This window comes from Artibeus jamaicensis, unplaced genomic scaffold (assembly GCF_021234435.1).
Source record: "Artibeus jamaicensis isolate MK-2021 breed Jamaican fruit bat unplaced genomic scaffold, CSHL_Jam_final contig_700, whole genome shotgun sequence".
NCBI classification, from domain to species: Eukaryota; Metazoa; Chordata; class Mammalia; order Chiroptera; family Phyllostomidae; genus Artibeus; species Artibeus jamaicensis.
In genome coordinates, this window is record NW_026521930.1 from 125,013 (window position 1) to 269,191 (window position 144,179).

The 144,179-nt window shown below is 41.7% G+C and overlaps 1 protein-coding gene and 1 pseudogene across 1 annotated transcript; one reads left to right on the forward strand and one right to left on the reverse strand.

The window, feature by feature from the left end:
* Nucleotides 1–23,854: 23,854 nt before the first annotated feature.
* OTOA (otoancorin) lies at nt 23,855–93,049 on the forward strand. The gene is made up of 28 exons (XM_037144193.2): nt 23,855–23,945; nt 24,293–24,321; nt 24,416–24,446; nt 24,564–24,591; nt 26,315–26,402; nt 41,383–41,514; nt 44,579–44,814; nt 47,576–47,679; nt 50,273–50,373; nt 57,483–57,622; nt 59,464–59,587; nt 60,919–61,134; nt 63,633–63,800; nt 64,572–64,712; nt 65,728–65,786; nt 65,952–66,069; nt 68,371–68,444; nt 71,012–71,147; nt 72,272–72,462; nt 74,056–74,149; nt 74,720–74,849; nt 78,181–78,368; nt 80,560–80,715; nt 83,231–83,373; nt 83,590–83,726; nt 84,202–84,299; nt 87,804–87,996; nt 92,644–93,049. The coding sequence occupies exons 1-28, from the start codon at nt 23,855–23,857 to the stop codon at nt 92,712–92,714; spliced, it is 3,417 nt and encodes a 1,138-aa protein (XP_037000088.2). The 3' UTR covers nt 92,715–93,049.
* A 4,354-nt stretch (nt 93,050–97,403) lies between these two features.
* Nucleotides 97,404–97,696, reverse strand: LOC119048550 (protein S100-A10-like; annotated as a pseudogene).
* Nucleotides 97,697–144,179: the final 46,483 nt, after the last annotated feature.

Genomic DNA, 144,179 nt, shown 5'->3' on the forward strand with positions numbered 1-144,179 from the left:
AGAGACAATACCTTAGTCATTTATTCCTTATGCAGAGTAGTTAAAAGCCACAGTGTATTTTCTATGCTTCTGTAAGTCATATCAGTTTTTTCATAGTTGGCCTTTAACAGAAAAGAAGCTGGGTTGGGAAATAAAACTTCATTGTTTCAAGTCATCTTTCTGAGTAAGGCTTTGTTTTTACTTTGTTCTGAGTATAGTATTTAAATAGAATATAGTATTTAAATGAAGCAAGGTGTTTGACCAGTTGCTTCCCACCACTTGGTGACTGATGAAGTTCATATCTTTTTTTCTCTAACAGTTACAGCACAGTGAACATAGGCTTCCAGAGGCTAAGGTGACCTACCACATTTGTGCAGGTACCTACATACCCCTAAATAAATTTATATTCAGTGCCCCCATGTCACAGCTGGAAGACGGTACGGTGAGTCAAGGCTATCTGGTCTGAGTTGTACTGCCTAGGAGTCCACTGAACACAAAATTGGGTTCATTATTGACTCAAAAGAGGATGCTCACAAACTTATAATTCATTTATCAAAGGTATAAAATCATGAATTATTAGAAGTTTACACTGTATCCACAATAACAAATATTTGTGATCTAAGTGACAACAGGCACCCTTAAAGGATCCTTAAGGCAATAGTACTGCAGTATAATTCAACAGCCTGCCTTTTTGCAGTTAGTGGATTATGAGAAAATAGCTGGGCAGTAGTGAACAGTACAATAAAAATTTCACACCTACTATAGCTAGATAGGCATATTTTCTTGCTTGCTTGGTTAATAGTAATATATTTGCATTTTCTTTGTCATCTATGTAGGAATTCTAACTTCTTTTTTAGTTGTTGCTTGCTTTTTAAAACTCAATATTGGTACACTTATTTTTTATCCTCACTTGACTTTTTTTTTTTCATTGCTTTCAGAGAGAGAGAGGGAGGGAGAGAGACAGACAGAGAGAAACATTGATTAGTTGCCATCTTGTATGCACCCCCACTGGAGCTCAAACCTGTAACCTGGGTATGTAACGTAGCCAGAAACTGAACCTGTGATCTTTTGGTCTGTGGGATGACACCCAACTAACTGAGCCACACCAGCCAGGGCTAAAGCTTATTTTAAAGTAAACTTTTATTTTGGAATAGTGTTAGATTTAGAGAGATCTTACAAAGGTAGTACAGATAGTTCCTGTATACCCTTTACCTAGTTTCCCTAATTTTAACATCTTATGTAGGTCATGGTATATATGTCAAAACTAAGAAGTTAACATTGGCACATTAGTATTAAATACACTAGAGGCTATTGGCCCGTTTTTTTCATTAAGGAACTCTTCTGTTGTAGGAGGCAATTCAGGACACCACATCGTGTTTAGTTGCTTACTTTTAAAATTATTAGTTTACTGGCACAGTACTATTATTTGTTTACTTTCTGTTATTTTAATAAAATACACATAAGATTACCATCTTAACAATTTTCAGGTGTATAGTTCAGTGACATTTAGTGCATTCACAGTGTGCAGCCATCACCACCATCCATCTATAGAACTCTTCCACCTGGAAAAACTGAAACCCCACTAAATTCCTTTTTTCCTCAGCCTAAGGTACCATCATTCTAGTTTCTATAATCCGATGACTGGGTTCTTTATGTAATTGAAATCATACAATAATTGTCCTTGTGCATCTGACTTATTTCACATAGCATGATGTTCCCATTTCTCAATTACAGTTGACATACAATATTATATTACTTTCAGGTGTACATCCCAGTGATTAGACATTATATAACTTTCTAAGTGATCATCCTGAGAAATCTCTTATTCATTTGACCCCATACATAGTTATTAGAATATTATTGACTATATTCCACATGTTGTACTTTATATCCATGTGATTATTCTGTAATAACAAATTTGTACTTCTTAATCATTTCACCTTTTTATCAATCCCCCAAATCCCCTCTCATCTGGCAACCATCAAAATTTTTCTTGGTATCCTATCAGTCTGTTTCTGTTCTTGGTTTATTTTGGTTTTTTAGATTCATTTGTTGAGTAGATATGTATTGCCATTTTACTGTTCATGTTTTTTATATTTTTTCCTGTTAAAGAAGACCCTTTAATATTTCACATAATACTAGTTTGATGGTGATGAACTCCTTCAACCTTTTCTTGTCTGGGAAGATCTTTATTTGTCTTTCGATTCTAAATAATAGCTTTGCTAGATAGAGTAATCTTGGTTGTAGGCCAACCAAGCTTTTCATCACTTTGACTATTTCTTGCCAATCCCTTCTAGCCTGCAAAGTTTCTGTTGAGCTCCCTTGTAGGTAACTAACTTCTTTTCTCTTGCTGCTTTTAAGATTCTATCTTTGTCTTTAACCTTTTGCATTTTAATATGTGTCTTGGTGTGGGCCTCTTTGGGTTCATTTTGTTTAGGACTCTATACTTCCTGGACTTGTGTGTCTATTTACTGGGTTAGGAAAGTTTTCTGTCACCATTTTTTCAAATAGGTTTTCAATTTCTTGCTCTCTCTATTCTCCTTCCTGCATGCCTATGATGTTAATATTGGTACACTTGAAGTTCTCCAAGAGGCTTTTTACACTATATCTTTTTGAAATCGTTTCTTTTTTTTTGCTCTTCTGATTGGGTGTTTTATGCTTCCTTATATTCCAAATTGTTGATATGATTCTGGCTTTATCTACAGTTAATTTTCCTGTGAACTATTCTTCATTTCAGTTAGTGTGTCCTTCATTTCTGACCATTCTTTTTTGTTGTTTCCATGTCCTTTTTTATGCTGTTGAAGTTCTCAATTAAGTTCATTGAGCATCCTTATAACCAGTGTTTGAACTCTGCATCTAGTAGATTGCTTGTCCTCATTTTGTTTAGTTCTTTTTCTGGAGTTTTTTCTGTTCTTTCATTTGGGACATGCTTCTTTGTCTCCTCATTTTAGCAGCCTCCTTGTGTTTGTTTCTATGTATTATGTAGAGCTATTATGTATCCTGGGCTTGATATAGTGGGCTTATGTAATAGGTATCCTATAGGGTCCAGTGGAACAGCATACCCCATCACCTAAGCTGCCTCTCAAGGTGCACCCCTTCCTCACTAATTCCCCACCCTGTGTGGACTGGGTACACCCTCCTTTTGTAAAGTACTTTTGTACGTTATTGTTGGCACATCAAAGGGAGGGATTTACCTCCAGGCAAATTGACTGGAAGGACTGGCTGTGACCACTCACTGCCATGGAGGGTCAATTGTACAGGGGCCTATTCCACAGAGCAGGAGTTTCTTCAGCAGGGCTCTGGTGTCTGCTGAATTGCCCCTTGGGTGTGCCACTGTGGAGGTGGTTGGGTAGTTCTTTGATCTGGGGCCTCCCAGGAGGTGCAAGCTGAAGTCAGCTGCTGTCTGTTCTACCCAGAGCCACCTGGCATGAGCTACAAAGCAACCTGCAGATGGCTGCTACTTGTATTGGGCTTGGAGTGGCTCAAGAGAAGCCAAGCTGTGAACCACCACCAGTTGCTGCTGGTGCCAGGTCTGGGGCCACTTAGTGAGAGGTAAGTACCACGGGACACTGAAGCTGGAGGCTGCTTGTTTGAGAGATTTTAGGAAAGTTTGAAGCATGAGCCAAGACAGGCCTTTCTTACACAAAAGCCACTGGGAACAGCTTGGGTAAGCCCTTAAGTTTGGTGGGGCATGGTCTCAGGAAATCACCAGGGTGGAACAAATAGTAATAACCAGGTTGATGGAGTCTCAGATATGGTGCCACCTGCTGGCTCTCTTGGGGGAGGGCTCATCAAAGGAACAATGGCTTCTGCCAACAGTTGTCTGGGAGAAAGCTGCTTCTCAACTCTCATCCTGATGCCAGAAAATTCAGTTCCTCACTATACGTCCCTGGTGCATTTCAAGCTGCTGCCCCAACACTGGAGCTCAGAAGGAGTGAGTTAGAGATATCTGTGTGTGGACCCTTCAAGAACTGCCTGGGACTCATTGTACTTAGCCACAATCTCCTCTGGTTTTCATAGCCAGAAGTTACAGGAACTTCTCAGCACTGGGCTGGGGTGCCTGATATGAGGGTGGGTCCTCCTTGCTCCTCAGGGGGTTTCTCTGAAGCCAGAACATCCTTGATTTTTATCTGCCTCATGTAGGTGTGGGACCAGTCTGTTTAGCATTTCTGCTCCTCCTATCAGTCTTGATGTGACTTCTCCTTTAAATCCCTTGTTGTAGAACTTCTATGCAGCTAGATTTCAGGCAGTTCTGAATGAGGATTGTTGTGTAGTTTAGTTGTAACTTTGATATGGTTGTAGGAGGTGTTAACCTACACTGCCATCTTGACTCAAAGTTTTTCCTTGTTAGGGCTAAAAAATATTCTATTTTATGTATAGACCACATTTTGCTTATCCATCAATAGACACCTGGGTTGCTTCCACCTTTTAGTTATTGTGAATAATGCTGCTATGAACATGGCTATACAAATATTTGAGTCATTGCTTTCACTCCTTTTGGGTATTTACCCAGAAGTGGAATTGCTGGATTAGATGATAACTCTATGCTTAATGTTTTGAGGAATCTCTGCACTATTTTTCACAGTGGTTGTACCATTTTACATCCCCACCAGCAGTGTATGGGGTCCAATTTCTCCACATTATCACCAACACTTGCTATTTTCTGTTTTTCTTTATGGTAGCCATTCTAATGGATGTGAGGTAGTGTCTGATTGTGCTTTTGATTTTCACTTCCCTAATACTTGTTTTTATAGTACACCTTGTATGGCATGGGTTTCATTTACTAGTAATTTAGCTTGCTTTCTATGTTGAAAATCACTGAATTGGAGTGTGTTCACTAATACTAAAGTACTTTTGTTAAGCCATGAAATATTATACTTTTGGGGAATTAGAAGAATATCCTTGCATAACTAGAACTTAAGATTTCCCTCTGGATTTCAGAGTCAGTCTGCTGTATTCATGTGGATTAGATAGTGTATTTTTCATTAAAAGTCCACTTTAAAAATACTTTCAATGCTTGTAAAATGAAAAGTCAACATTCCGCCCCCCCCAAAAAAATGACCATATAAAATTGGAATTTCTTGAGAGCTTGTTTGGAGGTTCTAGCAGGGGAGCGCAGCTACTTGTATGCCTTTGACTGAAGACTAATCCTCTCTTCTAGCATGGAATGTTGTCCACTTTGACTGAGTGTGCAGCTTCAGAAGAGATGCACAGGGATTGGTGAGGGAGGAAGGGGCACACTCGCCTAGCCAGTCAAACAACCAAATCAACCTTGGCAATCAGTGGGGTGACAGTTGTCTCAGCCAGATCAATGGAACAGAACAGAGAGCCTAGGACTAAACCTATGCCTCTATTAACATTTTATATTTGACAGGTGGCAAGAGCATACATATAATGGAGCAAAGACAATCTCTTTGATAAATGGTGTTGGGAAAACTGGACTGGAACATGCAAAAAAGTGAAACTAGACCACTAATTTACACCATACACAAAAATAAACTCAAAATAGGTAAAGACTTAAGTGTAAATTGCAAAACCATAAAAATACTAGAAGTAGGATAATTATGTAGGTAGATCTCAGATGTCCAACATAGAAATACTTTTGATGATATATGTACTATGCCACTGGAAACAAAAGAAAATGAACAGATGATACTACATCAAATTAAAAAGCTTTTATACAGCTAAAGAAACCATCAGCAAGATGAATAAGGAACCCACTGCATGGCAGAACATTTTTGTCAATGATACATCTGACAAGGCTTTAATCTCCAAAATATACAAAGAGCTAATACGACTCAATGCCAGGAAGACAACCTAATTAAGAAATGGGCAAAAGACCTGAATAGACACTTCTCCAAAAGGGAAATGCAGAGGGCCTATAGACATGTGTAAAAATGCTCAGCATCATTAATCATCAGAGAAATGCAAATTAAAACCTCAATGAGATATCACAACTGTTAGAAATGCTGCCATCTATAAATCAAAAGACAACATATTGGCAAGGATGTAGGAATGCAGATTGGTGCAGCCACAGTGGAAAAAAAAAAAACATTTTGGAGTATCCTTAAAAAGATTAAAGATGGAAATTCCTTTTGACCCAGCAACTCCAACTTGGGAATACACCCTAAAAATCCCAAAATGCCAATACAAAAAAATACATTCAACCCTATGTTTATAGCAGGGCTATTTATAATAGCCAAGATTTGGAAACTAAGTGCCCATCAATGGATGAGTGGATAAGAAAGCTGTGGTACATTTACACAATGGAATATTGTGCAGCAGTGAAAAAGAAGAACCTTTTACTTTTTGCAACAGCATGGATGGACCTGGAGAAAATTATGCTAAGTGAACTAAGCAATTCAGTGAAAGAAAAATACAATATGATCTCACTTATATGTAGAATCTGGTGACCATAATAAACTAATGAATGAGATAGTAACAGAAGCTTGGATACATAAAACAGATTGACAGACTAAACAGATTGACAAACAGATTGCTGAAAATGAGGGGGAAGGGACAGGGTGAAAGATGGTGAAGGGATTAACCAAAGAACATTTATGCAAAACCCAAGGACAACAATGCGGGAATTGTTTTGGGGTGGGGAGAAGGTGTTCTGGGTGAGGCAGAGGAAGGGGAGGAAAATGGGAACAACTATAACAGCTTAAATGATAAAAAATAAATGGAAAAATTGGAATGTCTTATACAGCTTCATTTCTTAAGTTCTGGAAAGTAAAAAGAGATAGAATGCCCAAATTCATTTTCTTATATTGTTTTCAAGAGTCGATACAGAATTATTGGTTTTAAATGCTTTCAAACCCTCAGCACTTTTCAAATGGTAGAGCTGATGAGCATACATCACAGTTCTTTTCATACTCAGCAAAACAAAATAGGTTTCCTGCCCTGGATTCTGCCACTTGTTTTTATTATTATTTATAAGATGGCTATTACTGATCATAAAGCCCCACTGAGTTTTGCCTTATAAGCACATGTTTGTTATAGAAAAATTAGAAAATACAAATAAACTTTACCTGTGCCATAACCCTGACAGTACCACTATCAAAATTTTGTTATATATCTTTCTACTCTTTTTCTATGTATAAATGTACCCACACATACAAATGTACAAACTTTGAACATTAAAAAAATTTTAAATGCAAAGATACACTGTATTTTTATCTTTCCAAGGGGAATCACGTGAAATTCATAGACACCTATTTTCTAAATAAAAATTGACAAAGGATGAAAAACATTTTCTATCATTTAGGCTCAGGGTTGTCCAACCTTTTGGCATCTGTGGGCCACACTGGAAGAAGAAGAGGTGCCTTGGGCCACACATTGAGCACATTGTGACATATAATCACAAAACAAAAAATTCATAATGTTTTCAGTAAAGTCCTCCCCCCCTATTTCATTATGGTAGCCACAACATAATTTTCTAAATTGTGATTAATCACTTTGTACTCCCATTGAGAAATATTTTCAAATGAAAGAGTCAAAACCACGTTACCCTCAGGTTTTATATAGAGATCCATTAGGAGATGGAAGTTGGCAGAGCCCTCTAGACCCCTTAACTTGGGAAAGAGGGTATGGGTGTGTTTACTTTCCAGAATGACCCTTGGAACTGCAGGCAAAGACAGTGAAGCCATATCACAGAAAAGGATTCTCTGCTGTGACCCACCTCCACCCACTAGACTCTCTCGATCCAGACTTCTCCAAGCTGTGTGTCATCCCCCTGAAGTAGAATTCCAGCTAGCACTCCTGGATTGATATTCAACATTGCCTAAGAAAGACTTTTTCTACCAACTTAAAGGGACAAATCGATAAATTACAGCTAGAGCTACATCAGCAGCTGCAGGACATTCAACATTTAACTAAGCAGGAGATTTCTCAGACCCTCCATGATAATTTTGGCTGGCTGAATCTCCCCAAAATTGGTTTGATGGACTTAGTCTGATAATGTGGGTCTTTGGAGCCACTGGTTGTTTACTGATCCTAATAATACTTTATATACTTCGATGCATTTGCAAATTATTTTCCCAGGGTCGTATAAGAGACCAGCAAGTAGCAAGCTTTGTGGGATCTATAGCAGTCCTAACTAAAAACAAGGGGGTAGATGTAGGGAACCACTTCACAAGACGTGGAAATGTGGCCCAGCACCCACGTGGAAAACCAGTGGGGGGGCGAGTTGGCATACAGGGCCACACCCATGAAGAAGTTCTCCCGTGGGGGAGATTTCCCGTGGGGAATCAGGCTGCATTATACCTAGGCTGCTTTGTGACTTACTCGTGCTAAAACTCTCTCACCCTGAGTTTAGGCACAAGTTCTTGCTATATATCTTTAACTTCCTGAAATCTGTGGTAATTCTCCCAAGGACTGAAGTGTAACCAGACCTGTTATTCTTATCATTTCCTTGCACTTGCAATATTTTTCAATGGACTGAATTTACAAGTTTGGGTAATGGCAGCCCTTTGGTGCCTCCATGTCTTAATCCTTATTTTTGCTTTATGATATATATATATTTTTTTTTTCTTAAGATTGCATTCAGGAACAGCAAATAGTAGGTTTCACAGGCCTAACAGCTACAAATGATTTAAAAAACGAAAAAGGGGGAGATGTTGGGAATCACTCTGCCTGCTTTCAGGAGCTGTAACCCCCCTTCCCCCATAAGCTGAGTGAACAACCTTCGGACCATAAGCCACTAATGAGACAAAGCTTATCTCCCTGGCAGGAGCACCACTACTGCTCCTTTTACTTCATCCATAACTGGCCCCCAATGCTTGATCAGTTAGCCAATGCCTTACCGCCTGACAATGGTTAATGAACTTTACCTGTATTCCTGTGCAAATTGGAACCCAATAAAAACCTGTCAAGGCAAGGGTTGGCACACTCTCCCCTTGAGAGAGTAGCCATGCTACCCCTTTTACTCCACAGGACTCCGTAGTCAGTGTGAATTTGTCTTGTAATTCATCCATAACGCTGAGGACACTGTGGGCCGGTGTCTGAGTCAGTGTGGCCAGCATTCATAGCCATCCTGAGCCATGTGTGGCCCACAGGCCTAGGATTGGACACCACTGATGGCTTGAAAATAAGCTTCTTGCTAAAAGAATTAAACCAAGAGCCTGAGGATAAAGGGTGTTTTTGAGGATATTGATGATCAAGTATTATAACTTTATAAATAATACAAATAACCACGTGTGAAGCACTGACCTATACACTAAAAAGATTTCAGGATCCCTGGTCAGAGCATATACCTTGGTTGCCAGGTCAATCCTAGTAAGGGCACATTTGGGAGGCAACTGATTGATGTTTCTTTTCACATTTCTGTTTCTCTCTCTCCCCTCCTCCCTTTTCCTTGTCTTTAAAATCAATAAAAAAACATATCCTTAGGTGAGGATTAAAAAAAAAAAACAGATGAGAGACAGAACAGTACAATTGGCCATTTCTGAAGATAATGTCTAATTTTGCATATGAAATGTTTCAGTAAACTCAGTCATTACTTAAAACATTTTCAGGCATTGAGATATTTCATTAAATGTGAAGGGCTGCAAGGAAACCACTGGAGTTCACAGTTATATTTCATTTAGAAAAGATGGAAAACAGTTATGCCTAATCCCACCATGCAAATATTTCAATGTTTTTTTCTTTTAGTTTTTAATAAAAATGCATTCACATGTACTACTTAATATTTAGCTTTTTGGATATAAAATCATTTCCTTGTAGTACTATTGCTTTGTCTTTGTTAATGCCCATTTTAATAGGTGTATAACCCATAGAGTTGCTGTATTATAGTCTATATAGCCATTTCCTTAGGGTGGACTCCTAATTTGGGTCTCTTTCTACCACCACCATTTTGGGGGGCATTTATATACTATGTAATGCTGCTGTAGTAAATATTTTGGTGCACAAACCATTTCTACTTCTGAGGAGTATTTTTTGTCTTTGAGATAAATTTGGTCACATTTACTGACCAAGGGGTCTGAGCATATTTCTAGTTCTTATTATTAAAAAATCTTTTTAATATAAAAATTCCCAAGCACATTAAAAAAAAAAGGAGAAAGGTCATAAGATCCCTCCATACATCTTCAGCAATTATCAACACGAGGCCAATCTTGTTTCATCCACACACCTGACATTTGTTGGTGCCCATTATTTCCATCCATCCATCATATTCCAAGTTTGTAAATGTATGTCTTTAAAGGAAGGACTCTTTAAACAGAGAGCCACATTACAACTGTCACACCTAAAAAGCCTAACCATTAAATATCTCGGGACCACATTGTTCCAACTGTCTTATAAATTTTCAATAAACCTTTGTTTGAAGGTAGATCCAAGCAGAGCCGCTACAGTGCCATGAGTGGCTATATCTTTAGAGCTGATCCTCCTTTCCCGCAGAGGCGACTGGAGAGCGGAGAGCGTAATTATCTGCGTCGGGTCCACTTCGGGTTTAGGCAGGGGGGCCCAGGTGGGGCCTGTAATCCGCGCCACCCGCACTGCCCCGAGACACGATGGGTTCCTGGGTTTCCACCTGCCACTTTAAGAGGAGATTTTGTCGCGCAGCTCTGCACCATCCCGCTCTACCTCATCCCCTCCCGCCAAGCTCCACCTCGTCCCACCCTACCCCGCTCCACCCGCTCCACCAGGTTCCACCCCAGGCCCCTCTGGTGGGACACAGAGCTGCTGAGCGGGTACAGCAGGTGAGGCGTGCGCAGCCGGCCAAGAGGCAGCTGTGCCTCTTGGGGCGTGGGCCAGGGGCCGGGTACGGGAGGGCGCAGCTCAGGGCTCAGGAAGAGGACTGGGGGTCGGCCCAGGGCCGCCCAGGGAAGGGGCACCAGAGCATGCATGGGGCGGCGAGTAACGGGGGGATGGGCAAATGGCAGGTACGGGCCTTAAGGGGTCCTGGGAAAGGGCGACCGTGGGAGATGTGTGTATGTGTGTGTTTGTGTGACGCAAGTTACGGTAAAGGGATGCAAACCCACTAATAGTAATAAGAACAGCAATGATGACTTTGTAATAGTAATATCAGCAGCAAAAATAATATGATACTAATGGCTACTAGTAGTGCTGGTCTTAGTTCTGACATATTTCATAGTTTACCTCAGAGCTCTGTGAGCAAGAAATGGGAAAATGCAGGTGAAGCAAATATTTTGGACTTTAAAAGTTTTACGCAGTCTTTGTGGGGGAGTAGTATTGCCATCCATGCTGTATATAGGCAGAAATGAAGGCCCAGAGAGGTTAAGGAATTTGCCCAATACCACACAGCTGGTAAGGGGTGGCTCATGTTAAAGCCAGAGCTCCTATCCCTGAGGAGGTACCAGCCACTGGAGCTTTAGGTTTAGGATTGATGAGCACAGAGGCTGAAGAGCAAAGCTAGTAAATGCTTGGAATCATTTAGCTTTGGGCTTGCTATCTGACCCTGCCACTTTGTAGCTGTATGAGCTTGGGCAGTTCATCTGGCCTCTTAGAACCTATGTTCTCATCTGTGAAATATATAATGGTAATATTTGCCTCAAAGATTCTGAAAGGATGAAGTGCCAATGTGTGAAGAGGGGCATATACAGAGTTGTCTCTCCTTCAGTGGTTTCTGGGGTTATAGACACCAGAGAGTTAGGCAGCAATGCTCAGGGACCCCCTCCCTGCCATTTGCTAGCTGTGTGACCTCTGCATACCCATTGATCTCCTCTATGATACTACCCCTCAGGGCTGGTAGAAAGAGTAGATGCAAGGGACAGCCTGGCACATGGAAGATACTCCATAAGCCCATTTCTGTCTTCTTTTGTTATGGAACCCCTAGCCTTCCGATTTGTTCTCCGGAGACTAAAAGAGGAACAGGAATAGCTAACCTGAATCTCACCTTCAGGGGCAGGGCTGAGACAACAGCTCAGGCCTCCATGCCTCTGGTTCAGAAAGTGTCATTTGCCTGGACTTCTATACCCATTGTGAGGCTGGCCACTTCAACACCAAGGTTTGAAATGAAATTCAATCCAGTTCAGTCAGCCTAGTGTCCCACAAGCCACAAATTAGCACATTTTGCATTATAGTAGTGAAAATGTACCTTTTGGTGGGGGCCAGTGGGGTGGAAAATCTCCAAGTTGGCATCTGCAGGCCCAATTCTATGTGTCCATGGTACAGACATTAAAGGTAGCTACTTTGCAGGCAGTAAAACTCCATGTTATTGTGAACTGTTGGTTTGCATCTGGGATGGATGCCCCAGCACTGGAGAAACCTCCCAATGTTTTTGCAAGTTTCACAGGTGAAACGTTTCTCCATCCATAGGGTGAGCAACCTGCCCTGGTTTCCCTGTGACAGTCCCAGGAAACTGGACAGTTGGTCTCCCTGCTCATCCAGATGCTTGTAGTTTCTCAGGAAACTGTTTATTTTATGTTTGTGGTTACTGCTGCTGCCTTCATTTTAAGTTCCACCAAGGCTGTCCTTGCTTGCCTGTTTTCTGTCCACCTGTCTGCTTGTGGGGAGTCTTTGGTGGCAAATGGGTGGGACCCATGGAGAAAGCTATTGACCCCCTAATTGCCATTGCTCTGCTCAGGTCTTTCAGTCCTTTTGGCCAATCTCCTAAAAGAGAGTGACCCAAAGGACTTTTAATTAAAACTAATGGGCTGGGGTTTCATTGGAATGAAGACAGAAAGTGGTGGGCAGGCATCTGTTTCAGTAATTGTAAACTTTTCCTTGGAATTAATAGGGAGACTAGCCATAAACACAAGAACTTCATTGTTTGGGAAACTGGAGAATTGTGAATGAAGCCAATGCCCCAAGGCAGCTGACCAAAAGGAAAGGAGAAAATAGGACCAAAGGGTCCCCAGAGCCAAAAAGACCTGAACCCAGTAACAGTTACTAAGAGATTGAAAATACCATCCTGGGGGAGGGATTGGTGGGGCGGAATGCATCTGTCCCAATCCAGTTTGGAACACACAGTGTTTGGTGTCTGGAGGTTTCAAAAGTTTCCAAAACTTTTGGAAATAGTATTGTCCTAGGCAGTAAAATGAGCATAACTTTTTCTAAAGCTGAATGTGGAAGCCACCCCTTGGGGGATAAAGAATCTATTTGCCTAACAAGCTAGACAAGAATGCTGGGGCACCTCTGAAATAATCTGGAAAGATGTGGTTGTGCATTATGGGGTTCCTTTCCAGTTCCTATTATAAGGGGCTTCTGCACTGGGGTGTGGGCTGCTTGAGAGTCATGTGTAAGGATAGTGTAAGTCCCAGACTTCATCTGACCTGACCCAAGAGCTCTGGAGTGGTCCTCTCTCTTCACACTTGACCCCAAGGACATCATATCCACACTTGTTTTCCTCCCAGCCCTCTGGCCACTCCTCTCAGCCCCCATTCCCAGTTCCTCTTCACTTATCTACCCTGTTTATTCAAAGCACAACAGTCTTCTTTGTTTTGCCTTTTCTTTCAAAAATTCATTAGTGTAGAAAATTTCAAGCACATATAAGGGTAGATACAAGAATATAGTGTACCTCATGTACCCATCACACAGCTTCCATTGTCAACCCATAGCCAACATTTCTCATAATGTAACAGGGCACAAAATGGGGTCCTCAGAAATAGGAGAAATTCCCCACAGCCCATAGTTGGGTGATAGGGGAAGGGGATAATGTGGCATATAAGATACTTTGCATAATTATAGCAAGTTTGATAGCTAGTTGATAGCTGTGCTGCTGCCCTGGGCAAAATGTGGACTCTAAGATCATTCAGTGACTCCTGACATATGGGTGGGATTGGGTGGGGGGTGATGAGGAGTTTATACAGCCCTTATATGGGGGAACTCTTACCCTGAGTAAAGATGGCAGCTGAGAGAAGGTAAAAGATACGGGGGAATAAGCAAAAGTAGCACATTTTAGGAGGGGCAGAATATGAGGTTAGGGAGGAAGCTCTGGGACAGCATTTAAATATGGGTGGGCTGAGAGAGAAGGGAATCCAGCTATGCTGCCTGTAGTGAGAGAGGAGGTGTGTCTTGATCCTCTGAGAATTCTGTCATGAGGTCTGAGAAAGGAAGCAGCAAGCAGCTATGCAATTTGTAGTGAAGCAGTACCCCATGAGGGCTGGTTTGTAAGGTAGAAGCCATGACATCTGGAGTCAGGATTCTGCCTAGTGGCCTGGGGTGGCCAGCTATGCAGGATGAGGAAAGGATGTAAGGAAAGAGCTGGTGGAGCTGTGTGGGAAACAAGCTGAACTGGCACAGACTTGTGAGAAATGCCTGGAATGCTGAATTGTGACCAGAGAATGCTGATTTCTGCTTCTCTGAGGGACGTATGGAGAGGCCACTCTCTTGGCATGTGTGCCTCCCTGGACTCCACCATGATCCAGTGTAACATGGCACATGTTTCCATGAACCACTCATGGAGGCTGAGGACAGTACATTCCAGATCCTGAAAGAAAGAGCTGCTGTGAGAGGATGGCAACTCTGAAACCCATGAGTGTACTTTCCAGAGAGGATAGAGACCTGTTGGTGCCACAGGCTTAGGAACAGATAAGGATATAGTGAACTTTTGGGCATGCTATTAGCTTATAGCCTGGTGAGGAGCAAGGGAAGTTCTGGGTTTCAGGGGAGAGCAAGGCTGAGCAGGAGTGAACTTAGTCCCTCCCCCCACTCCACGGTTGGAATCCTGTAAATAAAAACCTATTTCTTTCAACACTAATTGTTGGGTCATGCTGTGGACGGGCTCTGGTTCACTCAGTTACAGTAATACCTGTGTCTCACCTATTTTCTCCCTCCCATATTATAAAATATCTTGAAACTCTCTCAAACATCATGTTTTTTTGTAAATATGTGAGTATGTAGCCCTAAAAGGGAGTTGACAAAGTTTTCAGTAAACTAAGTATAAGTATTTTCCACTTTGTGGACAACACAGTCTCTGTCCCATGTTCTTAGATCTGCTGGTACAGTGTGAAAGCAGCCATGGACAAAGTGAATGAGTTTGGCTGTATTCCAATAAAACTTTATTTATTGACATTAAAATGTAAATTTCATAAATGAAATGTTCATGTCTCAGGAATTTTTTTTCTTAAACTATTTAAAAATGTAAAAAACATTTTTAGCTTATGATGTTATGGGAGAAACTCAGTTCTTGCCACTACAGTAAAGAATTACAGATCAGCAAGTATGCAAGCAGGGTTTATTGGTGATACATTCTCATGGAAGAGAATGGGCCTTGCCAAGGTGGGGGAGAAAGGAAAGAGTCAGGGTGGCAAGAGCATCAGGCCCTTTGTTCTGAGGACTTACATAGTTGGCAAGATGGGGGTGAAGAAGTTGCATATTGACTGACAGGTAAAAGTGGTACCAGCTTTCACTCAGGGTAGGGGGAGAATGTAACTACCCAAACCTAAGTATGTGTGGGGTCTGTTAGTCTGAATCCTTATCTTGCTCCAGACTACGTTTGGCCATCGTGTTGTAAAACAGATAAGCGACAGGAAGCAGGTAATTAAAGTTAAGGCAGTTACCCAAAATTATTTATGGGCTCTTTTTGTAAGCATTAGGGACTCCCTTGTAAAGGAGATAGTGGCCAGAGGTAGACAGTTAACCAAAGTTGTTTGATGGGCTTCTTTTTGGGGCACTGTGGATCCCCTCTTCTTCTTCCTTTTAGGCCTTGGGATGAATACACAGTTTCAAGGCTTTCTTTGCGGGATAGTGGAAACGATGCATTGAATTTCAAGGGCTTCCCTCCTCCCATGCTAACATAGTGTTTCTTATGATGTTGGAACACCTGGCAAAATTATCAGACCAGGCTCAGGACTGCCAAGTTAGTGGGTGAGACTTGTCTCCCTCCTCCTCCCTGCTTTGGTTTACTATCTATCCTACCTAACAATGAGCCAAAAAACCTAGATAGCTGATTAAATTTGTTCCCTGGGTTATAGTTTGCTGACCCCCACTTTTTTTTTTCTTTTAAAAAATTTTTTTTAGATTTTTAAAATATATTTTATTAATTATGCCATTACAGTTGTTCTATTTACCCCTTCATTCCCCTCCACCCTGCACACCCCCTCCCCCACCACTCCCCCCCTTTAGTTTATAACCACATGTCTCGAGTTCTATAGATTCTATATTTTTCATACTAATCTTGCCCTCCCCCTATCTATTTTGTACCTACCATCTATGCTACTTATTTTCTGTACCTTCTCCCCCTTCTCCTTCTCCCACTCCCCTGTTGCTAACCCTCCATGTGATCTTCATTTCTATGGTTCTGCTCCTGATCTAGCTGTCCTCTTAGTTTGCTTTGTTTTAGGTGTGGTTCTTAATAAGTGTGAGTTTGCTGTCCTTTCACTGTTCATCTTTTTTATCTTCTTTTCCTTAGGTAAGTCCCTTTAACATTTCATATAATAAGGGCTTGGTGATGATGAACTTCTTGAATTTGATCTTATCTGAGAAGCCCTTTATCTGCCCTTCCATTCTAAATGAAAGCTTTGCTGGATAGATCAATCTTGGATGTAGGTCTTTGGATTTTATGACTTGGAATACTCCTTTCCAGCCCCTTCTTGCCTGTAAGTTCTCTTTTGAGCAATCCACTGACAGTCTAATGGGAACTCCTTGGTAGGTGACTGTCCCCTTATCTCTTGCTGCTTCTAGGATTCTCTCCTTCATTTTAATCTTGGCTAATGTAATGATGATGTGCCTTGGTGCGTTCCTCCTTGGGTCCAACTTCTTTGGGACTCTCTGAGCTTCCTGGAAGTCTATTTCCTTTGTCAGATTGAGGAAGTTCTCCTTTATTATTTGTTCAAATAAGTTTTTCACTCATGGCTGTTCCTCTTCCCCTTCTGGTACCCGTATAATTCGGATGTTGGAACATTTAAAGATGTCCTGAAGGTTCCTAAGCCTCTCCTCATTTTTTTTCATCCTTTTCTGTTTGGTCATTTTTTTTTCCTCCTTCTGGTCCACTCCTTTGATTTGAGTCCCAGTTTCCTTTCCATTACTATTGGTTTCCTGTGTATTTCCATTCATTTCAATTAGTTTAGCTTCCATATGTTCCTCTAATTTGTGAGTAAAATCAACCAGTTCTGTGAGCATCCTGATCACCAGTGTTTTGAATTGTGCATCTGAAAGTTTGGCTATTTCTTCCTTGCTTAGATTTATCAGTTCTGGGGCTCTGAGTTGTTCTTGAGCCATGTTTTGCTCTGTTTGTGCCTGTTACGTATGAGGAGCGGAGCCTTAGTTGTTTGCCAGGGTGGGGCCACCCAGGTTGCTGGTTTGTGATGCTGTATGTGGGGGTGGGGTCAGAGAGAGACAATGGCGGTTCCCTCTGCTGCTTCCTGCCACTGGGGCCTGTGCAGTCCATCTCACTGCTAGCTCCTTCACTGGTTTATCTGTGCACGAATGTGTAACCATGATCAGCCCTCAGTGGGTCCACTGCCTTGTGCCCTCAGTGGGTCTGCCCACTTCTCCACACCTGGGATCTGCCCACAGCTGCTCGCATACCTGGGTCATTTGTCTGGGTCAGTCTGGTGGATCTTTCCTGTCTGACCCCACTCTGCTGCTGGCTCTGCCCCTGTTACCGGTTTGGCTGAAGGGTTCATTGTTGTCAGACTTTCGTGTAGTTCAATTTTCTGAGGTTTGGCTGCATTTTTGTTGCTAAAACTTTGTTGTTTTTAAACTTGGTTGTATGAGAAGGTGCAGTGCTTCCACCTATGCCTCCATCTTGGCGGAAGTTGCTGACTCCTTTTGATGGAGACCATGAGAGGACATCGTCCTGGATTGACCCTTGAGTATAATCAGAGTCTCCCTAAACCCTTTCTCTGTCCTTATTATGTGCATTCTGCCCACTGGTCCCACAGAGGGAGCCATTTTCAAGGACACAACCTTTGAGAGGGCCATGTGCTGTTGAGACCATCTGGACTGAATAAGGACTGAATAAGGACTGAATAAAAGCCCATTAAGGCTTTTATATATAAGTTTTCAAGATTCTGGGGGGTTGGGTGGAGATTTACTTGTCTTTGCACTGTCCAAGACAAGCCTGCCCATGTGGAGTGGACTGCCTTTTTCTTCTTTACACTCTGCATATGAGACCAGTTTGACCAACACTCCTCCTTTTGAAGAGAAAGACTGCTTTGAAAATATAATCACAATTCTGTTACCACACTTAAAAATATTAACAATAATTCTTTAAACTAATTAAATGTCCAGTTAGGGCTCAAATTTCTCCAGTTGTCTTATAATTTTTGTTTTTGTGGTTTGCTTGAATCAGGATCCAAATAAAGTCTCTAAGTGATTGATATATTGAAGGTTTTTTTTTTTTTGAAGTTCATAGTTTCTTCCCCTTTCTGTTTCTGTCTCTGTTTTTGCAATATATTTGCTGAAGAAAATAGGTTCTTTGTTCTGGGGAATTACCCAGTGTTTGTTTTGCTGTACCTGGTTTACCTAACATGTTTTAACAAAGAAATGCCTTGGTCTCTGTCCTTTAAACTCACCTTATTTCTTTTTATGCATAATTTCTTGGTACTCTCATCCACTGTTATGGGTTTAGATATATGCTGAATGCTCTGTATGAATATCTGTTTCCACCCTGGAGCTCTTCTGTAATTACAGACTCAGAGACTAGAATGCTCACTTGCTGTCTCTTCTCAGATGTTCACTATGCATCTCAAGCTTAGCATGTCCACTCCCAGGGTATTGGCTCTGCCTTTGAAATACCTCCACATAATCCAACCATTTCTCACCAACCTCACTGACATCTATGACTAAGTCATTATTACCATCTCTTACTGGTTTTCTGTGCTTCAACCATTTTCCCCCTCCTGGGTATTCTCAAGACAGAATCGGTGTTACTGATTTAGTTTTAAAAAGTCAGATCATGGCTCTCACTCTTGTGCTAATATCCCTTCAGTGGCTCCCATCTCCCTCCAAGTAAAAGTCAAGGTGCTTAAAAATTACCTAATCTTATCTTTTTCTAGAACATTCTTTCTGCAGACATTCCATGATTTCAATTTTGAAAATATCAGTCTGACTTTAAAAATATATAATAAACCGATATATAGAGCTTTAGTGTGCCAAGCATTACTTTAGGTGATTTACTATTAACTCTTCCTCAGATAACAAGATGATGTTATCATTATTTACTCCATCTTACAGATGAGGGAGCAGAAACCCAGAAAGATGAAGTAAGTTGTGCAACATCACACAGCTAGTAAGTGGTAGAGATGGGATTCAAACCAGGCAGTCTGACCATATGGTCCATGCTTTTCCTTTCTCTTTTGAAATCAACTTTTGTGCAGTATAATTTACATTGAAGTAAAATACATCTACTTACAGTGTAGGATTCAAGATTCAATAAATGTATGTATGTAACTGTATAGCAACTGTCATAATAAAGATAAAGAAATTTCATGCTGTACAGTTTCCTTGTACTCTTTTGCAATAAACTTCTCCCACTGTACTCCACTGTGTACCAGTTAACTCCTGATTTATTTTCTGTCACAGTAGATTATTTTGTATGTCCTAAAGTTTCATATAAATGGAATCATGCAATATATACTTTTTTGGATTGGCTTTTGTTTGGCATAATATTTTTAGGTTCATCTATATTTTTGCATAAATCAGTTTACTCTTTTTCCTATGTACATAATGTGACATTTTTCTTTGGGTGTTTTATTATATTCATAGAAAGTTGCAAAAGGAAAAAAAAAAGCTCCTTGTGTCCTCTTTACCCATTTTCCCCCAATGGTTACATACTACATAACTATGGTACAGTATCAAAACCAGGAAATTGACATTTACATAATCTAATCCAGAGTTTTTTCAGATTTTACCTATTTTATATGTACTATTCTTGTGTATATTTTTGTTTAGTTTTTACGATTTTACCATGACCACAAGGCTCCTTTGGCACCCTTAATAACCACACTTTCCTCTCCCTATGGCAAACACTAATCTGTTTTCAATCCTATAATTTCACAGTATGTAACCTTCATGACTGGCTTTTTTTTCCCACTCAGCCTAACTCCCTTAAGGTCCATTCAAATCACTGCATATCCATAGTTTGTTCTTTTTATTTCTGAGTAGTATTGAATGATGTGGACATACTACAATCTGTTTAATCATTCACAAGTTGAAGGGCATGTAAATTTATTCTAGTTTTTGACTGTGATAAATAAAGCCACTATAAACATTCATGTATAGGTTTTTACGTGAACCTAAATTTTTATTTCTCTGGGATAAGTTTCCAAGAATGAAGTTGCAAGGCTATATGTTAAAGGCATGTTTAGTTTTATAAGAAACTTATAAACTATTTTCCAGAATATCTGCACTATTTTATTTTCTCACCAGCAATGTATGAGTGAGTTAGTTTCTTTGCATCCTTTCCAGCATTTAGCATTATCACTTTAAAACATTTTTTGCCACCTGATAGATCTATAATGATATTGTGGTTTTAATGTTCATTTCCCTAATGGCTAATGATGTTAGATATCTTTTTTAAAAATTTATTTATCTTTAAAGGGGAAGGAAAGGAGAGAGGGAGAGAAATATCAATGTATGGTTGCCTCTTGTGCATCCCCTGCTGGGAACTGGCCTGCAACCCAGGGATGTGCCCTAGCTGGGAATCAAACCATGATTGGTTCGCAGGCCTGTGCTCAATCCACTGAGCTACACCAGCCAGGGTATGATGTTGGATATCTTTTCATGTTCTTATTTGTCACCTGTATATCCACTATTGGTAAAGTGTTTGCTTACATCTTTTCTCTGTTTTCTAATTAGACTGTTTATTGATATTTCACACTGTTCAGTTTTGAGAGGTTTTTATGTATTCTAGATTCAACTCTTTGTTTGTTTTTTAAAGATTTTATTTATTCATTTTTAAGGAGAGGGGAAGAGAAGGAGAGAGAGGGAGAGAAATATCAAGTGTGTGGTTGCTTCTCACACACCCCATACTGGGGACCTGGCCAGCAACCAAGGCATGTGCCCTGATTGGGAATTGAAGTGGTGACCCTTTGGTTTGTAGCTCACACTCAATCCACCAAGCTACACCAGCCAGGGCTGATTTTTTTTTTTTTGTGGTTTGATTATGATGTACTTTAGTGTGGTTTTCTTCATGTTTCTTTTGCTAGGGGTTTGTTGGTCTTCTTGGATTTGTGGGTTTATAGTTTTATGAAACTTGAAAAGATTTTTTGGTCATTGTTTCTTTAAATATTTGTCTTGCCACTTTCTTTTTTCTTGTGACTCTAATTACATACATTTTAGATGTTCCATATTGTCCATAGCTCTCTTAAACGTTGGAAAGGTCTTTTTTTTTCACCTGTGTTTAATTTGGATATTTCCTACTGCTATGATTTAAAATTCATCTATCTTTCCATCTGCAGTGTCTAATCTGCTACTAATCCTTCCTGGTGTATGTATCATTTCAGATATTGTATTTTTCATCTCTAGAAATTCCATTTGAGCTCTTTGTGCATCTTCTATTATTCTCCTTAACATGTTTATACTTTTTCTACCTTCTTGAACCTACAGAGTATATTTATAATAGCCATCCTTGTCTGCTAATTTGATCTTCTGTGTCATTTCTGGATCTGTTTTTGTTGATTGACTTTTTCTTGGGATAATCACCCATATTTTCCTGCTTCTTTGCCTGGTAATTTTTGATTGAATTATGGCTGTTTTGGATATTTACATTGCTGGTTGCTGGCTTTTCTGATCTTCTTTAAACATTGTTGGGCTTTTTTTTCTGGAATGTAATCTAGTTAATTGGAATCAGTTTAATCCTTTCAAGGCTTGCTTTCCTTAAAACCCCACATAGTTGGAGATTTTCCAACTCCAGCTAGTACAAGTTATTCTCTGCCCTGTGTGAGCTTGAAGAATTGTTCTACTTACTCATGGTTGTGTTCTGCTGAAGTCTCAGGTGGTTTGTCACATGTATAGGCATAGAAAGACAAATATTAGCCAAAGATTAAAGGGACCCTTCTGAAAATCTCCAGAGCTCTCTCTCTGTAACTTTTTTCCCTCCAGTTGTTTCCTCAATTTGATGAGACCTACAGGCTCTCCTTGTGCTGGGGTCTGTAGACTCCAGGTAGTGAGTAGGAGAACTTGTAGAGCTCAGTTTTGTTTCCCTCCTAAGTAGGGAAAAACACAGCTCCCCACCTCCTTCTTTGTTCTCTTTCCTGTGAGTTTTTTACCACTCAACACAAAATACTCCACACAGAGTACTTCACTTCTGGTCACCAAATATGTGAAGGTTTTTCCCCATACCAAGCAATTCAGTGATGCCAGTGGGCATCCTACAATTTAACTAAATCATGACACTCTCTATCTGGAAATAATGTCAGACCCCACAGGTTAAGGGTTTAGTCCCACACACTTCTTTTACCCTATTTCATATACGAATTGCAAGCAGAAAGTCCCCAGGTTACTCACAACTTCTGTCTGATTGGGTTGTAGATTGCATGTTCCTACAACCCGCTCCTCAGTTTTGATTAATTTTCTAGAGCATGTCACAAAGCTCAGGGAAATAATTATGCTTACCACTTTATTAAATGAGATGATAAATCACACACATGAACAGCCAAACAAAGAGATATCCGGGGTGAGGTATGGGAGAGTCCTGAGTACAAGAACTTTTGTCATGTGGAGTTGTGGTGCATCATCCTCCTAGTGGGTGTGCATCTGCCACTCAGAAGCTCTCTAAACCACTTACTACTGGGATCTTCCTCATATGGGCACGATCAATTATTAACTCCCATTTCCAGCCCTCTTCCCCTCTCTGGAGGATCAGGAGTAGGGGGGAAAATTCCAAGCTTTCAATCATGGCTTGGGGTTCGTGGTGACCATCTCCCATCCAGAAGCCCACCCAAAGTCATCTTAATAGAACAAAAGGTGCTCCCAGTGCTCACATCACTCAGGAAATTACAAGGATTTTAGGAGCCCTGTGCAGGAACCAGGGACAGAGACTGATCTATATTTTTTATTATCTCACAGTTTCCCTTCTCTCAGGAATCTCAGTCTTATGCTACCTATGGTCCAATTTCTAAAAATCTTTGTTCGTATGTTTTGGTTGGTTTTCTAATTATTCAAAGTAGGAGGTTTTATTTACTGCCAATGACCCCATCATAGCTGAAAGCATAAGTTCAACTCGTTTCTTTTTTACTGATGCATGGTATTTCATGAATGGATATGCCACATTTATTTAATCTTTCACCTGTTGTTGGACATTTGAGTTGTTTCCAGTTTTTGGCTCTGATGAATGAAACTGGACAAGTATTTGTATGGACATATGTTTCAACTTCTCTTTAGTAAATATGTAGGGTTTGAATTCCTGGGTCGTAAAGTATTGTATATTTAACTTTTAAGACATTGCCAAACAGTTCTCCAACATAACATATCAGCAATGTGTGTAAGAGTTCTTGTTGCTCTACATTACCACCAATACTTGGCATTATCAGTCTTTTAAACCTTTAGTCATTCTAGTGGGTAGATAGTGGTACTCCATTGTTGGTCAAATTTTCATGTTCCAGTAACTAATTATGTTGATAATCTTTTATGTGTTTATTGGTCATTTGTATTTTTCAAAATGAAGTTTAAGTTTTCTCCATTTCCCCCACTGGCTTATCTTCTTCTCACTGAATTGGAAGAGTTCTTTTTAAATTCTGGATATAAATCCCTTGTCTGATGTAACAGAACCCATGCTTTTAAGCACTCCTCTTTGCTTGATTGAGGGGAATGGAGGAGAGGGAAAGAATTGAAATAGGAGAGAGATGATTATGTCTTAGACTAGGATAGGGGTTTGATAGAGCAAAGTAGATGGAATTTTAAAGTTATTTTTAAAAATTACTAGGGATTCTGGGTCTGTTTGTCTTTCCCTCTTGTCTTCTGAATGTTCTTAAATATATCTAAGAACTCAAACCTTAATTATTTCTATGCTTGAATTAACCACAGGAGGATGTCTCAGGAACCTAGGACATACGCTCTTCTCCTATTCCTTTTTCTGAGCTATGGAGTGGCAAGTCTCAGAGTTCCAAATTCCAGGCAGGGTAAGTTTTGAGGGAGGAAAAGTCTGTCATGGTTTCCATACATCTTAGGGGATTGAGTGGGGATGGATCAATTTAGGTTTGTAATGTGCTATGGTAAAGTACTTTGGAGAGAGTGTGTGTACATGGGTGCATGTGTGAGCACATGCATGTAGGGTTTTCACAATTATTTTAAAAGGGTTTTCAAAACAAGGTTTCTCACATTAAGCACAGGTAGGTGCAGGTATAATTAAAACCCACCAAAATTTTTCTTCATCACTGACTTTTTAGGGGGATTCTTTTTCCTAACCCACATTTGTATCTTTGAAGGTCACATAATTCTAGTTATACATTCATTGGCTTTCTTACAGATTTGCATCCATTGTTGCAAAAAATGGCAGTGAGTATTTCATTTTTTAAAAAAACCCAAACCTTTTCTACTGGGACAGCCATTTTTTGGATTTTATGCTTGATATTTTCTCTTTGCCTTTTAGGAAGAAATAATAGATGGAAACTATCTGATGGGTAATGTCCCCACTCTGTTCCTACTTGCTGCTTCTAAAAATTTCACACAGAATGTAACTGTGATCTCTCTGGAGTGATTTCTTTTTAAACTGTCTTTTCATTTTATTTCCATTGTAGCATTACTGGATCTCATACAATTTCAAAGGTAACTGGCCCTAGAGGGGAGGAGATGGGATGGAATAGATATTTAATAAAAACTCTTAATGAAAGTCTCTTAATTGTAAAAAGCAATACATGCTTATACAAAAATGTCAATCACAGCACAAGTGGCTTTTGTCAAGTAGACACATTTGTTCCACAGACTTTCATTCCTCTCTGCTATAGCATAGGAATGCTAACATTTACTGAGTGTTTACTGTGTAGAAAGTACTGTTCTAAGTGCTTTATGCATAGAAAGACATCTAATTCTTGCAGGTATCCTGGGGTTGATCCTATTCTTATCCCATTAGACAGAATGATGACACTGAACCCCAAGAGGGTGAATCAAGGTCATATAGCAGGGAAGTGGTGGCATTGCAGTGTGTACCCAGTAACCGAGCTCTGCAGTCTGTTGCCTTCACCCGGTTTTGTTATGTACTGCAAGTGGGCCAGTGTTAAAAACCGGGGCATGAGGCAGGGCCCTGGAGGGTCTGGTGGGAAGACAGATGTTAGCAGATGGTTCTAACATGATGAGTATTCTGAAGGAGAAGAAATAGAGGCCTTGGGTCTCATGACAGGGGCACCCAATTATGCTAGAGTGATAGATCCCCATAAAACTCCTCTCCCCAAAATAACTCCAGTTGATAGTTTTGTATATATTCTTTCAGACTAAATATTTATTCATTATTCTACTTATAACAAAAATGGGATTGTAAAAGGACTTCTAATGGCTTATGGCAGGAGGTTTTATCGTCAGTTATTCTACTACATCTGGAAGCAAACACCTGACTCACCCCTTTTTTTACTGACAAGTGGTAGTCCATTGAATGGGTGTACCATATTTGTTGAACATTTCACCTGTTAGATGTTTTATTTGTTTTCAATTTTTTGGCTATTATGAATCAAACTGTGCATTTTCTATGCATTGGGCACTGCTTTAAGCACTTTACATGGGTGAGCATATTGAATTCTCACAATCGTTAGCTGTATAACATAGAAAGGCAAATTGAAGCACATGACAATTCAATAAATTATAGAAGGCCACCAAATTAAGTGATTGAGCCAACATTCAAGCCCAGGTTTTGAACCCCTCCTCTTCACAGTGCTATTCCAGCATCTCACAGTTCACACAGCATCTGCTTTTATTTATTTTTATTATTTTTTTTATAAGATTTTATTTATTTATTTGAGGGGAGGGAGAAAGAGAGAAGAGAAACATTGGTGTGAGAAATGTTGACTGGATACCTCTTACACACCCCCAACCAGGGACCTGGCCTGTAACCCAGGCATGTGCCCTGCTGGGAATTGAACAGGTGACCTTTCTGGTTCACAGGCCAGCCCTCAGTCCACTGAGCCACACCAGCCAGGGCAGCATATACTTTTTAGACTTAATTTAGTAAAGACACCTTTCTAAATTCACCTGTTTGATTGTAGTTGATTTAAGTTGATTATTATGGGAATTATAAAGTTGCACAAAGCTCAGAGATTGATAATTGTTCTTGGGAGAATGGGATCCAGGTGGATTTCTAGAATTGGAAAATCCCCTCACTGCCTACCCATTGTGCCAGATTAACAAGTCTCCTACCTTCACACATAAAGTTTCTAGCATCCCCAGCCATATCCCACCATCTTCTGTGAACTATGGTCCCCTGATCACTGAGTTGGTAGGAGAACTACTCATCATAGGGAAACTATCATCATGACCTTCTCCCACCTGTCTTTGATGGAAGCTCCCACATGTGGACGTCAGACCTGTCCCACAGAGTCCTGGCCTACCTGAATTCACGGAATGTTGCCTTCACCATCTCCAGCCTGCAGGTATGTACCTGAGACCCATCTGTATATGTTCCCCTCTCAGTGCTCAGGGATTGCAAACTTAGGCCAGGTAAGCTGGAGAAATGGGCTAGGTGTAGAGCTAGTTTTTACTTCCTCAAAGAAATGTGTTCTGTCCAGTTTTTCTTGAAACATGATACAAGCTCTTTGTGTATCATTAATTTTTTCCTCTTTGATGGAGACATAGTGTATTAGGATATAAGTTGAGCTGCTATAACAAAGAGACCCCAAATAACACTGCTCAAACAATTTAGTTTATTTCTATCTTATGTAATAGTCCACAACTAAGTGAGAGATCCAGAGAGGGTTTATTTCAAAAGCCTTTCCAGAGGGCCAAGTTCCTTCCATCTTGTTGTTTTATCATTCTCTAGGGAGTTGTTGCCCAAATGTCTGACACAGCATTTCTGTTATCTAATCTAAGGGAGGGTGTGGTGGAAAAGAGGAAGTGAGGGGCGAGCACTTTCTCTTTTAAGGATGTGACCTGCAAGTCCCACATTTCCTTCTGCTCACCCTCCTTTGGCTCCCAGTCCATAGTCACATCTTCCTGTAGTCCTTCCCCAGAGGCCATCAACTCAGCTTAGACTTGTGGGATTCTGTTGCTACAAGGAAAACAGGAGAGTGGATCTTTGAATATAATTATCAGTATCTCAGTTATGCATGCAAGAAGTATTTTTCTACACTTTTAATTATATTATGAGAAAAGCAATAGCACAATAATGTTTTTAAGTGTATAGTTAAGCATGTTATTTTCAGTATTTTTTCTTTAAATTTTTTATTGTTATTCTATTAGAGTTGTCCCAGTTTCTCCCCCTTTGCTTTCCTCTGCCTAGCTCAACCCCACTCCCACAGTCAATTCTCACACTGTTGTCCACATCCATGGGTCATTCATCCATCAATAGTCACTTTTAGTCTGTTCCATGTTTCCATGCCCCTGAGTCTATTTTGCTCATTATTTTATTTTATTTATTTGATTCTTCTTATAAGTGAGATCATATGGTATTTTTCTTTCACTGACCTGCTTATTTCACTTATCATAATGCTCTCCAGATCCATCCATGCTGTCACATAAGGTAGGCGTTCCTTCTTTCTTTCTGCTGTGTAGTATTCCATTGTGTAAATGTACCACAGCTCTTTGATCCATTTACTGATCATTTACTGATGGGCACTTAGGCTGTTTCCAGCACTAGGCTATTGTAAATAGTGCAGCTATGAACATAGGGGTACATAAGTTCTTTCGAATTGGTGTTTCAGTATTCTTAGGGTATATTCCTAGCAGTGGAATCACTAGATCAAAAGGCAGTTCCATTTTTAATATTTTGAGGAAATTCCATACTGTTTTCCACAGTGGCTGCACCAGTCTGCATTCTCACCAACAATGCACAAGGTTCCCTTTTTTCCACATCCTTGCCAGCAATTATTCTCCGTTTATGTATTAATGATAGTCATTCTGACAGGTGTGCAGTGATATATCTTCATGATTTTAATTTGCATCTCTCTGATGGCTAGTGATGTTGAGCATCTTTTCTTATGTCTATGGGCCATCTGGATATCCTCCTTTAAGAAGTGTATTCAGCTCTTTTGCCCATTTTAAAGTATTTTGTATTGATTATGCTATTACAGTTTTCCCAATTTTCCCCCTTTATTCCCTCTCCACCCTGACCCCCCAACCCTCCAGCATCTATACCCCCCCTTAGTTCATGCCCATGGGTTGTACATATAGGTTCTTTGAGCCATCTGTTTCCTATACTGTTTTTATCTTTCCCCATCTATTTTATGCCTACTAATTATGCTTCTTCTTCCCTGTAACTTTTCTCCACATCCCTCCCCTCCGTCTTCCCACTGACCTCCCTCTGTGTGATGTCCATTTCTCTGATTCTGTTCCTCTTCTAGTCATTTGCTTAGTTTTTGTTTTTCTTTTATTTTAGGTTCATTCGTTAATAGTTGTGATTTTTTTGTCATTTTATTGTTCATGTTTTCTATCTTCTTTTTCTTAGATAAGTATCTTTAACATTTCTTATAATAAGGGCTACCTGGAGATGATGAACTCCTTTAACTTGACCTTATCTAGGAAGCACTTTATCTGCCCTTCCATTCTAAATGAAAGCTTTGCTGGATAGACTAACCTTGGATGTAGATCCTTGCCTTTCATGACTTGGAATTCCAAGCCCCTTCATTCCATTTCATTCCAGCCCCTTCTTGCCTGTAAGGTTTCTTTTGAGAAATCAGCTGATAGCCTTATGGGAACTCCTTTGTAGGTAATTGTCTCCTTCTCTCTTGCTGCTTTTAGGATTCTCTTTTTATATTTAATCTTGAGTAACTTAATGATGATATGTCTTGGCTTGTTCCTCTTTGTATCTTCTTTGGGACTCTTTGGGCCTCCTGGAAGTTTATTTTCTTCACCAGACTGGGGAAGTTTTTCTTCATTATTTGTTCAAAGAAGTTTTCAATTTCTTGCTGTTGTTCTTCTCCTTCTGGCACCCCTATAATTCGGATATTAGAACATTTCAGGTTGTCCCAGAGAATCCTCAGCCCCTCTCCATTTTTTTGGATTCCTCTTTCTTCATTCTGAGCCAGTTAGATGTTTATTTCTTCCTTTTGTTCCAAATTGTTGCTTTGAGTCCTGGTTTCCTTCTTGTCACTATTGGTTCCCTGAATATTTTGCTTTATTTCATTTTCGGTATCTTTCATTTGTTCTTTCACTTTTTGACCAAGACCAATCAGTTCTGTAAGCATTTTGATTACCAGGGCTTTAAATTCTCCATCAGATAGGTTGGCAATCTCCTCATCACTTAGTTCTGAGGCTTTGCTTTGTTCTTTCATTTGGGCCATATTTCTTTGTCTTGGTGCAGCTCATAGGTTGTAAGGGGGTGGGGCCTTAGGTATTCACCCAGGCAGGGCAACCCTCTTTGCCACTTAGGGGCTGCCTGTGTGTGGGGGTGACTTCTCTCGAGAGTACCCCCGGTGCCACAGACACACGTGAATGAGTAAGTATGGCCGTGAGATGCTGGATCTGTTTGGGGGAGGAGGAGTGGGCTGTGGCCAGTTTCTCAGGGGAGACAAAGGTGAGCAGTGGCCAGTTCCTCGAGGAGAAAAAGGCCCTGAGTGCCCTCTTGCATAGCCTTTTATTGGGTTGTAATACACAGGAATACAGGGCGGCAAGGATCAAACAGTAAATAACACTACAAAGAAATCTGAGGGCTTAGTCTGAGTCAGAGTCTGTTAGGAAGGGAGTTTCAGAAACTTTGGGAGAAGTACTCATTTCCTCTCAGACCTTTATCATATGAATGAAAGCACTCTTAGCAGAGCAGATTTCACAGGTTTGTCAGGAAGTCTTTGTGATGCCAGATTTTCCCTCAGGACACACTCTAGCAAGGCAAGGAGCTGCACCTCTCCCATCAGGTATTCAGGCTTAAGGGGATTAGAGCCAGGAAGTGCTTCTCCCAGAGAACACCGGGACTAGGGCTTTGTCAAAGCTGGAGGGGGGGGGGAGGAGGGGTCAAGAGTCCATTGCTCTTTGTTGTGGCCCATGGAGTCCTTCCATGAAGGCCTCCCAAGTGATTGAGTCTGGCTTAGGTTGCCCCCTGCTGTGAGGGGTCTTACCTGTCATTGACTTCTGACCAAGCTTTGGGGGCAGGGAGAGGAACTGAGGCAGCGTTTTCTACCAGAGACAGACTTTGTCTCCTGCAGGTGGCATTCCAGAGGTCGTCTCTTGCCCTTAGCCACAAGGGGTAGAGATACAATTCCTAAAATTAGGCGGAGTGGTCTACAACACCTATGGGGAAGGGGCCAGAGAGGGAACAATGCATCTTGTCTGTAGTGCATTTTCCAACAAACTGTGGTGTCAGACTGGAGGTATCTCTCACTGTGGCAACCCCAGCCTTAGCCCACAATTAGCTCTGAGTCTCAGTTTTCCCCTTAGGTCAACCCCTCCTGGGCAGCTCTGTGGAGCTCAGCAGTCAGCCCCACCCCCCCAGCCATCTTGCTGCAGTTTTGTCCACCTTACTGGTCTGGTTGTTCTGGTTAATTTTTTTCATAATTCCTTGGTTGTTGGAGTTCCATGCAGTTTGATTTTCTGGCATTTTTGGTTGTTTATTGGTTTTAGATTGGTTGTTGTACTCCTTTTGGTTATGCAGGAGGTAAAGGGTTTCTACCTACACCTCCATCTTGGCTGAAACTCTTTTGCCCATTTTTTATTTGGGTTGTTTTTTTTTTTTTTCCTGGTGTTGAGTTGTATGAGTTCTTTATATATTTTGGAGATCAAACCCTTGTCCAAGAAATAATTGGCAAATATATTTTCCCATATAGTTGGTTCCCTTTTCATTTTGCCAATGTTTTCTTTAGCCATGCAGAAGCTTTTTAATTTGATGTAGTCCCATTTGTTTATTTTCCCTTTCTTTCCCTTGCCCTAGGAGATATATTGGCAAAAATATTGCTATGTGGGATAGCTGAAATTTTACTGCCTATGTTTTCCTCTAGGATTTTATGGTATCACAATTTATATTTAAGTCTTTTATCCACTTTGAGTTTATTCTGGTGTGTGGTGTAAGTTGGTTGTCTAGTTTCACTTTTTTGCATGTAGCTATTCAGATCTTACAACACCATTTGTTAAAGAGGCTATTTTTACTCCATTGTATGCTCATGCCTTTTTTGGTCAAATATTAATTGACCATAGAGACTTGGGTTTATTTCTGGGTTCTCTATTTTGTTCCCTTGACCTATGTGTCTGTTCTTATGCCAATACCAGGCTGTTTTGATTACAGTGGCCTTGTTTGATATCAGGTCTTATGACCTCTCTTACTTTGTTTTTTTTCCCCTTAAGATTGCTAAGGCTATTCAGGGTCTTTTTTGGTTCCATATGAATTTTTGAAATATTTGTTCTATATCTGTGAAATACATCATTGGTATTTTAATAGCAATTATACTGAATCTGTAATTGCTTTGGGTAGTATGGACATTTTAGTTATGTTAATTATTTCAATCCATGAACATGGTGTATGCTTCCATTTATTTGTGTCTTCCTCGATGTCTTTCTTCAGTGTTCTATAGTTTTCTGAGTACAGGTTTTTTACCTCCTAGGTTAAATTTATTTCTAGGCACTTTATTTTTCTTGTTGCCGTAGTAAATGGGATTTTCCCCCTCATTCATTGTTGGTGTACAAAAATGCCATCAGTTTCTGAATATCGAGTTTATATCCTGCCAGTTTTCCTAATTTACTTATTAGGTCAAATAGTTTTTTGGTAGAGACTATAAAGTTTTCTATGTATGTATCGTGTCATTTGTGAATAATGACAATTTTACTTACTCCTTTTCAATATGGATGCTTTTTCTTTCTTTCTTGTTTAATTGCTATGGCTAAAACTTCCAGTACTATGTTGCATAAGAGTGGTGAAAGTGGGCACTCTAAGTCTTGTTTCTGATGTTAAAGGAAAAGTTTTTAGATTTTTCCCATTGAGTATGATATTGGCAGTAGCTTTCTCATATATGGCCTTTATTATGTTGAGGTATGATCCCCCTATTCCCACCTTGCTGAGTGTTTTTATCATAAATGGGTGCAGTACCTTATCAAATGTTTTCTTAGCATCTAGTGATATAATCATGTGATTTTTGTCCTTCATATTGTTTATGTGATGTATTACATTTATTGACTTGTGAGTATTGTACCATCCTTGCATCTCTGGGATGAATCCCATTTGATCATTGTGTATGATCTTTTTAATGTATTGCTGGATCCAGATTGCCAATATTTTCTTGAGGATTTTAGCATTCTTGTTCATCAGAGATATTGGCCTGTAGTTTTCTGTTTATTGTGTCTTTACCTGGTTTTGGAATTAGAATAGTACTGGTTGTGTTTAAAAAGAGTTTGTGAGTCTTCACTTTTCTTGAATTTTTTGAATAGTTTGAGAGTAAGAGTTAGTTCTTCTTTGAATGTTTGGTAAAATTTACCTGTGAAGCTTTTATGTGCCAGGAGGTTTTTTTTTTTAATTATTTTTTATTACTCCTTCAATTTCACTCATTGTTTTTGGTCTATTCAGGCTTTCTGCTTCCTTATGATTCAATTTTAGAAGACTGAATGTTTCTAGAAATTTATCCATTTCACCCAGGTTGTTCAATTTCTTGGCATGCAGTTGTTCATAGTAATTTCTTTTTAAAAAATATATTTTATTAATTATGCCATTACAGTTGTTCTATTCCCCCCTTCATTCCCCTCCACCCTCCCCCCTGTCCCCAACATTACCCCCCCTTTAGTTTATGACCATGTGTCTCAAGTTCTTTAGATTCTATATTTTCCATACTATTCTTGCCCTCCCCCCTATCTATTTTGTACCTACCATCTATGCTACTTATTTTCTGTACCTTCTCCCCCCTTCTCCTTCTCCCACTCCCCTGTTGATAACCCTCCATGTGATCTTCATTTCTATGGTTCTGCTCCTGATCTAGCTGTCCTCTTAGTTTGCTTTTGTTTTAGGTGTGGTTCTTAGTAAGTGTGAGTTTGCTGTCCTTTCACTGTTCATCTTTTTTATCTTCTTTTTTTTTAGGTAAGTCCCTTTAACATTTCATAAGGGCTTGTTGATGATGAACTCTCTGAACCTGACCTTATCTGAGAAGTGCTTTATCTGCCCTTCCATTCTAAATGAAAGCTTTGCTGGATAGATCAATTTTGGATGTAGGTGCTTGCCTTTCATGACTTGGAATAATTCTTTCCAGCCCCTTCTTGCCTGTAAGATGTCTTTTGAGAAATCAGCTGGCAGTCTGATGAGAACTCCTTTTTAGGTGACTGTCCCCTTTATCTCTTGCTGCTTCTAGGATTCTCTCCTTCATTTTAATCTTGGGTAATGTAATGATGATGTGCCTTGGTGTGTTCCTCCTTGGGTCCAACTTCTTTTGGACTCTCTGAGCTTCCTGAACTTCCTGGAAGTCTATTTCCTTTGCCAGGTTGGGGAAGTTCTCCTTTATTATTTGTTCAAATAAGTTTTCCACTCATGGCTGTTCCTCTTCCCCTTCTTGTACCGCTATAATTCGGATGTTGGAACGTTTAAATATGTCCTGAAGTTTCCTAAGCCTCTCTTCATTTTTTTGAATTCTTGTTTCTTCATCCTTTTCTGTTTGGTCATTTTTTTTTCCTCCTTCTGGTCCACTCCTTTGATTTGAGTCCCAGTTTCCTTTCAATTACTATTGGTTTCCTGTGTATTTCCATTCATTTCAATTAGTTTAGCTTTCATATGTTCCTCTAATTTGTGAGTAAAATCAACCAGTTCTGTGAGCATCCTGATCACCAGTGTTTTGAACTGTGCATCTGAAAGTTTGGCTATTTCTTCCTTGCTTAGATTTATCAGTTCTGGGGCTCTGAGTTGTTCTTGAGCCATGTTTTGCTCTGTTTGTGCCTGTTACGTATGAGGAGCGGAGCCTTAGTTGTTTGCCAGGGGAGGGCCACCCAGGTTGCTGGTTTGTGATGCTGTATGTGGGGGTGGGGTCAGAGAGAGACAATGGCGGTTCCCTCTGCTGCTTCCTGCCACTGAGGCCTGTGCGGTCCATCTCACTGCTAGCTTCTTCACTGGTTTATCTGTGCACGAATGTGTAACCATGATCAGCCCTCAGTGGGTCCACTGCCTTGTGCCCTCAGTGGGTCTGCCCACTTCTCCACACCTGGGATCTGCCCACAGCTGCTCGCACACCTGGGTCATTTGCCTGGGTCAGTCTGGTGGATCTTTCCTGTCTGACCCCACTCTGCTGCTGGCTCTGCCCCTGTTACCAGTTTGGCTGATGGGTTTGTTGTTGTCAGACTTTCGTGTAGTTCAATTTTCTGAGGTTTGACTGCATTTTTGTTGCTAAAACTTTGTTGTTTTTAAACTTGGTTGTGTGAGAAGGCGCAGTGCTTCCACCTACACCTCTATCCTGGCAGAAGTCCATAGTAATTTCTTACAATCCTTTTTATATCTGTGGTATTGGTAACTTTTCCTTCATTTCTGATTTTGTTTATTAGGGCCCTCTTTATTTTTTTCTTCATGAGCTGGCTAAAGATTTATCAATATAGTTCATCTTTTCAAAGAACTAGCTCCTGGATTTGTTGATACTTTGAACTGTTTTTTAGTCTCTGTGTCATTTAATTCTGCTCTGATCTTGATTATTTCCTTCCTTCTACTCACTCTGGGCTTTGTTTGTTGTTCTTGTATTTCTTGTAGATGTAAAGTTAGGTTGTTTATTTGAGATGTTTCTCTCTTCTTTAGGTAGGTCTGTATTGCTATGAACTACCCTTTCAGGACTGCCTTTGTTGTATCTCATAGGTTTTGAGTTGCTGTATATTCATTTTCATTTGTTTCCAGATACTTTTGATTTCTTTCTTTATCTCATTGTTAGCCCATTCATTATTTAATAAATTCAGTCTTCATGGATTTGATTGTTTTTGAGTTTATTCCTCGAGACTGCTTTCTTGTTTTAAGCCATTGTGACCTGAGAAAATGCTTGATATGATTTTAATTTTCTTGAAATTTTTTGAGTCTTGTTTTTTTTCCTACCTTGTGGTCTGTCTTTGAAAATGATCCATGTGTATTTGAAAAGAGTGTATATTTTGCTTCTTTGGAGGGACATGTTCTATAAATATCTATTAAGTCTATTTGATCTAGAGTGTCATTCAATGCCACATTATTCTTATTGATTCTTTCTTTGAAAAATCTACCCATTGTTGACAGCGGGGTGTTAAAATCCTCTACTATGACTATATTGCTGTTGGTCTGTTTCTTGAAGTCCTCCAAGACTTTTCTTATCTATTTAGGTGCTGCTATGTTGGGTGCATATATGTTTAAAAGGGCAACATCCTCTTGTTGGACTATTTCCTCAAGTATTATGTAGTGATCTTTGTCTTTTGTTATGGCCTTTGTTCTGAAGTCTATTTTATCTGATATAAGTATTGCTACCCCATCTCTTTTTAAAATGTCTGTTTGAGTAGAATATTTTATTATCCCTTCACTTTCAGCCTCTGTAGATCTTTTGTTCTGAGGTGGGTCTCTTGTAGACAGCTTATATGTAGGTCATGTTTTCTTATCCATTCATCTATACCCTGTGTCTTTTTATTGGGGCATTTAGCCCATTTACATTTTTTAAAGTTTTATTTATTTATTTTTAGTGAGAGAGGAAGGAAAGGAGAAAGAGAGTGAGAGAAACATCAATGTGTGGTTGCCTCTCGTGTGTCTCTTGCTGAGAACCTAGCCCACAACCAAAGCATGAGTGCTGACTGGGAATTGAACCAGCAACTCTTTGGTTGCAGGCCCTCACTCAATCCACTAAGCTGCACAAGCCAAGGCTTACAGTTAAGGTTATCATTGATAGGTGTTTATTCACTGCCATGTTTCCCTTTGTACCTGTGTTCATATCTTTTTCTCTCTCTCTCTTCATTTTCTTAAAATAGTCCCTTTTCATCTCTTGCTGTGCTGGTTTGCTGGAGATGCACTCTTTTAGCCTATTGTGTGTGTGTGTGTGTGTGTGTGTAGAAGCTCCTTATTTCACTCACCATTTTAAACTAGAGCATGCTGGGTAGATTAGACTTGGTTGCAGGCCTTTGCTTTTATTATTTGGAATATTTTGTGCCATTGGCTTTTGGCTTGTAGTGTTTCTGTTGAGAAGCCAGCTGACAGCCTTATCAGAGCTCCTTTCTATGTTATTAGCTCGTACTCCCTTGCTTCCTTTAAGATTCTTTCTTTGTTTTTAAGTTTTGCCATTTTAATTATGATATGTCTTGGAGTGGGCCTCTTTGGGTTCCTCTTGATGGGAGCCTCTGTGCTTCCTGGACTTTCACGACTTTTTCCCTCACCAAGTTAGGGAAATTTTTTCTCATTACTTTTTCAGACAGGTTTTCTGTCCCTTGCTCCTATTCTTCTCCTTCTGGTATCCCTGCAATGTGAATATTATTATAATTCATGTTGTCCTGAAACTCCCTTAAACTATCTTTGTTCTTTTTGAGTCTTGTTTTGTTTTGTTGCTCTGACTGGGTGTTTTTTTCTACCTTGTCTTCCAACTCACTGATTTGATCCTCTGCTTCATCAAGCCTACTTTTTATTCTTTCTAGTGTATTGTTCATTCAATATATTGTATTCTTTTTCTCTTGACTCTTATTCATAGTTTCTGTGTGATTTTTCATGCTGATGTAGTTTTCACTAAGCTCTGTGTAGTTCCCATTGAGTTCCTTGTAGTTCTCACTGAGTTCATTGAGCATTTTTATAATCATTATTTTGAATTCAATGTCTGATAATTTGATTGTCTCAATTTCATTTAGCACTATTTTGGGGGATTCCTCCTTCCTTTCAATTGGGTGTCATTTCTTTGTCTTCCTATTTTAGATGACTCTTTTTTTTTTGTTTCCACTTGTTGGATTGATCTGCTTTGACCCTCTGAGTCATAAGGCTGGCTTTCTATGCTGGGAGACCTGTGGGACTCAGTGGTGCTATTTCCTTGATCTCCTGAGCTGGATGCTCTTGGGATGCCCTTTGTTCTGTTTGTGTGGGTACTCTTGTTAGAGTTGGCTTTTGGTTGTTGTTGAGTCATTTTTTTGTGGCTTCTTCTTTTCAGCTGGCTCACTGAGAGTCATGACTCCCACCACATCTTGTATGCTATTATACAGGTGCTGCCAGAACAAAACATAAGAACCAGGAAACAAAACTCACACCTTCAAAAATACCCCCTCAACTACAACCACACTATCAACAATGAATGAGTCAGTATTAATAAAGGTGGAAAGGGATGAAGGCTCTTATAAGAAAGGAAAAACAAATATGAGATGAAAAATAGAAAGAAAAATGATTTTGAGATGGTAGAAGGAAAAGAAATAATAAGAATAGGGAATAGAAAATGGTGAAGAAAGAAAGAAAAGAAAATTTACAGTATAAATTATAAAATGGAAGGAGAAGGTAAATGGAGTAAGAGAAGGGAAGAGTATAATATGAGATTTAAAAAAATGAAAAGATAAAAAGAAAATTGAAGGAAAACAACCACCACAGCAATATCAACCTCAAATGACCAAAGATTAAAAGAGGCAGAAAGAGAATATGAAGGAAAAAAGAAAGAAAAAAGATTATGACATGTATAAATGAAAGAAAAGTGATTTTGAGAAAATAGTGGGAGAAGAAATATAAGAGTAAAGAAGAAAAGCCAGGCTAAGGGAGGAAAAAAAATTAAGACAAAAAAAAAGGACAGGAGGAAGGCAAAATGGAATAGGAGAAGGGAAGAGTAAAATTTGAGACTTAAAATACAAAAATAGTGAGCATATAGGAAAAACATTTAAGAAATCATCAACAACCACGATGTCAATAATGAAGGAACAAAGATTAATAACGGTGGAAAGAGAATAAAGATATTATAAAAAAGGGAAAAAGAGTGTGAGATGACCAGTGGCAAGAAAAATGGTTTTGAGTCCTGGCTGGTGTGGCTCAGTGGATTGAGTGCCAGTCTGTAAACCAAAAGGTCTCTGGTTTCATTCCTGGTCAGGGCACATGCCTGGGTTATGGGCCAGATCCCCAGTTGGGGGTGTGTGAGAGGCAGCTGGTCAATGTTTCTCTCACACCTCTATATTTCTCTCCTTCTATGTCTTCCTCCCTTCCATCCTCTCTAAAAGTAAATAAATAAAATCTTCAAAAAAAAAAAGAAAAAGAAAAAAATGGTTTTGAGAGGCTGGAAGGAGAGGAAATAGTAAGAGTGTGGAATAGAAACAAGGCATACCAAGGGGGAAAATAGAATTTAAAACAAAGATGAGAAGGCAAATTAGAATAAGAGAAGGGAGAAGTAAAATATGAAATTTGAAATAAAACTAAAGTACGAAAATAGTGAAATAATAGGAACAAACTTGAGGAGAAAGAAAAGTGTCAACAAGCCATGTCAGAGAAAAAAATAACACAAATTATGAAGAAGACCATGGTGGAATTTGTCTCAGCAAAGTCTAGTATTTGCCACTGTCTTCTCTTTCTGGATCCACCCCTGGTGATGTCAGATGTTGTCCTCGCCATCTGGTGTCATGGTGCCCTGCCTGGCCCTAGGCAGCCTGTGCAAGACTACAAATGATCCACAATCTGTGGCTTTCTCCTTAAGTCCTGGCTGGTCTTCCTTGTTCTATCCTGCTGGCCTACCATCAACACAAAGCCCATCAGTGGTTCATATAAAGTCTGAGAGCACTACAAGCATTACTTCCACCTGTATCCAAGGGGACTTCTGGTGCAAGTGGGAGAGTGGAATCCCTGGGTCACCCACAGGAGGCACTGTTCAGTCTTCTTGGAATATGCTGGGAATATGGTTTCCTCACTGCCTGTCCCCCACTCCCTTGTCTTGGTCTATCCCAGATAATTTCCAACAGTGTGTAGTTTCTGATGAATTAGCTGTCTGTTTCCTGTGAGGGGCCAATCTGTGTAAAAGGAGCAGGTCTTTCCTGCTTGCTGCTGATGGCAGCTCTGTATAAAAGCTGAGGCTGGGCAGGGCCCTGAACACCTTTTGCTGTGCCAGGGCCCAATGAACCAGCATAGCTCATAGTATGTGATAGAAGTTCAGAAAGGGCCCTTTCAGAGCTTCTTCTTTCCATTGTGGATATGCACTGAGCTGGGGGCTCCTGAACCAGGCCTCACTGATTGGCAGAGACTGCAATCTCACAGGTGGGTGTTGGGCATGCCTACCTGTGAGTGGACCTGCCCGACTGCAATGAACCTCAGGTGCTTAGCTCCTGGACATCCAATCCCCAGTGTGCCCCTCTCATACGAGACTCAGACCCAAACATTCCACTCTGCAGCCTGCTGCTTGCCAGCTGTCCTGGGTCAGGTCCCGCAGTTCCTTTGACATGCCACTTTCTGTTCTTCCTGTGCAGCTGGACTCAGTGGGAACACACTGCATTTTCACTGTGGTTTCTTTGTTGGCAGAGCCCCTGTATGTGTGAGCGTGAGGTCCCTGCCTCAGCTCCCCCTTTAAAATAGTCTCTTTTTGGCACCCACGCTGAAGCCCTTAGCCATGGGTTGGCTCTCTGTGCAATGCCCAAAAGCAGAAAGTGTCTCTTGGTCAGGGCTATTCACAGTTTTAAGAGATAGAGTTTCTCTCTGGAACTCTCCTGGTTGGTGCTGCAGCTATGGATGTGCTGTTTGCTGTGTGTGTATAGCCTAAGTCTCCCACCCTTCGAGTGTCTCCTGATTAGGGTTGGGTTTTTTTCCTGTAGGGGATCAAGGCCCCCACTTCAGGATGGGAGAGAGCCATCATGATGTGTTCTCCTCTGCTGCAGATGCCTCACACAGAGCATTTCCCCCTCAACTTATAAAATCTTACTGGAAGATGCAAACCATCTTCTGTACTCATTGACTTCAAAAATTCATATTAGCTGAAATTCTGTTGATTGTTCAAGTCACTTTTTGGATGATTAGCCAAAAAGACATGCTTGAGGCACAAGCAAGTGGGCTCGGCTTCCACCTAATGGGCCTCCGTATTCTATACGGTTATGTTAATAAATGGCAATGGATGTGTGCCTCAAGAAGCAGTAGGGAATGGCAGGGCTGGTGTGTTCTGTCTTTACCATTATACTGTGAATAGCTCAGAAAACTGAGAAAATATTCTTGTAGTATTCAAGAACTATGTGATTGAGCAAAGAATTCATGCCAAGGTTGAATGAAGTTCTGATGTATATTTCTGTGGTTTCCATGTTTACTTCTTTTTTATTAAAAATGAAAGTATCAACCAACACTTACATTTGAGCTGGTTGTTAAGTAGTTACTAGGGTACCCCCTAGCTGTTGGCCTTGCAGTATCTGCTTTCTTTCTACTGTCACCATCTGTGGTGATGCTTTTCTCCATAGCAGTTTCGTTTCTCAGGAAATGTACTTTAACCTGATTAGTAGACATACTGTCTATGTATGTATCTGTGTATCTATCTGTGTATCTATCTATCATCTATCTATCTATCTATCTATCTATCTATCTATCTAAGGCAAGCACAGTAGTAGACACTGGACACTAAGAGAGAATAAACAGTCATGTCACTACTCACGTGGGCCTTTCTTCCAGGGGAACAGACATTGAGTAAATAGTGAGCTCATTTGGGATAGAGAATAATGGCTGGCACTTATTGACTACTTGCTGTGTGCTATGGACTAGTGAAAAAGCTTTATACACTCATTTGATCCTCAGAACAGCACTGCCTATTATTGGCTCTATTTTCAGCTGAGGAAAACTGAGGCCCAGAGGTGGCATTGCCCATTTAGAAAATAAAAAAATACAAAATTTCTAGTAAAATTTGACTTGCAGATGAACAACAAATGATTTTTTTTAGTATAAGTATATCCCATGCAGTATTGGGGATATACTTATGCTACAAAATAATTTATTGTTCATCTGGAATTAAGATTTAACTGGGCATCCTGTATTTTATCTAGCAAGTCTAGTTAAATAACTTGCCCAGAGTCACTCAGCTAGTAAGAGACAGGTGGGCATTTGTACACAGATTGTCTGGTTCTAGACCCACCTTTTGCCTACAACATCACACTATGCTGTCCCTCTAGAGCAGCTCCATTTAAGGGAGATTTAGAAAATAACTCCACATATAGCAAAGGAAATCTCTTTTAGGAGAGACTGCACTGGTAGCTTGGGGCATGAGAGAGTGCCCACCTTGGGGTAAACTTTCTGGACTTGAAACCTTAATCACCTACAGAGGCCAGGCAGGTCATGGAAAAGGGTGACTGGGTGGGTGGTGAGGTGATTATTATGTCAGGGGACGTGTGCTCAGCATTCCCAATTCTTTGTGTTTTCCAAGAGAAGTTGGAAATCTGAGTTTTTATGAGGAATACCCTCTTTTAAATGTCAGCTAATGAAAAATGTCACAGCTAGCCTATCCAAAAGTGTGTAGGCTGCTAGCTTGTGGTCTCCGCAAAGTAGGAGCCTGGTCGTAACTGCTGGCCATGGTGCTGACTGTGCTTCCTGGCCTGCCCTCACTAACTCTCCCAACATTCCATGTCCAGGCAACCATGGAAACGCACCTGGAGCAGCGTCTGTACCAGCCCCAAAATCTACTGCAGGACCTGAGGGAAGCAGATGCCCAGCAGTTCTGCACCGCCATGAAGTACCTCTGGGAAGACAAGAGGGACAACATGGTGAAGAGCTCTTGCATCCGTGGAGTAGGGGAGGTCCAGGACCAGCTGGCATTTGTTGAGCTAAAATGAACTGAGGCTGATTTAGGCCCCGACCTTTCTGTTTATCTCCCTGACTTCTCCTTCCCCAATTCTCCTGGAGCTTTGGACCTAGAATTTTCTCCAAAGTTCAAAGGAAGAACCTTATGATTCACACTTTTATGGCTACTAAGAAACAAGTGGCACTGAGGGCCTCCAATAGTTTGGCTTAATAAACATCCATGAATGATTACTATGCACCTGGGGACAATGGGTTCAGAGATAAAAGACTGTCCTGGACCTCAACAAGTTTACAGTCTGGAGGGGAGACAGAAAAACAGAAACAGATCATTTCCACAAAACAAAGTTGGTGATGTAAGAGAAGTCAAGGCCTCAGACCCAGGAAATCCACTGGACTTAGAAATGGGAGGTTTTGAGTTTTATTTTTTTCAGAGACATGTTTGTGTGAAGCAGTGCTTTCCAATAGGAGGTGGATCATTTAAACATTCTAATAATCATAAGTGTACTTTAATGTTTGTGATTAAAATAGAATGGACACATCAAACCTGTGAGTTTGGTAGTAGAAATGTAATGTTTCTTTTGAAATGAATTTAACTAAAAAAAAGTTAGTTCAAAAAATATGAAGTAAATAAATAATAGTAAACAAAGTGCCAGATAATGGCAAAAAATAGGGGGGGGTGGTATATGAGAATGATACTGATTAATGTTTATTAGAGGTTTACTATGTGCCAGGTATTATTCTAAGGGAATGGCCAGGAAACTATTTCTATGAAGGGCCACATAGTAAATATTTTAGTCTTTGCAGGCCATATAATTTCTGTCACAAGTACTCAGCTCTGTCATTGTAGCAGGAAAGCAGCCTTAGATGGTAGGTAAGTGAAGGGATGTAGACATCTTCCAATAACACTTTGTCCACAAAAACAGGTCATATGCCAGATTGGGCTTGTGGGCCATAGTTTTGCCAACAGTGCTGTAAGGATGTAACATGCATGGATCCACAGAATTCTCTTAGGGCTTTCTGAAATAAATATAATAAGAATCTTACCACTTTAACATTCAGATGAGGAAATGGGATTAGAGAGGTTGGGAAGTAAACTCGGATTACATACCCTGAAGGGGCAAATCTGAAGTTGGACACTGGCCTCCTGATTCCAGCTTGAGCCCTGCTGGCATCTGGTAAAACCCAAGGGCCTCTTCTCAGATAAACATGTTAAAATCTATAAAATAAAATACAAATGATTACAAAGGAAGCCAATTCTATTGAAAGACATTAATCAAATATGTTTAAAAAATTGGAGTATGATAATTTATGGGCTTCTTGAACACATCCAATAACAAGAGTTAGCAGCAGGTCTAATAGCTCCTCTGCATTTTGAGGGAGTGTTGAGTATAAATGAGATTTCAGTATGTCAGCAACAACTGTGACAATAAAAGGCCTGTGGTTCCTACTGATGACAAATCATAGGTCCTGCTACCACCTTGGTGACTTGTTGCCCAAGTCTATCCCTGAATGAAATGCTGGATGTCAGTTCTATGTCAGTGAAAATGAGGGCACGGTTTCCCCCAAAGTGTTAACAAATGTCCTCAATTATATCCACAAACCTCTGCTTAAGATCCCCTAAGCTGCACTTACTAACTACACAGTTTTACTCCTGTGGTAAGAGACTGAAGATAGCTGAGAAGTGTGGGCTTAGTCTCAGATTCCATCTCTGTGTAAGTTAGGGCAGGTTGCTTATTCCCTCCTGGTTTTTTTTTTTTTTTAAGATTAAAAAAATTTATTTTTAGAGAGGGGGTAGGGAGGGAGAAAGTGAGGGAGAGAAACATTGATGCACAAGGGAAACATTGATTGGTAGCTTCTTGCACACCCCCAACTGGGAACCTGGCCTGGAACTCAGACATGCCCTGCCTGGGAATCAAACTGGCAACCTTTTGCTTTGTAGGCTGATGCCCAACTCACAGAGCCACACCAGTCAGGGCCCATTCAAGTCTTATGTAAATCTAAGAGGTAGGCACTAATTTTATCTCCATTAAAGAGGAAGAAGCTAAGACTTAAAAGAGATAAGTAATTTGAGAGTAATTTGCTTCAGGATACACAGATAATAAGTGGAGGGTATGGGATTTAAATCTAAGAATGTCTGATCCTTAGACCTATAGGCTTAAACTACCGGACTGTGGTGGGAATTTGTGAGAAGACACATGTTTACTCCATGCTTGGCACAGTGCCTGTTGTGAGGAAAATGCTTAGTAAATGGTGACTTTTATTTTTGGAGAGTGTATTGGGTGAAGTACAGAGGACCCAGTCAGATTGTGACCAAATCCTGATAGCATTACTGGATTCTATGATTCACAGGATTCATCCATTCATTTACTTCACTTTATTCTTTCATACATTCACTCATTCAGTGGGTTATTTCTCAATGTCTTCTAGGTACCAGGTATTCCACTAGGCTTATGGCTTGGGCCTGAAAGGACTCTCCTGGTTCAACCCCACACTAGAATCAGATGCCAGAACTTCACCCCAGACTAGTTAAATCACCTTCTTTGGGGGTGCTGGGATCACTACCCCAGTGGTGCTGATGTGCAGGCAGAGTTGAGAACCACCAGCTTGGAGGAAAGACAGTACCATGAGCATCTCTAATACATCACAGGGTTTGGTTTGGGATGCTTGGATCTGACTGAAGCAGGAGAATATCAGAGAGAACATCACCAATTGTGTGATGATTGAGTTTGGACTTAAAGGATGAGCTGGGTTTTGCTGGGAGAAGGAAGTGGGGAGTGAATTCCAGCTAGAGAAAGGACCTGAGGTGTGATAGTCATGGAATGTCTGAGCAAGGAATGGCACAGTGTGAATAAATCTGGTGAAAGCCTTGATTTTGTTCTGTAGGTGATGCAAAGTTGTAGAAGGTGTGACGTAGCAGTGTTACACAGTGGTGCTTAGTTTCCTCACTGCTGCCAAATGTGGTCCCTGCAGGGCTTCCAAATCTGAAGACTGCTCTCAAGACAAGCTTAGCTTCTTTTATTCCTTTAGAAACTGGAAGATATCGTTATCGACTTGAGAGAGATTCGGAAACAAGCCTTGCAGAGCCCAGGCGTGAATCGCAGCCTATTTCTCATCACACTGGAGAGGTGCTTCCAGGTGCTGAACTCTCAGGAGTGTGTGGAGATCCTGGGCAAGGTGCTGAGGGGGTCCTCAGGGAGCTTCCTGCAGCCTGATATCACAGAGAGGCTTCCCCAGGACCTGCATGAGGACGACTTCAAGAACCTGTGAGTGCTCCTCCTAGCCCTCTTCATCCACTACCCCTCATAAGCTGTTGTGAGAATTCAAGGAGGTAGTACATAGCAGATGGGAGAAGGCAGGTGGGGACAGGTTAGTATATGAGGTCTGGAACAGAAGCCTGAAATCTGTGTTTAGAGATGGTTTTATTAAAACAGTGTCTCCCAAATTTCAGTCATTCTGGTCCCATCTCATAATTTTTGCCATATCTATACACACCTCATTATTATTTATTCCTTATTTCTTTATAGTGACTCAATCTTTTTTACTTCATATTTAGTTAAACAGAAAATTTGATATTACTACTGTAAATGGGAAATTAGTGTTATTTGTCTTGAATAAAAGTAATCATAAAATAAGTACATTAATAAAAGAAAAAAGAAAAACAGTGCCACTAAATCCTAGGTAGATGTGTTGGTTTTCCAAGGCTCTGAACTTGGGGTCTTTTCTCTCGGTTGAAAAGGAGTTGAGTGTTGTTGAAGACTCACTGGCACTGAGACCTTGTCCTTGAGGGGTGGGAGGACTAACAAAGCACTGAAGAGGAAGTGCTTTTCCTCTGAGATGCTGTGTCAGTCAATGTGTTAGCCTCTCACCCTACATGGTATTACATTGGGGGGTGGGAGATACCAAATTAGAGGCTTGTTTCCAGAACTTGAAAGCCCATAGGGATTGTGATCACTACTAACTTCTTCCTTTTACTAATTATATCACTTTATGACCCTAAAAGAGGCTTTCTAAATCTAAAAATGTCTTACAAAAAGGAAAAGACCAATGATGACAACAACTTGGGAGAAACTGTGTATATGTGTGTGTGTGCACACACATATGGTCTGTCCAGAAGGAATCCACCCATGTAATATGACAAATAGAGACATTTATTGAGGAAGGGTCAAGGTACAAGAAACATTGTACATAAGACAATGATGCTTCAATCCTCTTCAAAGTAGGCACCTTGGGACCTCACATAGTTCTCCCAATCACTATCAGCTGCCCCATCTTATTGTCCTGAATTTCACTGATGGTCTAAAATCTCTTCCTTTTCAAAGGTGATTTTGGTTTTGGGAAAAGCCAGAAGTCACAGGGTGCCAAACCTGGGCTGTAGGCGGGCTGCGTCCCCTGGGTGATTTTATGTTTTGCCAGAAAATGCTGCACAAGACATGATGCATGAGTGCGTGTGTTGTCATGATGAAGCTGCCAATCGCCAGCGGCCCATAGCTGCAGTCTTTCTGAATCACCTGAATAGTTTCTGCAGAGGAATGTTCAAGCTTAATGCAAAATTTAATCTTAAAATTTAATCAGTAGGTCAGACTACTGGGGAATACCAGAGCCAGCATTTTTGCAAATGGGCAGGCTTTCCCATAAAGAATGTTTACCATTGCCCCAGAACTATGTCTATGTCATGTTATTTTTACCTACTCAGCTATGGAAAAACAAAACAGCAACAACAAGCAAAAATAAGTAAATGAAAAATGCAGAAATAAGATATTAAGATGGACTTAAGGGAAAGTTGGCTTGTTCATGTAGGCAGTGACTGGGAAAGTGAAAAGGATGAAGTTTAAGCTTAGCAAAGGCTTATGAATTGGTCATTTGGTGAATTGATTGTCAGTGGTGGTGGGTAGGAGTGAAGGAAGGTTTCCAAGACAAGGAGACTCAGCTGTTTTGCAGCATAAGCCAGAATGGTGATCAGTACAAAATTCTATGAAAGGTTGACTCATATTTGGACCAAATGGGACCACTGGACATGGCACCACGGGGGTCACTAGTAACTTGGATCACAGGGAGTGGTGTGGTGGTAAGGAAACCAGATTTCAAGGGCTTAAAAGTGATCTAGATGCTTCACACCCAGCAGGATGTCTACAAACAAAACATCAGACAATAACAAGTGTTGGTCAAGATGTGGATAAATCAGAACCTTCACACACTGTTGGTGAGAATGTAAATTGATGAAGCTACTTTGGAAAACAGTCTGGCAGTTTCTCAAAAGGCTAAATGTAGAGTTTTTACTTAACTCAGGAAGCTCACTCCTTCATATGTGTCCAAGAGAGATGAAAACATATGTCCACACAAAAACTTGTACATGAATGTTTACAGCAGTGTTATTTATAATGGGCAAAGGGTGGAAACCACTTACATGCCCTTCAACTGATGAATGGATAAACAAAATGTGATCTGTCTACATAGTGGAATATTATTTGGCTATGAAAAGAAATGAGTACTAACTCATGCTATAACATGCATGAACTTTGAAAACATCATGTTAAATAAAAGGAATCAGTCACAAAGATGACATATTGTCTAATTTTATTGCTCAAAAATGTCTAGAAGAGGCAAATATGTAGAGACAGAAAGTAAATGAGTGGTTTGTAGAAGTGGGGATGACTAGAGGTTGAAGGTTGATAGCTAAAGGATACGGGATTTTTTTTGAGGTGCTTAAATGTTCCAAAATTGATTGTGGTGATGGTTGTACATCTTTATGAATAGACTTAAACCCACTAAAGTGTATATTTTAAATGGGCAAATTATATGGTATGTGAATTATAGTCTCAATCAAACTGTTACAAAAAAAAAAACCCAACTCTGAAGTGAGGAAGTGGAAACTAGTCTTGGGAATGTATTTAACTGAGGGGCCAAGGAGAAATGGGTAAAGCACCCCATATAGCAAGGGAAGGAGGAGGGCTTTTATTAACACAAGAGAGACTCCACCTGTCTGTTCCTTACTTGCCCCCCCCTCCCTGTGTTTGTGTCCTTCAGATCTGCGGTATTCAGAGACCTCTATGACCAAACCTCGGCCCATTCCCAGCAAGCTCTCTACTCCTGGATGGCTGGTGTTTTGCAGACATCCTCCAAATCTACTGGTGAGCCTGTGTTTTGATGTGGCATTGCTTTGTAGGGGGTGTCCATCCTTAAAAAAAGAGGTGCTTCATCTCTGAAGACAGATTTGATTTCAGTGTTACTTATAATTTTTATCTGTCCCTCCCCCAACTTCCAGAAACAATGTGGTGTGACTTGTGAAATGAAACACGTGCCCTTTTCCCATGTGGAAGCCTGAACTAAGGATGTATCATACCTCACAGTTGGCAGTGTGGCCTGGTTTTTTAGAGGGATACAAACAGTGATGGCATCCGACATATGAGGAGAACTTTTAGACTAAGGGTACAGGTTCAAAATCTGTATTAAAGTGGCATAAGATAATTTTTAAAATAAAATCTAGGAAATAAAATGAAGAAATTTAGCACTAAGCTTCTTGGCAACCCAAACAGAAATAGATCAGGATTCATTTATTTGAGAGATGTTTATTAAAAATCTGCTATGTCCCTCTAGATGGGTCAAATTCACAGTGACAGAAAGTAGAATGTTGGTTGTGAAGACTGGGAGGAGGTGGGTGAGGAGTTAGTGTTTAAGGAGTAGTGTTTCAGTTTTGCAAGATGAAAAAAGTTCTGGAGATGGATGATGGTAATTGTTGCACAACAGTGTGAATGTACTTACTACTACTCAACTGTACACTGAAAATGGTTAAGATGATAAATTTGTTAGGTGTACTTTATCACAATAAAAAAACAAAGAGAAGAGAAATATAGAAAAAAGATTGTCTGTAGATTAGTAATATAAACAATTTTTAAGGTAAGCTTTAACTTGTTGAATGTTTAATGTCAGTAATGTAAACAGAATAAACTTTTAAAACAGTTTTTAAAAGCCTACTATTTGTCAGCCACTGGGGATACAGAGAAGCATAACATAGTGTTTGTTCATGGAGCTATTGTTTTATTGGAGAAGGGTGAGTGGAGAAAATGTCCAAACAAGTAAATTAGAGTGGGAGAGAGGGAGAATGAGAGAGAAAGACAGAGAGAGAGAGAGAGAGAGAGAGAGAGAGAGAGAGAGAGAGAGAGAGAGAGAGAGAGAGAACAGGGCTGGGCACATATTTTTTATGAGGTGACAGAGTAAATATTTTAGACATTGTAGAACTATGGTCTGTGTCTCAACTATTAAACTCTGATGTTATAGCAAAAGCAGACATAAGCAATAGATGAACAAGTGTGGCTGTGTCCCAATAAAACCTTATTCATGAACACTGAAATATGAATTTCATGTGCCACAAAATATTTTTCTTTTGATTTTTCTTTCAAGTATTGAAAAGTGTAAAAACCAAGCTTGCAGGCAGTATAGAAACATGGTCAGCTGGTTTGGCTGGAAGTCCCAGTTCTCTTCCCATCACTATTGGTTCCCTGTACATTTTCCTTCATTTCTCTTAGCATAGCCTTCACTTTTTCATCTAATTTGCAACCAAATTCAACCAATTCTGTGAGCATCCTGATCAACAGTGCTTTGAACTGTGCATCTGATAGGTTGGCTATCTCTTGGTCTCTTAGTTGTATTTGCTGTGGAGCTTTGATCTGTTCTTCCATTTGGGCCATTTTTTTGTGTGTGTTGTGGTGCTTGTTACATATGAGGGGTAGAGCCTTAGATGTTTCTCCAGGCTGGGCAACCCAGTGGCTGTGTTGTGATGCCGTATGTGGGGGCGGAGTCCGAAAGGGAACAATGGTGCTTGCTCCACTGTCTGTAGGATCTCAGTCCCCTCTGCCACTTCCCCTAGGCAAATGGCCTTTCTGGTGCTGATTCCCGTGTGGGTGGGCTTGTATACATTCTAGGACCCTGTGGGTCTCTCCAACAAAATGTCCTGTGAGGCGGGGAGTCTCTCCCTGCACCTTGACCCCCACAGATGTTTTCAATCGTGTTTTGAGGCTTTATTTCCATGTGCTGGGACTCTGGGTTGCATGATCAGTCTCGCTCTCTAATTTTGCCTGGTTTATCTGCGTGCGAATGTGGGACTGCTGCCCAGTCAGCTGCCTTGCCTGCAGTGCCTCGCTTCACAATCGCCATCTTGCTGGGTCTGCCCATTGCCACCTCATGCCCATGGTCCTCCTGCTGCAGTCTTGCACGCCCAAGGTGCCTTTCACTCTCAGTGCCACCACTTTTTGTGTTGTGACCCCTGTTTGTCCAGGTGCCCGACTCACCCCGCTTACCAGTCTGGATGAATGTGTCTATTTTATCTCCTTGATTGTTCAACTTCCATACAGTTCAATTTTCTGTCTGTTCTGGTTGTTGTTTTGTTTATAAATTGTTGTTGTCTTTATTTTGGTTGTGCAAGGAGGCACAGTGTGTCTACCTACATCTCCATCTTGGCTGGAAGTCTATTCTGTGCTCTTAAGTCTTAACAAGTAAGCTATGTTTCTACTGAGTGTTCAGATGGCAGGCACCCATGCTTCCTGATGTGTGGTATAGTGTCTTGTGGGTAGGAGGCTGTCTGTGAATGGCCATCAAATGAACTGATGAATTAAGGAATATAACAAGGAGGTCCTAATAACAAAGATGCTTTTGACAGTCACACTCTAGTGTAGAGGCTTTTATTTGTTTATTTACTAATTCACCCATTTATTTATTTTCTTGCAGATAACTCTGTTTCATGGGTCAGCGCAGAAAACTTATGGATCTTGGGCAGATATATGGTTCACCTATCACTTGAAGAAATTATGAAAATTAGTCCTGTAGAAGTAAGTTGGGAAAGTACACTTAATGCCCCCTTACTAATACAGTACATCTAGAGTAAGGTATATTTTAAGCCTCTCATGTTCAGCCAGCCAGGTGAGGTGCCCTGGAAACTGGACGCCTTCTTCAACCCAATATATCTGGGTATCTAAGGAAAACTCTGGAATAAGGCCTCAGTAGTCAGTCATTGGATTGTGTTCTAGCATAGGAGAACTAAGAAAAGAAAAAGAATTGTGATCAATTGAGATAGCTCTGATGGGGACAAACATGATAGAAAGAGAATGTTGGCTATGAACCAAAAATCACTTAAGAGTATTTTTATCCTCAAAAAAGGCCAAGGACAATAGCTATTGCATTTCCAGCCCCGGGAAGCATGACTCCAAATCAAAAGTAACATGGATTAATAGCTAGGTTTATTTATAGCTACTTTTACTGCTACTTTATTGTTACTTTAGCAGGAGTAATGATTGGATTTTAACTCTGTTCTAAGGTTACTTAACTCATGGTCAGCCTATTTCTCTCCTGCCGATGTTGATCCAGTGACACTAAAATCCCTTGGGTGCCCTGACTCTGGAATGCAGCCTGCAAAGAAACCTGCCAGCGCGGAGGCACTCATGGATAGCTTGGGGCTCACCTCCAGTTTTCCTCCCGTGTGCCCTGGCTGTCTCCTGGCCAGTGAGAGAAGTCTTTGCCTCAAATGACAGACTTGTTCATTGGCCAGCTGACCCGGTGATGCCTGGTTACTTTGATATCAGAGGCAACACTAAGTTACTCTTTTTCACCTAGGAGGCTGGGAATATGTCCAATGTCTCTCCATTTTAAACCTCCATTTTACCCTGCCAGTGCTGGATGAATTTCAGGAAGCAGATAGAGGTTAAATTCTGAGGAAGCTAGGCATTAGGACACAATTTCTAAGATCAAGAGTCCATTTGCAACTTCTCTCCTTTGTCTAAAAGTGTAGAAAAGGAAAATGAAATAAGAATGCCAACATTAAGGGGCATTTTTATATGGACAAAGAGTAATCTATCAGGGAGAGGCAACCTTCTAAGTCTTTTAAGCGCAGAATAACTGTGTTGAAATATAGGGGATGTCAATATGGATACCCTTGGACACAGGCAAAAAGTGAACAAGAACAGAAAGATATGAATATACTATTTAGATTCTTTTTATTCTTATTTGCTTTTTATTTTATTTATTTTTATTTTTATTTATTTTTATTTTTTTTTAATCTATTTCTCCCATCCCACCCCCCCCCCCCCCGCCCGGTCTCCCCCCTCCCTCCCATCCCCCCCCCCCCCCCAGTCCTCATCTCTGTGTCTTTCATACTTGTTCCTCAAAATCCCTCCCCCTTTTTTCCCCTTAAGTTCCCTTCCCTCTCCCCTCTGGTCGCTGCCCACTTGTTCTCTATTTCAGCGTCTTTGTTTTTATTCTGTTTGCTTGTTTGTTTTATTCTTTAGCTTCCTGTCAAAGGTGAGATCATATGGTATTTGTCCTTCAATGCCTGGCCTATTTCACTCAGCATAATGCTTTCCAGTTCCATCCATGTTGTTGCAAAAGGTAGTAGCTCCTTCTTTCTCTCTGCTGCATAGAATTCCATGGTGTATATGTACCACAATTTTTTGATCCATTCATTTACTGATGGGCACCTAGGTTGCTTCTAACTCTTGGCTATTGTAAATTGTGCTGCTATGAACATTGTGGTGCATAGGTTCTTTGAAATTGATGTTTTAGGATTCTTGGGGTATAATCCTAGCAGTGGAATTGCTGGGTCAAAAGGCAGGTCGATTTTTATTTTTCTGAGAAAATTCCATACTGTTTTCCATAATGGTTGTACCAGTCTGCAATCTCACCAACAGTGAACTAAGGTCCCCTTTTCCCCACACCCTCTCCAACATTTGTTGTTTGTTGCTTTGTCTATTATAGCCATCCTGACTGGGGTAAAGTGGTATCTCATTGTGGTTTTAATTTGCATCTCTCTGATAGCTAACGATATTGAGCATCTCTTCATGTGTCTCTGGATATTCTGTATGTCCTCTTTAGAGAAGTGTCTGTTCAAGTCCTTTTCCCATTTTTTAATTGGGTTCGATGTCTTCCTAGAGTGGAGTCGTGTAAGTTCTTTGTATATTTTGGAGATTAAACCTTTGTCTGAGGTATCATTGGCAAATATGTTTTCCCATACAGTTGGTTGTCTTTTTAATTTAATACTGTTTTCTTTAGCCATGCAGAAGCTTTTTATTTTGATGAGATCCCATTTGTTTATTCTTTCCTTTATATTCCTTGCTCTAGGGCACATATCCGTAAAAATGTTGCTGCGTGGAATATCTGAGATTTTCTTGCCAATGTTCTCCTCTAGGACTTTAATGGTGTCATGGCTTATATTTAAGTCTTTTATCCACCTTGAATTTATTTTGGTGTATGGTGTAAGTTGGTGCTCAAGTTTCATTTTTTTGCACGTAGCTGTCCAGTTCTCCCAACACCATTTGCTGAAGAGGCTATCTTTACTCCATTTTATGTTACTGCCCCCTTTGTCGAATATTAATTGACTGTAGAGAGTTGGGTTGATTTCTGGACTCTCTGTTCTGTTCCATTGGTCTATGTGCCTGTTTTTATGCCAGTACCAGGCTGTTTTGATTACAGTGGCTTTGTAATACAGTTTGATATCAGGTATTGTGATCCCTCCTACTTTGTTCTTCTTTCTCAAAAGAGCAGCTGCTATTCGGGCTCATTTATGATTCCATACAAATTTTTGAAGTGTTTGTTCTATGTCTGTGAAATACGCCATTGGTACTTTAATAGGTATTGCATTGAATCTGTATATTGCTTTGGGTAGTATGGACATTTTGATGATGTTAATTCTTCCAATCCATGAACACGGTATATGTTTCCATTTGTTTGTGTCTTCCCTGATTTCTTTCTTCAGTGCTGTGTAGTTTTCTGCATACAGGTCTTTTACCTCTTTGGTTAGGTTTATTCCCAGATATTTTATTTTTCTTTTTGCTATATCGAATGGGATTTTTTCCTTGATTTCTGCTTCTGCTGATTCATTGTTCGTATACAAAAATGCCTTTGATTTCTGGATATTGACTTTGTATCCTGCTGTTTTGCCAAATTCATTAATTAGTTGGAGCAGTTTTTCGGTAGAGTCTATAGGATTTTCCATGTACACTATCATGTCATCTGCAAACAGTGACAATTTTGTTTCCTCCTTTCCTATTTGAATGCCTTTTATGTCCTTTTCCTGCCTGATCGCTGTGGCCAAAACTTCTAATACTATATTGAATAGTAGTGGACTATTCAATAGTCCACTACTGTCCACTGGAAAGTGGACATCCTTGTCTTGTTCCTGATCTTAGTGGAAAAGCTTTTAGTTTTTGTCCATTTAGTATGATATTGGCTGTAGGTCTCTCATAAATGGCCTTTATTATATTGAGGAATGTTCCCTCTATTCCCATTTTGCTGAGTGTTTTTATCATAAATGGGTGTTGTACCTTATCGAAAGCTTTTTCTGCATCTATTGATATGATCATGTGGTTTTTGTCTTTGCTTTTGTTTATGTGATGAATTACATTTACTGTTTTGCGAATGTTGAACTATCCTTGCATCCCTGGGATGAATCCCACTTGGTCATGGTGTATAATCTTTTGGATATATTGTTGGATGCGATTTGCTAATATTTTGTTGAGGATTTTAGCATCTATGTTCATCAGCGATATTGGCCTGAAGTTTTCTTTCTTTGTTGTATCTCTATCTGGTTTTGGAATTAGGATGATGCTGGCTTCATAAAAGGAGTTAGGGAGTTTTCCATCCTTTTGGATTTTTTGGAATAGTCTGTGAAGAATGGGGGTTAGCTCTTCCTTAAATGCTTTGTAGAATTCTCCTGTGAATCCATCTGGTCCAGGGCTTTTGTGTGATGGGAGTTTTTTGATTACTGCTTCAATTTCTTTTGCTGTTATTGGTCTATTCAGGTGTTCTACTTCTTTTTCATTGAGTTTTGGGAGATTATATTTTTCTAGAAATGTGTCCATTTCCCCTAGGTTTTCAAATTTCTTGGCATACAGTTCTTCATAGTAATTTCTTACAATCCCTTCTATTTCTGTGGTATCAGTTGTAATCTCTCCTCTTTCATTTCTGATTGTGTTTATTTGTGTCTGTTCCCTTCTTTTCTTGATGAGCCTACTTAAAGGCTTGTCTATTTTGTTTATTTTTTCAAAGAACCAACTCCTGGATTCATTGATCTTTAGAATTGTACTTTTAATCTCTATGTCATTTAGTTCTGCTCTGATCTTAGTTATTTCCTTCCTTCTACTTGCTTTGGGCTGTTTTTGTTGTTGTTCCTCGAGTTCTTGCAGGCGTAGAGTAAGGTCATTTGTTTGAAATGTTTCTGTTTTTTTTAGGTAGGCCTGTATTGCTATACACTTCCCTCTCAGGACTGCCTTGGCTGTATCCCATAAGTTTTGGGTTGTTGTGAGATCATTTTCATTTGTTTCCAGAAACGTTTTGATTTCTTCCCTAATTTCATTCTTGACCCATTCATCGTTTTATAGCATACCGTTCAGTCTCCATGATTTTGGGTGTTTTGGGTTTTTTCCTTTGGGGTTGGTTTCCAGTTTCAGTCCCTTATGGTCAGAGAAAATGCTTGGTATGATTTCAATATTCTTGAATTTGTTGAGGCTTGTTTTGTGCCCTATCATGTGGTCTATCTTTGAGAATGTTCTATGTGCATTTGAAAAGAATGTGTATTTAGCTTCTTTGGGGTGAAGAGCTCTGTATATATCAGTTAGGTCCATTTCATCAAGGGTGTTGTTTAATGCCGCAATGTCTTTGTTGATATTTTGTTTGGAAGATCTGTCCATTTTTGATAGTGGGGTGTTAAAATCCCCCACTATAATTGTGTTGCTGTCTATATCTTTCTTGAATTCCTCTAAGATTTTTCTTATATATTTTGGTGCTCCTATGTTGGGTGCATATATATTTATGATGTTAATGTCTTCTTGGTGGATTCTTCCCTTGAGTATTATGAAGTGACCTTCTGGGTCACTCTTTATGGCTCTTTTTTTGAAGTCTATTTTGTCTGATATGAGAATTGCTACCCCAGCTTTTTTTTCTTGTCCATTTGCTTGGAAAATTTGTTTCCAGCCTTTCACTTTTAGTCTGTGATGGTCTTTTGTCCTGAGGTGGGTCTCTTGTAGGCAGCATATGTGTGGGTCATGCTTTCTTATCCATTGAGCTATTCTGTGTCTTTTGATTGGAGCATTTAATCCATTTACCTTTAAGGTTATTATTGATAGGTACTTATTCATTGCCATTTTTGTACCTGTGTTCCTCTCTGTCTGTCTCTTTTCCTTCCTTTCCTTAAAGCAGACCTTTTAGTATATCTTGTAGAGCTGGCTTGGTGGCAGCAAATTCTTTTAGACTTCTTTTGTCTTGGAAGCTCTTTATTTGGCCTTCTATCTTGATTGAGAGCCTTGCTGGGTAAAGTAGCCTTGGTTGTAGGCCTCTGTTTCTCATTACTTGGAATATTTCTTGCCATTCTCTTCTTGCTTGGAGTGTTTCCATTGAGAAGTCAGTGGCTAACCTTATTGGGACGCCCTTGTAAGTTATTTCTTTTTTCTCCCTTGCTGCCTTTAAGATTCTCTCTTTGTCTTGGAAGTTTGCCATTTTAATGATGATGTGTCTTGAAGTGGGCCTCTTTGGGTTCCTCTTGAATGGGACTCTGTGTGATTCCTGGATTTGTGTGACTTTTTCTTTTGTCAAATTAGGGAAATTTTCTCTCATTACTCTTTCAAATATGTTTTCTATCCCTTGTTCTTCTTCTTCTCCTTCTGGTATTCCTATTATTCGGATATTATTACGTTTCATATTGTCTTGCATTTCTCTTAATCTCTCTTCATTCTTTCTGAGCCTCTTTTCCCTTTCCTGTTCTTTCTGTGAGATGCTTTCTACTTTGTCCTCCAATTCACTAATCCGATCTTCTGTTTGATCCACCCTATTTTTAATGCTTTCCACTGTGTTTTTTAATTCAGAAATTGTATTCTTCATTTCCCCTTGCCCTTGCTAATAATTTCCATTTCCTTTTTCATGTTGATATAGTTCACAGTGAGATCATTGTAACTTCCCTGTAGTTTCTGGTAGCTGATTGTGAGCTCTTTGAAATTCCTGATCACCAGTGCTTTGAATTCAGTATCTGATAGTTGACTTGCCTCTGTTTCATCTAACATTCTTTCTGAGGATTCCTCCTTTCCTTTCATTTGGGGATTGTTTCTTTGTCTTCCCATTGTTTGTGAGACTCTTCTTGTTAGCCTCAGCTTCTTAGATTAATCTGTTTTGACACCCTGGGTTTATGGTATGAACTTTTGTGGTGGAATGCCTGTGAATTTCAATGGTGCAGCCTCTTTTGGTTATCCTGTTGTTCTCTGCTTCCACCTACTCAAATATGCAGCAACTTGTGGCTTCTCTTCTACAACAATGTGCAATTTGTCTCTCTGGCTCTACTATTGGGAGGCCTCTTCTATGGGTCCAGCTCTGGTCTTTTTATATTTTCAAGTTGATTGTGACTCTTCTGGTTCCTCCGTGACCGATGAGGTTTCTGGTCTCTTATTTTCATATATGCTTGGCAACTGCTGGCTTGCTGGCCTCACCTCCTTCGATCGGATAGATTTCTGTCTCTTTTATACTAGGAACTGGTCTCTGCTCCGTCCTAGTCCACCGCCATCTTGAAACCCCTTATTTGCTTTTTAATCTTACAAAGACAACATGCATTTTTTATTGCCTGAGGGCCATTTTTAAGCTCATCTATAAAAAAACCTCTGACTCCCCAAAGCAGAAAATTTATAGACCACATTCTCTAACCTCCCTACAACAAATCTAGAAGTAAATGTGCAAATATTCGCTTTTTAAGAAGTTTGGCTTCTTGGATATTAAAAAATAATACTTTCTTAAATAATGGCTGGGTTGAAGAAGAAACTACAAGAGCAGTGACAGACATTTAAGAAATCTGTGACAATGAGAAGTGGGCGTATCCGAGTGTCTGGGGTCGCACAGCACGTGCACCACAGTGGTCTGGCACGGAGCCACATCAGTCCTCCTCACTGATCTTCCTGTCCTTGTCCTCTAGATTGGGCTGTTTATCAGCTATGACAATGCCACCAAGCAGTTGGACACAGTCTATGATATCACGCCTGAGCTAGCCCAGGCATTTCTGGAGAGGATCGACTCCTCCAACTTCGACATGAGGAATACCTCTACCATCCACAGGCAAGGGGCCAGGGCTCTGGGCCTTCAGGGCTGTTTCCCAGGAAGGGATCTAAGCATCCGGCTCCCCTGAGCAGCAAAAGGTCCCTGGACAGAAGGGGGGTGATGAGTCTGTGAAGAGTCTCTATGCATGTGAGGGCAGGTGTTTCCCCAAAGAGACCCCTAAAGAGCTCCTGAAGGGGAGAAGGGGACAGATGCTCTCTGAGCACCTCCTGCATGCCAGGCATTTTATGAACTTTATTAAGTGCTAAGGTTTGAATACTCTGTATTCTGTCCATCCCAAGGTAAATGTGTGATTCCTATAAGGTTGGGTCAGGTGTTGGAAATAGCTCCTGGGTTATCTATTTGTGAACCACTTGTTACCTAGACTCTCAGATGGGTTATCTAGCCCCCTAACCCCACCCAGGTAAAATGAGCTCTGGAATTTACTGACTGTAACCTGATCCCCTAGCAGCCATTTCCAGTAGGGGAGGGCCAGGAGCTGTGACCCCAGAAGGAGTTTGAATGTCAGGAGGATGGGGCATGCAGTGGGGACGGGTGGGGAGCACTGTTCAGTCACCTTTTCTTCATCTCCCAGGGCCTTACTGTCACAGTGATATTACTTAATTTTACTTACTCTGACATTATTGTAGTACCTTAAATTTTCCAAACTCACCAGTAGAGAATATTCTTATATAAAACTGTTACCCCTTCTTCTCCTATCCCTAGTAATTTTCACCTATTAGCATGGGTCCCATATTTCTCTGGTTACACACAAAAAATAGCTTAGTGGTTAAGAACATGGGACCTGGAATCAGACTTTCTAGGTTGGATCCTGGCTCTGCAACTTGTAAGTTGTGTGATTTGGGCCATGTTAGTGTCCCTGTCTGTGAGATGGGGGATAATAATCTGCCTACCTGATTAAGGCCCTTGGAAGGATTACAGACACCTGACACACAGTTCAGTGCTCAAGAGATATTATTCTTAATATGGTTATTAATATTCAGTCTTCGCCTCCCCCGAGTCATCTCATTAGACACAATTTCAGATCCTTTCTCTGACCTGGTTGCTCTCCCATGGACATGTCTGAGCAGGTCAGAGTCTTTCCAAGAGGATGGAGCCAGGTTGAGTATAGTCAGCTAGGTGGTCTGGCCATGTGAAGTCAAGTAGATGTCGTACTAATGCTAAGAGCATCCATTAATGAATGTATTCTTGGTATCTGCCAGGAAGCGAGTTAACCATTTGGTATGTTGATTCTCATTTAACTCTCACAGTACTCCTCATTTCTACATTCATCAAATTTATTATGATGTGCTCTGGTGAACAAAGCAAACCTCCCCTTTAATAAAGATTCAGAGAAGCTGGCCCACTCTGTACAGTAGTCAGGAGTGTGCACTGCACAACTGTGGACAGCAACCTAGCAGAGAAGTTAAGTGACTTGCTGGGGATTCCATAGAGCTGGGCCTCACACTCGCATTGGCCTAAATCCATGCTCTTAACCACTGGGTATGGTGGTCCCAGCTGGACCAGGGTTCAGGTCCCACTTCTGCCCCTATACTGTCTTGTCTCTTTCTTTCTTTTCAAAGTCATTATCATCTGGGTGTATAGGTTGTACAGCATCCTGGAAATGAATCTCTGACCAGAGACTGCCTTGGTGGACAAACACTTTGTATTGAGGTGGGAAATGGGAGTTTTCTGTCCCTACCCCTGCACCATGCTTTTCTCGTGTCCCTTACTGCCCCAGGAGGAGAGGTGACATACTTGAATGGCTCTAGATTTAAGTCCCAGCTCCACTACTTGTCTTCAGCAAGTCACTTGCCCAAGTCACTGCACCTTCTGCAAGAATTCCTTGTCTTCTCACACAGGCTCGGGCTGCTGGTTTGTTTCTATAGTGACCTGGAGCTGCTGGACGCCACCATGGCCCAAGTTCTTCTTCACCAGATGATCAAGTGCAGCCATCTGCAGGGCTTTCAGGCTGATGTTCAGAAGGTGCAGATGGGATATGGCCTGGGCCTTGGCCTCAGTTTTACTAGCCAGAGAAATGGGGAGAACAGTCTTGCCCAGCCTTTGAGAGAAACATGAAGGGTCAATAAGGATCTAGGTTCGCCGAGAGCAGAGGCAATACAAAACAGTGTGGAGAAGTTGGTACAGATCAAAATTCTGTCAGAGCAGCCACATCAAACTTAAGGGGGCATAAAGGTCACCTAGGGCTTTTAAATGCAGCTTCAGAATCAGTAGGGCTGGGTAGGCCCCAAGACCGCATTTCTAACAAGTTCCTTAGTGATGCTGGTGCTGCTGGTCAAAGGCCACACTTTGAGAAACACTGCTCTAAGTCCACTGCTTTACTTGCCGAGCTCCAGAGAAGGGGAAGGGCTGAACTGGGAGTACCAGAGCTGGGAGAGCTCCTTCCTTTACTTCACTCTGCTGCCTCCCAGTGGCCATTTGAATACTGCCTGGAACACAGTATACAACATCTAAAAAGAATACATATATTGTTCATACAAATTCAGGTGTTAAAACATGAACTGTGCTTGTGTTTCTTTCTTTTGTGCAGAGGTCATGTTATAAGAGGTAACCTGGAAGCAATTGGGAAACATGATTGACTACAGCTAGGTGGGCATATCATAATAAAATTAGTCTTAGGGTGATTACAGAAATGTGAAAACTTCCAAGACATCAATTTAAGCAAAAAATATAGAAAAGTGCACTTCTGTTGATATTACAATTATGTAAAACTATGCACTGTAGTTTATTTATAAAGTACATATTTAGAAAGGCATAAGAGGTCTTAGAAATCTATGTACATCCAATTACTAGTCATAGTTGTTTGTATGATGTAAGATCTTCAAGGAGACCTACTTTTTTTGTTACCACTGGGAATTACTTTTATATAGTTTGTATATTATCATCACCCCCCCACCTGGGTATTTTATAAAAGGAAAACAGCTATATGTATAGTGGTAGAGTTCAAGGTCACAAAAGGAAAAAGAGATACTTTGAGAGTGTGGTGGTGTTATGGGTGAAGTGGATGAAATTTCTGTCTGCCATACTTTAAGGTTGACTAGTAACAAGTTAATATGTAAATAAAGCACAAAATCAATTTGCAGGACATTAAGGTCAAAGCTAGCACAGGTGGTATTCTCAGTGGGGTGATTCATTCTGTGGGCATGGTAGGAATCTCTCTCCCTTTGGCTGCAGTTCCTCGCCCATTGGTGAGGCGGGGTGGGGAAGGGTGTTGTGGGGCCCTTATACCCCAGGATGTCAGAGGGAACTACTGTGCCACTTGCTATTGACCTCATTCCAGCTTTCTTCTCTGCTAGCTTAAAACTGACCTCCTGGACATTGCTACAGAGAACCAGACCCTCAATGAGACCCTGGGCTCTTTGTCGGATGCGATTGTGGGCTTGACCCACAGTCAGCTGGAATCTCTCTCCCCTGAGGCTGTGCACAGTGCCATTTCTACCCTCAACCAGGTGCCAGGCTGGGCCAAGAGCCAGGTCATCATCTTGTCTGCCAAATACTTGGACCATGAGAAGGTTAGTTGGAGCTCTGAATGCTTTTTCAATATTGCAACACCCAAGGGCCAGTCATATGCACACACAGCAAGGGCATCCAATCAGTAAGAAGATAGTGCCAAGGACTACTGGATTCAACTCCTTGTTCTGCCATTTACTACCTGGACATTTGCTACCTTGGACAATTGGCTTAACTTCTCTTTGTCTTGGTTTCCCTATTTGTAAGATAATATGGGTAACAATAGCACCTATTCCATAAGGTGACTGCAAGGATTATGAAGTCAGTACACTGGAAGAGGCCGGACCACCACGTGACTCAGAGTGTGAATTCAGTGTGTGTGAGCTCTCCTTGAGTTGTTAAGCAAAGTGTGAGATTCATCTCAAGATTTTGTTTTTAGTTGTTGAGGCTGCTAACACATCCCTCATCCTGGGATCAGAGATAATGCTATTTTATTCCAGTCTTGGACTGCACAGAAGGAATTGTCCCCGCAAAAGGAGGGACAAAGGAGGCAGTTAAGCATATAGGCTCTGAAGCCAGATACCCTTGGTTTAATCCCCAGCTCTGTCCGCTGTATGTGGCCTTGGCAATACACGGAAACATGTATCTACTTTATGCCCTAGCTGCTCCTGGGGTGGGAAATGGGCTTTTTTTCTTGGAGTATTAGTCTGTGCTGGGCCCAGTAGAAAAGGCTCCAGAGATCTGAGCTCTAAACATGGGTTCCATACTCTGGTTTCTCTTCACAGGATATAAATCTTTTTTTTTTTTTTTTTAACATTTTGGGTCCTACTCTTCTAGTTCACATTCATAGCTAATTCCCAGGAAGCAAACTGGCTCATGAATATTGGATGGGACCAATTCCAATATGACAACAACAAACATTTATTAAGTGCTTACTGTGTGCCAGGTTCTGTTCTAAGTGAGTTAATATTTTTTTTAAATCTTTAAATACAATGAAGTTTATTTGTTGTTATTGTTCAAGTACAGTTGTCTCCATTTCCCCTCTCTACGCACCCCCAACCTACCCATCCCCACCTCCCACCCTTGATTCTATTCCCCTTTGGCTTTGTCCATGTGCCCTTCACACATATGCCTTGACAACCTTTCTCCTTCTTTCCCCCCAAATATGAAACGCTTCATGAATTTTCATGTCACCCTTGCATAGGGCCCATGTGAATATTTTCTGCACTCTTCCAGTGTTTATGTGTGCTGCCAAAGTGAGCACAGTCAGTTAATCATTTAATCTTCCCAACAACCCTGTGAGGTCAACAGAGTTATAACTTTCACTTTCCCAGTCATTCATGTGAGGTACCAAGTATAAAGGGAATCGCCAAGAACACATAAAAGGGACACAGTTGAGGATGAACCCAGGACATTGGGCTTCAGAGCCTGCTTGCTTGATTCCCATGCTAACTACCTCCATCGAGGTGCTGTGACCATTGTCCAACCCATTCTCACTTTCTGACTCCAGGCCAAGGCCAGCCCATTCATCTTGTCTCGTCTAGCCTTGTGGTGACTTCAGTTTGAAGGCTTGGCAGCCCTTCTCTGTTTTGACTGGGGCCATCTGGGTGCATTTGATATTAGGGAGCTGAGGGAGACTGTCTTGTTCTCTCCCAGATCTGAATGAAGTGGCTTGTTTCTTTCCTGTTATCCAACTCTGCCTACAGTGGGGCAGGTGACTTCTACTATGAAGCCAAGGGCTTGAAAGTCTTGCCTTCTTTGGGGACAGTAAGAGACTATTTTATATAGCAAAACTAAGGGAAAACACTCAACTATCTTTTTGTAGAACCAAGGAATGTCCCTGTTTATACTGAAAACCATCTAGCATCTTTATTCCGAAGGAGGAGGAGAAAACATATAATTTCTGATAGGGTGCCAGCTACAGTCATATTTATCATAAAATATCAGACTCATATGCTGAAACATATCTTTATTTCAACTCAAAATTTCTTCCTGGATATAAATGAGTGTGGGGCTTTTGCTATGTCAGATGCTTGTCACGTGAGGTAATGAGAGCCATGGCTGCCTCAAGGCACTGTAAGAGGGGTCAGGACTGAGTGAACTGGGGGCCCCAGGGCCTACCTGAGAGGTAGTTCTTGCCCATTCCATTGTTACCAGTATGGGTTCATATCACCTGGTGTTCTGATTTAAAAAAAGATTAGAATGTGGGCTTTTATGGAAATTCCCCATATTTTTGAATGTTGAAAGCTAGTTCAAATTAAACACAAAAACAGCTGTTTGGCCAGCTGTGGTGCATGGGCCACTGTTTTTGGATATTTGTACTGTGGTCTCAGACAGCAAAGTACTTCCCCCAGTGGAGCAGTTAACATTTGTGTCCTATTTTAATATTTAACTCTTTCTCGATAGAAGAAAGGAAGGCCTGGGGGGGAAGCAAGCATCTTACTTACAGGGTTGCCCCTGGTGCCCATCATGATACCCAGCATGCAGTGGGACTGGTAAGTGCCCATAAGGTAAAAGGCCACAGCAGAGCCTCACATCCTCCTGGCCTGTCCTCACCCAGGTGCTGTCTTTCCACAATGTCAGCCAGATGGGTGTGCTGCTGCCTGGGGTCAGCACCCAGGCCTTCTACAGCATGGAGCACAGGGACCTCGCGCAGGTCCTGAGAAGCGCTGTCTCCTTGCACATGTCTGATCTGTCGCCTGCCCAGCAGCAAGGTGTCCTCAGCAAGGTGAGAGGGAGATATCTGATCTTCAGCCATGTGGCTCACAGAATATGTGGTTTTGAGGTTTTGTGCTTGGGCTGTGACTCTGAGATGTTGACTCAGGGCTGGGGTTAGCCCAGCCTTTGGTGGGGAGTGTTCTGAGCCTGGAGAATGCCTTTTTCTGATGCCTGCCTTGCCTCCTTTCCAGAAAGAGCCCTCAGGGTCATGTTATATTTCTTCTAAGACCCTGGTGCTCTCTCTAGCAAATCAAATTGGGCAGACTTCTTAAATTAGCCTACTTGATATAATATTTTTAAAGTTTTTTTCAATCTAAAAATGAATTCTGAACTTCCTGGAGTGCTTCTGAAAGCCTCTTCCATTGTTCAAAGTCATGCCACGTTCCTCTTTCCCATTTTGCAAAGGGTCTTTGGGACATCCTATTCTCTCAGACTTGACTTTTCCAACTGCAAAGTCTGTTAAGAAACCACACACAAGGGGTTTGGCCCCAAATGTCAATGCCTTGTAGATAGTAGTAGCACAAATGGTTAAGATGAAGAGTCTCGGTTTTGAAAGAAGACAGAGTCTGCTTGAATCTCACTTATCAACCAATTACTCATTAAGCCTCAGTTTTCTTGGCTGTAAAGTGGGGATAATGATAGTTCCCACTTCCTTGGTTGGCTGAGTAGATCCGATAGGTTTTGTTGCCCAAGAAGCACTTGACATAGTGCCTGGCCTTTACCCGAGACTCAGTGTACTGTCTTACAAGGCTCTTAGTATGTTTTTTGTCACTTTTGGCAGATTATTGAAGCAGGAGATGCCACCTCCAGTGTTGTGGAAATACAAGGAGCTTTCTTTAAGGAAGTGTCTCTCTTCGATTTAAGGAGGGAAACTGGATTCAACGCAACCGTCCTAAAGGAAAAGGAGCTTCGGAGGAGTCAAGTATGACACTAAGGGTTCTGACACCAATTCTGAAGTGTGTATGAGGGGTTTCCCCACACCAACAGGGACTTCTCTGACACTAGTTTGGGAGGTCCTATAGTTCAACTCAATTCTGACACTACCTACCTAGAGTAGCATCAGACCTCTGGGGTTAAGGCTCAATCCTGAAAGACTCTCCCCACTTCAGATACCACTTGCAAATCCAGGTTGTCACCTATGCTTCTGACTGATTATAGATTGGACGTTCCAGTGATGCCCTCCCTGGGTTTGATTAATTTGCTAGAGCAGCTCACAGAACTCAGAGAAACATTTTACTCATTAGAGTACTAGTTTATTATGAAAGAATATAACTCAGGAACAGCTAGAAGGAAGAGACGCATAGACAAGGTTTGGGGAAAGGATGTGGAGCTTCCATTGTTCTTTCCAAGTGCCACTCTCCCCAAATCTTCACACGTTCATCAACCTGGAAGTTCTCAGAGCCCTGTTATTGACCATGGGCAAATACTTGAACTCCCAGGCTGCCCCCCTCTCTGGAGATCAGGGGTTGGCCCTGAAAGTTCCCACCTTCTAATCATATAGTTGGCTTCACTGGCCCATCTTGGTCTATTAAGCCATTTCATCTGCTTTTGCTTTCTGGGATGTCATATATTCAGGAACTACCAGGTAGGAATGGAAATAGGGGCTGCAGAGGGTCCTCAACTTGGCAGCGGCTACATACAGTACAGGAAGTACCTAGAAGCTAGCTCCTCATTTACCTCCTAGAGCACAGGGAATAGATGGGTGTGAGAGCATGGGTTCTGTGAGTGCTCTACCACAAGTTCAAATCCCAGCTCTGCCACTTAGCAGTTGTGTGGTCCTGGGCAAGTGACAGAACCTGGTAAGCCTCTATTTTCCTATCTATAAAGGGGGATTATGGTGTGCCGTCCCCATAGGGATCCATGATGCTGGGCACACCATGTGCTCTGCATGGTGACCGAGTGCTCCATCAACACTGGCCATCATTCTCATCCCTCAGGCCTTGTTCCTGTATGAGCTTCTGTCAAAGACCACCAGAAGGCCCGAGGAGCTCCTGAGGTAGAAGACTGTAACTCCACCTGGGAGCTGACCAGCTCTTTGGAGCCTGATTTCCCAGCAGGGAGAGTTGGTAGCCTATGTCAGATCAGCTCTGCCTTCTCTTTCTCCTCCTTTCTTGTCTTACCCAACCCTTTCTTCTCCCAGCCTCTGGTCTTGTTTTTCTAGTGCAGGGCAGCTGGTCAAAGGCGTGACATGCTCCCACATTGATGCCCTGAGTGCTGACTTCTTCCTGGCCCATTTCCAGTACTTCGAGAACAACCTCTCTCTGCTTTCACCATACCAGGTACCTTCCTGTTTCTGTCTCTCTCTTCCTACCCTAGTTGCTGCCCTGCCTTGATTGGCATCTTAAGATATTCATGCCAGGATTATTCTTTTTTTTTTTAAAGATTTTATTTATTTATCTTTAGAGGTGAAGGGGAGGAGAAAAGGAGAGAAATATCAATGTATGGTTGCCTCTCATCTGTCCCTTGCTGGGAACTGGCCTGTAACCCAGGCATGTGTTCTGACTGGGAATTGAACCGCAATCTTTTGGTTTGCAGGCCCATGCTCAATCCACTGAGCTACACCAGCCAGTGCCTCATGCCAGGATTATTCTGATTGAGTGATGATGTGGGGCCAAATATTGAGCCAGGCTTTGTCCAGTTTCTTTTTTAAATGCTTCAAATACCCATGTCTTCACAGCCAGATTTTCCACAGCCTGGTTATTCTGTACGCTCATTTGAACCTTCAAATGCAATTGGAAGGTACAGCATTTTGCATGTTCAAAATTATGTTCTCCTGAGAGAGAAGACCATTCCCTCATCCAGCATTCTTATCCTTTTAAGGGGTGACCAGGAACAGAATGCCGCTCTAAGAGTATTTTCTTTTTCACTTAAAACTTCCTTTTTCAGCCCTGGCTAGTGTGGCTCAGTAGATTGAGCACTGGCTTGTGAACCAAAGGGTCGCTGGTTCCATTTCCAGTCAGTGCACATGCCAGGGTTACCAGCCAGGTCCTCAGTAGGGGGCATGTAAAAGGCAACCATGCATTGATGTTTCTCTTCCTCTTTTTCTCCCTCCCTTCCCCTGTTTCTAAAAATAGATAAGTAAAATCTTAAAAAAAAAACCCAAAAACCTTCCTTTTCCAAATGGCTATGGACGCTCTTTCACACTTGGTAAGATCAGAGGCAGGAAGGCTTGAGTTGTTCATTTGCTCTAAAGTTTCACTTTTGCTGGATGAGTAGGTTCTAAAGCTCTGCTGTTTAACGTGGTGCCTATAGTTAATGATGTGGTTTTGTGCACTTCAGAATTCAAAAGAGTAGATCTCAGTTACATGATCTCATGAAAACAAAAACAAAAGGACACAAGGAAACTTTGGGAGGTGTTGGACATGTCTCTGACCTTGATTGAGGTCGTGATATCACAGATATTTGCATGTGTCCAAACTCATCAAATTGTACACATAAAAGTGCAGTGTAGTGCTTTGCATATTATACCTCAATAAAACTGTTAAAAAGATACAGATTGCAGAGTGCCACTTGCAGACTTTCTCTTAGAGGAGGTCTGGGGTGGTGCCCTATAGTTTACATTTCAACCAATTCTGTGGTGAGAACAATGGAACTATATGGAATGCCTCACCCAAGTATGGAGGGAAGTCAGTAAATGATGCAGTGGATAGAGGAAGACCTACATATTCCAGCAGGAACAGTTGTCCCAACTGGGGAGCTCCTTACTTGGACTCTCCCTAGTTCTTAGAACCTTCAAATACAAATTCATTGGAAAACTTGCCTTTTTTGTGTGTATATTTTTCCTAAAAACACACAATTATTATATAAAAAATAGAAAGAAAATAAAATTTTCCCTAGAACAGAGCCTCTCAACAGGAGACCACGGGGCCCTATACGGAGACACTTGGTTGTTACACTTGGGGTAGATGCTACTGGCTTCCAGCAGGTAGAGGCTAGGGCTGCCACCTCATGTCCCAGAATGAAGACAACAGCCTCACAATTAAAGGGTTACCCCACCCCAAATGCCAATGGTGCTGAGGCTGAGACCACTTGCTCCAGGGGTAACTGCAGGGAAGAGTTGACTCTTGACTTTGAGAGTTTTTTGGTATATAAAACATATTTACATGTAACTTAAACAGCATGAATGAACTCATACACTAATATACATGGTTCTCTCTAACTTTATATACAACACACGTGTATGTATATAAAATAGGGCATGGACATCATTCTGTATTAATATATCTAAGTCTACCATGTGGAAACAAAATAGCTGTCTAGTATTCTGTTATATGGATATACCATAGTTTACTTACCCAATCCCCTACTGAGGGACATTAAGGTAATACCTCACTTTATTATAGTTATAAACAAAACTGTGGTGAGCATTCTCAAACTTAAATGTTTGTGTTCATCTTTCTATTACCTTAGTTTTCTCATCTATAAACTGAGCATGGCAGTGGTACCTACAGCACTGGTTGTTCTATTAAATAAATAAACATGTATAAAGTGCTTTGAGCAGTGCCTGGCACCAGAAAGCAAAATCTTGCTTGCTCTCATTATTATTTGAGTAAATGCCTAGAAATTTTTTAATCTTTCAGGTTAATTGTTTGGCGTGGAAATACTGGGAAGTTTCCAGGACCTTTATGAAGCCCTTCCTCTTGGCTGTGCTCCCGTAAGTGAACACTGTCCTCCCCCCACCCCCCTTTCTGGCCTAGCAATAGGATTTGTAGGGCTTCCCAAGCCAAAGTGCTTCTCTCCCCATGGGTTTTTGTGAGTAACCAGAGGCAGAGTGGAGGGTGCCTTAGACAGTGAAGTCTTTGAGAACTGGGATTTAAATTGTGAGCCCCACATAGATATTTTAGACCCTTGAATTTTCTTGTTTAAAAACTAAAGCCAAAGTAACCCAGCCCAATGAAGGAGTCCTGCTAGGCTGGTCTCACAGCTGTGCCCAAGCTCCAGGGGAATCAAGGCTGATATGAGATGTGGGGATTTTTTCTGGTATTGTGGGAGCTCAGGCCTGGGGGACAGCCCTGCTTTTAAAATATGGTATGGACACTCTTTTCCTCTTCCTTCTCTTGCTGTTATTGTCTTCATTCATTCAAAAAATATTTATTGAGTGCTTACTATGGATTGGTTCTTAGCCATAATTAAATTTTCCCCTTATAAGAACTTACAATCTCATGGGGGGGAAATAGACAAGCATGAAGCCAATTATAATATCAACTTGATATTTGGTTGAAAGTGACAGAATCTTAACTCAAACTGGCTTAGACTATGAAAGGCAATTTGGGGTTCAGGTAACTGAGAAGCCCAGGGCTAGATTTCACACATGGCTAGATCCAGGGGCTAGAATGATCTCATCTGTCTCTTAGCCCAGCTTGCCTCTGTGGGCATCTCTGTCAGGCAGATTCTTTCTCTGTGGTGGTCTCTGGCAGATCCAAGGTCACATCTTCCTGGTTTCATATTCAGGCAAGAGAAAAACTTTCTTTTCCCATTCTTCTCTATAAGACTTGGGTTGATTCTCATTGGCTTACATTGGGTCAATTTGCTCTCCTCGACCCAATCACTGGGATTGGGAGGTTGGGTAACTTTGGAAATAACAGTGAAATGAGTTCCATCCCAAAGCACAATGACTCAGAGGGAAAGGATGATTCTCCAAGAAAGCCACATGGTATACTATGGGAAGAGATAATGGACCCTGGGAACAGAGGAGAGAATATCTTCTTCAGACTGTAGAGATCGAACTAAAGCTTGAAGAATGAGGTGGGGTTAGAGAGTTCAAGATGGACACTCCAGGAAGGGGCACATGGGATGTTCAGTCCAGCAGGAGACATGGAAAGTGAAGTGCTCAGAAAAATTTAAGGCATGTATCTGAAGAGTAGTAGTTAGAGAGACAGGCCAGAGATGTAAGAGATGGTCAGATCAGCGAGGGGCTATGTGATGTGCACAGTTGTTTCAGCTGTGTCCTGGGCACAGCCCTCAGATTTAAGTTTTGGGAAGATCATCACCACTGCCTGTGTGACAGAATGCAGGGGCTCTGCTGGGAGGAGGGGGACAGTGGAAGCTTATTTTTACAATCTGGACCTTGGCATGGCTGTCTCCTTCCACTTATCCAAATCTCAGCTTAATTAGCACTGCCTTAGTAGGGCCTGTCCTGGCTGTCCCCCCATCATTCTCTATGACAGAGTCATTTTGTTATCTTCCTTACATTTATCATGAGCTGAAATACCTGTTGTCCACTAGTTTCAGTGTTTCCTATTCCCTCCCCTACAATTATGATGAAGGATCCTGAGAGCTAAGACCTCTCCCTCAGTTTTTGTTCATGGTTGTAGTTGTCCCCAGCATGGTGCTGGCATGTAGTAGATGCTCTGTAGATATCTGCGGAGTGAATGAATGAACAAATGAAGATGTGAATAAGACAGTGGTACTGCAAATGGAGAGGCAAGGGCAGATTTTAGTAGTAGTAAGGAGAGAGCAGTGACATCTGGGGGGCAAGGGAAAAGGATAGAAGAATATTTTGAATTTGGTTTTGAAACAGTCAAGTGGTGATGGTACATGGGTCTAAGAAGTCTTTCTTAACCTTCATTTCATTATTGACTCTCTAAGGAGAAAAAATTCATTTCTCCCTAATGAGAGAAATGATAAGGAATAATTTTGATGAGTAGGGTTGAGCTTTTATGGGTGACAAATCATTGTAGTAACAGATTATTTTCAATCTGTCTCTTCTTCCCTCTGAACCAGTTTCTCCCCCATTGGGGGGTGATATTCTCAACATCTGTTGAGAATATACAGTCAAGAATTTAGGCGGGCAGTCGTGGACTAGAAATGAGGAAATTGGAAGTCATTTCTTTTGCTCTCTTCATGCTCTCCTTTTCACTTTTCTTTCTCACTTTCTACTTTATTCTCTTTCCTGTTTGTCCCTTCCTTCTACTTTTCCTTTTCTTCTCATCTCTCCTTACCAGGTCCATTACTCAACGTGTGTTCATAGAAATACTGTTCTGTGATCAGTGTTGCTGAGGCATAGAAGAGGAGCACAATGGGAAGTTTGGTTCCATCTGTAGGAGAGGAGCACAATGGGTGGGAGGCTTGCTATCTGCTCATAAGAGCTACAACATTACAGGGAGAACAAACATTTAAAGAACAGCCCTGTGATAAGTTCCTGGGCATCAGACCCTGACTTCAGGGGTAATCCAATGCAGCCATTGTCTTCCTTTCCTTGGCCTCCCCATCTCTTTCCAGGGCTAACTACCTGGCTTCTGTCCCAGCTTCCCGATGTGTGCCCTTTTTGATCAGCCTGGGGAAGATTCAACTGGATTCCTTGGTTTTGGATTCTCACAAAAAGAGTGTGGTCCTCAGGAAAGTGCAGCAGTGCCTGGTAAGGAAACTTTCTGGGTGACACTTTGAGTGACTTTGTATTTGTGGTCCTCCTGGGAGCCCTCAGGGGATCTGGCTGGGATCTGAGACCACCGCCTGCAGGTGGTCTCAGAGCTAGCTCTGATCCACTAGGTGGGGCAGTCTTGGCCCTTGGTTCTGGAGACTGCCATTCTGGGACCTGAATGAGGAGAGACTGTTCTGGGGGACTGAAAAGAGTGCAGCACATAGTGTGGGGTCTAGACATGCGTGTGTGCTGGTGATCAGTTATGTGGCTATGGGAAAGTACTTCCCCTTCCAAGCTTCAGTCTGTAAGATGGGTATAAGAGAACTTCCCTTGTGAAATTATCAAGGGCATGAAATAAGCAAGGAATTGCTTAATACTAAGGCCCATAGGGAAGAGCATCCCAGCCACTAGCTTATAGTTTCTTTATCTCACAAAGGGAGGCCCTGGCTGGTGTAGCTCAGAGGACTGAGTGTGGGCCTGCAAACCAAACAACCGAGGTTCGATTCCCAGTCAGGGCATATGCCTGGGTTGCAGGCCAGACGCGTGAGAGACAACCATGCATTGATATTTCCCTCCCTCTCTCCTTCCCTTCCCCTCTAAAGATAAATAAGTAAAATCTTCTAAAAAAAGGGATAATATTAGTCCTTAGCTCTTATAGTTACTTTGAAGATGATGATGAATCAAGACCTGTAAATGCCTGGAACTGTGCCCAGATCACAGTAAGCACTCAATAAATGCTAGTTCCTTTTGTTGTGTTGAGAAAAATTTTCGAAGACTTTCAAGGGCCATACAGACTTTGAGGTGCTGTTTTTGTTATTTATGCACTGTTATTATAATGGTCGTTGAACTCTGGGATCTGTTCAAAGCAGCGACAACAATGACAGCCCTCACTTACCTAGTGTTCACCATCTGCCGAGTTTTGTCCACACTCACTCCCCTAGAGGTAAAATTAGGTCCTCCCTGGGTAAAGTCAGGCCCTGTGCTATCTTCACCAGTCCATGGCAGGGCAGGTGATATACATCCCAGAATTTTTATGAGGTTTGGGGTCAACACATGTTTATACAGCATCACAATCTTGAGTCCTACTGGGTATTCTCATCAGCTCCACTTGTCACTTCCAGAATAACTCCATTGCTGATGAGTACACTGTAGACATCATGGGGAACCTGCTCTGCCACTTGCCGGCGGCTATCATCCACCACGGAGTGTCCCCCAAGGCCTGGGCCACTGCCTTGCACAGCCTCAGACACTGTGCAGACCTCAGCCCTGAGCAGAAGGCTGCAGTGAGGCTCAGGCTCCTGGAGCAGCATGGGTAAGGAGGGCCAGGGCTCAGCCCCAGGCGTGGGGGATACTGGCAAAGAGGAGCCCAGCCCCGGCTCTTCTGCTTTCGAAACCTAGAGTCTCTAGCTCAGAACAAGTTGAGGCTTACATTTACTCTGGAAACGTGACTTTTCTTCTTTTGGTCTTAGATTCCCCTCAAACCGAGAACAGGGGTAGCTGCTCTTCAGGCCTCACATGGTTGTCCCCAAACATCATGGCATGTGGAAAGGAAAGTAGTTTTGGAAAGATAGCACTTTACAAATGCAAGGAGGTTGTAGTATTATTTTTGTCATGGAACAATAATAATGACAATGATGAAGATATGATTGAAGCACTGTCAGCTCTGGGCAAGTGAGAGCTCCCTGGGAGAAACAAAACTGTTCCTTTCCATGTAGAATTTTATGCAGTTTGGTCAAAGAGTTGAGAAGGCCCCAACCATGAGTCAATGATTAGACAACAAACATTTTCGGAGATATCACTGTATCCCAGGCACTGTACTATTATATGGTGTTTAAGAGCATGGAGTTGGGAGCCCAGACTCCTTGAGTTAAAATTTTGTTCTGTCATCTGCTCTCTGTGTAACCTGGGAGAAGTTACTTACTATTTTTGTACTTTATTTTTGCATCTGTAGAATGGGAATAGTAATAGTCCCCATAAGATTGTTGTGACAATAAACTGAGTTAATGCACACAAAGGACTTACAACAGTACCCAGCACATAGTACTGAGCATGTGACAATGGTTCTGCTGCTACAGCACCAAAGATGCAGTGGCTAGTGAGAAAGGTGTGGCTCTTGTCCTCACAGAGCTTATGGTCTAGTGGCATAACATTTTAAATCAAAGAGATAAGGGGGGAGCTTTTTGGCCAGAGTGGATTTGGCCTCAGTCCTAAGAGAGGGGTTATCATTGCTAACTGAGCAGATTTCCTTTAGAGATGTCACCAAATTTGCTGTGAGGCACTTCACTGTAGACCTTTGTGATGTCTACAAGAGCAACAGTAGATGCTGTATTAGTACTGTTAATATTATGTCAAGTTCAGGAGGAAATTTTGTGTTGCTATAAGAGAGAAGACTCTTAGGGTATTTTAAAGAAACAGATCATTACTGTTCTAATGAGGAAGGGGAGGAAAGAAATAGTGTGATGTAAATGACAGAAGTTTAACAATTCAATTCAAACTATAAAATGGGTTTATTGAGTTAAAAATTGAATGTAATGGAAAACTCTAGGGTGGACTAGAGGTATGATTGGATCCAGAAGCTCAAATGATATCATCAGGAATTTTCCTCCCATCCTCAGCTCTGTATTCATTATCTCCACTGGTCATAGAAATGACCTCCAATAATCTTTTTACTTCTTGGAATAACAGAAGGAAGAGAGAGAGCTTCTCTAGTAGTTCCATCAAAATTTCTAGGGATGGTTCTTATTGGTCGGTCTGTATCACATGCACATTGCCTTGGCCAGGAAAGTTGGCCCATGTGACCGACAGTGTCTCCACATATGAAGAAAGCCCATTTCTGAAAGAAAGGGATACCAGGAGATAAGGACAACTGGATGATTTTAATTTGTTGCTTATTATCTCTTCTTAGTCTCCCCCAGAACTGGACAGCTGAGATGACAAAGGACTTGAGACCCTTTCTAGTACTTTTCTCAGGAGATGAATTAAGCTCTGTTGCCACAAAGGTATCTCTATGTTCTATCATTAAAATTTAGTTCATTATACTCCACTGGGTTTGCTGCCAGCTCACTTTTCTGGAGCCTTCCTCCCTGCCCTAAAGAGCTCTGAGTTTCCAGCTGCACTCCAGAATGCCCATTGTTTAGAAAAGGAGAGTGAGCAGCAGCAAACTGAACTCTGATCTTTTCACATGGCCAGCTTACAGAGGTTCATAGCCTGTGAGCTATGACTCAGCCACCACTCTTCTATTTCTACACATGTGTTTGTTCCAAGTCTTACATGTGCCAGTGCCATGTGTACATGCACATGACCAGCCTGTGTAAGTGACCTGTACTTATATTATTGAGCATTCATTGAGTTATTATTGAGGTTGAGTATTTTATATGATTCTTTATAAAGACCAGGTTAGTTGGGTTAGGGATTAAATTTGAGATTTAATATGAGAAGCTGCTATGAAGGAAAAAAAAAAAACCCGAGGCAGTAAGTACTGTTATAGCTTAAACTCTGACTTCAATCTGTGTTTAATGTGCTTTAACTATTATTTGCTCCTCCTCATTTACCTTCTCTCCTCCCAACAGTTTCCTGATATCCTTCAACAAACAGCTTCTGAGATGACTGGGGTCTCGCTCCCTAAAGATTTCCTTTGGGCTGTCTTTGTGTCTGTTCGGGACAGAAGTGCGAGGAGCCCCAGCACAGCCTCCAGCCCTGGTGAGTGTTTCTGGCCATCTGAACCCCTACCATGGCAGTAGTGTCAGGCTGCGTTGCTGGCACCCAGAGGCCTCCTTGTCTAGGACACTGAATGAAGTGTTTGCAAAGCAATAGGCAAAAACCCATAGGCCAATGAACTATACCTTTGTAAAGTGATTTGGAAGCACATCCTGCATGCCTTACCCAGACTAGTGGTTTAATGGTGGACACATGCAACACGCATTTCAAAATGATTAACATAACGGGACCAAAATGGCTGAGTGGCTGTTTGCAGTGATGGGTGGGGCCAGCCTGGCTGGCTTTGAACCCTGGGTCTGCTGCTTCCTGGCTGTGTGATTGGGTAAGCTTTTTAACCTTTCTGTGTCTCCATGTTTGTCTTCTGTAAAACAAGGACAATAAAGTCTGTGCAAGATTAGGTTACCGTGAAGATTAATGGGTTTAAAGCTCTAACATGTTCCCAGTAGTACCTGGCGTGTAGGAGATGCTTGGTAAGTGTTAGGCATTTTTATTATACTTACTCAGCACAGACTTATGCCAAGCAGGAGGAGATAAAGTTAATCATACCTGATAATAATTGTAATAATCATACAATTATTATTTTGTATAATAAAGTTGCATAGTTGACAGACAGTGCTTCCTTTCTTTCCTGCAACTAATAATCATTGAGCAGGGATGTATGAACAAAAAGCAAAAATCTCTGTCCTCACAGAGCTTCCTTTCAAATGGCTGGGGTTGGGGAGTAGCCAGACAATAAATTACATAGTCCTATTGCAACAGAACATGGGTCAGCTGGGACTCCAGCTTGGACACCCTGAACCTTACAAGAGTCCACGTTGTCGTGGCTGAGTCACCAAAAACTGTAACCAAACACAGATCCAGCTGCCTGGTTCTTATGAAAGCCAGTACTTGAGAGACAGGTGCTGATATAAAGGAAAGTGGTTTATTTGCAGATGCTGGTCATCTGGAAGATGGGGGACTCATGTTGCAAAGCCCGTCTCTACCTCTCAGTACAGGCAGAAGTTTTTATAAGGAGGGAGAGGGAAACAGAGCAAAAAGATCAAGGGAGCGGTTGCAAAGTTCTCTGTGTGCAGACTTGCACAGTCCATTCCCATAAGGCAAGTGATGGTCCAGTGTGCGTCATCCTGGTTTAGTCATCCTGGGCTCATGCCATCCTGGCTCCACAGTTGAAGGTCAGGAAGTCTGGAGCTGGGATGCCTGAAGGTCCAGGTCTGCATCTTTTGACATTAAGCCTAAGATTCTTATAAAAACATGCTGTTTATCTACTTATTAGTCAGGGTCAGCATTTATATAAACAATATCAAAAGAATAGTGGGGGTGGGTTACAATTTCCCACAATTACAATTCCCCACTGTTACAGTATGTTGTGTGATAAGTGCTAAGAAGGAAAATAAACAAGAGAAGGGGTCAAGGAGTATGGGTGGGGGACTCTAACTTGAAAAAGGATGTGTCAGTGAGAACTTGACATTTGAGTAAAGACCCAAGGGAATGTGGGAGAGGGCCTGTGGGTGTTTGCAGTTTTAGAGTCTTCCAGACAGAAGGAAGCATGACAGGAATGGGAGATGGATGGGAAATGAGAGGCCAGTGTGTTGAAGTGGAGTGAGACACAAGGCCAGTCATGCAGGGCCTTGTAAAAAAAACCTTAAGGACTTTGGCTTTTACCTTGGGTAGGGATTTCAGGGGGGTATTGAACAAAGAAATGTTATGATCTGATTTATGTTTGTCTTGGGTGATCATTACTCCGTGCATCATATCATCTTCACCTCTGTCCTATGGGGTGGGCACTATGACCTCTCCCATTTTATTGACCAAGGAAATTGAAATTTAGAGAGATGAAGAGACTTGGCCAAAGTCCGAGTTAATAAGTGGAAGCTCCTGGATTTGTCCCCAGATATGTTGGAGTTGACCACTGTCTACAGCCTTACAGTCCAGTTGTCACACTGGGACACCTCTTGTCTTTCCACACTCAGGGAGGATACTGTTACCAATGTGTAGCCAGAGTTGCCATTAGTGGTTCTGGGTATTAATTACTGCCATGCTTATAGTAGTTGATAGATTAGCAGAATTACTATTTGGTTTCATTTTAGTTAATTTGTGTGTGTGTTTGATTTATTCAACAAATATTTGATGAAGACCTGTTCTGTGCCAGGCCTGGAAACACAGCAGTGATAGGACCAAGTTCCTGTTACACTGTTTAACTATTCTGTTCCTCTAGTTTTGTCCTATCCCCGGAATCTGCTTTCATTGGCAAGTGGGGAGGGGGATGTCTAAGAGGGATGGGTCCTCTGTCCCCTCCAAGCAGGTTATGATAATGATGTTTGAGGAATTTACAGAGTACTCTTGACCTTATCCAGTTTTACTTCTTGATTGGAGTCCAGTTAATTTTCATTGAAGATGCAATGAGAAGGGGATGGCCACAGGGCTTGGGAAGTACCCTGGGAAAGGGTGGTGCTGGTGACTGTCAGCACCAGGCAAGGTAGGGAGGGTCCAGGATTTCTCTTAAAACAAGAAGCCTTGGGTTTTCCCCCTGGTTGGGCACATCTGGTCCAGCAAAGACAGTATCTCATTTCTGTGTTGAGGATGGGTAGATGGTTTGATCAGGTGAGTTTCAAATTATTCAAAGACCACAATGGGTAGTTACTTCTATTGCAAAAGAAGCAACAGGTCAATTTCTCCTCTCTCCTGTGATGGGATGCTATAATCCCTCTATGACTTTTATGGAGGGAAAATCATCCTCTCTCTCCACTCTTAGGAGTGATCCTTCCTCATAATTCTGGAACCCTTAACTCTGGGTTTTAAATTTAAATATATGGGGTGGTGGCAGCAGGTGGCTTAAATAATAAATAAGTATGTATTGAATATTTACTGTAGACCTGCCACTAAGTGCTTTATATATGGTAACACATTTAGTCTTCACAAAAACTTTCTCCTCATTTTATAGTTGAGGAAAATGAGGTACAGAAGGGTTAAATAACTTTGGTTTTAAATTTATAGCTAGAACTCTTCACCACCAGCTCCTGCTGCCCTCAAGGCAATTTGAAGTCTAGCTGTAATGTTGCAAAGCCCCTACTCTGAGTATGTGGCTATGCAAAACATTGGTATTTTCATGATTTTCCTACCAGGTAATTAACAAGAAATGGCAGAAGTAGTATTCAAACTGGTCTCTGAATCCCCGCTGTCAGTTTCTACACTGTACTGCCTCTCATGGATAAACTTGACTGGAGAAGAATATTATTTATTTGAATAAAGAAACATACTAACATTTCCTGAAATTCTCCTTCTCTGTTTCTTCCCTGCATCTCCCTATTTTCAGGTTGCCGTGGAGTCGAGGTTCCCTCTTCGGATGACATCTTCAGGTTGGGTGAAGCCAATGTCTGCTGGGCACCCCAGCACCTACTCTGCATGGAGGAAGACACATTCATCAGGAATGTGGACCTTCTGGGGGCTGTCAGGGGTTTCAGCCATCCTCAGCTCATGGCCCTAAAGGAAAAGGCAGTACAGGTAAAGCCAGCTGTGGGAAGAAGCATTTAAAAGAGGAAAAAACCCAATACTACACCCACAGCACTTCTGTCATAGAGCGCTTGGTCTTCAAGGAGTTCTCACTGTGTTTTCTTGTGGAAATTTCACTGCAAAAAGTTTCTTCCTGCCTCTTAAGGCTGCTGTGAAGTGGAGTGAGGTGTGTCTTGGCATTTAATGGGCACTCAGTCAATCAGATTCTGTGGATGTTCCAGGGTCTCTGGCAGAGACATTTCTAGGAATTGTGCCTTTTCTTTCTCCACCTGGATAACCCAACTGTTTCATGAAGCTGCTTTTCACAGACTCTTTGCAAATCCATCTGGAAATGTAGAAGAAAGGAGTAAAACAGAGGACCAGAAGAATTGCCAATTTTTTAAAGATGCCTTCGAGTGGCTTGTTTCAGCTGTTGATAGTTGTGGAATGTATAGTTACCCTGATGGGTTAAGACATTAAATTCTATAAAATTATATTTATAACTATTTTTATAAGTAATTCGAATTTAGAAAAGTTAGGAAATAATAAAGATCAGTCATAATCTTTTACCCAGGGATAAGTGCTATTAATATTTTTATATATTCACCTGAAGCTTACTAGCTTTCTGTGTATATGTGTAAAATATACAATATTCATATATTTCATACATGTATTTCATGTATACTAACATATATATTTACCAAAAAATAGTAACACACTCACCTGCTATTCAGTAACTTCTGCCCATGCCCAACATTATACAATGCATGTTTATCATATCAGAAATATAAATCTACATCAGTATTTAAAATAGCTATATAATATTTTATTTTATGACTGGTTCTTATTTATTTAGCTAATTGGTAGGCTTTTAGATTATTTATATTTTTAATGCCTCAAAGCTCATATTTGTACATATTTCTTTGGGCACTTGTCTCATTATTTACTTAGGTTAAATTCCCAGAGGTGGGATTTATAGGTCAAAGAGTCTAAATATTTTAAAAGCTTTCATTTCATACAACCAAATTTCCCTCTGAAGAGCCTGTACCAATTTATATTATCAACATCAGCAAGTGGGTGTGTCCTTTACCTCATATCTTTCCAGCACCATAAATAGTCATTTTCTTTACTTCTTATCAGTACCATCTGTGGGGGGCTGCTAGGATGAGAATAAGTCTACCAAGACGGCCAGTCTCTCAAAGGAGAAGGGCCAGAGGCCTTTTCCTCAATGGGTTTTTATTGGGTTCATTTGCATAGGAATATATGGTGTATAGACGTAAAGCTCATCAAACATTGTCAGGCAGTAAAGATCAAACAATAGATAACATTCAAAGAACTCTAAGGGCTTATTTTGAGTCAGGGTCAGATAGCTAAAGGGCCATAAAACTTTGGGAAAACAAACTCATTTCCTGATTGGACCCTTATCATTTAAATTGAGGGTATTAGCAAAGCAGGTTTCACAGGATTTTATGCATTCTTTCTTAGGCCTGATCAACCTAGGGAACTCACCATTTCCAGCACAGGTGGCACCCACCACCGGCATTGTTTTAGGCTTAAATCAGGCAGGGGAAGTAAGGCAGCCTAGAGACTAGGAGACTTCTTGAAGACAAAATGAGGATTCAGGCTATGTCAAAGCTGAGGGGCAAGGGTCTGTCACCCCCTTTTGCTGTAGCCCCCCAAGTCTTTCCCTGAGGTCCCTCTTGTGACCACACCTGTCTTAGGTCATCCCTCCCTTGAGGAATCTTACCCATCATTGGCTAACTTGTCATCCACTGGGGGCTGGGCAGAGTAAAATAAAGGGAGCAGAGGCACCCCCCCCACACACACACACCAGGGAGATAAGCTTTGCCTCCTTAGTGGCTTAGGGTCCCAAGGTCTCTCACTCAGCCTTAGCCATGTGGGGGTTACAGCTTCTGAAACCAAGGAGGGTGGTTCCAAATGATCATCAGCCAACATGGTATTCTTTGATTGTTTTTCATGTACATTTTAAAATTATGACTATGACTGAATTTCCCCCATATGTTTATTTCTTCTTTTGTGAATTTTCTGTTTATGTCTTATTGTCTATTTTTTAAAACAAATATAGTCATCTTTTTCTAATTGCCTTACAAAAGAACTTTATATGTTAAAGAGATTTACTCCATGTCTGTTTTAAACACTTTCAGTAATGGTCAGTCTAATCTGGCTTTTTTTCCATCTGAAGGTCTGGGATATGCCCTCTTACTGGAGAGAACACCATATTGTCTCCCTCGGCCGCATTGCTCTGGCTCTTAGTGAGAGTGAGCTGGAGCAGCTAGATCTCAGTTCCATTGACACTGTGGCTTCCCTAAGTCAGCAGTCAGAATGGACCTCAGGACAGGTAGGTAGATGCTGCTGGATCTTTTCCATCAATGTTCCATCATCACTGTAATTTTTTGGTCTGTTTCTATTTAGTAATATTTCTCTATATTTAGTAATTGTGAGTCATATTTTTTTATTTGCAATCCTAATAATGTTGACTGGCTGGTGGACATTATGAACTTTATATTTTTGAGAGCTTGATTTAGTTATACTCTTTTGAAGAGTATTGGGCTTTGTTCTGGAATACATTTAAATTACCTTCAGATCAGTTTGATTTGGGGGAGGCTTCCTTTTGAAATTGATTAGGGAGCATGTAGAGTGCCTTTTATTCTGTGGTTAGTTTATTCCAATGACTGAGACATGGTCCTTCTGAGAACACTGCCTAGTAATGCTCTGTGTATTTCAAGATCTCTCTCTTCTGGCTGGTGGGAATGTGAACTCTTTCCAGCTCTGTATGAGCTCTGGGAATTGTCTACCATACTGCTTTCTGATGCCTGTTCTTTTTTAAAAATTATTATTTTAATTGGTGTTCAAGTATCTTTTTAAAATATATATTTTATTAATTATGTTGTTACAGTTGTCCCATTTTCCCAATTCACTACCTTCTACCCTGCACCCCACCACAATCCACATTCTCCCCCTTTAGTTCATGTCCATGTGTCATACTTGTAAGTACTCTAGCTTCTACATTTCCCATACTATTCTTATCCTCTCCCTGTCTATTTTCTACCTACCATCTATGCTACTTATTCTCTGTTCCTTTTCCCCCCTCCCTCCTCCTTTGATTGCCCTGTTGCTAACCCTCCATGTGATATCCATTTCTGTGGTTCTGTTCCTGTCATAGTTGTTTGCTTAAGTTTGTTTTTGCTTTTGTTTTAGATGTGGTGGTTAGTAATTGTGTTTGCTGTCATTTTGCTGTACATGTTTTTTTATCTTCTTTTTCTTAGTTAAGTCCCTTTAACATTTCATATAATAAAGGCTTGGTGATGATGAACTCCTTTAACTTGACCTTATGTGGGAAGCACTTTATCTGTCCTTCCATTATCAATGAAAGCTTTGCTGGATAGAGCAATCTTGGGTGTAGGTTCTTGCTTTCCATGACTTGGAATACTACTTTCCAGCCCCTTCTTGCCTGTAAGGTCTCTTTTGAGAAATCTGCTGACAGTCTGATGGGGACTCCTTTGTAGGTGACTGTCCCCTTAGCTCTTGCTGCTTCTAGGATTCTCTCCTTCATTTTAATCTTGGCTAATGTAATGATGATGTGCCTTGGTGTGTTTCTTCTTGGGTCCAACTTCTTTGGGACTCTCTGAGCTTCCTGGATTTCTTGGAAGTCTATTTCCTTTGCCAGAATTGGGGAAATTCTCCTTTATTATTTGTTCAAATAAGTTTTCCACTCCTGGCTCTTCTTCTTCCCCTTCTGGTACCCCTATAATTCGGATGTTGGAGCGTTTAAAGATGTCCTGGAGGTTCCTAAGACTCTCCTCATTTTTTTGAATTCTTGTTTCTTGACTCTTTTCTGTTTGGCCATTATTTGCTTTCTTCTGGTCCACTCCATTGATTCGAGTCCCAGTTTCCTTGCCATCACTATTGGTTTCCTGTGCAATTCCATTCATTTCAATTAGTTTTAGTTTTTCAATTTTAGTTTTTCAATTAGGTTTGAGTCTTTATTTCCCAGTGCTGGGACCTGAGTTGTGAGGTCTGTCTCACTACCCAGTTGTTCCTCCTGGTTTATTCACATGAAAATGTATGAACACCTGGTCCTCCAGATGCTGCCTTGCCATGAGTCCTCTCTGCTCAGCTGCCTGTCTCTGCCCCTCCTACCAGTCTGGATGAATGTTTCTTCTTTAACTCTTTGGTTTTCAGATTTTCCTACAGTTCAATTTTTAGACAGTTCTGGTTGTTTATTATTTTTAAATTTGTTTGTGCAAGGAGGCACAGTGTATCTAGCTATATCTCCATCTTGGCTGGAAATCCAAAACTTTTCTGTAGGATCTTAGAGAAAGAAAAATTCATTCTTGCTGACATAGTCAGGAAAGACTTAATGAAGAAGGTGACATTGGACTTGAACCCTCAAAATAAAAATATGGTTGAATTTTAACAGTGAGAATGAAGAAATGGCATTTCAGATGGAATGACTGATTTGAGCAAAGGCACAAAGGCAGAAGATTACATGGTTCTGTCAGAAAGTTGTAGGAGCAGATGTCAGAAAAGTTTGAATCTTGATGCAGAAGAACTTAACTGTCCAAGCTGTTTGAAGATCTGAAGGAAATGAGCCAGCAGACATGGACACAAGACACTTCCTTTAGTGCTGGTGAAGGCTACAAGAGCTTCACTATATAAAGACACCTCTGTGGTCAGAGTACAGACTTGGGGAGATTAGCCTGAATGCAGTGGCTACGGTGGTTTGAAATGAGAACCATGTGTGGAGGAGTGGGGTAGGGGATCAGTTAGGAGGCTGCTGAATTATCCCCTCAGGCTCTGTGGTCTCAATCATCCCTAGATAGTTCATCTCCTAACCTTTCTTATCTCCGTAGGCTAAATCCATCCTGCGAGGATTTCTGGAGGATTCAGGCTATTGCATCCAGGATCTGAAGAGCTTCCATTTGGTAGGACTTGGTGCAACCCTATGTGACATGAATATCACTGAAATCTCACGTATAAAGATCTCAGAATTCAGGTAACTAAAACACTAGTGTGCAAAATGGCAAAGTGATCTGTGGGTTGTTCCTTCAGCAAGATGTCCTCTGCTTCTGATGCTTGCCCACCTTCTGACCTAAAACAGAGGGGGCTTGGCTGGATCTTTCTTAGATGTTGAGCTGACTTAACTTCTGCACACTGTTTTTTTGGTTAGTGAGTCTTCCAGGCTCACACTATATCCCTACCTCTTAACCAGGGTGGTCATTGCCAGAATTGGGAACCTGCTCTGCAGCATTCATGTCTTGGCAGAGTTCAAGAGGAAGGCAGAAGTTGTGTTTGGGGATCCCACAGAATGGTCTGGCTCTGTCTTGCAGGAACTCGGAACCATTGCAGGTATGAGGCACCTTGAACATGCCGTTTTTATGATAAATCTGGGAACAGAAAAAAATCCTTGGTCATGTGTAGCAAATATTTGCATAGTTACAGTAAAACCAAGATTTCAGCGCACACAAAGTTGCAGATGGTGGGGTTGTAAATCTACCATTTGAATAAGCTCTTTCGGTGGTTTTGTGCACATGAAAGTGATTTAAAATGTGATTGCATTGGCTCCTAAATTGGTTTGTACACAATATAAAAATGCACCTTCTGGGTATACGTTTTTATTGTAGACCAATCAGGGCTAATATGACCCACATTTTTCTTCTGAGTTGATTAGGAAACTCAGTTCCCAGTGCGATTTTCAGGGTCTTCTGTAAGGAATTATGCATGCCTCAGATACACAGATCTGTGCATCTTGCAGCATCATTAATAAAATAAGTAGAGTTCTGCTGGCTTGACCCAAACCCTCATGTTTCCTTTTTCTCCCCAGCTGGATTAACTAAGGAAGAGCTCCGAGTGCTTGATAAAGATTTGATGCCGTATTTTCAACCATCAGCAATCAGATGCCTTCCTGATGAGATTTTCAAAGTAGGTCCTCAGTTCTTGAAGGAGAATTGGAGCTTGACCCCATTTCATATCACAGCAGGAAGCAGATGGCAGGTCTTGTATTCTAGGGACACAACTGGGCTTCTGCTCACAGTGCCAGAGGAGAGCTGTATGCTGACAATGGACAAGTCACAAGATAATTTCAGGATTTTTAAACAGTTTTTCTTAAACATTTAACTTATGTTTTAATTGTATTTATTTTTATGGTTGCATTCTTTTCATAGTGAGTGGCACTAATTTCTATTTATGATGGTATGACAAGTTTATATTCCCTTATCCCAAACCTTTGGGAACAGTTACATTTCAGAATTCAGAATTTTCTAGATTTTAGAAAGATCACTATGTGACTACACAGTTTGGCTGTGTCTTGGGAAGTTCCTATAAGCAAACACATTGTTCCTTTTAAGAAACTGGTGACAAGTCTCACTAACTGAAATAAATAGAGACTATAGAAGCTTCATATCAGTTCAGGTCAGGTTTTGCTAACAAATAAATTTGTCTTAAACTTTAGAAAAAACTTTCCACTTGCAGACTCTTTTTGGACTTTAGAATTGCAGATGAGGGATTGTGGACCTGGATATTTCCTTTAAATATATATTTCAGTAAAAACACTTCAATTAATTTAAAGAAAAATATTTTAAAAACCACAGTAAGACAGCTGACAAACTACTATGGAAACAAATGAGAGGGTGAAATTGGATCAACTGAAGTTAAGGAAGCAGGGTATCCAGTGAGAAGTCCTTGCTTCCTATCCATGTACAAGATCAGGGGAGTGTTTAGGACAGCCTGCTCTGATGGGGACTGACCCTGGTGTTCTTGCTTGCTGGGTAAGTTGAGAACACATTCTGTCCCCCACAACTGAATAAGACACACAAATGAGCTTAGGCAGATGCCCAGGATGCCACATCATTGGTTTATTTCAAGACACACAGCAGATCCTGAACCATTTAAATACCCAGGACAGCTGCCAGCACAGAGCAGGCACAGTAGTTGCTTTGAAGAATAAATAGTCCTGAAGCCATTGAGCTTCCTCTCTGGGGAGCTCTGTGGGACAGGCAGCTTGGTTCTGAATGCTGCCACATTGCTGAGCACTTTTTTATGGTCTTGTTTGGAGTTCAGTTTGTGGCTGCTTCCTTGCTCCAGCATTTATTCCAGAAATTCCTATTGACCACCTACATTGCGATAGGCTGAAGGCTAGGTGCATCTGGGCATGCACCAGGGAAGGGGTCTAACAGTGTCTTCAGGGGACTGGAAGATAAACTAAAGGAGTGCAGTGAGCTGGGTAGGGGTGGAAATGAGTCCTATCTAGATTGGGAAGCTACTTCTCTATTTATTTTTATTTTTTAATTCTTACCTGAGGATGTTTATTGATTTTAGAGAAAGTGGAAGTGCGGGGGTGGAGGGGAGTAGAGAGAGATCAATTTGAGAAACATCAATTGATTGCCTCTCCTATGTGCCCCAACCAGGGATCAAATCTGCAACCCTTTAGATTATAGGATGATGTTTTGATTAACTGAGCCCCTGCTGGGGCTACTTCTCATCTCTGGCACATTGGTATAATGTAACAATGTGGGCCCAGGGTTGTTGGATCTTCCTTTTTTTTTTTTTTAAGAAGAAGAAGCCCTAGATGGAATGGCTAACTGGATTGAGCGCATGCCTACAAACTACAGGGTCATTGGTTTGATTCCCAGTCAGGATACATGCCAGGTCCTTAGCTGGGGGTGCGTGAGAGACAACCACACATTGATGTTTTGTTCCCTCTCTTTCTCCTTCTCTTCCCCTCTCTAAAAATAAATAAATAAAATAAAATCTTTTAAAAAAGGAAGTCAGAAATCTCCATTTTCACTGTGAAATCTCCTGATAATTAAATGTTGGCAACAACTTTGAATTTGCTTTTTAAAACATAATGCAATAGGCCTAGAGATGGAATCTAGCTTGTGGGTGAGAAGTCAATAACATTAGAAAAATAGATAATTTTTATTACAGGCTCTGTTAATGGTAGATGTAAGGTGGAAGCCAGAAGAATACTTACGCTGTGCATGTTGGGTGGGGGGCAGTGAGAGAAAGGAGATGATGCTGAATCTTGCAGGAGAGTTGGAGAGGGAAGAGCACTGTCCAGACAGAAGAGCTTGGCAGAGTGCCGACTCGGGGGTGCTGCACACGTAGCTGGTCGTTCTCCTGAGTGAAGAGTGCTTGGGGGAAGTGGCTGGAGAGATGGGCAGGGCCCAGGGCACAGAGGCCTCATTGTCACATTCAGGAGGAGCTTGAGCTATGTCCTGGAGCAAGCAAGAGTCTACATGCATCCAAGAACATATCTCTCTAGGCAGGAAAGAGGGTAAAGGTGAAGAGGAAGGAGTAGTAGATTCTGACCCCCTTTCTCAGAATCTTTTGGGCCCTTAGAAAACAAGCCAGATTACTTTAGAGGCCTTCCCACAAATGCAGAATCCTGCCATCCCATCTTGTTCCAGACCTACTGGAACTAGTAACCACGTCCTCTGACTGAAGCGATTCCAGAAGCCTCTTGTTTAGGGTCCTTAAAGACACAGTGTGCACCAAGGAATTTCCCACTTCCAGTGTGCAGGGAAGACATCATTAAATAGATCCCACTTTCTCCCTCTTCTTAGGACTCATGGTGCTTTGGCAGTCATGCCAAAACATCAGAATATGCATAGGAGATGAGTCCTCTGTGCCATCCCATATCTCGTCCAAACGCCAGGAGAGGTTATGTAGCTTGCCCAATATCATGCCGCTTGGGTGTAGGGGAGCTGGAACACAGATTCAGCTCTGTGGCCTTTAAGCATGCATATTGTCCTCCACACCAGAAGCATTTGAGAGGTATTGTGCACAGGATTGAGCAACATTAACTCACACAGTGAGAAGTTACAGGCTCTTGTTTCAACTCACCTTTAATACTGGTTGCTTAAGGAGGAAGTCTCAATGTCTCAATTTGGAGCTAAAATGTCTTCAAGACCTCTGTAACACATTTAAATATCCCCCCCTTTTTTTTAAGGCCTCAGGTTCAGCTGTCATTAGTGAACAAATCTAGCTAGAATTCTATAATGTTTTCATTTTTAAAAAGATTTTTTAATTTATTATTTTTAGAGAAGGGGGAAGGGAGGGAGAAAGAGAGAAACAAGGATGGGGGAGAGAAAACTCAAGATAGGTTGTCTGTCACATGCCCCCAAATGGGGACCTGGCCCACAACCCAGGCATGTGCCCTGACCAGGACCCAACCAAGACCTTTCTGTTTGCAGGAGGACGCTCAACCCGCTGAGCCACACCTGTCAGCCCTGTTGTTTTTATTTCTTTTGGCTTGTTTTTTATGGTTACTGATGGCAACTCTGCCTGGTTTTCCATTTTTAGAAATTTCCATTTATAAATTTATTTTGATAACAAAAATGCCAAAATATGATCTGATTTTTAAGAAGAAACTGTGAAGATGAGCATAAAATGGTACATGACGGCGCTACCCCCTTGCCCCTGCAGGAGCTCTCAGCGGATCAGATTGCCGCCCTGGGTCCCCAGAACGCCGCGGCTGTGACCGCGGCCCAGCGCGGCCAGCTCAGCGTGCCGCAACTGCAGAGCCTCCAGTGGGCGCTAGATGGCGCCAAGATGCGTCTTTGGCTAGATGCGGCCCCCAGTTCCAGCCCCACCTGGACCCCCTCCTCCCATTCTCCAGGTGAGCAAGAAAACCCCCTGCTCACCCACCATTCCCCATCCTGCATTCCTATCCGTTGGTCCGTCTTGCTGGGCTTGGTGCAGGAGGGTTCCTAAGATTCAAGTTGGGGTCTCTCTGACAGTCAAGGGAATTGTCTTCAGAGAAAAATCCAAAGGCTTTACTAAACATGTATAAAGGACTCTCAACTCCAGCTGCACTAAAAAGTCACCTGGGGGCCCTTTAAAAACCTCCATTTTGTGGACCCCACCCAGAACCTATTGAATCAGTCTCTCAGGACTAAATTCATTTCACTGATTCTTTTTTGCCTCCTCCTTCCTTCTCACTGTGGAGTGTTAATGAATAAATCTAACCAATATATATTAGATACCTACTGTGTGCCAGGCCTGCTGTAGGGGCTGGGAACAGAAAGGTGAGCAAGATAGGCCCAGCTGTCTTGTGAACAAGATGATTTCATAGCTGGTAAGAGCAGGAGAGGAAAGAAGCCAGGGAGGTGAGATGACTGATAGAGTGGAGCTAGGAGGGGAATAGGGACATGTGGTTTTCCTCCCCCTTTTTCCTCCTTGCCTTTCTTACTCCTCCCCTCCTTTTCCCTCACTCTCCCACTTCTGTGTGATTCCTTCTGTCTTTAGTGAGCAGCGTCTTTGGTCTAAGACGTGGGGAGACAGTCATGAACAAGCCACAATTGTCTTCCATCTTCACTGAGTATAGGGGCAAGGGAAGAACACATGTCCAGGTGATCATGAGGCAGTATGATAGGTGCTATGATGGGAGCACACTGAGGGGACATGGGAGCCACAGCTGACCTGGGCTCAAGGGGCACTGGGCAGTTGCCTGGGAAGTCTCCCAAAGATAGTGATATCTAAGCCCTACCCAAGATGGGAAGAAGATGGACTCAGCCAGGTGTCCCAGAGGACACAGGAGGGTGTCCGAGGTTGAGGGAACAGTGTGAGTAAATACCCAGAGAACAAAGAGAATTTGGCACTTAAACCTCCACTATACCTTTAACAGTGCCAACATAAGAATATTCAAACCAGTAGAGAACTTTTATGAGTTTGAGCCCAACCGATGACAAGTGCTGGGAAGCAAAATCTCAACAAACTGAGAAAATGCTCCAGAGAATGGCAGTTTTGTACCTTATCTTATGCATCAGATTCAAAGGAGAAGATGTAAGAGGGTTACATGAAATTCATTGGTGGTAGATTAGGGAGGCAGGAGAATGCAAAGTGGGGAACTCTCTGAGACTGGATAAAAACTGAAACAGATAGACGCCTACTTCTTTTAATTTTTTTTATCCTCACCCAAGGACGGTTTTTTCATTGTTTTTAGAGAGAGAGAGTAAGGGAGAAAGAGAAGTATCGTTACCGAGAAGAGGTCCAAGGGGGGCGGGTAATATTTGGTCCACTGAGGGATGCCAAAAACTGCTACAGAACAGGGTCCCCTCTCAAGGACAGTATACTAATACCTACTGGGCTCATCTGTCCACCGCCAGAGGAAAGACATCTCTCAATGCCAGAGATTTGTGAAAAGGAAAGGAAAGGTTTATTTAAAGCTGTACAGACTTAAAGCAGTGAACCGATGTCCCCATAAAAATATCAAAGTCCTTTAAGATAACCACAGATACCACAGTGCTTCCTTCTCCCCCTGCCCCAATTCGGGGTACCGTGTCTCAGGAAAAGAAGCACACATCTGTGTTTCAGGCCGCTGGCACCATCAGCTCTGTCACCATCCAGGCAGAATCTCTAATTAATCCAAAGTCATGCGGCACCTTCTCAAGGTCCACTGGCAAGAGTTCTTTGTACCCATTTTCCAAGCCAAGTCTCTCCTGCTTCCCAGGCCATGTGGCCAAAGGGAGCACTCCAAATCTGCATGGGCCTCTTCTACCAAAGCTGCAGGGGTCTGCACTCCACCAAAAGCATGTGGCTTTCTTCTTCACCTGGCTGTAGGGGTCCCCACTCTGGCAAAGTCACGTGGCTCTCCCTTCACATGGCTGCAGGGGTCCTCACTCTGCCCCAAACCGCGTGGCTCTCTCTGCTACCTGGGCAAGAGGGAATCTACACTCAGCCAAAACTGTGTGACTCTCCTTCCAATGGCTGTCGTGTCTGGGTTTAAATCCCCACACCAATCCTCCTCTGCACCCCCACTTCCAACTCCTCCCACGATCAGTCACACCTGCCAGTAGTTCTGTATTATTACAAGCTTACTGGGCTGCCATTGTTAGTCTGGGCAAGTATAGCCACAAGGTGTGGAGCCAATCAACTCCAGGCTCTCACGCAGGTGCTGTAACTCAGGGGACCAGCCCCCAGTTACATCCTGGGTAGAAGCCACTCCCTTCTCTCTGGCTCAAAGCCTGGCCACAGCTATTTAACATATCTATGAAAGCAGTCAAAGGTTATAGATACGTTAAATGACCATGCCAGAGGTTAGCTGGGAAACCGTTGCTATGCAAAACAACTCTCAGTAGCCCTGCTCTATTTGTCCCTTCCCCCAACTGACACCTGGGGGGTGGGGAGGTGAGGACATCTTAATATTTCCTAGAAACTTCGAGTTCTGGACCCCATTCCAAATCTTTTTTTGGGGGGCCCCCCTCCTGGCTGCACCCTTTTACAATATCAGTTGGCCATTTCCCCTACACGTCTGGACCCAGGATGGTACAAAACCAGACCAAGGATCAGATCTGCAACCCAAGCATGGACCCTCACCTGGAATTGAACCTGCAACCTTTTGGTTATAGGAGACTGCTTCAATCAGCTGAGCCACACCTGCCAGGGTGACACATACTTTTCTTTTACACTTGTGGTTATAGGATAGTTAACAGTTAATGATCAACATAATAACAATGAGGTACTTTGTGGTCTCTTTGGGTGTGATGGTTGTGCTTCGAGGGACCTAGAAAAAAGAAATTACTTTGATATTCCAAAGATATGTTATCCTAGATGCAAAAAGACAATAGATGGGCTCAGTTAAAGTAAAGATTGACCTTTGCCAAGGAAGACAATAGCCGAGGACACTACTACCTGTCTTGAACTGCTTTTAGTTAGGAGGTTTTAATTTTAGACCATCCTATGTGGTTACTTTGGTCTCTGAGTCTGTAAGCCCACCACGCAGGCCTCCCTTGAGCTTGTGAGGTTTAGTATGTGGCCCCCTTTCCACACTAGCCTTCAGTTTGAGATGGCGAATTAGAGGATTCCCAATTTCTGCTGCTGCCAGTGTCCAGAGATGGTACTAATAAACAGGAGTCATGTCATTTGATTTACTGTGATTATTTAAAATTTTTTTCATTAGTCCGCTCTGGTGTGGTTTAGTTGGTTAGAGCATCAACTTGTAACATAAGGGTTGCAGATTAAATTTCCAGGCAGGGCACATACCTAGGTTGGGGGTTTGTTCTCTGGCCTGGGTGTGTACAGGAGGCAATCCATCAATGCTCTCTTGCATGAATGTTTCTCTTTTTTCCTTCCTCACTCTCTAAAAGCAATGGAAAAAAATGTCCTCTGGTGAGGATAAAACATACTCATACAAATCCCTGCAAAATCTCTTCATTAAAATATAATGTGTATATATTTGGAAATTATTTTTAAATGTTATAGTGTTTTGTGTGTATAATACAAACAATAAATAACATACATGGTTCACACCATGTAAGGTCTGAAAAAGAACGCAGTGACATCTCCCTCAGTCCCCTGCCCCCAAGTCACCTAGTTCCCTTCCCCAGAGGCAGACAATGTTACCAGCCTCTTGTGCATTTGCCCAGAGATATTTCTAGATTATCTCTGCACTTTGACAGAAGCTAATATTATACACTTCATTCTAGGTCTTGCATTTTTTACCTAACAATGTAAGGAGAATGTTGGAGACTGTTTCATCTCTGTACATAGAGCTGTTCTATTGCTGGTTTTCCGGTTGCCATAACTTTATTTAAGTAGATCTCTGTAGACAGACACATCACTGTTTTTTTGTTTGTTTTTTACTGTTACAAAGAACATGGCAACATATGTTCAAGTTTTCTGCAGGATAAACTCTTCGAGTGGGATAGACAGGGCAGAAGGTTTGTGCATTTGTAATACTAAGGGATATTGCCGCATCCCTGGCAGAGAAGCAGAGGGGCAGTGCCAATTTTCCCTTAAACCAGTAGGGTCAGAAAGTAGCTAGGGCACCTTAAAAAGGTGTTCCTGTAAGTCCTCAGCCAGGCACAATCCTAGATGCCTTTCTCTCTCCATTCATCCCTCAGGCCTGAGCGGGCTGACAGTGGGTGGACCCTTCTGTGGACCAGGACTTTAATCTCTTGTTTCCTAAACGTGCTTTATAATCTGAATCACCTGGGATTGATGCTTAAAATTCAGATATTGGGGCCTGTCCCAGACCTGCTTAATCTGAATCTGCAGGGCAGAATCCTGGAATTTGATTTTAACCAGCTCCCCAGGTGACTCATTTGATGAAGGCAGCTCTGGTACTGCTGATTCTCACAATCTTAGTTAATTTTTATCACCCCAACCTCTTATCTGGGGTCATCACTCCCACTTAAGAGACAGCAAAGCAATATTCAGCAGGTCAAATGATTGGCTCCAGAGGGGGCCAACCCAGGGAGTTGGATAAAATGCATCCGCGGGCTGTGGAGACCCCCCCTGTGTACTTTCTTGTGCTTCCTTTTAGGAGCCTCCATTCCCCTGGGTCTTTGGCCTGGCTGCCTGTTGCTGGTTCTAGTGCCCCAGCTCATGCGGTGAGTGGCCAGCACACATCACCTCCCAGTGCTGAAGCTGCTGGCCGAAGACCTTGATCTGAGACCAGGGCCAGGGCCTTGAAACTGGAAAGTCACAAAAAAGAAGAAAAATTACTAACAATGATCTCGCAAATTCTTAAGCTGCCTTGTTCACTTAGCTGAGACACATCCTCTGCCCCATTTCAGCCTCTCTTGTTTTCCAGCCTAAAGATAGAAGCTGTTCGGGAAGGGGGTGGGTGGTTCTGTCAACAGCATGAGGACCTTGTATACAAGTTACTGCCCTTTCTTCAGAGAGGCCAGAACAATGGGTTCAGGCAAAAACATCACTTTAGCCAGGTTTCTACTGATGGTTTCTACTCTGCCTTAATTTCCCTTCTTCAGAGCTACAGGCTACATTGGATTTCTTCTTACACATTTAGCAGAGCTGAAATAAATGAATCCCTCACAGGAAGCCAATATTCCTGCCTGATTGCTGGGACTAACTGATGTTCTGGTGGGCATTTCATTGCTTGGGAATTAAAACATTTAACATGGCTCAATGTTAAATCAATTTTTAAATACATTCTCCAGACACCTTCCATTTCACCAGGAGTCAGCTGAATGGATGGCTATTATCAGTGAAGCTTTCCCAGAATTCCTTTTTTGGTGGACATGGTGGCTCTTTCTTTTTCAAATTGCTCTGGGCTTTGGGGATGGGTTGAAATAAAAGAAAATACATTGTTGAAGTTAGTGACCCATGTGGTTATGGCACAGCAGAGCAGACACACCCCACTGGCCCAATCCTTTTGGAGGCTGGGATAGAGTTACTTCTGGAAATTTGCAGAACACTGTTGGCCTTTGGCTCAGGGAAGCAAAACTCAGGAAGGGGCGACAGCAGTGGTGCTTCGCCACCTCCCACATGTTGTGCCTTCTTAAAGACAGCCATCAAAGTTGTTTCACAGCATTCCATAGGTAGCAAGTTAGGCATCCTGGGTTCTCCTCCTGCACACACCTGGAGGTAAGAAGAAAAGCTGCTTGAGTTTCCAAACTCTCCAGTGCTCCCTAAGAGGTGGGTGGATTCTTAAAAGTAGCATAGGTAGTTGTTACAGAGACTGGCATTTTCTCATATGTCACAGGTGGTTATGACAAGAAATTAAAAGACCGGGGTTTGGAAGGCATGATCTTGCAGGTATTGTTAGTGTAGGAAGCTAGACAGTAATAAAGGAAGAGAGCAAAGGGAATCAGACATTTGGAAGCCTAATAAACTGGGAAGCCACTTCACACACTGCATAGGGGATCGCAGCATTGCCCTGCCAAGGGTATTAACACCACTCCCTCCCCGATGTAGGGAGAAAGGACTAGCTTCCCAATCTCCCCGAGGAACTGCTGGCCTGGTACCAAATAGTTGAAGGAAGGAGAGGAGGGGAAGTCCTCTGCCAGGAGCATTCCCAGTAAAAGCCAGGATGGTGCAAGGGGTGGTGCTTCCACTTTGAGGTATGCACAGCGGGAGCCACAAAGGCAACGGTGGAGGCCTTTCAGTCTAGCCTGGGCAAAGGATCGGATTGGATACAGAACCCAGAAGATCTAGGGAATGGATGGGTGAGAGAGAGGGCTCATCAGAAACCTGTGAAGGATTAGGAAATTGATTGATTAGTTCAAAAAAATGTCCAGTCCTTCTCGAGCCTGAAATAATATAATATCATCAGCCTCACAAAGGTGAGCACTAGTGCTCCCCCTCCACCAACACCAGCTCCTTCTAATGGCCCTAGCAGCTGCCTGCAGCCCAGGACTGTGCAGACTGCAAGTACAGGTCCCAGCACGAGCCTGGAGACAGCCACACAGCATCTACTGGAGTGTAGCCAGGAACAGACTAGGCTAGCCAAATGGGAACAGGCTGAACTGGGCTGAACCAATAGCACAGAATTTCTGGACACTGGCTTTTGTTCTGGGCTTGATGAAAACAAGGCTGGACTTCTTTCACAGTAGGGCAGAGCTGAACCTGGGACAGTCTTTTAATTTAGCTTCTATAATAAATATTACTACCACACCTTATCCTCCCATATGTGGGTCCCTGGAATGCTTTCCTTGTGAGTCTGTGAACCATTACTGCTGGCAACAATGTTATTTAGGCTATGATTTGGTTTTCTTTCATTGGTGGGAAAGTGGTGCTGATGTTGCTTCGACAGCCAGTTGTTTATCTTGTTACAAATCACACCAGCTGCCAATTTACCTGGGCTGGGCCAGTTGCTTGGAGAGGGGTGCCGGATGGGAATGTGTTTGTGCTCATTTTTATCAGAAAGGCCCTCAATCTCATTCAGTATTATCTCTGATTATCCCATTCCTTTGGATTATACTGGCAATGACAACAAAAACAACTCTTCTTTGGGGCAAACTTCATGCTGCCACTGTCATGTAATTTTGGGTCTCATCTTCCCATCCCTTCATGTGTTTTTGATTATTTCCTGGATTGTCCCTCCCATCCTGGGTGATGACCATGGCTCCTGTTTTGGACGGCCAGCTCTGCCTTGGGCACTGTTCTGGGGGCCTTACCTGTGTCCTTAGCTCACGTCATCACCCTCACGACCCTGCCAGGTGGGTGCCACTATGATTCCCATGTTCCAGGTGAGGGAACTGAGACGGAGAGGTTAAGGAATTCTTGTTGAAGTCCTGTCAAATAGCAGAATTTAAATACTGACTTTAAAAAAAAATCTTGCACTGTGCAGCCTCCTTTAACTTCTCTAATAAGTTAGATCAGAAAGAGAGTCTATAAATCCCTTCACCTCTTCCTCTGACAGGAGGCCAGCTGCCTCACAGCACGAATAATTGGTGATGGCCTGCAGAGTTTGTACCCTGCAGGACCCTCAGGGTCTCAGGTTGAAGTGTGCTATCCTTTGAACACTGGAAAGTAGTGGGCTGCACTGGCAGGTGCCTTTCAATGTCAACCCTGCTGTTGGATTCCCAGAGTCCATCTTCTACATTTCCCCAGCTGGATGGATGCAGAGATCACAGTCACTTACATGCAGGTTACAGGGTGCTGGCCATGGTTCTGATTATTTTGAATATTTCCCCAGCTAGGTCCTTTTGCTGAACCCTCCCCTTCAGGACCACTCCAGACACCGAGCCTGGTGTGATGGGGGCTGGAAGTCTCCCGGAAGGATTTTGCACAGGTAGTAGGCACATCAGCCCATCCTTAGGAGAGAATGTCCTGGAAACAGCTATGACTCTGGCCCAGGTATGTGGTCATCTCTTCTGCACAACTGGAGGCTGGAAGCCCCTTTGAAGTGACTGAACTACCTTCCTTTGGGGGTCTAGTGCATTGTCATCTGCTCCCTGCAACATCAGGCCCACAGAAACCCCACTCCCCATTGCACTTCTCTATGGTCCTCCCTGAGGTCTTGGGACAGGAAACCTGAGGCTCTGATTCTCAGTGATGCCTGGTCCAGTTCCAGGCACTGTCACACCAAGAAAGATTTGAGATTAGAGGAATGGACATGGCAACTCACCAGCATGTATCCCCATCAGAATACAAGCAGCTGTGGGCAGCAGCCTTGTCTGTCAGGTTCACTGCCATGCTTCTACTGCTCAGCAGTACCGATTAGGCTGGGTCATGGTTGGTGTTTGTTATATATTTGTTCAATATAGGAGTGAAACCACTTCCCTCCTTGCATTAAAATGAACTCAGTAGAATCTTTGATCAGGCAAATGCTGGGGAACTTCAGCTCCAGGGGAGCTGGGGGAAATATGATCAGAATATATTAATTTAACAAAAATTTGTTGAGAACCTACTTCTACCAGCACTGTGTTAGCCACTATGGATAGAGAGTATGCAGCCCTGCCATCATGGAGCTTGAGTTCTGCTTGGCACTGGGGGAGGCAGGTAATACACACACACACACACACACACACACACACACACACACACACACACACACATATCAGAGGGTGATAAATCTGGAGGGAGGAATTGGGAGCTTCAGATGGTGGTGGTGAGGAGGGCAGAGAACATGTTTCAAGTAAAAATCAGGTGATCAGGGAAGCCTCACAGAAAAGAGGATGACTGAGCAAAGATTTGAGGGCTGCAGGGGGTGGCTCATGTGTATCTACATCTATCCCATCTATTTCATTTATCTATCTAACACTCTATCTAGCTATTATCTGTGTATCCATCTATATCTATATGTATGCCTATCATCATCATCTCAGGCAGAAGGACAAACAACTGCAAAATCCCAGAGGCGGGATTAAAGGTTAGGGTGTCTACAGACTGCTGGAGTGGCAAGTGGCTGGGACAAAGCAGTGGAAGTGGGGTAGGGAGAGGCAGGAGATGAGGCTGGTGAGGTGATGATGGTGGGGACCAGATCAGGCAGGACCTTGTGGTCACCATTGGGCTTTGTCTCATGGTTCTGAATAAAATGAAAGTGGGATGAGGTGGAACTCACATAGGATCTTTGCCTTCCCCCACACCAAATTAGGATCTAAAAGAGAAATTTGTTTATTGAGGTCAAGAGGGTACAAGCAATCTAAAAATCAAAAGTTTATGTGGCTTTAATGGCTTTTCTTCCTATTGTTGAATGGGCCTGGGATGTTATTTGTACATTTTCTAAGGGTCCCAATCTGCTCATGAAATCCTTACACAGAGAAGCTCTGGGGAAGAGATTCCTTAAGCAGCCCATTGGGGAAACTTAAGAAGTTGTGAGTAATTGCTCAGTGCTGCCTACTTCTTTCCCTTCTGCTCCATGTGTACTACAGCATAGGCATTGCACATGATAGTGAGTGAAGCAGTTAGCAAAAAGAAGCTCTGGAAGCCCTCTCTACTGTCTCAGCACTGGTCCAGGTCCTTCATTGTTTTGTCCATGGTCAGAGGGTCTTTTTGATTTTCCAAAAACCCAGGGAACTCTTTTCCTGTGGTTACTCTCAGGTCCTTCTTTGTTAAGTAGCCTTTACTCCAGAAAACTTGTGAAATGTGAACATCATGGTTTCTATGATATGCTCCATTTCAGATGGCATTTTGGTGAGGTCTTGGCCAGAGAGGCATGGCAGGACATTTCTGGAGCTTTGCCCTCTATACCTCTCCCCTTCCAGCACCAAGGCTTCTTAGAAAAAGTGACTGTGGCTCCTGGAACTCAGTTCTGAGTTCTGTCTTACATTCTTTACATATTGTCTAGCTTCCCTTACTTTCCATCCTGTTGTCTCCTTGAAAAGCGGTCCTTGTGTCAGTTCAGTTTGAAGAACATTATGGTAGTGTTACAGAACAAGGCGGGTGGGGTGGGGAGGGCAATTATTGGCCCACCTAGGGACACCAAAAACTGTTACAGAACAGGGGCACACACACATGGGGCCAAAGGGGGGTTACAATATACTATTACTGAAAAGACCCCCACTAGGTTTGCTTCTCTGCCACCTTAGGAAAGACGTCTCTCAATGCCAGAGATTTGTGAAAAGGAAAGGAATGTTTATTTAAAGCTATACAGGCTTAAAGTAGTGACCTAATGTCTTCATTAAAATATCAAAGTGCTTTTGGATACCCACAGATGCCCACAGTGCTTCCTTCTCCCCCTGCCCTAATTTGGGGTACTGTATCTCAGGAAAAGAAGTAGGTGTCCATGATTCAGGTTGTTCGGCACCATCAGCTGTGCTGCCATCCAGGCAGGATCTCTACTTAATCCAAAGCCATGTGGCACCTTCTCATGGCCTACTGGCAAGAGTTTTCACCCTTCTTCCAGGCAAAGCCTCTCCTGCTTCCCAGACCATGTTGCCTAAGGGAGAACCCCAAAGCCACATGGTCCTCTTCTACCAAAGCTGCAGGGGTCCCCACTCTAGCCAAAACTGCATGGTCCTCTTCTCCCCACCAACGCTGTGGTGGGGTGTCACCACTCTGCCAAAGCTGAGTAGTGATTCTCTGCCAAAGTTGCATGGGGATTTTCTCCACCCAAGCTGCGGGGGTCCCCACTCTGGCCCAAAGCCCATGTGTCTCTCTCTCTCACTTGGCTGCTGAGTCTGGGTTTAAATCCCCATGCCAATCCTCCACTGCAGCCCCATTTCTGACTGCTCCTGCGGGGGCGACTCCTCCGCGAGTCCCCCTGGTGCCATGGACAGGAGTGAATAAATAAACATGGCCAAGACAAGAGGAGATCTGTTTGGAGAGGAGGAGTGGGCTGTGGCCAGTTTCTCAGGGGAGACAAAGGCCAGCAGTGGCCAGTTTCTCTGAGGACAAAAAGGCCCCGAGCACTCTCCTCCATAGCCTTTTATTGGGTTGTAATACACAGGAATACAGGGCAGCAAGGATCAAACAGTAGATAACATTACAAAGAGATCTGAGGGCTTCAGAGTCTGAGTCAGAGTCTATCAGGAAGAGAGTTGCAGAAACTTTGGGAGACATACTCATTTCCTCTCAGATCCTTATCATATGAATGAAAGCACTCTTAGCAGAGCAGATTTCACAGGTTTATCAGCAAGTCTTTGTGATGCCAGATTTTTCCCCAGGACACCCTCTAGCAAGGCAAGGAGCTTCACTCCTCCCCATCAGGTATTCAGGCTTAAGGGGATTAGAGCCAGGAAGTGCCTTTCCCAGGAGACATGGGGACTTGGGCTTTGTCAAATCCAGGAAGCAAGAGTTCATTGCTCTTTGTTGCAGCCCCCCAAGTCCTTCTATGAAGGCCTCCCAAGTGATCGAGTCTGGCTTAGGTTGCCCCCCACTGTGAGGGGTCTTACCTGTCATTGACTTCCGACCAAGCTTTGGGGGCAGGGAGAGGAATTGAGGCAACGTTTGCTATCAGACACAAGCGTTGTCTCTTGTGGCTCATATTCCAGAGGTCGTCTCTTGCCCTTAGCCACAGGGGGTAGAGATACAATTCCTAAAACCAGGCAGAGCGGTCTACAACACGCTCCCACAATCAGCTACACTTGCCAGTACTCCTGTATCCTTCCAGCTTTACCCGGCTGCCATAGTGGGTCTGAGCAGGCGTGGCCCCATGGCATGGAGCCAGTCTTGTCTAAGGTCTCACACAGGCGCTCTCTCCTGGGCAACCTGCCCTCACTTACATCCTGGTGGGGAAGTCCCTTCCATCCCCCTGGCTCATAGCATGGCCACAGCTATTTAACACATCTATGCAGCCAGTTAAAGGTTATAGATATGTTAAATGGCCATGCCAGAGGTTAGTTGCAAAGCTGTTGCTGTACAAAACAGCTCTGCCTGTTCCTGCTCCATGTGTCCCTTCTCCCAACTCACACCTGTGGTGGGGGAAGGAGTGAGGACATCTTATATGTCTTTCTAATATTTCCTACACATCTTGAGTTCTGGACCCCATTCCAAATCCCTATTTGGGGCCCTGCTCTTGGATGCACCCTGTTACAGTAAGAGATTTACCTTAAGGTTTTGTCTCCTGGTCCTTCCCTTTACCCTAAACATGAAGAGAGGCTTTATCCTCACTCTGTGCTGCTCATTGCTGATGGCAGGTTCCCTCCTGTTCCTTACACCAGCTGGGTAAGGAGTTAGCTAAAGGAGTGCCTCTGTGTCACCTGCAGGTGGTATATTGGTACCCTCTTCACTTATGTCCCTGACAGGAGCCAGGATAGGTTCTGGATTCAGACTGGGCTGGATCCAAGGGCTCCAACAGTATCCCCAGGAGTTGGTTTCTATCTCCTGTCTCTTTGCTCTGCCTTCTTTAGGTCTGGCTTCTTTTTTAGGTGGGGTCTCCTTTTATGGTGGCCACTGTCAGCTTTAGATGTATAGCCTAACAATTTTAGCAATATTGTGAGAGAGGGAAATTGGTCTTTTCTGCTTATGTTAGCCAAGGTCCCTGGGTTTGCTTTGGTTTGGCTTACTTGAGGCAGGTGCCCATCTCTCAATTGACCAGTGTGGCCAGGACAAAGGAACACACCAATTAGCCAATCCTAGGCCAGGATATTGCCCTGAATACTGCCCAAGATGACAATGACTGAACAGGAAAGGGCTGGTTCCACTAGAGTTCAGTTACCAAACTGTGGTAGGTAGAATTCTGAGATGGCCCAAAACTCCCTTATCTGCATGGCCTGTGAAATCTCACACTGAAGTGCAGGCAGAACTGGTGGACTGATGGAATGTCACTCCTATTATTAGGTTACTAATTTGTTGATTTTGACTTAATCAAAAGATAGCTATCTGGGTGAGCCTGACCTAATCAGGTATACCCTTTAAAGGAACCAGGCCCTTCCTGAAGTCAGAGATATTCAGAGTGTGAGAGAGTTTATGGAGGGTCCACATGGCAAGGACTAGGATGGACTCTAGGAAGTAAGAGGGAGGTGGACTCTGATAGCCAGCAAGAAAATGGAGACCTCAGTCATACAATTACAGGAACTGAAGTCTGAAAACAATCAGCAATCCTGGAAGATGAGACCTCAGAGTACTGAGCAGAGGATCCAGCTGAGCTGTGCTCAGACGTCTGGCCTACAGAACTGTGCAGTAATAAATGTGTGTTACTTAAGCTGCTACATTTCTGTCAATTTGGGTTGTAGTACTAGAAAACCAATTCACAGAATGAGGGGAAAGGAAGAGCTGAGACACAAGCAGCCATCTATGGTTGAATTAGACTAGCTTTGGAATTCAAGCTTAGCCTGTAAAAATGTCCATGTCCATGAACCCCATGCTGGGAAGCAGTTTTCTTTTCTTTTCTTTTAAAATTTATTTTAGATTCCACATATGAGTGAGATCATACAGTATTTGTTTTTATTTTTCTAATTTCAATTAACATAATGCTCTGAAGTTCATCCATGTTGTTACAAATATATATTCCATATATTTATAATATTTCATTATATAATGTTTATAATATTCCACATATAATATTCATATAATACAGGTAATAGATAGGTAGATAGGTCACATTTTCTTTATCTATTTATCCATCAATGAATACTTCAGTTGTTTCTGTTTCTTGGCTATTGTAAATAATGCTGCAATGAGCATGTGTGTGCATATCTTTTAAAAAAATATTCTATTGATTATGCTATTACAATTGTCTCATTTCCCCCCTTCAGTCCCCTCCACCCTGCACACCCCTCCCACTCACATTTCCCCACTTTAGTTCATGTCCATGTGTCTTAAGTTCTTTAGCTTCTATATTTCCCACACTATTCTTACCCTCCCCCTGTCTATTTTCTACCTACCATCTATGCTACTTATTTTCTGTACCTTTTCCCCCCTCTCTTCTCCTTCCACTCCCCTGTTGCTAACCCTCCATGTGATCTCCATTTCTGTGGTTTTGTTCCTGTTCTAGTTGTTTGCTTAAGTTTGTTTTTCTGTGGTTGTTAGTAATTGTGAGTTTGCTATAATTTTACTATACATGTTTTTTTTTATCTTCTTTTTCTTAGTTAAGTCCTTTTAACATTTCATAAAGTAAAGGCTTGGTGATGATGAACTCCTTTAACTTGACCTTATGTGGGAAGCACTTTATCTGCCCTTCCATTCTAAATGAAAGCTCTGCTGGATAGAGCAATCTTGGATGTAGGTCCTTGACTTTCATGACTTGGAATACTTCTTTCCAGCCCCTTCTTGCCTGTAAGGTCTCTTTTGAGAAATCAGCTGACAGTCTTATGGGAACTCCTTTGTAGGTGACTGTCCCCTTATCTCTTGCAGCTTCTAGGATTCTCTCTTTCATTTTAATCCTGGATAATGTAATTATAATGTGCCTTGGTGTGTTCCTCCTTGGGTCTACCTTCTTTGGGACTCTCTGAGCTTCCTGGACTTTCTGGAATTCTATTTCCTTTGCCAGATTGGGGAAGTTCTCCTTTATTATTTGTTCAAATAACTTTTTCACTTGTTACTGTTCCTCTTCCCCTTCTGATACCCCTATAGTTCGGATGTTGGAATGTTTAAAGATGTCCTGGAGGTTCCTAAGCCTCTCCTCATTTTTTTGAATTCTTGTTTCTTCATTCTTCTCTGTTTGGTTGTTTCTTTCTTCCTTCTGGTCCACTCCATTGATTGGAATCCCAGTGTTCTTCCCATCACTATTGGCTTCCTGCGCATTTCCCTTCATTTCACTTAGTGTAGCCTTCATTTTTTCATCTAATTTGCGACCAAAATCAACAAATTCTGTGAGCATCCTGATCATCAGTGCTTTGAACTGTGCATCTGATAGGTTGGCTATCTCTTGGTCACTTAGATGTATTGGCTCTCAAGCTTTGATCTGTTCTGTTTGAGCCATTGTTTTTTGGTCTGGTGGTGCCTGTTATGTATGAGGGGTGGAGCCTTATAGGTTCACTAGGGCGGGTCAACCCAGTAGCTGGGCTGTGATGCTGTAAGTGGGGAAGGGGTTCTAGAGGGAACAATGGCACTTGCTCTGCTTTCTCTCAGATTTCAGTCCCTTCCACAGCTTCCTCCAAGCAAACTGGGCCTTTCTGGTGCTGATTCCCATGTGGGTGGGCTTGTGTGCGTTCTAGGACCCTGTGGGTTTCTCCAACAAACTCTCCTGTGAGGCTGGAAGTCTCTCCCTGCACCTCAACCCCCACAGGTGTTTTCAATCAGTGTTTTAAGGCTTTATTTCCTGGCACTGAGACCCTGGGTTGCATGGTCTGTCTCACTCCCCAGTCTCACCTGGCTTATCTGTGTGAGAATGTGGGACTGACCTGTCAGCCAGCTGCCTTGTGCCCAGTGCCTTGCTTCACAATCAGCACCTTGCTGGGTCTGCCCATTGCCACCCTGTGTCCAGCGTCCGCCCACTGCTGTTTTGTGGGCCCGGGTGCCTTGCACGCCCAGTGCCACTGCTTTTTGTGCTGTGACCCCTCTTAGCTCTGCCACCCAATTCTGTCTCTCCCACCGGTCTGGATGAATGTGTTTATTTTAACTCCTTGGTTGTCGGACTTCCATACAGTTCAATTTTCTGTCAGTTCTGGTTGTTATTTAGTTTCTAAATTGTTGTTGTCCTTATTTTGGTTGTGCAGGGAGGCACAGTGTGTTTACCTATGTCTCCATCTTGGCTGGATGTCTGGGAAGCAGTTTTCTTGGGTGAGCATTCTATTTGTTTTCAGTCTGTCTAGGATCTTCTGCTTCTTGTAGGAAGGGAGGCCTAGTATGTTTATTTATCTTTTGAGTTTATCATTTATAGTGACTTACCATCAATTCTTCTTTCCTCACAATGCTGTGACTGTCCTTAATGGAAACATTCCTCTGGGACTGTTAGTTATGTGGCTTAGGTGGAATTGATCCCACTTTTGTCTCCTAGTCTAGGCTCCAATTCACTTAAAAGAATTGGCACATCCCATTCCTCAGGCCACAGTGATTGATTCATGGATGGGCCAATGAGAGTCAGGCCCTGGATTTTTATTCCAGGGGATGGGAGGAGTTCCTTCCTTCTGGACATGAACTGGCCAGTCATCTTGAAATTGTAAAAGAAGCTGCATGAAGGGATGGAATTAAGAATTGAAAGAAAAATGGAGTTAAGAAATAGTATGAGAAAAACCAGGTCTGGTACAAGTTTTTGGAGCCTGGATCATACCATACCTGCAATTGTACCCTGGACCATTCGTATGTAAAGAACAAATTTCTGATACCTACAACTAGATGGAATGGCTCCTCTTCCCTACTTATTCTTAATTTTTGGTGTCCACAGATTGCTTTTTTTGTGGGTTTGGCTGATTATGAAGTGCCATTTGCTCAATAACCAATTGGTACGGACATCTTGGCCTTACAAAGCCCCCAGTAGCCCCAAGTTTTCCCCTGAATCTGCCCCAGATGAACCTGAGTAATGGTTTACAAGGACACTGTTTTTGAAAACTGTCTTTACACAGATGTTAAAATAGAAAAAATAGTGCCAAAGATTTTTGCCTTGAGCACTGGCCTTTTTCTGGAGATAACTTTTGTCAAGGATTTGTACCCTGTCCCCTTCCAGGGGCCTCCCGGTTGGAAATTTGGCCTCAGGGGGCTGAGTCATACCTGACTGACTCCAGGTATCCAAGTCTGCTTTTCTAGCTGAGCCTGATGCTTCCTGTGCCCTAAGGGCACCCTTGTCTTCTGCTTTTCTCCCTCCTGGTTTAGGATCACCAGGGGCAGAACTCTAGGCAGGGTTGGGAGGAGGTGGGGGACAGTTCTTTTGTTCTCTTAGGTAGTCTGGATTTGCTGACACAGCAACCAGCTCTTATTAAGTTGGATTTTCTAGGCAGTATCCAACAATACCTCATCACATGATTTCTTGTAAAAGTCCCTCTGGTCTTTGCATAGATACCAGGGTTTTGTTGTTTTTCGGTGTGTAGTGTGTGACTGTCCCCATACTGTCCCTGTGATCAGACCCTCACACTGGTCTTGTCAAGTGCTTGACTATAGAAATGAAAGAATGATAATGTAATGATGCTGATCCCTGTAAACATGCTCTTACAGATCTTCACACCCCGCCCTCTCCTCTGCCTCCCAGGCCTGGCACTCTTGCAGCGAGTGTCCTTGCTGCATGCTCAAAGGCATTCTCTCCAGGGCTGGGCACTGCACTTCCCAGTAATACCTCTAGTTTGGGGCAGTCAGAGCTTCTTCCAGGGGCTCCAACATTTGCCTGGTTTGGGCTGTGGTCAGATACAACAGGGTGGGGGGAGAGTGGGCATTTTAATCTTCCTAAGCAGACTGCCAGGCATGCATTCCTTTTCCTTTCCCAAGAAGACCTTCATTTTAAAAGCTATTGGGGTTTTTTTCATTCTGATTGGAAGAGCAGCTTCTGAGAGACTATGGCATCTGCTCTTTCTCAGGAGATTTTAATGACTTCTGTATTTATTTAAAGCTCGGATCAAGTTGCCTGGCTTTTTGTTTGTTTTGAATACCTTCCACTTGTCCTCTCCCCTCCTTTCCACTTTGCTCTTCTGCCTCTGGCTTCCAGTGGGATTGGCCAAGGAGGCTAAGCAGGAGATTGCAGGGTCTGACTCCCTTCCTGCCAGACTAAGGGCTTGTGTTCCTCCTTGAAGGCCACACACCCTGGTGGGTGACCTTTTTCTGGTTCCAGACGCTTCTCTCTCCCTTAGTTTAGACCTGGTGGTAAGGGTTCCCTCCTATTGACAGTTTCAGGGTGCTTCATATCCCATGTTTTCTCTTTACCCTGCCCACACCTCAGTAATAATCCCTTCATTCAACTGTCCTCTATGACGCCATTCGACTGTGCCATCCTTCCTGCCAGAACCTGACCTGTTCTTTTTGCAGGGAATTCCAGTTCTTTCTGAAGCCTACCCCTGACCTTGCTGACAACCCCTCCAGGTAGGTGTCCAGCAGAAGAACAAAGCCCTCTCAGTTAAGCCCTGCCACCTTTCTTAAGGAGTGAAGTGGGTTATATAGATCGATCAAGTACCTGTTACATAAGTCTCTCAGCTTCTTCTTGTATATATTGTTGTTCAACAGCTTAAAGCTATTGAACAATGCATGCAGACAGTATTTTAATATACCAAAGAAAATGCCCCGATGACATTGTTTGACTCAAGCTGTCATGTTACATGTGAGGGAGAAGTACATTCCCCTGAAGACAAGCTTTGTAAACTCTGTTCTTTCTGACATTTCAATTAGTTATCTTAGACAAGAGGGTTGCTGCAGAAATATGGTTAGCAACATTCTTGGGAAAAATACCAGCTAGGAAAGAATTGAAGACCATTTATCCATTAAACTTGATGAAATAATTTGAGTGGCCGAGACTGGTAAATCTTAACAGTGAAGCTATAGAAACAGCAGAGTTCTCGATATGCAGATTTTGATTTCATTGTTTTGATATGGGAAGTTTTAAAGAAACTTTGTTTAACCTTTATTTGCCCAGGCCCCAGGCACCCTGGGGAGAATGATGGGGCTGTCTGGGATAAGTAAACAACGGTGCATTAGCTAGGACTGAGATTAACACCCCTGCTGTTAAAAACTGACCTTCGAATTTAGCCTATGTACTTTACTTTCGCCTCGAAGCTAGGACTGACTTCTGCATTCCTGCTTCTGTATCTCGCTTTACTACTCCGAAGGCTATATAAACCCCAAAAATCCTTTGTTTGGGGCTCAGAATTTGGACACTGACTCCTGTGGGCCCATGCACGTCAATAAAACCTCGTACTTCAGAAACCCTCCGTGTCTGGTTGCTTCATTTTCCTGCAACAGTTTCATACAGAGAAACCCTGGAAGAGCTAAGGCTTTGTTAAATACCTAACACAGTCCCCGCAAAAAAGATAAATGTAGGTGTTTGTATCAAGGTTTTAAACATGTTATCTATCCACAAAAATACAGTGAAAATGTAGTGATGGTTAGAAAAATAAAAAGAAGAAAGGAAAACATTGGAAGCAAATATCAGCACGTGGCCATTTCTGACTTCTTCACCACTGTGTGAGCCACCAATAGCTCTTACCTGGATCCTTGCAAGAATCTTCTAGCTGTTTTCCCTGTCTCAGATGGGCCCCTTGAGGGCCATTTTCAACACAACAACCAAAATTATCCTTAAGAAAAAGTAAGTCAGAGCATTATTTATAAAAGTCAAAAGGTGGAAACCACCCAAAAGTCCATAACTGATGAATGGATAAACAAATGTACCTACTCATACAATGGGGTGAAATACTGACACATGCTGCAGCATGGGTGAGCCTTGAAAACATTATGTTATTTGAAAAGCCAGTCACAAAAGGCCATCTACTGTATGATTTTTTTAAAATTTATTTATCTTTAGAGGGGAAGGGAAGGAGAGAGGGAGAGAAACATCAATGTATGGTTGCCTTTCGTGCATCCCCTGCTGGGAACTGGCCTGCAGGGAACTGGTCTGCAACCCAGGCATGTGCCCTGACTGGGAATCGAACAGCCATTGTCTGGTTCACAGGCCCGCGCTCAATCCACTGAGCTACACCAGCCAGGGCTGATTTTTATTTACATTAAATGTACAGAATCCCTAGAGACAGAAAGCAACTTTGTGATTGCCAGGACTACTAATGGATACAATGTTGCCTTTTGGGGTGATGACGATGTAAAATTGAATGTGGTAGTGGTTGCATGACTATGAATACAGTACAAATTCATGGGCTTGTACACTTTAAATGGGTAAATTGTGTGGTGTATGAATTATACCTCAATTTCAGCTATTAGGAAAAAGAAAACATGTATGAAAAATTTGGACTTCAGAGTATCTGGATTAGCAAGGCCCTATGTAGTCTTGAGTAAAAATAAACTCAGTTTGGTAACTTTACATTGAAGAGTAAACAATTCTCAGCATCCAGGAACACATCATAGCCTTTCCAAGGTAGAGATGGTGATAGAGTCAAAGAAGTATTTTGCTTCAGGGACATGTGAAAAAGAAAAATGACATTCCTGTACCCAAAACCTTCCAGTGGTTTTTCACATTAATGTCAAAACTGAAGTTCTTTTAAAAAAAATGTTGTTTTATCCTCACCCGAGCACATGCTTATTGATTTTTCTCTTTTAGAGAGGGGAAAGAGAGAGAGGGAGGGAGGGAAACATTGATGTGAAAGAGAAGCATTGACTGGTTGCCTCTGTGTGTACCCCATGTGGAGGATCAAATCTACAATCTAGGCAAGTGCCCAGATGGGGAATTGAACCCATGCCCCTTCAGTCTTCGGAAAATGCTCCCACCATGAGCCACACTGGCCAGGGAAAAACTAAAGTTCTTAAAAATCTCTCCCTGGCTGGTGTGGTTCAGTGGATTGAATGCTAGCCTGCAAACCTAGGAGTCACTGATTCAATTCCCAGCCGGGGTACATGCCTGGGTTGCAGGCCAGGTTCCCAGTAGGGGGCACTCAAGAGGCAACCACACATTGATGTATCACTCTCTCTTTCTTTCTCCCTCCCTCCCCTCTCTAAATCTTAAAAATTTTTTTAAGATTGGGGCACTTAAAATTTTTTTCTTCAAGGCTCAGCACTGGCTTCCACACTCCATTTGGCTGAAGTTCCCTTCCTTTCTCTGCCACTCCAGCCTCCTCCAGCTCCTCTGTACCCACAGACATGCTCTTGACCCAGGTTTTTGCCATGGCCCTTCTCCCTGCATGCAAGGTGCTCACATCACATTTCCTTGTGGCTTAGTCACTCTCCTCATTTAGGTCTTTTCTCTAGTGTCACTTAGCCATCTTGCTGGCCATCCTATATGAAAGCACATTTGTGACATTGTCAGGGTTTTTTTTTCTTCTGCTTAATTTTCCCTGTAGCACATCTGAATTACTTTGTAGTTTACTTATGTTTTGGCTTACTGTCTGACTCTCCATCTCCAAGCAGATTACGAGATCTCTGAGACAGGGATTTTTGTCTTTTAAAAAAAACTGTGGTATCCTCAGTACCTAGAACAGTGTCTGGTACATAGATGTTCAATAAATATTTGTTGAATGAATGAATGAAAAGCTACCACATGGCAGAGGAAAATAGTAGCTATTAAAGAAATACCAACCTCCTGCAAGCAGTGTAGGAAAATGCCACACAAGTTGCCAATTAGATTAAAATGTTCTTTTTACATTGCAGGCCCTTGAGGGTAACATACACAAATAAGGGCAAACCTTCCTTTATTTGTAGTTTCCCTACTTTATCTCTCAGGCAATTGCCTGGAGAATTGTTAAACATCATTTAATAAGTGAGCCTTCGCTGCTCTTCTCCCAGCATATACAGTTGTCCAAATGAGATGCAGCTAAATTCCAAGTTAACAGTTAAGAGTGGCTGTCCCAAGGGCTTGCATAGACATTTCCCAAAAGAGAACATACAGGTGGCCAATAGACATATGAAAAGATGCTCAGCATTACTAGTCATCAGGGAAACACAAATCAAAACCACAATGAGAAGTCACCTCACACCTGTCAGAATGGCCATTATCAATAAAGCAACAAACAAGTGCTGGCAAGGATGTGGAGAAAAGGGACCCCTTGCGCACTGTTGGTGGGGTTGCAAATTGGTGCAGCCACTGTGAAAAATAGTATTTTCTCTAAGTGAAAAATAGAGAGTCCTCAAACATTAAAAATGGAACTGCTTTATGGACCAGCAACCTCTCTTCTGCATACATAGCCAAGGGAAATAAAGTTGGCATCTCAAAGGGATACCTGGATCCCCATGTTCTTTGCAGCATTCTTCACAATAGCCAAGACATGGAAACAAGCTAAGTGTCCATCAATGAATGAATAAACGGATAAAGAAACTGTGGTTTAGCCCAGGTTGGTGCAGCTCAGTGGATTGAGTGCCAGCCTGCAAACCAAAGAGTTGCTGGCTCAATTCCCAGTCAAGGTACATGCTTGGGCTGCCAGCCAGGTCACCAATATGGTATGTGCAAGATGCAACCACACATTGATGTTTCTTTCCCTTTCTTCCTCCCTTCCCCTCTGTCTAAAAATAAATAAATAAAATCTTTTAAAACAAGAAACCATGGTTTATACTGTGTGGGCTTAAAAAATATTAATGCTCTCCTTTCACCTTCTAAGTTCTTGTAGCTGAACCAATCACCAAATTAACAGACTAACAGGAGAAAATAAAAGTTTAATACATGTGCATGGGAAATTCACATACACAGGGTAAATCCATGAAAATTTCAAAAACAGTAAGACAGCATTGCACATATAAGACATTTTGGACAAAGGGGAAAAAGGGGCGAGCACAATATTAGATTTCAGAAGTGGGAATGAGTGATTTATGGGTATTTGAGGCAGAGCAGAACAAACATGGTGGGAAAATCCTTGCTGGGTGACTCAGAAACAATGGGCTATGGGGGTAGTTAGCTAACAGGTCCCTGCCTAAAGCCCTCTTGTTTACCACACTTAATTCACATTAGGCTGAGACAGCAACCGAAGATCGCCTTTCTGAAGCAGTTTCTCTGAATATCTTGGGCAGGAAAGCAGGGAGGATCAGTGTTTCTTTCTGTATCTTTTATTTCTTAATAAACAGCTTAAAATTAGTATCCCTGAGAGCAGCTTCAGGATGGCAGAATTTTGGTCTCTTCAATATATACACAATGGAATATTATTTAATATTTAAAAAGAAGAAAATCCTGCTATTTGTAACTATATGGATAAACCTGGAACACCATTATGCTAACTGAAATAAGCCAGATGCAAAGACACATACTGTATGGTTTCATTGATAGGTAGAATCCAAAAAAGTTGAACCTGCAGAAGCAGAAAGTAGACTGTGGTTGCCTGGGGATTGGGGTGCGGAAATAGGGAGAAGTTGGTCAAACAGTACAAAGTTTCAGTTATGCAATATGACTAAGTCCTGGAGACCTAATGTACAGCAGGGTGACTATAGTTCATAATACTGTATAGTATACATGAAATTGGCAAAAGAGTAGATCTGAAGTGTTCCAATACTCATACACACAAGGTACCTATATGATGAGGTGGTTGTGTCAATTAGCTTGATTGTGGTAACCATTTCACAATGTATGCATATATCAAACATGTTGTGTACCTTAAATGTGTACAGTTTTATCACTTATACCTTGATAAAGCTAGAAGAAATATTTTACGTAAGAGGAAACAGAAGAAGGTCTTCTGAATCAATATGATAGACTAGGGCTTCTGTGTAAAACATGGCTTTCTCATGTTGACATAAGAAATGCCCAAACCTGTAAGAAGTTTAATGAGTTTATTTGAGCTTAACTGACAATTTGCTGAGAAGCAAAATCTCAACAGATTGAGAAAATGCTCTCAAGAATGGCAGTTTTGTACCTTATTTTAAACATTACAACCAAAGGAGGTGGCAGGCATAAGGGGGTTACCTGAAAGTCATTAGTGGTAGATTAGGGAGGTGAGAGAAAGCAAAGTGGAGAAATCTCTGGAATTGGGTAAAAGTAAAAGGAATAGACACATCTTTTACATTTGTGGGTATAGGATAGTTAACACACAATGATGGGCATCATAACAATGACAATGAGGGGTCTGTGGTCTCCTGCTTTGATGGGAGATTGTGCTCTGTGGGGTGTGGACTAAGGGGATTACTCTGACATTCCAAAGGCATGTTACAGTAGATTCAAAAAGACAATAGGCAGGCTCGGGTTAAGGTGAAGATTGACCTTTGTCAGCGAAGATGCTGGTCTAGGACATGACTACCTGCCACAACAGGCTTTTAGTTACTAAGTTTTCATTTCAGACTATCCCATGTGGTTAGTTCAGGTCTGAGTTTGTAAGGCTGCCACATGGGCCTTCTCTGAGCTTGTCAATTTTAATATATGGCCCCTTTTTGTCCACATGCTATTGGTGGCATGTTGAATATATGGCACGTGTCTCTGGATCACAGAGGCCTCTCATAACACTCCAGAGTGTAACAATTTATCTCTTTGAGATTCTCCAGTAGACCCCAAGGTGAATTCCCCATGTGCCACACGCCTTATTATTTAAATCAAGCCTAGCACAAATGTAACATTCACCTTGGTGAAAATCTGTCCACCATTTCATATGATACTGTAAGACAGAAACTCAGTTTTAAGTTTACTAATACCGAGATTCTTTGGTGTTCAACTGGCCACCAGATTATTTTGAGTGTGTGCATATAAAGCTGCATTTTCTTCATCTCTGAAATTGTATTAGGCACTTTATAAAGCAATCTGAGTATGTCATAGATTGAGTATTCCAGGAAATATTTATACTATAATTTCCAAGTAAAATAAGAATGAGAAAAAATGGGTCTTGTACTTGCACTACATGGAACTGTAAATCCAAAGTTTAAAACAAGGGTGAAGGCTGAGAGACAATAGTAGGGGAGGCTTGACCCAGGGATGGCTGCAGACAAAAGCCTGGTTCTACTACAGGTGTGTATAGATCACTGCAAGGGGGTGGGATACAGCTATGTGATGTCCAGAGCCAGGGCTGGCACCTACAGTTCCATCAGGTGGATTATAAAGAAGCAAGAGTTTTTTAGGTGAATTACTTCAGGCCTGATGAATTTTAAAAAGTACCTCTTCTTCATAGGGTGGGATAACTACCAAAAGGTTGAAGCCCTTTGGGCCAAGCCAGGTGGCTTAACTAGTGATCAGGATGAGGACTGGCTTTGTCCCCACTCATGACCATGGCTAAATGCCTTTGTGCAGTGCATGCATAGCTCAACTGTGTTTGGAGGTCCTGAGAATATCTGTCATTCCTCCTCACTACAAAACTCAGCAACTCACTGAGAAAAGCATTTTAAAATTTAAATTAAGTTCAGGTAAATTTGTGTATAAATGATAAGGAATGGCATTCTGGTAAAAGAGGTCACATGGAACTGGTAATGATTACCTGCATTAGGATCTAGACCCTTTACTTGAGGTTGGCTTATCTGACAGCCTGGTTCCTTCCTTAGAGAAGGAATTGAATGATTTAACTGGTTAAACGGGGGCTTCTGTGACATTTCAGCAGAATTTAAATACATTTGTGTGTATTCTAGGCTGATTTGGAAATTTTAACATTTGAATATATGTAAGAGGGACCTGCTCATTTTGAAATAATCTCTTTTCTTCTCTTTGGTGTGTTGGTAACAATGAGTTAATTTAGGCCTATATAGTTCAAAGTCTTCTCTGTTTTAACTCTGGAAATAGTGTTTATCTTCTTTTGAAAAATGTAATATTTCTGCTAAAAGCACAGAGGGATAACAAGGGTAATAACCTTCAGGGCTCTTTGAAGACAAAAAGGCATTTTGAATTGGACATTCATTAGTGTGAAGGGATAAATCCTAAAATCTGTGTTTTATGTTTTTATGTTGTCTAATGGATTTCTTTGCTTAACTCTCAGGTGCATGTATGATAATTTTGAAGAGCAGAGGGTTGAACAAATGCTATTTAATTTATAAATCTTTTCAGAGGCATTTAAAAATTTACCTCAGATTTGGTTAAGTTTATTTCTCACACTATTAGCTGAAAACAGGAGTGATTGTTCCCCTCCTTCTATACCTCAGAAACACAGGGTGTGAAACTTCTGGCCAAGATGGATGTGTAGGTAGATATATTTGACTCCTCACACAACCAAAAGAAGGGCAACAACAAATTTAAAAACAGTAAACAAGCAGAAGTTACAGAAAATTAAACTGTGTGGAAGTCCAGCAACCAAGGAGTTAACAAAGAAACATTCATCCAGATGGTAGGAGAGGTGGAGTTGGGCAGCTGGGGCGGACAGGACTCATAGCAAGGAAGCCGCTGGAGGACCACATGGTCCCATGTTTATGTGCAGATAAACTGAGAGGAACAACTGGGGAGCAAGACAGACTGGGCAACCCAGGGTTCCAGTGTAGGGAAATAAAACCTCAAAACCTCTCACTGACAAAAACCTGTTGGGGTTGATGCAAGGGAAACTCCCAACCTCATAGGGGAGTTTTTTGGAGAGACCCTCGGGGTCCTAGAATGTACACAAAACCCACTTACCCAGGAATCAGCATCAGAAGGGCCCAACTTCCCTGTGGGTAACAGAGGAAGTGACTGAAAGCCAGCCGAGAGTTGAACAAATGGCATTGCTATCTCTCAGATGCCTCCTGTGCACACAGCACCACAACACAATGTGGGTTGCCCCACTCTGGCAAATACTTAAGGCCCCACCTCTTACTATGTAACAGACACTATGAGACCAAAAAAAATATGGCCCAAATGAAAGAATACATCAAAATTCCAGAAAAAAATACAACTAAGCAATGAAGAGATAGCCAACCTATCAAATGCACAGTTCAAAACACTGGTAATCAGGATGCTCACAGAATTAGTTGAGTATGGTTGCAAAATAGAGGAAGAAGTGAAGGCTATGAAAAGTCAAATAAAGGAAAATGTACAGGGAACCAACAGCAAAGGGAAGGAAACCAGGACTCAAATCAACAGTTTGGAACTGAAGGAAGAAATACACATTCAGTCAGAACAGGATGAAAAAACAAGAATTCAGATAAACAAGGAGAGGCTTAGGAACCTCTGGGACAACTTTAAACATTCCAATATCTGAATCATAGGGGTGCCAAAAGGACAAGAGGAAGAGCAAAAAATTGAAAACTTATTTGAACAAATAATGAAGGAGAACTTCCCCAATCTGGCAAAGGAAATAGAATTCCAGGAAGTCCAGGAAGCTCAGAGAGACCCAAAGAAGTTAGACCCAAGGAAACACACACTGAAACACATCACGATTACATTATCCAAGATTAAAGATAAGGAGAGAATCTGAAAAGCAGCAAGAGAAAAGGGGACAGTTACCTACAGAGGGGTTCCCATAAGACTATCAGCTGATTTCTCAAAAGAAACCTTGCAGGCAAGAAGGGGCTGGAAAGAAGTATTCCGAGTCATGAAAGGCAAGGACCTACTTCCAAGATTACTCTATCCAGCAAAGCTATCATCATTTACAATGGAAGGGCAGATAAAGCAATTCCCAGATAAGGTCAAGTTCAAGGAGTTCATCATCACCAAGCCCTTATTATATGAAATGTTAAAGGTACTTATCTAAGAAAAAGAAGATAAAAATATGAACAGTAAAGTGACAACAAACTCACAACTATCAATAATCAAACCCAGGAAAACAAAAACAAAAACAAACTAAGCAAACAACTAGAACAGGAACAGAATCACAGAAATGGAGATCACATGGAGGGATATTAGTGGGGAAGGGAGGGGGAAAATGGGGGAAAAGGTACAGGGAATAAGAAGCATTAATGGTAGCCACAAAATAGACAGGGGGAGGTTAAGAATAGTATGGGAAATGGAGAAGCCAAAGAACTTATATGTATGACCCATGCACATGAACTAAGGTGGGGGAATGATGGTGGGAGAGGGGGTACAGGGCAGAGGGGAATAAAGCAGAGAAAAAAATGGGACAATGGTAATAGCATAATCAATAAAATATACTTTAAAAAATAACAAGCATGGGGTGTTTTTTCACTTATAAAGTCTTCAATCTCAGAGGAGGAGGGGGAGAAGTTTCCAGAAGGGTTAGAAATGAAGGTGGAAGGTGGGGGAGAGAGACCCTAATTGCAGGAAACCACATGGGAGAGTTGTGGGGATCAGATTGTTGGCTAAACAGTTGATTATTTTATGTAACTTTTGGTGCCGTGATGAGAGTTAAGCAAGATCATAAATAAAAACATCTTCAAAGATCCAGTCAATGTTAGCTACTGTCGTTATTTATTATCAGGACTGCTGTAAGCTCCCCAGTATATTGGAGGATGTGTATTCCCAAGGTTATAGGACAATAAATGCATGGTTGGCTTTCTGACTCAATGAAGTTTTAAGGATTTAGGCTGAGGAAGGCATTACAGGCCCTGGGAGAGCCCATGATAGGAGATAACTTTGCCACAAGAGATGGGGACTAGCTACCACTTGGGTTTCTGAGATAATCAAATTGCAACTCAGACTCTGTCTATGGAGGTGTTGGGTCTACCTGGCTTTTCATATGACTTATATTCTGCTCTTGCAGCTTTGATAAATTGTGAGAATTTTGCTCCTCCCTGAAGTATGTCAAAGTACGACACAGAGTATTTCCAAACTGATTACCATAATTGATTTTTAATTTGCATCTGATTATTGAAATTATAATCTCTTATTTTGAAACAGTGTAAGATGCACAAGAATTACACCTTTTCTGTATACTCTTTACCCAGATTCCCCCAGTAATACTTACATTACCCTATTGTCAAAACCAGGAAATGAATGTTGGCATAATACTATTCCAATTAACCTATTAATTGCTTAACTGGTTTAATCTAGGCATTATCCAGAAGCAGCTATCTCAAACCTTGAAATTCCTGGCACACAAAGGTGCAGTTAGGCTGTATGAAAATAGGCAAGAGTTTATACTTTAGAAATTGCCATGGTGACACCCTAATGGTGAGGGATATGTGTGGATTTCCTCACCATGGCCACTCTTTCTTGGGAACCATGAGTGTGGTTCCAGAAGAGCTTGCTAAGAGGATATTTTATTCTTTCTTTCTTTGAGCAAATACAGTAGCAGCCATGATGCGGACCAGGAAAATCATGTCAAGCTCATCTCACTATCATCAAAGATAATAAAAGATGAGAGACTGTTAAATGGACAATAATATTTAATAGACTTGCTGATAGTAGAAGAGATCCCAGCTCTTTGCTCAGCTTCTTCATGTACAGAAGGAATTGCCCTGCACGTGAAAGCTAATGACTGGGTGACTTAGGGACTGAGAAGGGGTGATTTAGTATCATGCCAAAGGAAAGAAGAGGCATTTTGGATGGCACTGAGTGTATAGGCAAAGAGAGGACAAAAGCTAGCCCACTTGAAGAATAGCCATAATACAAAGAGCAAAGCTGAAGATGTGGGCAAAAAGGGGATAATCAAGAGGGCCATTTTTGATCATTGCCCATTGATGCTCTGTGTCTTTTCCCTGTCAGTCAATACAACAATCTGAAAAGGTAAGTAGTAGTGTTCTTACCTCATAGAGAAGCTGAGGCTTGGATATGATATCAGAAGTGGTCAGAGAAGGATGCGTTTCAAACAGGGAATGTGGTTAGCTATTCTATTGACATTCCTGACACTCTCATTTTTCTGTTATGCAGTCACTCTCTTTCCCAGGATTGTCTAGTCTCTGAAAGCAGGCCTCTAACTCATCTGCTTTTTTTCATCTCCTCTGTCATCACTGTAAGCTACCATCACAACTCAACTGCACATGGCAACATCCTTTCACTTCTTTTTTTGCCTCCTGCCTAGTCTGTTCTTTTAACAAAAGCCAGAGGAACCTTGGACAAATACATATCTGCTAAAGCAATTCCCTTTGAAGCCTTCCTTAAAGTGACCATAACATCCAAAACCCTTGTTATGGCCTACAGATTCCTGCATGGATATATCTTCTACACCATCTTCAATTATCTCCCAGCCATGCAACTGCCCTTCATTTCCCCAAATACATCCTCTCTTTCCTTCCCCATGATCTTCACATGTGTTGTTGCCTCTACTTAGAACAGGTTTCCTTCACTTTCCACCACTGAAATCAGTTCTGTTGTGCACTGAATGTCTGTGTTCTCCCAAAACTCTTATGTTAAAAGCCTACCCAGAAATGTGGTAGTATTAGGAGGTGGGGCCTTTGTCAAATTCAGGCAAATAGAATTAGATGAGATCATGAGGGTGAAGCCCTTATGAATAGGATTAGTGCCCTTATAAGAGTTCTCTCCCTGCTCTCTGCCATGTGAGGACACAACAAGAAGATGGCAATCTATAGCCTGAAAGAGGATCCTCACTGAAACCTGACCATGCTGGCACCATGATCTTGGACTTCCAGCCTCCAGAACTGTGAGAAATACATTTCTGTTATTTACAAGACACCCAGTCTCTGGTAATCTGTTACAGCAGCCTAAATAAACTAAGACAAAGACTCACCTAAAATATCACTTCTCAAACTCTCAAAATTCAATTAGGTCTCCTATACTCAGTTAAAGTAGTATATGTTTCTTCAGAACACATTTGCAATATGTGATTGTATGTTTGTTCAATGATTGACTTAATAACTATATTTTCCTATTACATCATAAGATCTATATGGCCAAGAACTTGTTTTTATTGCTCACCATTGTATTTCCAGGGCTCCAAGAAGTACCTGGCATGTAAACAGGTACTTGACAAAATTTTTCAAATGAATGAATTACTGAATGAATGTATGAATGACTGAATATGTATAGGATTGCTGACAAGTCAGGCTTTTAGTATCATTTTTCATTTACTTTCTTAAAAAGCAGTAAGTTTAAAGTTGTACTTTCACCTAAAAGTGTAAGAGTTTGAAGCAAAAAATTGAAATCAGTGCTATATGACATGTAATGAATAAATGTCCACACAGCCCAATGTCCTTGAGCTGTGATATGACATTGCCTTTGAGTTTGCCACAGTGAACTTGACCACAAAAACGCCAAGTTCACTGTCAGCCACAAGTAGCAATAGAGTAGTGAGCAGTGGTGTCAATCTTAAAAGCTTAAGATATTCTTAGCTGCTTATTTATATAATGGGTTTTATTATAGCATTGCTGAAATGGTCCCAAACCATATGTCTCTTCATCAAGAATAGTCTGAGCAAGGATTGCATGAAGCGCAACACTGGCAGAGACATTGAAAAACCACCTGCGTGACTTTGGAGGCCACACACTAGTGTTTTTTGCAACTCTTAAGAAAAGTCCTGGTTTGGAACAGTATATTGAGAAGTACAATCAAACAAGAAGATAATAATCTGTTTGTCTCTTCATTCAAGGTCAATTTAGAATCACCATGAAAGCTAGATCTAATGATAGAAAGCCTGGTGGAGCCTGGAGCTATAGGAATTGTTGAAATTATTTTGGGTCAAAAAGAGGCAGCTAAGTTGAAAAAGGTGCCCTTATTGAGTGACACCACCAAATGGGTTCAAAAGGTATGCTTTGAGCAATTGGTGGAGAGTCCCAGGGGCAGCCAGACCTTTAAGTTGTGATAAAAGGGGAAATGTCAGTGTTTTGGCCTTTTTAACATCTTTAAAATAATGCAGTCTATGAAGGTGTGCTAATTTGCTCAATGCTGAATAGTGTAGCAGCTGGTGAAGGAATTTTCAACATGATACAATTTTTTGATAGCAAGTTTCATATGTTTACTGTGTCTGTGTTCCTAAGTACTTTGACCCAGAGAAAGGGAACAGAAGGAACCTGACATGTGATGTTTATGCATCTCAAAAGGCTGACTTTTTAGAAGTTGAAAGATCAATATATCAGTGTCTTGCTGATAATAATCTTGCAGAGAAATTTTCATTTGTTTTCCTGATGGTAAGTAATTTATTTACTCATCAGAATAATTAAGCAACTTTAATAATGTTCTTTTTTAGGGGGTAATTAGATGCTTATAGTAAAAATTTAAGTAGTACCAAGGGTGTTCAGTGAAAATTAAGTCTCTCTTCTCAGTGGTGACCACAGACCAGGGTTCTGTAGTTCTTTCCACAAATTTTTTTCACACCCATCTGTGTTTGCATGCACTAACTGCATTTTCTTTTTTGATTAACACAATGGGAGCATGCTATAATCTCTTTTAAAAAAACGACAGCCCTGGCTGGCGTAGCTCAATGGATTGAGCACAGGCCTGAAAAATAAAGGATCGCAGTTCAATTCCCAGTCAGGGCACATGCCTGGGTTGCAGGCCAGTTCCCAGTAGGGGACACACGAAAGGCGATCATACACTGATAGTTCTCTTCCTCTCTCCTTCCTTTCCCCTCTAAAGATAAATAAATGAAATCTTTTAAAAAATGACACAGTTCGGGGGTCCAGCACCTGGCGCACAGTGTGTCTGGGCGAGTGCCTGATGGTTCTTGGGACAGAGTTCAGCGCCCATACCTCCCTCCCTAGGATTCTTCAGCTGGGACCTGCCAAGTGGCCCAACCAGAGGGGAGCAGAGGGGATTTCAGCCTGCGCACAGTTCGGAGGTCCAGCGCCTGGCGCGCAGTGCGTCTGGGCTAGTGCCTGGTGGCTCCTGGGACAGCTTTCAGCGCCCAGACGGGTTCCCTGAGCTGCTCCAATCCCTAGGATTTTTTGGCTGAGGATGACCAGGGGACCCAGACAAACATAGGAGCAGAAGGGATTTCAGCCCGCGCACAGTTCAGGGGATCAGTACACACCACGCAGCGTGCCATGACGTGCGCACAGAGTTTCTAGGTCAGCCCCCAGTCCTCAGATCAGCTCTGGGCTTCCAGTCCATCCCCCTCTGACTATCTGGAAGCCCTGGGCATTGAGGGGTCCTGGGGAAAGAGCTGAGACCCTCAACCCCCTCCTTTTCTGGCCAAGCAAGGTGGGGTGCCAGGAGAGACTTGTTCAATAGAGTTTGTGGAGAGGGTGCTGAGGACAAAGGGCCCCAACCAAGGACTCTGTGGTTGCCAGCCCAGGAGAACTGATAGGTACAGCCTGGGACTCTAAATCCAATAGACACAACAGCCTGGTCTGCTCCAAACCCAGCTTGGCAGCGAACCCAAGATTGGGCAGAGGGCCTAGAGCTTCCCCACAGAACAGGGGAAGGTCTGTGCTCAATCCCAAGGAAACCAGGCAACTAGGCTGGCACAGGGACCTGCAAGCATTGCGAACCAGCCCATGGCGGTAACCCCTGGGAGAGGACTGCTGTGAGGAAGTCCTAGTTCCCCATTGTAGGGAGCTGGGGAGAGGCGCCAAGTGTCTGGCTTCTGAGTAAGGGCTGGGAGAAAAATCAAAACAATTGACCCTCAGCCAACTGCAGCCAGAAAAACCAGTTTGGCTAGTTTGAAACCAACAAGTGACGTTTTCCTTTTTTTGTTGTTGTTTTTTGTTTTTTTCTTTTTCTCTTTCTCTTTATTTTACTTTATTTTATTTTATTTTTTACTTTTCTTTCTTTTTCCATTCCTTTTCTTTATCTTCTTGCTTTTTCAAAGTAATCTGCTATTTCTTTTAAATTTTATTACTGTTTCATCTTTCCATACTTTTGTCTTCTTTTCTCAGACTTTCTGTTTTATTCCATCTTTTCTTTCCAAACTTATTGCTCTTTCTTCCATTCCCCTACCCTTTTTTTCTTTTTCTTTATGTCTTTTCTTTCTTTTACCCACAAGAGTCACAATCAACTTGAAAATATGAAAAGACCAGAGCTGGACCCATAGAAGAGGCCTCCCAATAGTAGAGTCAGAGAGACAAATTGCACATTGCTGTAGGAGAAAAGCCAAAAGTTGCTGCATATTTGAGTAGGTAGAAGCAGAGAACGACAGGATAACCAAAAGAGACGGCACCACTGAAATTCACAGGCATTCCACCACAAAAGTTCACACCATAAACCCAGGGTGTAAAAACAGATTAATCTAAGAAGCTGAGGCTAACAAGAAGAGGCTCACAAACAATGGGAAGACAAAGAAACAATCCCCAAATGAAAGGAAAGGAGGAACCCTCAGAAAGAATGTTAGATGAAATAGAGGCAAGTCAACTATCAGATACTGAATTCAAAGCACTGGTTATCAGGAAGTTCAAAGAGCTCACAATGAGCTATCAGAAACTACAGGGGAGCTATAATGATCTCACCGCCAACTATATCAACATGAAAAATAAAATGGAAACTATTAGCAAGGGCCAAGAGAAAATGAAGAATACAATTTCTGAATTGAAAAACACAGTAGAAAGCATTAAAAATAAGGTAGATGAGACAGAAGATTAGATTAGTGAGTTGGAGGACAAAATAGAAAGCATCTCACAGAAAGAACAGGAAAGGGAAAAGAGGCTCAGACAAATGAAGAAGGATTAAGAGAAATGCAAGATAATATGAAACGTAATAATATCTGAATAATAGAAATACCAGAAGGAGAAGAGAAGAACAAGGGATAGAAAACGTATTCAAAAGAGTAATGAAAAAATTTTTTCCTAATTTGATGAGAGAAAAAGTCACACAAATCCAGGAATCACACAGAGTCCCAATCAAGAGGAACCCAAGGAGACCCACTTCAAGACACATCATCATTAAAATAAAAAAATTCCAAGACAAAGAGAAAATCTTAAAGGCAGCAAGGGAGAAAAAGGAAATAACATACAAGGAAGCCCCAATAAGGTTAGCTACTGACTTCTCAATGGAAACACTCCAAGCAAGAAGAGAATGGCAAGAAATACTCCAAGTAATGAGAACCAGAGGCCTACAACCAAGGCTACTTTACCCAGCAAGGCTCTCAATCAAGATAGAAGGCCAAATAAAGAGCTTCCAAGACAAAAGAAGTCTAAAAGAAAATGCTGCCACCAAGCCAGCTCTACAAGAAATACTGAAAGGACTGCTTTAAGGAAAGGGAGGAAAAGAGACAGACAGAGAGGAACACAGGTACAAAAATGGCAACGAATAAGTACCTATCAATAATAACCTTAAACATAAGTAGATTAAATACTCCAATCAAAAGACACAGAATAGCTGAATGGATAAGAAAGCATGACCCACGCATATACTGCCTAAAAGAGACCCACCTCAGGACAAAAGACCATCAAAGACTAAAAGTGAAAGTCTAGAAACAAGTTTTCCAAGCAAACGGAAAGGAAAAAAAAGCTGGGGTAGCAATTCTCATATCGGACAAAATAGGCTTCAAAAAAAAGGCCATAAGAGAGACCCAGAAGGTCACTTTATTATACTCAAGGGAAGAATCCACCAAGAAGACATTAACATCGTAAATATATATGCACCCAACATAGGAGCACCCAAATATATTAAGAAAGTCTTAGAGGACTTCAAGAAAGATATTGACAGCAACACAATTATAGTAGAGGACTTTAACACCCCGCCTCAAATATGAATGGATCTTCCAAACAAAATATCAAAAAAGATATTATGGCATTAAACAACACCCTAGATGAAATGGACTTAACTGATATATATATATAGAGCCCTTCATCCCAAAGAAGCCAAATACACATTCTTTTCAAATGCACATGGAACACTTTCAAAGATAGACCACATGAGGGACACAAAACGAACCTCAAAAAATTCAAGAAAATTGAAATCATACCAAGCATCTTCTCTGACCACAAGGGACTGATTGGAAACCAACCCCAAAGGAAAAAACCCAAGGCACCCCAAATCATGGAGACTGAATGGTATGTTATGAAACAACGAATGGGTCAAGAATCAAATTAGGGAAGAAATCAAAAAGTTTCTGGAAACAAATGAAAATGATCTCACAACAACCCAAAACTTATGGGACACAGCAAAGGCAGTCCTGAGAGAGAAGTTTATAGCAATACAGGCCTACCTAAAGAAGACAGAAACATTTCAAATAAACAACTTTACTCTACACCTGCAAGAACTTGAGAAACAACAACAAAAACAGCCCAAAGCAAGTAGAAGGAAGGAAATAACCAAGATCAGAGCAGAACTAAATGACATAGAGACTAAAAGCAAAATTGTAAGGATCAATGAATCCAGGAGTTGGTTCTTTGAAAAGATAAACAAAATAGACAAGCCTTTAATTAGGTTCATCAAAAAAAGAAGGGAATAGACACAATAAACACAATCAGAAATGAAACAGGAGAGATTACAACTGATACCACAGAAATAGAAGGGATTGTAAGAAATTATTATGAAGAACTGTATGCCAAGAAATTTGAAAACCTAGGGGAAATGGACACATTTCTAGAAAAATATAATCTCCCAAAACTCAATGAAAAAGAAGTAGAACACCTGAATAGACCAATAACAGCAAAAGAAATTGAAGCAGTAATCAAAAAACTCCCATCACACAAAGCCTTGGACCAGATGGTTTCACAGGAGAATTTTACGAAGCATTTAAGGAAGAGCTAACCCCTATTCTTCACAGACTATTCCAAAAAATCCAGAAGGATGGAAAACTCCCAGATTCTTTTTATGAAGCCAGCATCATCCTAATTCCAAAACCAGATAGAGATACAACAAAGAAAGAGAACTTCAGGTCAATATCGCTGATGAACATAGACACTAAAATCCTCAATGAAATATTGGTAAATCGTATCCAACAATATATCAAAAAGATCATACACCATGAGCAAGTGGAATTCATCCCAGGGATGCAAGGATGGTTCAACATTCACAAATCAGTAAATGTAATGCATCACATAAACAAAAGCAAAGACAAAAACCACATGATCATATCAATAGATGCGGAAAAATCTTTTGATAAGGTACAACACCCATTTATGATAAAAACACTCAGCAAAGTGGGAATACAGGGAGCATTCCTCAATATAATAAAGGTCATATATGAGAGACCTACAGCCAACATCATACTCAATGGGCAAAAACTAAAAGCTTTTCCACTAAGATCAGGAACAAGACAAGAATGTCCACTTTCACTACTTCTATTTAATATAGTTTTGGAAGTTTTGGCCACAGCCATCAGGCAGGAAAAGGAAATAAAAGGCATCCAAATAGGAAAGGAGGAAACAAAACTGTCACTGTTTGCAGATGACATGATAGTGTACATGGAAAATTCTATAGACTCTACCAAAAAACTGCTCAAACTAATTAATGAATTTGGCAAAACAGCTGGTTACAAAGTCAATATCCAGAAATCAAAGGAATTTTTGTATACTAACAATGAATCAGCAGAAGCAGAAATCAAGGAAAAAATCCCATTCGATATAGCAAAAAGAAAAATAAAATATCTGGGAATAAACCTAACCAAGGAGGTAAAAGACCTGTATGCAGAAAACTACACAGCACTGAAGAAAGAAATCAAGGAAGACACAAACAAATGGAAACATATACCTTGTTCATGGATTGGAAGAATTAACATCATCAAAATGTCCGTACTACCCAAAGCAATATACAGATTCAATGCAATACCTATTAAAGTACCAATGGCATATTTCACAGACATAGAACAAACACTTCGAAAATTTATATGGAACCATAAACGAGCCCAAATAGCAGCTGCTCTTTTGAGAAAGAAGAACAAAGTATGGGGGATCACAATACCTGATATCAAACTATTAGGAGGCCACTGTAATCAAAACAGCCTGGTACTGGCATAAAAACAGGCACATAGACCAATGGAACAGAACAGAGAGCCCAGAAATCAACCCAACTCTCTACAGTCAATTACTATTCGACAAAGGGGGCAGTAACATAAAATGGAGTAAAGATAGCCTCTTCAACAAATGGTGTTGGGAGAACTGGACAGCTACATGCAAAAAAAAAGAAACTTGAGCACCAACTTACACCATACACCAAAATAAATTCAAGGTGGATAAAAGACTTAAATGTAAGTCATAACACCATTAAAGTCCTTGAGGAGACATAGGCAAGAAAATCTCAGATATTCCGCACAGCAACATTTTTACTGATATGTCCCCTAGAGCAAGGAATATAAAGGAAAGAATAAACAAATGTGATCTCATCAAAATAAAAAGCTTCTGCGTGGCTAAAAAAACAGTATTAAATTAGCAAGACAACCAACTGTATGGGAAAACATATTTGCCAATGATACCTCAGACAAAGGTTTAATCTCCAAGATATACAAAGAACTTACATGACTCCACTCTAAGAAGACATCTAACCCAATTAAAAAATGGGAAAAGGACTTGAACAGACACTTGTCCAAGGAGGACATACAGAATATCCAGAGACGCATGAAGAGATGCTCAATATCGTTAGCCATCAGGGAAATGCAAATTAAAACCACAATGAGATATCACTTTACACTGGTCAGGATGGCTATCATAAACAAAGCAACAAACAACAAATGTTAGAGAGGGTGTAGGGAAAAGGGGTTCTTAGTTCAATGTTGGTGGGATTGCAGACTGGTACAACCATTATGGAAAACAGTATGGAATTTTCTCAGAAAAATAAAATCGACCTGCCTTTTGACCCAGCAATTCCAGTGCTAGGATTATATCCTAAGAATCCTAAAACATCAATATCAAAGAACCTATGCACCCCAATGTTCATAGCAGCACAATTTACAATAGCCAAGGGTTGGAAGCAACCTAGGTGCCCATCAGTAAATGAATAGATCAAAAAATTGTGGTACATATACACAATGGAATTCTATGCTGCAGAGAGAAAGAAGGAGCTACTACCCTTTGCAACAACATGGATGGAACTGGAAAGCATTATGCTGAGTGAAATAGGCCAGGTGTTGAAAGACAAATACCATATGATCTCACCTTTAACAGGAAGCTAAACCACAAAACAAACAAGCAAGCAAAATAAAACCAAAGACACTGAAATAGAGAACGAGGGGACAGTGACCAAAGGGGAAGGGGAAGGGAATTTAAGGGGGAAAAAGGGGAGGGATTTAGAGGAACAAGTATGAAAGACACAGGGATGAGGACTAGGGGGGAGGAAATGGGAGGTAGGTGGGGAGCACGGGGCAGGGGGGCTGGGATGGGAGAAAGAGACAAAAACCTGTATTTGAAAAATAACTAAATAAATTTTTAAAAATAGATAAAATTCACATAACAAAATTAACCATTTTAAACTGTATAAGTCAGTGGCATTAAGCATATTCACAATGTTGTATATCTACCATCTCTATCTAGTTCCAAAATATTGTGCTCTCTTTTGCACCCCATTATTTTTTCACTTAGCAATACATCCTGGAGTTTCCTCCATACTATGAAATATGGATTTCTCTCTTTTTTTCTTATTCTGTGCTTTACCCTAGTGCCAGACCTGGGATGAGCTTCTCTGACTCTCCTTTAATAAAGGGTTTGTTGCTCAGCTGCAAGGAATGGGAGGCTGACAGCCTGAAGCTGGCAGCCCTCTCAGGGTCCCCCTCAACTTCTGAGTTGGGGTCATGCTCCTCTCAGGCAACCTAGCCCATGACTGAGCAATGCAGTGGGGCAAGAGCCTTACCTGTTTTTCCATCAGGCAGTCTTTGCCTCCCTCTGGGCTGGCTGGGACTTTGCCAGCTCTGAATTGTGCAAAATGGCTGCTGCCCTACCCAATTCTGTTCCTTCTCCTTTTCCTTCACAGCTGTTACTTCCTGGTGTACCTTCTGTACTCTGTCCTGGGATGTGCATGTCATCTTTTCAGTCTTCTAGTTACTGACACCGAGATTGCTTCCAGTCTTTTGCTTTACAGGTAGTGTTGAATGCATATCCTTGCATACATGTCTGCATGCACTTATGAGAATATCTGGAGAATAAATTCCCAGAGATCGCATTGTGGGTCAATTCCAATTTTGCCTGTAAGCTTCAAATACAGTCATCTAATCCCCTTCCCCTCATGTGGGTATGCAGTCCCATCCAGCAGGGAGGGGACAATTGTTTACTCACACCCTTGTCAACACAGTGTAGGATCATGTTTAAAAAATGTTCCCAACTTTATAGGTAAAAAATATTATGTCATCATAGTTTTAATTTGCTTTTATTTTTATTATGAGCTAGGTTGAACATATTTTCAACTGCTTAAAAATGATGACAAACAAAAAAAATGTGGCCTCATGTTTAAGCAAGCAGAATGTATAAACAACTTCCATTGGAATTAAAAAATATATATATATATACTACTTTAAAGAAATCCCCCATGTGTGGAGGACTACTTTGTGCAAAATGCTAAGACACCTTTGGATAGAAGTTCAGAACAGCAGTTGTTCACCAGTGTAAGGAGTTTCCTGAGTACAGAGTATGTTTAGGTTAAGATATTAAGTCTGTTTTAGTTTAAAATGTATAAGGAGTGAAAATAATTTCTTTTTGTGCTGTTATGAGTTGGTGATCAGGATGTATTAATTCCTATCATTACTTAAACTCTGTCAGTCCCAGCAAGACAAAGGGCTGTACCAGGAATGATTGCATGTCCCACTTTCCTGAGGGGGTCCTAGGAGAACCCAGGCTTCCATTTCTAATGTAACAGCAATGAGGGAAAAGGATCAGTGGGTATTTGACCTGTCTGATCACAGGAGTAACATGGGGGGATGTGGGGAAGAAACATGGGAAGATTTTGAGTGAGCTCTGGTCAAGGCTGGTATAATTGATGTTCTATATCCATTTGTTTTAGATGATATTCTGAGACTCAGTTTCCTTTCCTGACTCCCCCAGGAGCAAGAAACTTGGTGAGGTATATTGGTTAGACTAGAGGCTGAGCTTCTGTAACAAAGAAACCCTAAAATACAATGATTCAAAAACATGATTAAATTTTTTTCCGTGTTGCAGTTCAGGTTGGTCAAGGGCAGGGTAGGAAGCTTGGTTCCATGAACTCATCCAGAGTCTCAGGTTCCTTCTGTCTTACTGCTTTGCCTTCCCCATGTGGTTTGGCCTTTATTGACGTAATTGAAGCTGACTCATCAGCACCATATCCCTTTTCTAGCTCATAGGAAAGGTGAGAAGAAGTTGAGAACCAACAATTGTTAAGACCATTACTTTTCCTTTTAAGGAAAATGATGCAGATTCTGATACATCACTTTCACTCATATTTCCTTGGTGAGAATTTACTTATATGGCTATATTTAGTTGCTGAAAAGTAAGACTCTGATATGGTGGCCATGTACCCTGTGAAAACCCTCGGTGGAATGGGGAGGGGCAGATATTGGAGGAAATTAACCATCTCTGCCACCTGAGTTCAGAGTCTGACAGATACAGAAAGATAATAAATAATTTTGCATCTGTCATCAGTTCCATTTATCCTAAGCATCCTAAACTGGCCCCAATAATGGACAAAATAGTGAGGAAGAGGAGCTGGCACCACTTTGTTCTTTGATCCTTCAAGTAAGCTGGGTATCCAGGATGGCCAGTTTTGTTGGGCCTTTGCCAGTCATTGCCTGCATGTTGGGTACTGAGAGGTCCTCATGGAGCTTCTAGAAGAATGGAGAAAGTAAGCATTAGTCAAAGAACCACACAGATAGACATATAATTACAAATTATGATGTACTCCTTGAAGGAAAAAGCACATTATTTTGTGGAGGAGCGTGAGACATAAATCTAACTTATATTAAAGATTGAGGGAGGTCTCAGGGAAAGCAGAGACCTAAAAAGTCTACGTGTTGGAGTTGCCTGGTGGATAAGAGAAGGGGAAGAGTGAATTAGGTAGAGGGAGTAGAACAGTGAATGGGGCGGGGGGAGAAATGAAGTATGTGGCTGGAGAGAAAGGCAGGGAAAGATCTCCTATAGACTTATAGAACATATGTATTACTTAGCTGCATATTCCAAAAGATAATGGCTTACAATGACAGTAACTTATTCATTTATGACTCAGCAGCTTTTCAATGTAGGCTGGACTCAGCTGGGTAGTTTTATGATCTAGGCTGAGCTCCCTTTTGCATCTGCAGTCAGCTATGGATCAGCAGGTGCCTCTGCTTGTGGTGGTAAGTTGGCTATTTGCTGGGGTACCTCGGCTCTCCTCCATGTGGCCTCTCACACTCCACTAGGCTACATCAGGTGGTTTTGGTCACATGGTGGCAGGGTTCTAGGAGGAAGTGGAAGCAGGCAAGGTCACTTGAGACTTAAGCTCAGAACTGGCACTGCATCATTTCTTCTACATTCTACTAGCCAGAGCACGTCACATAGCCAGGAATAGAGAAATAATGTCCACCTGTAGATGGAAGGAGCTGCAAAGTCCCATTGTAAAGGGTGAGATACAGGGAGGGGTGAGCAGTTGAGGGCATTTTTGAACCATATAAGAAATTTGTGTGATTGGAACACGAGATTTTTTAAGCAGGAACTAGTAGTAACAGGTTACATGACCAAGGTGATTGGGGCTGTGCCATTTATGTCTTGAGCGTCTGTCTTACCTTGTTATCTTGGGTGTGAGTTTTTGGATGTAGGTCTGTAGTATCCTTTTCATTGGTCTGGCTGGAGCCAGTGCCCATCTGCCAATTCAGTCCCATTGGCTGGAAACAATAATGGAAAGATTTATATTTTCAGCATCTCCAGGCTTCCCCAGCAAGGTGTTGTTGAGAGGGTTTCCTTATAGACAGCTTAGCTTATTTTCAGTTGTGAAGCTAACATCCTAACCACAAGCTGAGCTATGAAGAATCACAGACTTGCCTAAATTATAATTTGTTTGTTGGGCCTTGAGGAGTACTGAAAAGCCTGACCCAACTTACCTCTCTCACAACACACAAACATAATTGCCTGAACTGGGCTTTCCCTTCTGAGCATCTTTTAGGGCATTATTTTTCCAAGTGTGGTGTGCTGGTTGCTGAGTTATTGTCTCTAAATGAACCCATGTGTCTAGACTGTGTTTTGTGACTCTGGGGTTGGGCATTCTGGCAGTAGGGATACTGGAAGGGAGGGGAAGGAGAAGGAACACTTTTCTTCCTATTTGCTCGCTCTCCCAGTTAGCATCATTTCAGCAGTGGTTGTATACCTTGGCGGGAAAGTAACTTACACCAGCAGTTGCCACAGTTCCCCATTTCTACACCCTCCTTTGCAGAAGCAGCCTCAGGTGGCCCTCAGAGAGACCAGCATTATCTGGGCACAATCTCCTTCTCAGAGGTTTAATCTCCAAGGAGCTCTTTGTTCAAGCTTCTAGGTTCTAGTAACCCCATATTCTTTCCTCTGTTTCTTCAGGAGGGTAACTACTTCATACAATTACTATTTCTGTGCTAACTCAAGTGTACCCTTTTTGCATTTTTAGTTCTTTTATATTGTTTAAAAAGTGCTGCAAAAATAAACGTGTGCAGTTTCTGTTGTTCTGCCTGAATCTTGACTGTTATATATGGTGTATAAGATTACTTTAAATGGTACCACATTGAACATTGAAAAAGTATTTGAATAAGTATTTATTTAGCATAATGTGAATTATGAAAAGAAATATATAATGAACACACCATACTCATCAGCTGTTATATAGTATTGCTTATGATTAAAAAAATAAGTTAAGAATGAGCTGGATTAAAGAACAATGCGAAACAGACTTCTGGCCAAGATGGAGGCATAGGCGGAAATGCTGTGCCTTCTCACACAACCAAAATTAAGAATAACAAAGATTTAGAAACAAAAATATAACCAGAACAGACAGAAAATTTAATTTCATGGAAGTCCGACAACCATTCAGTCAGACTAGTAAGAGGGGTGCAGTAAGTGGCCAGTGGAGAGGGGTCACGGCAGGAAAAGGCGGTGGCTGCCAGACCTGGGAGCACAGGCAACATGGGGCTAGCAGACCCGGGTGTGGTGAATAAATGAGCAGAGTGCGCAAGACAGTTGGCTGACCCTGGTCACACATTTACGTGCAGATAAACTAGGTAAAAACAGGCAGTGACACAGACCATGCAACCCAGGGCCCCAGGGCCCCAACGCCGGGAAATAAAGCCTAAAAGGACTAATTGAAAAGGTGGTAGGAGAGACACCAAGCCTCATGGAAGAGTTTGTTGGAGAGATCCACAGGGTCCTAGAATGTACACCAAGAACCAGCACCAGAAGGGCCCAATTTGCTTGTGGGAAGCAGCAGAAAGGACTGAAATCTGAAAGAGAGTGAGAAAGTACCATTGTTCCCTCTCTGATCTTGCCCCCACATACAGCATCACAACCCAGCTACTGGGTTGCCCCACCCTGGTGAACACCCCAGGCTCCACCACTCATATGTAACAGGAGTGACCTGACCAAAAAATTATGGCTGAAACAGAAGAACAAATCAAAGCCCCAGAGCCAATACTTTTAAGCAACCAAGCAAGAGCCAACTTATCAGATGTATGGTTCAAAACACTGGTGATCAGGATGCTCACAGAACTGATTGATTTTGGTCGCAAATTAGATGAACAAATGAAGGCTACACTAAGTGAAATGAAAGGAAATGCACAGGGAGCCAATAGTGATGGAAAGAAAACTGGGACTCCAATAATTGGAGTGGACCAGAAGGAAGAAAGAAGCAACCAAACAGAAAAGAATGAAGAAACAAGAATTCAAAAAAATGAGGAGAGGCTTAGGAATTTCCAGGACATCTTTAAATGTTCCAACATCTGAATCATAGGGGTACCAGAAGGGGAAGAGGAACAGCAACAAGTGGAAAGCTTATTTGAACAAACAATAAAGGAGAACTTCCCCAATTTGGCAAAGAAAATTGATTTCCAGAAAGTCCAGGAAGCTCAGAGAGTCCCAAAGAAGTTGGACCCAAGGAGGAACACACTAAGGCACATCATGATTACAATACCCAAAATTAAAATAAAGGAGAGAATTCTAGAAGCGGCAAGTGATAAAAGATCAGTCACCTACAAAGGAGTTCCCATCAGACTGTCAGCGGATTTCTCAAAAGACACCTTGCAGTCAAGAAGGGGCTGGAAAGAAGTATTCCAAGTCATGAAAGGTGAGGACCTACATCCAAGACTGCTCTATCCAGCAAAGCTTTCATTTAGAATGGAAGGGCAGATAAAGTCAAGTTCAAGGAGTTCATCATCACCAAGCCCTTATTATATGAAATGTTAAATGGACTTATCTAAGAAAAAGAAGATAAAAAAGATGAACAGTGAAAGGACAGAAAACTCACAGTTTTAACAACCACACCTAAAACAAAAGCAAACTAAGTGGACAGCTAAAACAGGAGCAGAGCCACAGATATGACTGTCACACAGAGGGTTAGCAACAGGGGAGTGGGAGGAGGAGGGCAGGGAGAAGGTACAGTGAATAAGTAACATAGACAGTGGGGAAAAATAGACAGAGGGAGGGCAAGAGTAGTGTGGGAAATGTAGAAGCTAAAGAAATTATGACACATGGACATTAACTAAAGGGGGGAAATGTGGGTGGGAGATGGTGTGCAGAGTGGAGGGGAATGAAGGGGGGAATGGGACAACTATAATGGCATAATCAATAAAATATATTACAAAAATAAAAAAGAAGCAAAAAGAAAAAGAAAAGAATAATGTGAAGCAAATAATAAGACAACTGGTACACAACCAAAACACTGAAGGTGTTATGTAATGAAAATTTGAAAGCATTGAATTATGGCATGTCTACCCAGCCTGTTAGGTGGACATCCCTTAGATCTTTTATCAGGGAAACTATCTTGGTTCCAAAGAAGAAACAAGACAGAGGGAAGATTAGAAAAGCCTCTCAATCTGATGTCCTGCATCTCTTATATTCCCAGGTTCACCTGTGATATTAATGGCGTTCCAGAGGGAACAGACCAGCCTGGCCCCTCCTCAGCACCTGAAGTCTAGTTAATGGCTGAGCACTTGTTGCAGGATGAGTTTTAACATATTCAGATCAACCAACAATAGGGAAGGTTGGCTGCCACTTTGAAATTCTACATTCCTTATGTGGAAGCAGAGCCATGAAAAGTTAACCACAGAGACCCTGAAGCTGGGAGCCCACATCCCTGTGTTTCATCATCATTAAGTTGCCGGAATCTGAGGCCCTGTTCAGGTAACACTCTGGGATCTGGGATGCCAGACCTGGGATGACCATGTAACAAGGTCAGCAGAGTATGGCCACCCAAATATGTCTTACCTATAGCTGATAGTGAAAACCTGTAATGACATCTGTCCTAAGAAACTGAATCATCAAAAGTTCAATACCCATCCCCCTCCCCTCCCCTCCCCCCCCCCCCCTTCCACCCCCTTATCCATCCCTTTCCTTCCTATTTGTTCCTCCAAATCCCTCCCCCATTTTCCCCTTAACTTCCATCTTCTCTTACTTTAGTGACAAGGAGCTGAGATAGTTATTTTTGTTCCAAGCAACCCTACATGGGGAGAAAGTCAGTCCGCACAGTCCAGAGAGGGGGATGATCCTTTAAGTAAGAGACCTCTCAAGCAGGCACAGAGGTGACCAGGACCAGTGGAATCTGGGAACCTGAGATGTGACTGTTGGATTATGTGAAAATGAGTAGAAAGGAAGTACAGTGGAGACCTGTTGTGAGACAAGTGTCTCTAGAAAAACATCAACAAAGGCAAACATGGTGACATGTCCCTTCATAACTGACTGTCAGTGTCATGGGCTTTAATTTTATTTACTTCTGAGAGAATAGTTGACATAGGTGAATGACAGACAGGAAGGAAGAGGATATGAAGTATCTCACTTGTACCTGAGTGTGACAGCAAAAAATCTTCAATTTAGACATTTGGGCTTTCACAGAGACTTAATCTTCAGAGAGATTCTGATGGGCCAAAATTTTCCAGTTGAGTGTTTCCTTCAGGAAATAATCCTTTAGGAACAGAGGTTCAGAGTTAGAGGCAAAAGCAATTCAGAAACACAATTTTTCTAAGATAGCTAACAGTTCCACTTGGAATAATCAATATGATATAGAAAAAATGATTCCTTGGTTTTGGCACTGATTTTAATCTTTTCAGAATTATTTCTACAAACTGTCTTAACAAGGACAGGCTTGCTATATTTTGATTTCCTGAATGTCTCACTATCCAAACTTTTTCTTTAATTATGGTTTTCACCCTCACAAAATTTTACAAGTGCAAAGATAAAAGACATCAGGGAAACTTTCTCATTCTTGATTTTTGAAATATTTTTAACTTGTTCCTTTTCTCTGCCTTTTATATAATCAGTTATCAAATCTCATATCCTGGGGCCATTAAGTCAACAAATCTTTCTTAAGTGCCTGATATGTGCAATTCTCCCTCTCTATCAGGAAATAATCAACCTGTATGTTTTCGCTTAGTGCTTTTCATGGTTGGCTCCAAGGTCCCATGACATGAGGTATCTGCTATTAGCACAAGAGGTCTGACAATTCTGATATAAGGTTTAGCACTTAGGTTACACATTGTGTTCCAAAACCCAGTAAGGCCACCATTCCCATGGGGGAGGTCTCTAATTCTAATGATGCTAATCTCAGGTTCTCCTGAGGAAGAAATTTTTAAATATGAGAAGGGTTGAGAAAACCCCCTCCCTGAAGTATATCTAGTCACCACCATCAAGTAATGACAACACTTGGAGAGTAGGGAACAAAATACTAAAATAGAGGTGCACAATTTGGCCTAATTGGAAATTCAAAATTTACTAAAAGAATTTTTATAATACAAAGATAAAACCGTGTAGATTGGCTTTTGCACCCCTACCGCATAGGTTCTGAATGGACTCTAACACATACTAGAATGCACAAGATTACAATCATTACACATCAATGGCTAGGCTATTTTCTCATTGGTAGAAATTATAAAAGGTAGGGCTTCCTGCCAAGATGGGGGCATAAGTAGAAAAACTTTGCCTCCTTGCACAACCAAAAGAAAGACAAATTAAAAAAAAATTAATTTGTATTTAAATTTGTTTTTAAATAACAAATTTAAAAACAAAAAATAACCAGAACTGCCAGAAAATCAAACTGTACAGAAGTCCGACAATCAAGGCATTAAAGAAAAAGCATTCATCTAGACCATTAGGAGGGGCAGAGACAGGCAGCCAGGGTGGAGAGGACTCATGGCAAGGCAGCATCTGGAGGACAAGGAAAGGAGGTAACTAGTGGAGCAGGTGGTCCCACATTTCCATGCAGATAAACCAGCAGGAACAACTGAGAAATGAGACAGACTTCACAACTCAGGGTCCCAGCACCAGTAAATAAAGCTTCAAAACCTCTCACTGAAAAAACCTGTGGGGATTCAGGCAGCAAGAAAAACTCCCAGACTCACAGGAGAGTTCATTGGAGAAACTCATAGGGTCTTAGAAAATGTACACAAAACCACCCACTCTGGAATCAGCACCAGAAGGACCCAACTTACTTGTGGACAGCAGAGGAAGTGACTGAAAGCCAGCAGAGAGCTGAGCAAGCAGCACTGTTACCTCTCAAACCCTCCCCCCACATACATTGCCACACGCAGTGACACGGATTCCTCTGCCCTGATAGATACCTAAGGCTCCATTCCTTACTATGTAACAGGAGTGCTGAAACAAACAAAAAATGGCCCAAATGAAAGAATACATCAAAACTCCAGAAAAAAAATACAACTAAGCAATGAAGAGAGAGCCAACCTATCAAATGCACAGTTCAAAACACTGGTAATCAGGATGCTCACAGAATTAGTTGAGTATGGTTGCAAAATAGAGGAAGAAGTGAAGGCTCTGAAAAGTCAAATAAAGGAAAATGCACAGGGAACCAACAGCAAAGGGAAGGAAACCAGGACTCAAATCAACGGTTTGGAACTGAAGGAAGAAATACACATTCAGTCAGAACAGGATGAAAAAACAAGAATTCAGATAAACAAGGAGAGGCTTAGGAACCTCTGGGACAACTTTAAACATTCCAATATCTGAATCATAGGGGTGCCAAAAGGACAAGAGGAAGAGCAAAAAATTGAAAACTTATTTGAACAAATAATGAAGGAGAACTTCCCCAATCTGGCAAAGGAAATAGACTTCCAGGAAGTCCAGGAAGCTCAGAGAGACCCAAAGAAGTTAGACCCAAGGAAACACACACTGAAACACATCACTATTACATTATCCAAGATTAAAGATAAGGAGAGAATCTGAAAAGCAGCAAGAGAAAAGGGGACAGTTACCTACAGAGGGGTTCCCATAAGACTATCAGCTGATTTCTCAAAAGAAACCTTGCAGGCAAGAAGGGGCTGGAAAGAAGTATTCCGAGTCATGAAAGGCAAGGACCTACTTCCAAGATTACTCTATCCAGCAAAGCTATCATCATTTACAATGGAAGGGCAGATAAAGCAATTCCCAGATAAGGTCAAGTTCAAGGAGTTCATCATCACCAAGCCCTTATTATATGAAATGTTAAAGGTACTTATCTAAGAAAAAGAAGATTAGAAATTCCCTGTCTCTTCAGGCTGCAATTGTATGAAACTGCCAACACAGTTCACCCATTATGTGCACTCTGGTGCCATCTGAAGGAACATTTTATTTTGGTGGGTTCTTGTGGAAACATTAATGGCTGAAGAGTTTATTTTCTTCAGCTACAACTTTAACTGAGAAAAACATCTGAACATGGAAGGTGTGTCTGGCATGCTTGACCACACACATGACTTCCTCACTTTGGTGGTGACATTGTACACTTTAGAACTGTCTGCAGAAGCATAAAGATTTGACCCAAATCTTGTAAGGAGTCTTGTCTAGTACTATAAAAGCTGGTCTTCGGAGGTGATTTTGTCACAAAATGGATGCATAATACTATGTTTTTCTTATTGAAATACAAGTTTGTTGTCTTTCCAAATTACAAATCTCCATGCTATTGACTGAACACTGGACAGAATTTTCATCTTTATGAGGGAACGGAAGTCCCTTGCAGGAGAGTTTGGCAGAAAATTCTCTCACCACTGGACTTACTTGGAGGACAATATTGGCCACATAATGAAGTAAATATTTCCATTTGGCATCCTTCAGTTGCCATTACAGACGCTGCAGAAAAACCATGAATTTGGCCAAACAAGTACCCTTCAGGTGGACAACTCTCCAAACTTTGAAAGGCTGAAGGAAAGTTCTTCTGCAGATTGGCATTGAGAATGATTGAGCCTGATTCATGTCATTCTGCATCAGAATTTGAAAACACAAAAACCCTGACAAACCCACTTGAGTGTTACTTGCACTGAGTCTCTCTTCAAATTTAATCATGATTTACATGTCTTCCCTCATTGACCCAGGCTCATTGACATAAGGACAAAGAAAATAAGCAACATGAATTCACTTTAAAAAATCTTTTGAAGCATTTTGTTTTACTGACACAACCCCACTGTTAGCTGGCAGAGTATGTTAATTTTTCTTTTCCTATGCATTTTTGGGGTTCAAGGTTTTGAATCTTGGTACCATTTATATAAAAATCTGAAGTTGATTTGGTATAAAAGACCACTCACTCTATAATTCTAACTTTTATACCAGCCAAGCAATCACTGCATTCTCATTAAAATGTGATTATAAGAAGATTTGAAAATTTTTGCATTAGGTGCAATTTTAGATCTCTTTCCTCTTCCACTCAAATAGACCTTGATTCTTAAAATAAGTTATAAACAAATGAGACCAAGACATTTTAAAAACATGCTTTTAACTTCTTTCTATGTGCAGGCATTAAACAGCTTTTCAATGTATTAAAAATGTAAATGCAAAGGGTTTGGTGTATGTATTTCTGGGTGGGGCATTTTTCTGAGAAGGAGGGGCACAGCTTTCTTCAAGTTTTCAAAGGAGTCAGTGATGCTCATAAAGAAAGGAACTGTAGCATGTGGCCAGGTTGGTTGCTCCAACTTGTTCCACCTAACTCCAGTTACTCTCAATCATTGCTCGGGCTGTTGAGTCCCCAGCACACCTTTGCACCCCAAATAGCTACCATTTTAAAACAAAAAAATGTCAGAGAGGTTAATCAGTCCAGTCTCTTGTCTTTAGATCAATAAGCCCTTGAGTTGTGCATGGATTTCCCAAAGGTAAATAGATTTCTATTTAATGTTACCATTCTCATAAGCATCAGCCATGTTTATTATAAATGTACTGAGGTGTTCTTTTCTAATCTAATTTATAAATTCTGCTCAACTTTCAGATGTCGAGCAGAAAATTTTGGGGGGTTCCCAGTGTCCTTTATTTTTACACCTTTATTTACTTAGTCTGTGAGAAGCCTATATGGTCTTTCTCCATGGCCCCTTTGCCTATGTTCCTTCCCTCTGATTCCCTGCTCCTATAAATCCTGGTTCTTCTCCTGCCTGTTTCTCCTTTGACACACTTACTGTCATCTTTCTCTTTCCACATGCATACACAACTGTTCTTCAAGACCCCTCTGCTTGTTTGTGTCCACATTTGTTCCTATAGAGCCGGTTTCACCCTGACACCTCCACCAGTCCTACTCATGCAGCTGCACTGAAACCTGGCTGCAGGAGGCACCATGCATTCTTTCAGCCGGTATGTGGTTTATTTTAGTAGTTACATATTTATTTGATTGTTACCTTCCATACATGGCAAGGAATACTGGATTCAGTTCCATTAGTTATATGAAGCTTCCTATTTAAAAACACAATTAAAAATTGAGTTGGAAAACAGAGGTCGACAAAATTTTCTGTCAAGTGCCAAATGGTCTTCGTTGCAACCACCCAGTTCTGCTATGGTAGATCAAAAGTAGCCACAGACAGTTCAGATAGGAGTGGGTGTGGTCACATTAGGCTTGCAGGCTGTCATCTATGGGATTATCATTTAAATAAAATTATTGAATTGGCCAAAATGTCCGTATATTTTTTCTGTAAAATAAAAAACACATTTTTCATTTTCATCAGTAACTTTACTGATTTGGATATTTTGAGTATGTCAGCTATCTCCCACTGGTAATATGTTGATTGTTCTCAGTTAATGTCTCAATTTCATCATTATCAACTTCAACTGGCCTACCCAACCATGGAGCATTGTCCAGCAAGAAATTTCTAGAATGAAATCTCGAAAACCACTTTTGACATCTTTAATCCATCATAGCACCTTCTCCATACACCACACAAATCTATTTTGTGTGTGTTTCAGTTGTGTTTTCACCTTTCTTGAAATAAAGCAAAATATGCCAAAATGTGTATTTTCTTCCATCTTTAATATTAAAATAGTGCACAAAAATTTACCAATTTTGATAAGTTCTTTAAAAAGGCACACTAATACAACAACTGTCACAATACAACCTAACGAAATTGTTTTGAATGAAGTTAAAGACAACTAAGTGCTACTACAGTCATCTTACAGAAAAAAAACAAGTGAATGTTTTGGCCCACCCAATGCTATCAGAATAAGAGTTCAAGAAGTGAGTGTATATAGCAGCAATCATATGCTGGAATGTACATTCATTAAGACTTGGTCTAAGTTTCACTGTGTTCAACTTTTTTCAACTACTATGTATCTTCAGAGTGCTGGGAACATGTATCCCCTGTCTTGAGGTGTCACCCACCACTGTGGGTCGCTCTGCCCAATGTCACTCCCGGCATGGAAGCAGATCAGAAATGTGATTCTTTGGCCAAGGGATACAGGACAAGCTTGGGCTCAAGGGTGACTTTTGCCCAATTCTGAGGAATTAGGAGAGTCTTAAAGGGTTGGGGTTAGGCAGGTTCAGAGGTGGTGATTTCTGAGAAAAGAATGGAGAGTTCTTGAATTTCTAAGAAAGCATGTGCGGTTCCCAGACATGCTTGGGACATGCCTAGCCATACGTCGACCATCTCATTTTAGTGTTAAATCTCTACTGTGCAAGCCTGTTAGTTTGCTAATGAAGAAAAGTTTGTCTATCGGGTACTTGGGAAGTAATTTTAGGTACCATCTTGGATTTTTATGGTGCAAACTTGTTTCTTAGTTGTGGTCCTTGGGGTTTCTTATCAGTCCCTGAAAGCAGGCCTACCTAGTCACCTTGGAATTTTTTTTCAGTACCAGTCACCTTTTGTTAGGTGTTAGTTACAATATGAAAGAATTCAGAGGTGCTGTGCAAAGATCATGGTAAAGAATATGGAGTCCACACTGGGTCCTCTTCAGTGGTACTTGCATCATCACTCATGTTTGAGCTCATAAGAATGCAGTAGTTAAAAAGCATGTAACCCGCCAGCACTATAGACTCCAGCAACATTCCCTTTCTTCACATTGACATACGTGTTGTAATACTGGTAGTAACTTCTTTGAAACACTCCACCAATGCTTTTAAGGGTGAAATCCTGCATCAGTATCCAGCTTGGCAGCTCCCCTATTTGACCTCCCTGAGTCTCTTCTTCAATGGTACGACTGATGCCATCTTGAAGTTCAGGGTCAAAATTTTTTTTAAATATGCTTTCTTGATTATGCTATTATAGTTGTCCCATTTTCCCTCCCCTTTATTCCCCTCTGCCCTGTACCCCCTTTCCCACCATCATTCCCCCACCTTAGTTCATGTGCATGGGTCATACATATAAGTTCTTTGGCTTCTCCATTTCCCATACTATTCATAACCTCCCCCTGTCTATTTTATGGCTACCATTAATGCTTCTTATTCCCTGTACCTTTTCCCCCATTTTCCCCCTGCCTTCTCCACTAATATCCCTCCATGTGATCTCCATTTCTGTGATTCTGTTCCTGTTCTAGTTGTTTGCTTAGTTTGTTTTTGTTTTTGTTTTCTTGGGTTTGATTACTGATAGTTGTGAGTTTGTTGTCATTTTACTGTTCATATTTTTATCTTCTTTTTCTTAGATAAGTACCTTTAACATTTCATATAATAAGGGCTTGGTGATGATGAACTCCTTGAACTTGACCTTATCTGGGAATTGCTTTATCTGCCCTTCCATTCTAAATGATGATAGCTTTGCTGGATAGAGTAATCTTGGAAGTAGGTCCTTGCCTTTCATGACTTGGAATACTTCTTTCCAGCCCCTTCTTGCCTGCAAGGTTTCTTTTGAGAAATCAGCTGATAGTCTTATGGGAACCCCTCTGTAGGTAACTGTCCCCTTTTCTCTTGCTGCTTTTCAGATTCTCTCCTTATCTTTAATCTTGGATAATGTAATCGTGATGTGTTTCAGTGTGTGTTTCCTTGGGTCCAACTTCTTTGGGTCTCTCTGAGCTTCCTGGACTTCCTGGAATTCTATTTCCTTTGCCAGATTGGGGAAGTTCTCCTTCATTATTTGTTCAAATAAGTTTTCAATTTTTTGCTCTTCCTCTTGTCCTTATGGCACCCCTATGATTCAGATATTGGAATGTTTAAAGTTGTCCCAGAGGTTCCTAAGCCTCTCCTTGTTTATCTGAATTCTTGTTTTTTCATCCTGTTCTGACTGAATGTGTATTTCTTCCTTCAGTTCCAAACCGTTGATTTGAGTCCTGGTTTCCTTCCCTTTGCTGTTGGTTCCCTGTGCATTTTCCTTTATTTGACTTTTCAGAGCCTTCACTTCTTCCTCTATTTTGCAACCATACTCAACCAATTCTGTGAGCATCCTGATTACCAGTGTTTTGAACTGTGCATTTGATAGGTTGGCTCTCTCTTCATTGCTTAGTTGTATTTTTTTCTGGAGTTTTGATGTATTCTTTCATTTGGGCCATTTTTTGTTTGTTTCAGCACTCCTGTTACATAGTAAGGAATGGAGCCTTAGGTATCTATCAGGGCAGAGGAATCCGTGTCACTGCGTGTGGCAATGTATGTGGGGGGAGGGTTTGAGAGGTAACAGTGCTGCTTGCTCAGCTCTCTGCTGGCTTTCAGTCACTTCCTCTGCTGTCCACAAGTAAGTTGGGTCCTTCTGGTGCTGATTCCAGAGTGGGTGGTTTTGTGTACATTTTCTAAGACCCTATGAGTTTCTCCAATGAACTCTCCTGTGAGTCTGGGAGTTTTTCTTGCTGCCTGAATCCCCACAGGTTTTTTCAGTGAGAGGTTTTGAAGCTTTATTTACTGGTGCTGGGACCCTGAGTTGTGAAGTCTGTCTCATTTCTCAGTTGTTCCTGCTGGTTTATCTGCATGGAAATGTGGGACCACCTGCTCCACTAGTTACCTCCTTTCCTTGTCCTCCAGATGCTGCCTTGCCATGAGTCCTCTCCACCCTGGCTGCCTGTCTCTGCCCCTCCTAATGGTCTAGATGAATGCTTTTTCTTTAATGCCTTGATTGTCAGACTTCTGCACAGTTTGATTTTCTGGCAGTTCTGGTTATTTTTTGTTTTTAAATTTGTTGTTGTCCTGCTTTTGATTGTGCAAGGAGGCAAAGTGTATCTACCCACTTCTCCATCTTGGTTGGAAGTTCCTGCAGGGGCAACTTTGCTAGCAAGTTTCCCCATCCACCGAGGATGAAAATGAAACTACCAAGACATGATCTGCTTGGGGAGGAGAGGTGGTCAATCTCTCAAAGGAGAAGTACCAAGAACCTCTTCTTCAATGGCTTTTATTAGGTTCATAATACACTGGAATACAGGTAAAGCTCATCAATCAGTGTCAGGCAGCAAGGATAAAACAGTAGATAACATTTCAAAGAAATCTGAGGGCTTAATCTGAGTCAGTGTCTGTCAGGTAAGAGGGTTGCAAAAACTTTGGGAGGCATACTGATTTCCTGCTTGGACCCTTGTCATATGAATGAAAGCACTCTTAGCAAAGCAGGTTTCACAGGACTTTAGGAATTCTTTCTTATGCCCAATCACCCTGGAACCCACTCTAGCAGGGAAGGGGCTGCACTGCCTACCCCCATCATAGGTTTTAGGCGTACGCGAATTAGAGCCAGAAAGCATTTCTCCCAGAGGAAAATGGGGATTCAGGCTATGTCAGTATAGCCTGGCGGGGGGAGACAAGGGTCCATCACTTCCTCTTTGCTGCAGCCCCTTGAGTCCTTCCATAATGGCCTCCCAAGTGATCATGTCTGGCTTAGATTGCCCCTCCTCTGAGGGGGTCTTACCCATCACTGACTAACCGACCAAGTGTTGGGGGCAGAGATGGATGAAGCAGTAGCAGTGTTGCTGCCAGGGAGGTAAGCTTTGTCTCCTTAGTGGCTCACGTTCCAGAGGTCACTCACTCAGCTTTAGCCATGGGGGGCAGTTACAACTCCTGAAACCAGGCAGAGCGGTTCCCGACAAGTTCCTTGAAATTTTTGTCTTTTTTTTTTTTATGAGTACAACCTATTTTTGTCAAGGGATATAGTGGAGAGTATACAAGAAAGTTAATAAAAGTTCAAAGATCAATAATGTGGTGACACCACCTGGTGACAGAGCAGAAAAACAGATGAAAGAACAGATGATTGCAGTAGTATTGAGAGTGCCCGCAGAAGGACCACCGGACATGTGTACATGTGCATATGTGTGTGCATGCATGTTCAGAGTAAAGGCTGTGCTGGTCCTGCAGAAGCTGCCCTTCCCATCTTCTTTGATCCCTCAGATGTTCATCTTGTACATCTTATGTTAGCCTTTGCCCACTTTGCTGATGAGTAAACTGAGGTCCAAAGAGTTTAAGAATATGGAAGGTCACAGAGTTGGTAATGGAGGGGGTGGGATTTGAACCTGAAATTCTGACTCTAAGACCCACATACCTGACTACAGTGCCACCTGTGTCCCCATTAGCCTGGGTAGGAATTAGTTCGTCACTCTGGATGATTCAGTGGAAAACTAGCCCCATTTTAGAAAATGACCAACTTGTGCAAATGCTCTTGATGACCTCCCTCTCACAATTTCCCTGCCAAGGTGACTCAAATAATGTAGACAGGAGAGCCTGGTTGCTCCATGTGCACCAGGGTGGACTACTGAGCACCTACCAGAAAGTCCAAGTTTCTGTGAAGGTGGGAGGCACCCAATCTGTCCATGTCAGCACTTAATCTGTCCAGGTGACTAGGGACACTTGCCTTTATATGGGACAAAACAACGTAATACTAATAACAACAGCAATTACTGTAGATAGCTATATGATTCACTAGATGTTAGACACCCTCTTAAGCTCTTTGTATGTATGGC

Excerpts from the sequence above, each read along its gene's own strand:
- OTOA (XM_037144193.2), top strand. The coding sequence starts at position 23,855 with ATGTCTCAGGAACCTAGGACATACGCTCTTCTCCTATTCCTTTTTCTG. Across the intron at positions 24,447-24,563 it reads AGATGGAAACTATCTGATGG|CATTACTGGATCTCATACAA; the intron begins GTAATGTCCCCA and ends TTTCCATTGTAG. Across the intron at positions 72,463-74,055 it reads AGGCTCCTGGAGCAGCATGG|TCTCCCCCAGAACTGGACAG; the intron begins GTAAGGAGGGCC and ends ATCTCTTCTTAG.